Source organism: Dendrobates tinctorius, unplaced genomic scaffold, assembly GCF_039654945.1.
Source record: "Dendrobates tinctorius isolate UK_male_01 unplaced genomic scaffold, ASM3965494v1 ptg000075l, whole genome shotgun sequence".
NCBI lineage: Eukaryota > Metazoa > Chordata > Amphibia > Anura > Dendrobatidae > Dendrobates > Dendrobates tinctorius.
This window is the reverse complement of record NW_027361743.1, coordinates 20362217-20506395: the sequence shown is the minus strand read 5'-3', so window position 1 is coordinate 20506395 and position 144179 is coordinate 20362217. Positions and strand designations below refer to the sequence as shown.

The 144179-nt window shown below is 45.2% G+C and overlaps 1 protein-coding gene across 1 annotated transcript; it reads left to right on the top strand.

Annotated features, from left to right (window-relative positions):
* Nucleotides 1–22586: 22586 nt before the first annotated feature.
* Nucleotides 22587–139186, top strand: ZMYM2 (zinc finger MYM-type containing 2). The gene is made up of 23 exons (XM_073583065.1): nt 22587–22741; nt 61409–62241; nt 72082–72361; nt 81887–82049; nt 83853–84065; nt 98551–98746; nt 99661–99773; nt 103754–103864; nt 108960–109110; nt 109370–109542; nt 109693–109858; nt 112262–112296; nt 112402–112531; nt 112712–112833; nt 112986–113877; nt 113963–114076; nt 117212–117306; nt 118672–118810; nt 119384–119535; nt 128853–128967; nt 129055–129306; nt 136697–136817; nt 138115–139186. Exons 2-23 carry the CDS (start codon nt 61485–61487, stop codon nt 138302–138304), a joined length of 4680 nt encoding a protein of 1559 aa, XP_073439166.1. The 5' UTR covers nt 22587–22741; nt 61409–61484; the 3' UTR covers nt 138305–139186.
* Nucleotides 139187–144179: the final 4993 nt, after the last annotated feature.

Genomic DNA, 144179 nt, shown 5'->3' with positions numbered 1-144179 from the left:
AAGCCAATAAAATCAGGAGCAGGACCTGAGCACCTGACTCCTGGACCCCAATGGGAGCTCGTCCCGTGGGCATGCTCAGAAGCTTGGAAAAAGGACTTAGTCTATGGAGACAAATGTGTGAATCTGGATTCCCACATAGGCATTTTAGAACCCAGATTCCTAACAATATGTTTGTGGGCTATTCCTTTGGGGTCTGCTCTGGGGCAGTTTAGATTTCTCCTTTCTTGCTTTAGGCTTATTTAGCTCTCCGGCTGTGCCGAGGCGTCTAGGATCATCGTAGGTAAGCTCCACGGCTACTTCTAGTTGTGTGGATAGGATCAGGGGTCTGCAATCTGCTTAGGTACTAACCTCTCTGGTTTTCTGTGGCTTAGCCTGGACCTGCTCTCCTCCTCGGTGACACATTCATAACAGCTTCCCTGATGTTTGAGGTGGGCCACTGCATTCATGTTGTCCGAATAAATTCTGACATGACATCCAGAGATTAAATTGCTTGCAGCCAGAAGAGCCTCCTACATTGCTTTCAGCTCCCTGAAGTAGGAGGACCTGTTGCTTATTCTCTGATCCCAGAGACCCTGGAAAGGAGTACAAGATACCATAGCTCCCCAGCCTCGTTTGCTGGCATCGGATGTTATCGTCACCAGGGGAGATTGTGACCAACTCATACCTCTGGGAAGTTTTTGTGGTTCAACCACCACACTAGGGAGGCCCTTTTGTGACCTGGAGTGTGTACTCTCCTGTTCAGAGAGCTGGGATTCCGGTTCCAATTTTTGAGGATGTGGGTCTGAAGAACTCTGGAATGTGCCTATACCCAAGACACAGATTGAATGCATGGAGCCTAGTACTGACATGGCTTCCCTAAGGGTAGGGGACCTCTGTTTCCTGAAGCTTGCAATCTTTGCCATTATAGTCAGGCGATGATCCTCTGGGAGAAAGGACACCTGCTTCCCAGAGTCTAAAAAGACCACCAGAAACTTCCTTGTTTTGGAGGGCTGAAGCTGAGACTTCTTCATATTTGGCAGCCACCCCAGAGATCGCAGGATATCAAGAGTTCTTGATACATGGCTTCTGAGAATCTGAGCAGAGGAACCTACGACTCAGCAAATCGTCCAGATATGGAACGATGAAGACTCCCTGTCTCCGGATATATGAAACTGCTTCTGCCATTATTTTGGAAAAGACTCGTGGCGCCGAAGAGATGCCGAAGGGGAGCATGTTGAACTGGAAGTGCTTCACTTGCTGGTTCCGCTGTACCGCAAACCTCAGGTATTTCCTGTGCCGAGTATGAATTGGTACATGTAAGTAGGCATCTTTGAGATCTATGGTCACCATAAAGAAATGTGGGCCTATCAGGGGAATGGCTGACTTCACTGATTCCATATAGAAACTGCAATAGGCGATATGCTGGTTGAGATTTTTTAGGTTTATGATAATGTGTGCCTCTCCTGAAGGTTTCTTCACTAAGAAAAGTTGGGAGTAGTGGCCTGTTCTCCATTGCTCCAGAGGCACTGGGGAAATTGCATTAAACCCTAGGAGACCCTGGATACCTGACATCAGAATTATTTGGGCTCCCTGAGATGGAAGAGAGGCGAGTCTCAGACCCCGAGGGGGGGAGGACTCGAACTCTATCAGAAGGCCCTCCTTGATGATATTGAGGACCCACTGGGAATTGGAAATGGTCCACCAATGGTGAAGAAATTTTGCAAGCCTCCCCCCCACCGGGTCAGAGTCATTATTTATCCTGCTGAGGATGTTGCTGGGGAACAAGGATGTTCTTCCCCCTTCCCTTAGCATAACTCCATCTTCCAGTTTTACCCTTTCCCTTTGTCTGGGGGGTCTGGGAGGCACAAAAAAACGCTTCCTGGGAGGTTTTGCTCAGGAAGGGCTTTTTCATATCAGTGGCCGTCTCTAAGATTTCATCAAGAGCAGGGACAAACACATATTTGCATTTATAGGGGATTGAGCATAACTTGACTTTTGAGGCAACATCCCTGCTCCACATCTTGAGCCAGAGAGCTATTCTGGCTGAGTTAGATTGAACCAGGGATCTGGCGGCAATCCTAATTGACTCCATAGATGCATAAGCTAGAAAGCATGTGGTCCTTTGGAGAAGAGGTAGAGAGTCCAATAATTCCCCCCTTGAGGTACCGTGGGATATATGATGCTCCAACTCGTCCAGCCATCGGAAAAGGGCTCTGGCCACACAGGTGGAAGTTATTTTAAATTTTAACACAGAGATGGACGTTTCCCAGGATTTCTTCAGCAGACTTTCTATTTTTCTATCCATTGGATCTTTTAGCTGCGAAGAATCCTCAAAGGGGAGTGCCCTTTTCTTTGCTACCCTAGCCACCTGAATGTCCAACTTAGGAACATCCCAAGTAGGGGAATCACCCTCCAAGGGAAACCTATGCTTCAACTCTGAGGGGGTTAGTAACAAGATAGACACAACCGAAGGAAAATAATAACAAATGAAAAACATGCACCAATCTTCATATAATGAATCAATTAAATTAAATCAAATAGTGCATATATTCAATTTCTTAAAACCAACCAATCCTCCTTATATGTCACAGAATTTGAATGGAGACCATTCGATTCTTTAGTGTGAACAGGCCACTATGTATGGACAATTCAATTATATAAACAATTGGACTAAATATGTATATAAAAAATATAGTCTTTAATAAATCAGATTTAGGCAATCATAAAAATGTGCAAGAAAAAAGTGCCAAAGACATACCAAACATTAATACAGAATCATGGCATACATATATACAATAATTTATGAGATCTGTCAGATAAATAATATACAACGATATAGTACATTACATAATCTATCTCAGCATCACACACATATACACATAAATTGTGCATAGACTATAAACGGTGATATATATAAGCATAAGGGAATCAATCCACTACCATATATCACAAAAAGGTGATTCCACCCACCATTGGGTTATAAAAATTATATAAATCCATGTCAATAATGTGCCATAGTGATAAAATCACATAAAAAAGCCAGTGTATAACCGTTTAGTGATATTAATAATAATAATAATAATCTTTATTTATATAGCGCCAACATATTCCGCAGCGCTTTACAGTTTAACAGTTTCAAAACACAAGTCATAAGTAACAACGCTAACAATACAATAATTAAAGCAAAATAAGACGAAATAAGACGACCCTGCTCGTGAGAGCGTACAATCTACAATGAGGTGAGGGAGATACAGAGTACAGGTGTGTATTTACAATGGTGTATTTACAATGAAGGTCCAGCCATCTTGCGGGAGTGAAGGATGGATGGAGATAGTGAATGGGCTACACACTCACACTTACACAGAGAATGACTTTGATTAGTGAATGTGATAAGCCGCTCTGAACAGGTGTGTTTTGAGGGAGCGCCTAAAACTATGCAAATTGTGGATAGTCCTGATTTCTTGGGGTAGAGCATTCCAGAGGATAGGAGCAGCACGGAAGAAGTCTTGGAGTCGGGAGTGGGAGGTACGGATTAGTGCAGAGGTTAGTCGAAAGTCGTTTGCAGAGCGCAGCGATCGGCTAGGCCGATAGACAGAAATGAGAGAAGAGATGTAAGGGGGTGCCGCACTGTGGAGAGCTTTGTGGGTGAGAACAAGTACTTTGAATTGGATCCTATAATGAATGGGCAGCCAATGTAAGGACTGGCGAAGAGCGGACGCGTCCGAGTACCGATTACCCAGATGGACGATCCTGGCTGCTGCATTGAGTATGGACTGGAGAGGGGATAGTCGAGTGACGGGGAGGCCAATTAATAGAGCGTTGCAGTAATCCAGGCGAGAGTGGATCAATGCAACAGTGAGGGTTTTTGTTGTTTCCATGGTGAGAAAAGGGCGGATTCTAGAGATGTTCTTTAGGTGTAAGCGGCAAGAGCGGGCAAGGGATTGTATATGGGATGTAAAGGAGAGATTGGTGTCAAACATAACACCCAGACAGCGCACCTGCTGCCGGGGTGTTATTGTGGTACCACCCACGGAGAGGGAAATGTCAGATTTAGGGAGGTTAGTAGACGGCGGGAGCAGAAGAAGTTCAGTTTTGGAGAGGTTGAGTTTCAGATAGAGAGCGGACATGATATTGGAGACTGCGGACAGACAGTCACTGGTGTTCTGTAGTACAGCGGGGGTAAGGTCGGGGGAAGACGTGTATAGTTGTGTGTCATCAGCATAAAGATGGTACTGAAAGCCAAATCTGCTGATGGTCTGTCCAATTGGGGCCGTGTAGAGAGAGAAAAGAAGGGGGCCAAGGACTGAGCCCTGAGGTACCCCGACAGCAAGAGGAAGAGGAGATGAAGTGGAGCCAGAGAACAAAACACTGAAGGAGCGGTCAGAGAGATAGGAAGAGAACCAGGAGAGTGCAGTGTCCTTAATGCCTAGTGACTGGAGCCTAGAGAGTAGGAGATGGTGGTCAACAGTATCGAAAGCTGCAGATAGGTCAAGAAGAATGAGCAGAGAGTGGTCACCGTTACGTTTTGCTGTCAGAAGGTCATTGGTCACTTTGATGAGTGCAGTTTCAGTCGAATGTAGGGGGCGGAAGCCGGACTGTGAAGGGTCTAGAAGGGAGTGAATGGAGAGGTAACGGGTAAGGCGGGAGTAAACTAGGCGTTCCAAAAGTTTAGAGATGAAGGGGAGATTGGAGACTGGTCTGTAGTTGTTTGTGCAGGATGGGTCGAGAGCAGGTTTCTTTAGTAGTGGAGTAACGATGGCGTGTTTGAAGGAGGATGGGAAAATGCCCGAGGAGAGGGAGAGATTAAAGATTGTAGTTAGGTGGGTTGTGACGACTGGAGAGAGAGACTGGAGGAGATGTGAGGGAATGGGGTCGGTAGTGCATGTAGTCGGACGAGAAGAAGAGAGGAGTCTGGAGACTTCTTCTTCTGTTATGGGATCAAATGTGGAGAGTGAGCCAGGGGAGATGTAGGAAGGGATGGGAGTCACAGCACTTGGTGGTTGGGAGCAGATTTCTTGACGGATATTATCTATTTTTTCTGTAAAGTGGGAGGCCAGGTCATCAGCACAAATGTCTGTGATAGGGGCTTGTGCTTTTGGCCTGAGGAGGGAGTGAAAAGTGTCAAAAAGTTTCTTGGGGTTGTTGGCTAGTGAGGAGATCAGGGTGGTGAAGTAGGTCTGTTTGGCAAGGTGAAGGGCAGCGTTATAGGTTCTTAACATAAATTTGAAGTGGATGAAGTCTTCTGGTGTGCGGGTTTTTCTCCATAGGCGTTCAGCACTCCTGGAGCATCGCTGGGGAAGTTGAGTTTGCGATGTGAGTCAGGGCTCTTTTACTCTGTGTTTGGAGGTTCTGAGGGTGAGGGGAGCTACTTGGTCAAGGGTGCTTCTAAGAGTGTCATTGTAGTGATGAACAGCCAGATTAGGACAGGAAAGAGAGGAGATTGGGGACAGAGATGAGTGTAGGGAATCTGAAAGTGTCTGAGGGTTAATAGCTTGTAGATTTCTGACTGTGTGGTAGGTAGGAATGAGCTGGGGTGGGCGAGGATTTGTGAGCGTGAAGGAGAGAATGTTGTGGTCAGAGAGTGGAAGCGGTGAGTTGTTTAGGTGGGAGATTGAACAGAGCCGGCAGAAGACCAGATCAAGGGTGTTACCGTCCTTATGTGTCTCAGAGGTTGAAAGCTGTGAGAGGCCTAGAGAGGTGGTTAGTGATAGAAGCTTGGATGCAGATGTGGAATTAGGGCTGTTAATGGGGATGTTGAAGTCTCCCAGGATGAGGGTTGGTAGTTCTGAGGACATGAAGTGTGGCAGCCAGGCTGAAAAGTGGTCAAGGAAGAGGGTGGGTGAGCCTGGGGGCCGGTATATGACCGCTACCCTGAGGGAGAGGGGACGGAAGAGCCTGATGGTGTGGACCTCAAAAGAAGGGAATAAGAGTGATGGGACTGGGGGGATGACCTGGAAAGTGCATTGTGGGGACAGGAGTATGCCAACTCCACCACCAGGTCTGTTTGTGGGTCTCGGGGAGTGAGAGAATTGTAAGCCACCGTAGGAAATGGCAGCAGGAGAGACAGTGTCAGAATCCTGAATCCAGGTTTCAGTGAGGGCCAACAGATTAAGAGAGTTGTTCAGAAAGTAGTTGTGTAGGAAAGGAAGCTTGTTACAAGCAGACCGTGGATTCCAGAGGGCACAATTAAAAGATTGAGATGAGGGAGTGCAAGTAATGTTAATCAGATTATTGTGGTTTCGATATGAGGTAGGGTAGGGGTTGAGGTTGGGGGATGGTGGACCAGGGTTGGGGGAGATGTCCCCTGAAATCAGTAGGAGAAGGAAGATAAAGAGCCAATAGTTGTTGGAGTTGTAAGTAGTTTTTTTCTGCGATGTGTTTGGGCAAGATGGGCTGAGGTTTCTCAGGAAGGTGAGGAGTGTGTGGGAGCTGTACATGGGAGAGGGAAGTATAGAGGGGCTGATGTGTATGAGTCGTGATGGAGGGGGGATAGGGTGATGAATGTGGATGGCAAGGGAACACAGGAGGATAAAAATAAAGCACATGGTTAAAGGGGAAGGCAAGGTGTGGGTTACCTGACTCCTGCCCTGACTAACTGCCATGTATAACTGCCGTTTTGCTGGATGCTTATCTTCTGTGATGCTTTGCTTATGGGATGCTTGCGTGCTGTACCCCACACTGCGTGCTTCCCCTTAGCAACTACTACATATATAGGCCACACTACAGGGTCAGGAGAGAGTTATTGTGGGAGATGGTTGGGTATAATTTGGCAGCTGGGGCCAGCACACCAGGGGATGGTTAGATGATCAAAGGCACTAGACCAAGATGTGGCAAAATGCTATAGCACCTTCCACCTGATAAGATCTAGAAAGGCCCCAGTCACAGATCTAAAGCAGTAAGTATTACATACAGTGCAACAAATGAATTATACCAAAGCTTTAGCAAGCACATTTAAATATGCAGCAAAATGGTCAAGCAGTAGAAGTATGGAGTTGTACCATTTGGATATATTACAGCAGAGAAATAGAGGCAGCAGAGGTGGGAAGTTGTATCATTCAGGCTGCTTGCTGGCAGTGAATGGAGTAAATACATGCAGGGTGGCTCAGTTGATTACCATTTGGATATATTACAGCAGAGAAATAGAGGCAGCAGAGGTGGGAAGTTGTATCATTCAGGCTGCTTGCTGGCAGTGAATGGAGTAAATACATGCAGGGTGGCTCAGTTGATTACCATTTGGATATATTACAGCAGAGAAATAGAGGCAGCAGAGGTGGGAAGTTGTATCATTCAGGCTGCTTGCTGGCAGTTAATGGAGTAAATACATGCAGGGTGGCTCAGTTGATTACCATTTGGATATATTACAGCAGAGAAATAGAGGCAGCAGAGGTGGGAAGTTGTATCATTCAGGCTGCTTGCTGGCAGTGAATGGAGTAAATACATGCAGGGTGGCTCAGTTGATTACCATTTGGATATATTACAGCAGAGAAATAGAGGCAGCAGAGGTGGGAAGTTGTATCATTCAGGCTGCTTGCTGGCAGTGAATGGAGTAAATACATGCAGGGTGGCTCAGTTGATTACCTGTGTGAAGAGAGAAGATGAATGTTAAGTCCATGCCATGTATAACTGCCGTTTTGCTGGATGCTTATCTTCTGTGATGCTTTGCTTATGGGATGCTTGCGTGCTGTACCCCATATTCAATGATATGTGAGCCGATATGTTACATACCCGTGGTATAATGACAGCCTCAAAAGGTAATGCCCGGCACTCCCCGACGCGCGTTTCGGAACTGGCGTCCTTCGTCAGGGGGGTGACATACTGCTTAATGCCCCAGTTTAAATAGGGAAGTACCAGGTGAACAATTGATGACCGGACGCCACTGGCGCATGCGCGGCAGGAACAACCCGGAAGTCCATGCACAGACCGGCGTCATGTGACCTGACGCGTCAGGGGAAACCCCGCGCGTCATACACATAAAGACGCCCACTGTCATGGCACCGGGAGCACATACCGCGCATGCGCACACGTCCGATCATGAAAACACCCGCAGTGATCACTCCGTAACCAAATATCTATACGGAGATACGCTCAATAATTTAAATACTAGTGTGAGTAGACTGAAAATAGAAAAAAAGTGCGATGAAAATAATATAATAATTAAAGGTGACACCAAAAGTAAAATATGTATAACAAATAAAATTTAATATAATAAGTGACAGTGCATAAAAAATAAGTAAAAAGAAATGTATATATTATAAATTTATCTAAAAATAAAAGTAAATACAAAAATAGATAATAACAAAAAAAGGGGAGGGGTGAATATAGTTACAGTGCATAATTATATCTATACCACCATAATGATCTATGCATTACAATATATCGAAAGTCATATATCAGACATGACAAACAAACTCACCACACTTATTAAAATCACAAACTCCAGATCAATACATAATATATCTTAATAACATTCACAAAACAATCATCATGATATAAATAACACTTCTGTTGGTATTGGAAGCTCATCTTGATCCTTCTCAAACTCATCTTGCGAATTTTCCAAACAATGTACCAACAAAGTCTCGATCACATTGTTCCTCTAAAACAAAAATAAAAATATATATTAAAACAGTACGTAAAAAGCACAGGATAACACATATACGGACACCATTTGTGAAAATTCATCCTCATAGAGAGAGAATTCGCACAAAAAGAAAGACACCAGTTATAAAAATGGGACAAAAGACATATGCTCATTAAGACCAAATGGGGACACAGAGTTTAATGTCCAAATCCACTTGGTCTCAAGTTTGGCTAGGGACACATTGACATTCCCTCCTCTCATTGTGGGTCTAATCATATCAATCCCTCTTACTTTCAACAATGAAGCATCACACTTGTGATGCAACTTAAAGTGTTTGGGCAAAGTCTTAAGTAATGAAACATCCTGAATGTCTCTTGCTGCCAAAATCCCAAGGACATGTTCACGTACTCTAACTTTAAGCTGCCGGGTCGTCATACCCACATAAATAAGTGAACAGGGACATGTTGCATAATATATTACTGCTTTGGACAAGCAATTAATAGAGTGTTTGATCTCAAAAAATTGAGATCCATTCGCATTGCTAAAGCTTTGTGTATTGATGATATTGGGACACGCTACGCAATGTCCACATGATCTACAGCCCAATGGAGATTTAAATCTAGAGAGAAGAGACCAAGTGGATTTGGACATTAAACTCTGTGTCCCCGTTTGGTCTTAATGAGCATATGTCTTTTGTCCCATTTTTATAACTGGTTTCTTTCTTTTTGTGCGAATTCTCTCTCTATGAGGGTGAATTTTCACAAATGGTGTCCGTATATGTGTTATCCTGTGCTTTTTACGTACTGTTTTAATATATATTTTTATTTTTGTTTTAGAGGAACAATGTGATCGAGACTTTGTTGGTACATTGTTTGGAAAATTCGCAAGATGAGTTTGAGAAGGATCAAGATGAGCTTCCAATACCAAAAGAAGTGTTATTTATATCATGATGATTGTTTTGTGAATGTTATTAAGATATATTATGTATTGATCTGAAGTTTGTGATTTTAATAAGTGTGGTGAGTTTGTTTGTCATGTCTGATATATGACTTTCGATATATTGTAATGCATAGATCATTATGGTGGTATAGATATAATTATGCACTGTAACTATATTCACCCCTCCCCTTTTTTTATTATCTATTTTTGTATTTACTTTTATTTTTATATAAATTTCTAATATATACATTTCTTTTTACTTATTTTTTATGCACTGTCACTTATTATATTAAATTTTATTTGTTATACATATTTTACTTTTGGTGTCACCTTTAATTATTATATTATTTTCATCGCACTTTTTTCTATTTTCACTCTACTCACACTAGTATTTAAATTATTGAGCGTATCTCCGTATAGATATTTGGTTACGGAGTGATCACTGCGGGTATTTTCATGATCGGACGTGTGCGCATGCGCGGTATGTGCTCCCGGTGCCATGACAGTGGGCGTCTTTATGTGTATGACGCGCGGGGTTTTCCCTGACGCGTCAGGTCACATGACGCCGGTCTGTGCATGGACTTCCGGGTTGTTCCTGCCGCGCATGCGCCAGTGGCGTCCGGTCATCAATTGTTCACCTGGTACTTCCCTATTTAAACTGGGGCATTAAGCAGTATGTCACCCCCCTGACGAAGGACGCCAGTTCCGAAAAGCGCGTCGGGGAGTGCCGGGCATTACCTTTTGAGGCTGTCATTATACCACGGGTATGTAACATATCGGCTCACATATCATTGAATATCACTAAACGGTTATACACTGGCTTTTTTATGTGATTTTATCACTATGGCACATTATTGACATGGATTTATATAATTTTTATAACCCAATGGTGGGTGGAATCACCTTTTTGTGATATATGGTAGTGGATTGATTCCCTTATGCTTATATATATCACCGTTTATAGTCTATGCACAATTTATGTGTATATGTGTGTGATGCTGAGATAGATTATGTAATGTACTATATCGTTGTATATTATTTATCTGACAGATCTCATAAATTATTGTATATATGTATGCCATGATTCTGTATTAATGTTTGGTATGTCTTTGGCACTTTTTTCTTGCACATTTTTATGATTGCCTAAATCTGATTTATTAAAGACTATATTTTTTATATACATATTTAGTCCTATTGTTTATATAATTGAATTGTCCATACATAGTGGCCTGTTCACACTTCAACTCTGAGGGGGTGGTAAGGCGTTTTTCTGGATCTCCCATTCTTGAGCTATCAGATTCAGGATGTTTTTATGCACTGGAAAGTCAATCTGTTTTTAAGCTCCCAAACATTTTGTCCTGAATGGACTGCGGAACTGACTCCTCCTCTAACCCCATAGAAGTACATACTGCGATCACCAGTTCTATATACTCTGAAGAGAAAAAATATTATCTAGCCTCCAAAATTCTGGGGGATGTAGATTCTTCCAATTTTTCAGAGGATGAGGACTCGGAGTCAGAGTCTACCGCCTCAATTTTGTTTTTTTAGGGAGATGGCCGTGGAATGGATGGTGGCGGCTAAGGAGGACTGAACCTCCTGCTTAACCAGGGTATGGATTTCCTCGATGGGAGAGGGCTGTTGTGCTCTGACCACCTTGTCCGGACATGCTTAACAAAGCATCTTCTCCCATAGCGAAGGGCTTCCTATTGCAGTTGGCATATTTGGGAGGCTTTTTGGCAGGGGTTTTATGGGCAGACTTGTCTCCCTAAAAAGAGAGGGAGAGTAGTGTATTTAGAGGGACCATATAGACTGCTCAGGACCCTAGCCTAGGACACACACCACATCCGATTTACAGGAGCAGGGGCAGCGCTGGGCTCTGCAGGCGCAGGGCAGGAAGCACCATCCATACTGAGGAAATCAGTCTTACCTGGAGGTGTCTTCAGGCAGGTTTATATAGTCATAAACCCTGCCCTCAGCGCGCTTGAACATTCCCCTCCTCCTCCCCGGGTCCAGAAGTAGGCTTCCGCATACTTCAGCGTGCTCAGCAAGCCGTTCGGCAATCTGGGGCCGCAGGAGGCAGAAGTCCATGCACTCCAGCATGGAACGCAAGGCCTGGAAGTGATATGCGCCCATTGATGATGTCACTTCCGGGACACCGAACACCGCAAAAGGGAGGAGAAAAGACCAGACAGCTCAGAGAGGCCTCCGGTCGGGGATCACCGGCCCGCTTTACCCCCACGTGGGGACGCAGGTGGGCCGGGAAGATCCCAAAGCCAAACGCTGGGTGATAGGAGCAGTACGGAGGGCCGAACCCACGACCACCGGTGCCCGGCTAATAGCAGGTACGCTGTAGTCACCGGCCCCACAGCATACATAGCAACCTCTCCATGCCCCATGGGAGACAGGAAAGTCACTGGCGAGTATAAGGTGGGAGGGTCTTTTAACCTCTTGTACTTCCTGTCCCCCATTAGGGTGTGGAAGTTGACTAGATAAACATGCTCTAAAAACCTGCTATAAATAGTAAATCAAACCCCCCTTTATCACCCCCTTAGTTACGGGAAAAATAATAAAATAAAAAAATGTATTTATTTCCATTTTCCCATTAGGGTTAGGACTAAAGTTAGGTTTGGGGGTAAAGTTAGGATTACGATTGGGAAAAGGGTTAGGTTTGTGGTTAGGGTTAGGTTTTGGATTAGGGGTGTGTTGGGGTTACGGTTGGAGTTAGAATTGTTTTTTTTTTCAGTTTAGGCACATCAGGGGCTCTCCAAACGCGACATGGCATCTGATCTCAATTCCAGCCAATTTTGTATTGAAAAGTCAAACGGCGCTCCTTCCCTTCTGAGCTCTGCCATGCGCCCAACAGTGGTTTACCCCCACATATGGGGTATCAGCATACTCAGGACAAATTGCACAACAACTTTTAGGGTCCAATTTCTCCAGTTACTCTTGGGAAAATAAAAAATTGGGGCGGGTGAAAAAATAATTTTTGTGAAAAAAAATATGATTTTTTATTTTTACGGCTCTAGGTTATAAATGTCTGTGAAGCAATTGGGGGTTCAAATTGCTCACCACACATCTAGATAAGTTTCTTAGGGGGTCTACTTTCCAAAATGGGGTCACTTGTGGGTGGTTTCCACTGTTTAGGCACATCAGGGGCTCTCCAAATGCGACATGGCGTCAGATCTCAATTCCAGCCAATTTTGCATTGAAAAGTCAAACGGCGCTCCTTCCCTTCCAAGCTCTGCCATGCGCCCAAACAGTGGTTTACCTGCATATATGGGGTGTCAGCGTACTCGTGACAAATTGTACAACAACTTTTGGGGTCCGATTTCTCCTGTTACCCTTTGTAAAATAAAACAAATTGGATCTGAAGTAAATTTTTTGTGAAAAATGTTCATTTTTTTTAAATATTCCAAAAATTCCTGTGAAGTACCTGAAGGGATAATAAACTTCTTGAATGTGGTTTTGAGCACCTTGAGGGGTGCAGTTTTTAGAATGGTGTCACTTTTGGGTATTTTCTATCATATAGACTCCTCAAAGTGACTTCAAATGTGATGTGGTCCCTAAAAAAAATGGTATTGTAAAAATGAGAAATCGCTGGTCAACTTTGAACTCTGATAACTTCCTAACAAAAAAAATTTGGGCTCCAAAAATTGTGCTGATGTAAAGTAGACATGTGGGAAATGTTACTTATTAAGTATTTTGAGTGACATATTACCGTGGTTTAAGGGCATGAAAATTCAAAGTTGGAAAATTGCGAAATGTTTAAAATTTCCTCCAAATTTCCGTTTTTTTTTTTCACATATAAACACAAGTCATATCAAAGAAATTTTACCACTAACATGAAGTACAATATATCACGAGAAAATAATGTCAGAATCACAGGGATCCATGGAAGCATTTCAGAGTTATTACCTCATAAAGGGACAGTGGTCAAAATTGTAAAAATTGTCCCGGTCATGAACGTGCAAACCACCCTTAGGCGTAAAGGGGTTTAAGGGATTGTCCACTACTAGGAGAACCCCTTCTTGATCAAAATGTTTGAATGATAAAATAAAGCTTATACTCAACTCCCGTGTCGGTGGCGTTTCTGTGGTGTCCTCACTCACTTTGGTCTCGTGTGCGGTTGTTGTGACACGTGATACCGACGTCCAATTAGCATCGGCAGAGTACTGCAGTGCGCAAGCGCTGGACCTCTCTGACCTTTTCCCGGCGCCTGCAGTACTTTACTCTGCCCTCAACAGGACAGAGCAGTGTGCCTGCGCTGGAGCCGCAACGGGAAGCAAAACAAGAGGACGTCATCGCTAGAAGACGGGAGGCGCCGGACATGACCGCGACAACCATCGGACACGGACAGCCCCTGGGTGAGTATAACACAACTCGTTTTTCTTATCTTCCAGGTTACATCGGGGGCTTATCTACAGCATTACAGAATGCTGCAGATAAGCCCCTGATTGCGGTGGCCGCATCTTATATACGAAAAATTAGGTGACAGATTCCCTTTAAGAGTTCCAGATTTATTACCAATAAAGAGAAACTGGTCAGAAAAGAAAAATTTGGCCTGGTCAGGAAGGTGAAAACTGGCTTTGGCAGAAAGTGGTTTAAGAGTAACTGATTTTACACAGAAATTGGTAGCACACATGAAAATAAGCAACTTTGAAATACAGCTTATAAAAAAATAAGTCAACTTCTTTCATTCGCAATTCACAAGTTAACTCCATCTTCAGTGAATACAGACTTTCCCATTACTGAGATAGATGACAATTGGTGCTCATAAAATTCTATGGAGAACTGTAACTTTCTTTTCAGGAGAACTTGCAGCAGAATGTCTGTGTCGAATTTTATGAGCACCAATCACCACCTCCTATCTCTGCAATGGGAAAATATGATTTTACTTGTGGATTAAGAGTGCTATGAGAAAATTTCTCAGATCTGATCTATTACAAAGGTGCTTATTTTCATGTGCATTATTGATTTACTAAGTAAAAACAAAAACGACGGTTACAAGAGGCACACACCTTGCTAAGGTCATGACTAGAGATGACTGAACCCGATCTGTAAAGTTCTGGGTTCGTACTGGATGGTGCTAAACGCCAAACACGAACTTCTCCTGGAAGTTTGTTTTAGGCTGTGTGCCCACAATGCGATTTTTAAGCGTTTTTGCTGCGATTTTCGGCGCGAAAACGTTTAAAAATCTTGTACATGACGCACCCCATGCATTCCGCACATGCTGTGTGTGACGTTTTTAGGTACAAACTACGTCAGAGAGTGGACCCTCTGGATCGCGGATCCGGAGCCCCTGGGCCGAGCACGCCAGGTGAAGACCGACCCCTATACAGGGATCGTTTGGGGCAGGACCACAGAGGACGGAGGCGCGACAGCCGGAACCAAGAGGGACGGCTCGACGGACAAATGAGGACTAGGGAGGCGGTGGGCTTAGATACGGGCCAAGGACCGGAGGACACAGAGGAAATGTAATACAGGGAACGGCAGGAAGGCTGAGCCTGGACAGGCTGGAGACCGAAGAAATACAACACTGAGGACGGCAGGGAGGCTGTGCCTGGAGAGGCTGGAGACAGAGGGAATGCAGGGAGGCAGAGCCTGGACAGGCTGGAGACAGAAGAAATACAACACAGAGGGCGGCAGGGAGGCTGTGCCTAGAGAGGCTGGAGACAGAGGGAATGCAACACAGGGGACGGGAGGAACTACAGGTGTACTGTAGCGGCCAGAGGGTGCAGGAAGACTACACGATCATCAGGCGCCCTCCTCATAGCGAGGACGCCTGAAGTATCCTGGCACCCGGAAATGCATCTCCTAGCCCTGCCCCTCAGCGGCGCCCACCGCTGGAGGGAGAGAGCGGGAGGATGCGTGCACGTGACCGAGAGCGGGTGCCTGGAGCCGCAGCGGAGAGGAACGCCGAGCGGGCGCGCGCGTGGACGGGGGCGCGCCGGTGAGAGGACGCTGCGGCGTGCGCCGCCGCTGAAGGGGCATCGGCGGGTACAGCCGCCGATGTCACAGTACCCTCCTCCTTACGTCCTCCCCTTCTGAGATAGGCCAAAAATTTTTTCAGGATCAGGGGGCATTGATGTTTTCTCGAGGCTCCCAGGACCTTTCCTCGGGGCCAAAACCCCTCCAATCAATAAGAAAAAGAGTTTTTCCCTTGACTCTTTTCATAGCCAAGATGTCTTTGACTTCAAAGACGTCGTCCGAGCCAGTTGATGAGGGAGAGGCAGTGGAAACTGGTTGGAACCGATTCAGAACTACAGGTTTCAAGGGCGAGACATGGAAGGCGTTGGGAACCCGGAGCGAAGCAGGCAACCTCAGCTTATAAGCCACTTCATTAATGCGTCCAATCACTTCAAAGGGTCCAATGTACCGAGGGCTCAATTTGTAAGAGGGGACTTTCAGACGAATATGTTTGGTTGAAAGCCAGACTTTGTCACCCGGATGGTACGGAGGCACGTCCTTCCGTCTCTTGTCCGCATGTTTCTTGATTCGGGTATTGGCACTCTTGAGCGCTTCCCTGGTCTCCCTCCAAATCTGCGAGAATTCCATGGCGAGCGAATCTGCTGCGGGCACTCACGTAGATGTGGAAAAGGGTAGCGGAATACCTGGATTCTAACCGGTTACCACAAAAAATGGTGACTTGGCGGTAGATTCGCTGGGATGGTTATTGTGCGAAAATTCAGCCCACGGTAGGAGAGCGACCCAATTGTCCTGATGGGCGTTGGAGAAGTGACGTAAGAAGGTAGTTAACGCCTGATTAATCCGCTCCACTTGCCCGTTGGTCTGAGGATAGCATGCAGAGGAAAAGTCGAGAGATGTACCCATAAGCCGGCAGAGAGCCCTCCAGAAGTGAGAGGTAAACTGGACCCCCCGATCCGACACGATCCGCTGAGGAAGACCATGCAGCCTGAAGATCTGGTGGATGAAGATCTTGGCCAACCTCAGGGCGGACGGCAGACCCGGTAAGGGAATGAAATGGGCCATCTTGGAAAAACGATCTGCTACGACTAAGATGGTGGTACATCCAGCTGAGCGGGGTAGATCAGTCACGAAATCCATAGCAATTTGCTGCCAGGGAGCCTCTGGAACTGGTAATGGGTGAAGGAGTCCGGAGGGCAAAGCCCTAGCCACCTTATTCTGGGCACAGGTTGTGCACGAGGCTACATAGTCCATCACATCCTGGCGAAGAGCGGGCCACCAGTAGTACCGGGAAAGCAGCAAGAGGGTCTTCTTAGTCCCAACGTGCCCAGCAACCTTGGAGGAATGCCCCCAGCGTAGCACCTCCGAACGTCTGCTTTGAGGGACGAATGTTTTACCTGGCGGAGGAGTGGAAAAATTCACAGGAGCCACGGTGATCATCTTAGCAGGCTCGATAATATAGGATGGATCTTCATCCCTCTCTGGCGACTGTAACGACCTGGAAAGTGCATCGGCTTTGATGTTCCTATTGCCAGGTCGGAAGTGAAGTTGAAAGTCAAAATGGGAGAAATACAGAGCCCATCTGGCTTGCCGGGCATTGAGTCTTTGGGCGGACTGCAGGTAGGCCAGATTCTTGTGGTCCGTGAGGATGGTGAAAGGGTGTACAGCCCCCTCGAGTAAATATCGCCACTCTGCCAAGGCCATCTTAATGGCAAGTAATTCCCGGTCTCCAATGGAGTAATTGCACTCCGCAGGCGAAAAGGTTTTAGAGAAAAAAACGCAAGGTACCAGACGTCCAGATGAGGCCTGCTGGGACAGGACCGCCCCAGCTGCGGTGGAGGAAGCGTCCACTTCTAGGACGAAGGGCCTGCTGGCAACCGGCCGATGCAAGATGGGTGCAGATGCAAAAGAACGTTTCAGAGCAAGGAAGGCGTCTTCAGCTTCGGGGGACCAGCTGTTGGACTTCGTTCCTTTACGGGTCAAGGCCGTGATGGGTTTGGTAACTGCAGAAAAATGAGGCACGAATTGTCGGTAATAGTTTGTGAACCCAAGGAACCGCTGGATGGCCTTTACCCCCACTGGACGGGGCCACTTGAGCACCGCACTGAGTTTTTCAGGATCCATCTTCAGACCGGAATCGGTGATGATATATCCCAAGAAGGGCAACGACGTCTGCTCAAAAAGGCATTTTTCAATCTTGGCGTAGAGCCGATTCTCTCGAAGGCAATGCAAGACAAAGCGTACGCTCTTGCGATGGGAGGACAGATCGGGCGAGAAAACGAGAATGTCGTCTAAATACACCACAACACAGGAATAGAGTAGATCCCGAAACACCTCGTTAATGAATTCTTGAAATACAGCTGGCGCGTTGCAAAGACCAAACGGCATGACTAAGTATTCATAATGCCCGTCACGGGTATTGAAGGCTGTTTTCCACTCATCCCCTGCGCGGATCCGGATCAGATTGTAAGCTCCCCGCAGGTCTAACTTCGTGAACATCCGGGCCCCTCAGCCGGTCAAAGAGTTCAGAAATCAACGGAAGAGGATACCGGTTTTAACGGTGATATTGTTTAGACCCTGGTAATCTATGCAAGGTCGCAGTGATCCGTCCTTCTTTCGGACGAAGAAATAACCCGCGCCTGCAGGAGAAGAGGACTTCCGGATAAACCCCTTGGTCAGGTTTTCTTGAATGTATTCCGTCATGGCCGTGGTCTCAGCTGGGGAAAGAGGATACGTTCTTCCTCTGGGCGGAACAGCTCCGGGAATCAGGTCGATAGGGCAGTCGTAGGCCCGATGCGGCGGCAGAGAATCTGCTTCCTTCTTGCAGAAGACATCGGCGTACGCGTGATATGGAACAGGAAGACCCGAGAGATCGGCTGACCTAGGCCGGAAATGGGGGCGAACAAGGGTCCGCAAACAGCGTGCATGACAAGCGTGCCCCCAACGCAAGATCTCCCCTGAGCGCCAGTCGACAACTGGCTCATGCCGCCTGAGCCAGGGTAACCCTAAGAGAACGGCGTGGGACAATTGAGGCAGGACATAAAAGGCAATCTTCTCGAGGTGAAGTGCACCAATTTGTAGATCAACTTCGGTGGTCACCGTGGTGATGAGTTCGGGCAGAGGTTTGCCATCGACGGAGGAGATTGCTCGCGGGTTCCTCAGGATGACCACAGGAATCTGGAGTTTGTCAACCTCTTCCTGGCGGATGAAGTTGCCCGCTGCGCCCGAGTCCACATACGCCTCCACAGATCCACGCCCCCGACCTGTAATAAGCAGAGCAGAAAGGGTAAGTGGAGGAGAGGAGGTCTGATCACCTAGGAGGCCCTCTCTTACCTGGCCTAGGCGGATGCGTTTCCCGGTCTCTCAGGACAGGTGAGTACGAAGTGGTTGGCTCCACCGCAATACAAACGTCCATTCATCATCCTCTCCCTGTGCCGTTGTTCGGACAGCTTGACGCGATCTACCTGCATGGGCTCAGGAGCAGAGTTAATAGAGGGTGCAACAGAGCGCGGAATGGGGGCTTGATATAACGTAAAGGGCCTTCTCTCCCTAGCTCTCTGGCACGTTCCAAAAAACGCAGATCAATACGAGTAGCCAGAGAGATGAGATCTTCCAGGGTGGTTGGAGTGTCACGCCCGGCAAGCTCGTCCTTGATTTTACTAGAAAGACCTCTCCAAAAGGCAACTACAAGGGCTTCATTATTCCACCCCAGCTCCGAGGACAGGGTCCGAAAGCGGATGGCGTATTGCCCTACCGTAAGGGATCCCTGGCGAAGGTTAAAAAGGGCCTCCGTAGAGGAAGCAAGGCGCCCGGGTTCATCAAACACCTTGCGAAATGTTTCCAAAAAACTCTGGATATTAGTAACCACCGGGTCATCCCTCTCCCACAACGGATTCACCCAAGCCAGCGCCTCCCCCTCTAGATGTGACACTATAAAGGCCACCTTAGCACGGTCCGTGGGATATTGTTGGGGCAGAAGCTCAAAGTGCAGTCTGCACTGGTTTAAAAAACCCCTACACAACTTTGGGTCCCCACTATACCTGGGCGGCTTTCCAAGGCGGGGAGGTGGAGATGAGACAGCGTCCTGGGCTTGGGTAGAAGCGGCCGCAGAGGACTGCAGAGCAAGCAGTCGATCACCCACGGATGCCATATACCCCAAAATGTGAGATTGAGCGTCGCGCTACTGCGCGAGCTCCTGCTGGAGGCTGGCTAAGAGAGGAGCATGCCCTGGGTCAGTGGTTTACAGGGCAGAGAGCTGGGTGTCCATGGATTTCATGAAGGACATAATCCGGGTCTGATTCTCTCTTAAGAAAAGCAGTTCTTTCTGAGTGGCAGCCGCGGCACCGGAGGGGTCCATGGTCTGATGATACTGTGACGTTTTTAGGTACAAACTACGTCAGAGAGTGGACCCTCTGGATTGCGGATCCGGAGCCCCTGGGCCGAGCAAGCCAGGTGAAGACCGACCCCTATACAGGGATCGTTTGGGGCAGGACCACAGAGGACGGAGGCGCGACAGCCGGAACCAAGAGGGATGGCTCGACGGACAAATGAGGACTAGGGAGGCGGTAGGCTTAGATACGGGCCAAGGACCGGAGGAAATGTAATACAGGGAACGGCAGGAAGGCTGAGCCTGGACAGGCTGGAGACCGAAGAAATACAACACTGAGGACGGCAGGGAGGCTGTGCCTGGAGAGGCTGGAGACAGAGGGAATGCAACACAGGGGAAGGCAGGGAGGCAGAGCCTGGACAGGCTGGAGACAGAAGAAATACAACACAGAGGGCGGCAGGGAGGCTGTGCCTACACTGCGTTCCAAATTATTATGCAAATTGGATTTAAGTGTCATAAAGATGTAATTTTTTGTTTTTCAAATAAACTCATAGATGGTATTGTGTATCAGGGCTCTTTGGATCACTGAAATCAATCTCAAATTCCTGTGATAATTAGTTTACCAGGTGAGCCCAATTAAAGGAAAACTATTTAAGAATGATGTTCCACATTATTAAGCAGGGCACAGGTTTCAAGGAATTTAGGAAAGAAAAAGGACCTCTCTGCTGCTGAAAAGCATCAAATAGTGCAATGCTTTGGTCAAGAGATGAAAACATTAGATATTTCCCAAAAATGTAAACGTGAACATCGTACTGTTAAGAGATTTGTGGTTGATTGTGAGCACAGACATGTTTGTGCTGATAAAGGCAGAATGAGGAAGGTTTCTGCCAGGCAAGTTCATCGGATTAAGAGAGCAGCTGCTAAAAAGCCATTACAAACCAGCAAACAGATATTTAAAGCTGCTGGTGCCTCTGGAGTCCCTCGAACCTCATGGTGTAGGATCCTTCAAAGGCTTGCTGTGGTGCATAAACCTAGGGGGGGGGGGGAGAGGGGAGGGGGGGGAGGGGGGAGGGGGAGAGGAGAGGGGAGAGGGGGGAGGGGGGGGAGAGGGGGGAGGGGGGGGAGAGGGGAGGGGGGGGAGAGGGGAGGGGGGGAGGGGGGAGGGGAGGGGGGAGGAGGGGGGGAGAGGAGAGGGGGGAGGGGAGAGAGGGGGGGGAGAGGAGGGGGAGAGGAGGGGGGAGAGGAGAGGGGGGGAGAGGAGAGGGGGGGAGAGAGGAGAGGGGGGGGAGAGGAGAGGGGGGGGAGAGGAGAGGGGGGGGGAGAGGAGAGGGGGGGGGAGAGGAGAGGGGGGGGGAGGAGAGGGGGGTTAACTTAAGTGTCCAGGCGAGAGAATCTCTCTCTCTCGCCGGGCACTTGTGGGGTTAACCCCACAGAGAGATCTCTCTCTCTCTCACCCAGACACTGAGTGTTAACCCCACAAGTGCCCAGCGAGAGAGATCTCTCACAAGTGTCTGGGTGACAGAGAGAGATCTCTCTCTCGCCGGGCACTTGTGGGGTTAACATTCACAGAGTGCCGGGCATGCGCTGTGGAAAAAGCCGGTCCGGCGCTGGCAAAAAACGTTGCAGAGAACGTTTTTTGCAGATGCCGGACGGCTAAGTTTTGCCGTGTCCGGCAGCAACCAGACACGACGCATAACCATCCGGCACGATGCGGCGACCATGAAAGCTTATGGGACAAAACCGGATCCGGTTATGAAAAATTTTGCCGCATCGTGCCGGATTATGTGTGAAAGAGGCTTTACAGCAACCTGCACTAACATCAGCACACTGTGACATCAGGGAATACACTGATCAGAAGGCCTGATCTGTCTCAGCAGTTGTCTGCACAATCCAGATGTAAACGCTCTCATTTTCTCCTCACGATTTCCCAGAGATCGTCACAGTGCACGGAGCCGTGTGTCTGAGGAGGAGCCGCCATTTTGCCCGTCAGGGCGGCTGCTCTGTGGAGCTGCGCGTTATACACGACGGCTCCTCAGCCTCTAACGCGTGTATGCTGTGCTGGCAAGAAATACGCGCCAGACCCGGCTAATGACGGCCTCCCAGACTCTCACATCGCTGCTTATTTGCATACTTCACGTCCGTCACGTCTCCGTGTGCCAGTGACAAAATGGTGGCAGGCGCCGCACTGACAGCCTACCACGGGGTCATCCGTGTGGGGGAGGGAGCCGGGGAGTGAGGGCTGTGGAGTGCAGCGCGCTGCGTATCCGAGCTGTGAGGCGAAGCGTGGCGGCTGGGGGAGGGGAGAGCCTGGGCGCCACTGCAGGCGCCGAGCAGCGCACGTCCACGGTGTGTACACGTAGGAGGCCACCAGAACGTGGCGCCATGTTTACATCAACCTTTCCATCCGTGAATAACTAGTGACCGTTCCCGCTTCTCTCACCTACGTAAATAGCGTAAAAAAAAAACAGAAGTGCTACGTGCCGGCACTGAAAGGGTGTGCGAGGTTCTGTGGCGAAACGGAGCAGCCTCTCTGCGCACACACAGCGCAGCATGCAGCATAGCTCCGGGACACGCCCACCCCAGAATAAGCCCCTCCTCCTGTGCAGCTGCCGCTACGACAGGCTCATCGCTGCTCCGTCACCACATTCGTCTCTCCCCTCCCCCCACATTCATAGACTAGCTGCAACGCATGGGCGGTGCTTCGCCTTCATCAAGTCGATCAAGGCCACGCCCTTCAGCCAAACACTAGCCGAGAGGGAGGCGGGAAAACATTTGAGTGACTGACGTCTGTCTCTACCAATCCGATCGGCCCTCCTGAACGGCTTCATCCAATCGGAGCAGGTAAGGAGGCGGGGACTCTCGCTGGCTCAGGCCGCGCCTTCCCCACTCCGTGACTCCTCCCCCTTATGCTCCGGGACTGGACGGGGAGAGTTGGGTGACGGGGGGAAGGCTCTCTGCTGTTGGGGGCCTGTTCTCATCTTCCGCTACCGGTAAGTGAGCAGAGCGCCGGTGAAGCGGAACAGGAGGGTGACGGTCGTGTACCGTCTGCGGCCGCCGTTACCCCGCTCACATGTGGAGACGCTCCTACGCCACCTGGCGGCGGGGCTGTGGTATTTGCCCCCATGTTGTGAGCCCGGTAATGGCGCAGCCTGCTGTGCTCTGAGGGGAGCGGAGGCGGGATGAGCCCGGCGGGCGGCACTCTGTCACCCTGAGGCGGGCTGCCCGTCGTGCTCGGGTGTGCCGGTGCTGCCGGTATTGTTCTAATGGCGGACGGGCAGAGCGGCGGTGACAGCGCCGGGGCGGAAGAATGCCCTCAGGGCAGCAATTCCCCCTCACAGAACGGTCTGCGGTGCAGCCTGCTCCCCCGGGGAGGAGGAGCGGCGTGTGAAGGGGTATACAGGCAGCCCTGCGTGTAGCGCCGGCCGCGTACAATGAGGCCGCAGTCGTGCAGCCTCCGCTCATAGGCCGCAGTCGTGCAGCCTCCGCTCATAGGCCGCACATCACTGCCCGCGGTATTGTGTGAGGAAATCCTCGTCTGCTGTGAGTGCGGCGATTGGAACCTGATGGCCGGGAGGGGGCGGTGCTGCACGGAGCTGAGCTGCACTACCGCCTCCTGCCGCCGGGTGACTCAGCCCAGTGCTGCGCAGGCTCCGCTGCTGTATGGCCCGATGTGATCACAGCCCCCGGGTGGCTCCTGCTGCGGCTCGGCCGCGCTGCAGTGTGAACAGGGCGAGAGCCGCGGTTTATGAATCTGGGCGCTTTCGTGCAGCTCTTGTTTAACCCTTGCTATTCCACAGAAGCAAACACTTAGTGTATGAGGAGTTGTGAGGTTTCTAACGTGAATATAAAATAGTTTTGGTGCGGCACCCTATGACCCCGATTCATATGATTTATAACAAAAAACCTAAACTTTCTGCAGCTTTTGTGCCAAATTAGGAAATTCAAACACTTTTTTTTTTTTGCCTTTTTTTCTACTGTAGAGTTGGATATTCCTTTAGCTTTCAATATGATAGAAAAAAAATGTACTCCACTAGGGGACTGGAGTACAACTTCACAAGAAAGTGACATTTAGAGAAGTCGAAAACGATAAGAGAAAGCCAGTCAGCTGATACATACCGGCTGGCCCAGAGAAAAAAATCATTAAAAGCCGCCAGGGGCCTGAGGAGGGTCCTCAGCAGCTTCTCCCTGCCCACTGCCAGTGACTGATCAGTCTCTGCTAGTGATGGGCGAGTAGCATCGTTGCTCAGGTGTCCTCCTGAGTATTTGGATGTGCTTGGGAGATGTAATTTTTGTCGCCGTAGCTGCATGATTTGCGGCTAATGGACAGCCTGATTACATGTGGACATTCCCTAACAAACAGGCATTCCTCACATGTAATCAGCCTGTCGCAAATCATGCAGCTGAGATGATGAAAGCACAATCTCCGAGCACGCCAAAATACTCTGAGATCAGCCGAGCAACAAGTACACTCGCTCATCACTAGTCTCTGCCTGTACACTGTCAATCCATGGCAGCGGGTGGTAAGAAGACACTAGAGAGCCGCCTTTCCGACTAGTCTCCCAACAGCTTTTAACGTGTCTAAAATGCGTTGGTGCGTGAGCTAAACATACCTGCCTGAGATAAAACAGCCAGGCCCTGATACTTGCTGCCTACGGATTGTACAGCATGTATCAGCTGATAAGTTCACTTCAAATGGACTCTGTCAGCACAGAATGACTGTTCAAGCGAAGTACAGGCGCTCAGTGATTCATGGCGAGGCCAATCACTTATATACACCTTCCCACCTGCTTGTTTTCACTCAGTCTCCACCCTTCTCTGACTCTGAAGTCAGAGCTGTCAATGATGGAAGAAGAGGTGGAGATAGATGGGAAGGTGTACATAAATGATTGGCCCAACTATGAAGCATCGAGCGGCAGGACTTGATTTTAAGTCCTTCTACCTGACAGTGTCCCTTTAAGGCCCATTCACACTTACCCGGTAGCTGTGACTGACGACTTGTCATTTAAAGGGTTACCCACTTTCTCTGGTGCAGCTTTCCTCAGACTGACCAACATTGCTGTCTACTCAATGGCTGCCACTGGAGGCTCGTGTGACCAAACTCATCCAATTGTAAAACCTCACATGGGTAAACTGCTTTACTTTTGGAGGAGGTTGATGGACTGGTCTGGTCACTGCTCTAGCAGCAGCTAGTTATGGACAGAAGTGCTAGTCTGTTTGTGAGGAAAACTGCAGTATCAAGCGAGTGGCTGACCCCCTTCATTCACGACATGCGCCGTATATGTCGTGTCTTTCCCTTTGACGTAGGCTCTGGCAGTGAGCCCACATCTTTTCCGGCATGTCAGCTGTTTTGAACAGCCGACGTGCCCAGAACAGCCGCGGGTGGAATCTTGATCCACCCTCGGCTGTTATTAAATGCCGCTGTCAAACTCTTGACAACAGCATTTAAGGCGCACTTCCGGAAATCCGCCCATTGGTGACCCCCGTCACGTGATGGCAGGTCACTGATGGGTCGGCATGACAATCAGATGTCTACAGCAGACCTCTACGGTTGTCACTGCCGGATTGCTATGACCGCCGGTCGGTGCTCATATCAAGTCAGCAATTCTGCTACATAGAAGCGATATGATCATTGCCTGTATTTAGCAGTGCTGATCAGGTTATGGCAGGTTCTATTCTCCCATGGAGACTATTTGAGCATGTTAAAAAAAAAAAAAAAAAAAAAAAAGTTCAAATCACCCCCCCTTTTAAAATAAAGAAAAAATGAAACATACACATATTTGGTATCGCCAGGTACAGAATTGCCCGCTTTATCAATATAAAAAAAGAATTAATCCGATCGGTAAACGGCGTAACAACAAAGTCAAAACGCCAGAATAACTTTTTTTTTTGTCGCCGCGACATTGCATTAAAATGCAATAACATTCGAACAAATCTGCACCAAAATTGTATCCTTAAAAACGTCAACTTAGCATGCAAGCAATAAGCCCTCACCCAACCCGAAATCACAAAAAATACGCTATGGGTCCTGGAAAATGACACTTTTTGGGGGGATTATTTTCACCACTTAAATAGAGAACCTAGACATGTTTGGTGTCTATGAACTCGTAATGACCTGGAGAATCATAATGGCAGGTCAGTTTTAACATTTAGTGAACATGGTAAAAAAAAAAAAAATCCCAAAAACAGTTGAGATTGCACTTTTCTTTTTGCCATTTTTTGAGTACACGATATGGTAAAACCAATGGTGTCGTTCAAAAGTACAACTTGTCCCTCACATGGCCATATGGACGGAAAAATAAAAAAGTTATGGCTCTGAAAAGAAGGGGAGCAAAAAACAAATGCAAAAATGAAAAACTGCTCAGTCATGAAGGGGTTAATGACGTTGCGACAGGCTGACTAAAATTCTGTGTACTAAGACCTAGAACTATGTGCTCATACAGTATTAGCCACAGGTCACCTGCTATCATAGGACAGTGTTCTGCAATGGTGATTGTATTAATGTCGGCATGAACGATCCAATCACCTTACAAATGAGTTTTGCTCGTTTTTGGGTTAATTGCCCTCATGTTCACACAAGGTGATAATTGGTGAACAATGTGTTCTAACAAATGCTTAATTCCAATCATTTGTTTGTCTAAATTAGGTTTTCCCACTCCTCCAGGCACCTAATGGGTCTTGTTTTCATGATTTCCTTAGTATTGCACAAGGGATAGAAGTATCAAGGCGTCAGGAATTCTCTCACCTGTGCAACACAGTGGAAATCCAGAAGACATGATCTGTTTGTGGGGCTAGAGAACTGGAATTTGAGAGACCCTGGTCTAAATGGACCCTTATGCTGTGACTACATATTTTTTTTTTTATGCCGCAAGTAAAAATGCAACACATGAATGTAGCCTAAGGGTTTTACTGCAAAAAAAACCCCACTAAGCAACATGAACATGTGAATGAATGTAGGCTATGTTAAAATAGCTTGGTAAAAACAAAGAAAACAGTAGTCCAAGTAAAGGTAACAAAGGGCACAAATAGCATAATGAATAGGGCACAAATAAGTCAGTAATTTAATCTATTTTTCATCTGCACAGAACTACTTATGAACTGGCTATTTCTGATTGATCAGACCAATATCTGACATACGTAAATGGCGTCCAGAAGTAACTATTGCTTGTCACGTTAGTGCTTATCCATCCAATGTCCTTAACTACCGAGCTGCATTATTTGCAGGATCTGAACGCAGTCCCTAAATGTACGATAACGGTAACATTTGCGGCAGTATCGACCCTTTGCCATTTAAAAGCTGAGAATGCCCGGTCAGCAAGTTCTACAGATATCAGTAATGCTTAGTATTTGGTAAAGAACTGAGTGACTTTGCGCTGCAGTGAAGTCCAGATGCTTTGATTCGTCCAGTGCTCACTCCTGTGTTACTTCTGTTCATCATTTTGGTTTTTTATTTTTGCGGTCATTTTGCTCTTGTAGTTTACCACCTTTCCCAATCTCCTTGCATATTCAGACTCTTTATAAAAGATTATAATGAACTAGATGGAGGCCCGATGCTATCGCATCAGGAGGGCGGTAATGTCACGATGGGGGCAGGCTTTGCAGCGTTGAAATCTCTTCCCTCATGTGATCACCCACCTATTCACTCTCTCTTTCCCCATGTGCTCTCTTCTTTGACCTGTCTACTCTATGTGCCTTCCCCCTTGTCTGCTGTCTCTCTCCTTCCTGTGCTGTGTTCTCCCCTCATGTGCTGTCCCGTTTGAGCTGTCTCCCCCCTGTGCGCTGTCTCTCTCACCCCTGTGTCTGACTGTGTACAGAACATACCACAGCTCCTGGGCAGGGGAGGAAGCAAAAGACAATACTGACATTACAGCCGGGGATCGCAGAGGATACATTTTGTGAGGTAAAATATTGTTTAAAAACAGTCGGTGAAATATTTTATCTCACAAAATGAATCCTCTGTGATCCCCTGCTGTAATGTCAGTATTGTGTTTTGCTTCCTCCCCTGCCCAGGAGATGTGGTATGCTCCGTACACTGTCAGACACAGACAGTTTTTAAAATAGACTTTTGTTCGTGGGAAAACCACTTTAAAGTGACCGGCTTCCTGTAGACACGTCGCTCATCTGCCGCCGGGATCAGCCGAATGATTCAATGCGCCTGCGCAGAGTTCGCGCAGGCGCTGTGCGACAGTGTTGCGCTGGTGGTACCGCGCAAGAGGCTGAGGGAGTGTGTGTGTGGTGCGACGGTGTTCCGCTGGTGGTACCGTGGAAGAGGCTGTGTGAGTGAGTATGTGTGGGCGTACGGCGTATAGAGTGTGTGTGGTGCGATGGTGTTCTGCTGGTGGTACCGCTTAATAGGTTAGTACCAGCAGCAGTTTCTATATTGAGACATCCATCACTTGGGCGTTCCAATATGGCGGTTGGTGAACTTCCTCCGCTTGGAATTCTGGGATACGATGACATCAGGACAGAACAGGAAATGAAAACATTACAAGGCAATTATATAGATGTGGAAAGACAACAATATTTACTGCAAACAGCAAAAAGGTTGCAGAGATATATATGCTTTTTTTCTTACTATGAGACCACTAAAAAAATAAAATCTTCATGGATAATTACCGTACCTAAAAACTGTGCAAAATTTTGCAGGTGTTTCAAAGAATTAGCTGTGTGACATGATTAGAAGCAGATAAAAGACAATAAAAAGCAGCCAAGTGTGTGATTGTGCTCCTCTTCCACTACTCCTGGTCTGTGCATAGATTTCAATAGGGAGCTGTAGCACTGTTCCACATATTTTCTAAAGTTGTCAGGTTCAGTTATGAAATTAGTGATTTCTTAATGATTGTGACCACCTGGATTCAAATCTGAGACTGAACATTTTTAGTTGGCTCTTTTCTGTTACCAGAGTTTTCCTTTTGCTGCTACATATAACTAATACATAAAAGTTTTAGTACTTTGAAGCATTATTTTTTGCAAATATAAAGATGCAGAATATTTTATGCCAATTGTTCTGATATTTATTTTCATGTATAAACACTTGTGAATTGTAAACAGATTCACAAATGGCACTACAAAATTTGGTCCTCATTCAGTGACAGCTTTTTTTTTTGCTTGTCTCTTGTATCATCTCTTACAATTGTCCAGCAGTAATCTGCAAGCATTGATGAATCCATTTACCTTGATCTTTTCTCCATGTTACAGCCAAGATCCTTATATTTTTGAGGTTTTCCACCAACTCTTCATAGTTATATGTTCTTGAGTTTCCCAATAAATGAGTTACGACTAATTACCCATCCAGCGGTTTCCTTCCCCTGCAACAAACGGAGGAGCTCTTCATCTTGATGAACCTTATAAATCTGAGGTCCAATAAAGACTCCTTAGGCTGAGTTCACACGTGGCGTTTTTTTCGCGTTTCCGCGGCGGTTTTAACCGCGCGATTTTGCAGCGAAAACGCGAAAAATAAGCATCCCATGTATTCCTATGGGATTCCGCAATGCTGTACTAATGCTGCGGTTTTTACCACGGCGGAATCGCTTCGCGGTAAAAACCGCAGCATGCTCATTAATTTGCGGAATCGCGGCGATCCCGCACCCATAGGAATGCATTGTTCCGCTTACTTCCCGCATGTGGCTGTGCACACCATGCGGAAAGTAAGCAGAACATTTGCGGATGGTACCCACGGTCCGGAGGAGAGGAGACTGTCCTCTGGGCTTTGGGTACCATATCCCTGCAAAAAATAGAATTTAAAAATAAAAAATATTGTTATTCTCACCCTCCGACGTCCCGCGCAGTCTTCCTGCTTCTCTTCACGCTCTCGTTCCCAGTAGTCCTTTGCGAAAATGCCCGCGATGGCGTCTGTTCTCGCGCGACGTCATCGCGAATTACCGCGAGACGTCGCGATCCCGCGAGAACTGACGTCATCGCGGGCATTTTCGCAAAGGATTACTGGGAACGGATGCGCGGGACGTCGGAGGGTAAGAATAACACTATTTTTTTTTTTTTTTACATTCTTTTACTATTGATGCCGCATAGGCAGCCTCAGTAGTAAAAAGTTGGTCACACTTGTCAAACACTATGTTTGACGAGTGTGACCAACCTGTCAATCAGTTCTCCAAGCGATGCTACAGATCGCTTGGAGAACGCTAGCATTTTGCAAGCTAAATACGCTTGCAAAATGCTAGTTTTTCCGCGGGAAAATCGCGGGAATTTAAAATGCGATTTTCCCGCAGACTGGAATTCCGGAATTCTCGCGGTAATTTCCGGTACGTGTGCACTTAGCCTTACACTATCAATGAGATACTTGAATGCTTTTGCATTTTTATCCATTGCCTTTACAATGTTCTTCATTAGGCCCAACATAATATGCAATGTTGGTAACAAAATCTTACGTGGGTGAACAAGTGCAGGATTCAGGACCTTTCTACTTACCGGCTGAAGTGAATATGAGAAGTCTGTGCCTTTTTAAGAGATCTTCACATGTTGTGTTTTTTATGTGGTTTTTTTTTTTTTTTTTTTTATCCGCAGGCAAAACCTGCTCTCTTGGCAGTAGGAAACAAGATGCAAAAAGCAGGTTTTGCTGAGTTTTTCCAGTGTTTTTTGTTACTCATTGCTTTCAATGGGTTAAAAACGCCTAACAAAAACTCTGAAAGAAGTGACATATTGCATACTGCAAAAACCAAAGTTTGGCCCAAAATACTGAGGACGAAAAAACTAAGCTGTGTGCATGAGATTTCTGAAATCTTACACTATGCTGGTACTGTAAAACGCAGTTGAAAATTTGTGTTAAAAAAAACGCTGAAAAAGCGCAATGTGTGAACATAGCCTTATTGTAGTGATATTCTCTTGCACGACTGTCAATCACGCAGAAAGCAGCAGAATTTTGTGTATCTACCCTGGAGACCAAATAAAAGGGACTTTTATGGGTATGTTCCCATGGTCAGTAAACGCTGCAGGTTGGACGCTGCGTACGTCCGCAGCATCAAACCCACAGCGGCCAGATGTTACAGCATAGTGGATGGGATTTTATGAAATCCCATGCCCACTATGTGTGCACGGACGCCTCCGGCTTCTCTGCGTAGACGTACGTGTGGCGCGTCTTTCCCGACCGCAGCATGTCTTTATCTTGCAGAGAGATAAATATCACCAGTGCAATGTATAGGGCGTGGTGATTCCGCACGGTTCAATTAACACATGCGCAATCGCCTGCGTTCAGAAGCCGGCAACGCTTTGGACGCAGTGGACATGTGCTGCGTCCAAAGCACTGCCGTTTACTGACCGTGGGAACAATACCCTAAGTCATCACAGAGGGGCCACAGATGTTGGTCATAGTTCAGGAACCTCAACAGCTTTTTCATGATGTCATAGGTTTCTTTCATGTGGATTGCATAATTGAAGGTAGCACATTGCTGTTATGCAGCAAGACGGCTTGTTTTGGGAGAATCAATGAAAAGCCTCCATTCCTCTGGATTATGACTTATTTTCAGATCTGCCATTAAATTGTCAATGTTGTTGCATGCTAGAAGATCACTATCCATGAAGAAGTATTGGACAAGATCTTTGTCACTGTTGCAGAACAAAGAAATCGGAAGATCGCTAGGAGATTCCACTGCTGTAGCCGGGAACCTAAGAGCTCAGCCTTACTTTTGGGCAGATCCAAATTTCTTAACCAGATCGCTCCTTTCACTTTGTGTTACAAAGTGTGGCTCAGTTGAGGTTGCTGACAGAAAGTCTGGGTCATGAGAGAATGGTGTCATGAAGCATCTATCTCCCACTTCTTCCTCACTTGATTTGACTGAAAATGTTTCTGGTGCTTTTGGAACTGGCCGTTTTTCTGTATGTGGTACTGGACATGTTGCAGAAGGAATGTTTGGATACTGTAAAGTTCGCTTCTTCTTTGAAACGCCTTTCCTAAGGGGGGGCGCCATGCAGAAATAGCAGCTGGTAGTGTGATCAGTTGGCTCTCTCCACATCATTGGGACTGCGAAAGGCATAGATTGCTTTTTCCCATGCAACAACATTATTTCTCTAGTCACCCTCCAGGTCAGCACCATAGGAGGATACTGCCCACCCTAATAGGATAGAGGAAATATCCAAATACTGGACGCAGGTACTAAAAGTGGATATTCAAGTGGCAAAGGTAGCAAAAAAAGGTGACTTTGCCCTTTGAGGATTCCTCCCAATTACGAGATCCTATGGAACGCAAATCAGCCTGTTAAAGAAATCGTGGGAAACATCCGCAGCCTTGTTGGATGCGAATGTGAGGTCTACCTGTTTAGCTATATCAATGTTTTTGGCTAAATCAACTGGAAGAACACCTCAGCATGGGTACCCCGAGAGAAGGAGAGAAGAGTTATTGGGATCTACACCTCTCTTAAAGCCACAGGGTTCCTGGCTGACGCCTCAGCAGAATCTGTAAAGATGGCAGCCAGAGCTTTGGTGTCGTCAAATTCAGCCAGAAGAGCAGTATGGCTGAAGTTAAGGAGTGGAGACATCGCCTCAAAGGTCAAACTTTGCTCTATGCCCTTCAAAGGGTGATGTATGTTTGGGCGAGCCCTGGACGAATTGTTAGAAAAGGCAACGGACAAGAAGGTACTGCCAGAACCCAAAGTGGCCAAAAATGGTCCTTTTGTCCTCCTCGGAATCAACCATCCTCATATAGGGGAAAGTGGGAGACCGGACGCTGGAGCTATCCCAAGGGAAGTAAGGGCAGAAACATCTTGCTCTCCCACGAACAACGTCAAGACAAAAATGACATTGAATCGGTAGGGGGTCGGATCTCCGTATTCCTCCCCAGTGGGAACTTCTTACCTCAAACCAATGGGTGAGACAATCAGTCCTGACCAGGATAAAAATCGAGTTCTCTTCCAGACCTCCACAAATATTAAGAATGACTTCCCTACCGGCTCAGGAGTTGCGAGGCGCCTTAATGGCTGTTCTACAAAAATTACTCTCCGGCGGGGTGATATCCACGGTTCCAGAAATAGAGTGCGGAACAGGACATTATTCACGTGTGTTTTTAATTAAAAAAAACAAAAACAGAACTCACACAGGATAATAAACTTTAAACCTCTGAATATGCACGTAAAATACAAGAGGTTCAAGATGGAGATTGCAATGCACACGTGCCAAATATGGACGAGAACTACGAAAATTACCTGAAATATTGCGTACAGCGGCCAAGGAGGGGTGGAGGGAAGGAGCAAAAACACCACCCATCGGACCGGACCCAACTAATTTACATAGAGCGCGGGTGAAAGAAAAGAGGTATTGGGTGATACATTGGGAGTTAGGGGAATTCAAAACTAGGTGGGAAATGTATAGAAAACACTCAATACAATGATATATTTATCTGATAACTGGAACCGGTCACCTCATTTTCGGCTTAACTGAAAACTTCTAACACTGATTACACAAGGACCTTAAAGAGGTTGTCCCGGCTTTTCACATAATCTCAGTACATATCTGGGCTGCAGAATTATGACAATAAGTAATTTACTTTCTGTCACTAGTTTGCACGGTTTTCTAGATATTCTGAACAGAACGTCCAAGGGGGGGGTGTTATGGCATTGAAATGAGAACTAGTCGTAACCTCCTACTCTACTCCAAACATGCCCTCTATAGCAACAACCCCACCCTCCATAGCTACAGGCCCTCCCCGTCCACATGAACAAGCCCTCATCACACAGTAACCAATTCTTCCCCTCCAGCAGCCTCAGTGCAGAGAGCTGCTCCTCCCCCAGACACACACTGAACAGTGATCTATGGAAAGTGAAACTAGTGAGGAGTGAAAATCGTCCTGTATTCTGGGACACTCCATGACTACAAATACATAACTCATTATCAGTAATTCCTTCCCTCACTGTCCCAGGCTGCTGGCAGCAGTGAGAACAGACTGTGTGATGGCCAGTGATGGGGGTCTGCAGCTTCTAATCTGCACAGGGGATGGCAGTCACTGATGTAATCTGTTGTGTGACAAAGCCTCTGCTGTGTGAAAGAGACAGCTCTGTGCCACTGATGTCTTCACACAGCAGATTTGGTGCAGTGTATGTGCGAAGCTCCACCAAACTCCCAGCAAGCTCCAGTGACCAGCACCACCCACTGCCCACTCATTGGCTGGCAGTAAACTGCACCAGCACTCATCTTTATCATTATTCCAGCATTGGAAATAACACAGCAGTGATCCTGTATTTGTGAAAGCAGCACAATACATACATACACCCCCCAACACTTCACACTGTTAGATTGGACAGGCTGCTCCCATCAGTATTTGTGTCATTAGACACAGTGCTCACACATACACTGCACCAAATCTGCTGCTGTGTGAAACCATCAGTGACACAGAGCTGTCTCATTCACACAGCAGAGGCTTTGTCACACAACAGATTACATCAGTGACTGCCATCCCCTGTGCAGATTAGAAGCTGCAGACCCCCATCACTGGCCATCACACAGTCTGTTCTCACTGCTGCCAGCAGCCTGGGACAGTGAGGGAAGGAATTACTGATAATGAGTTATGTATTGTAATCATGGAGTGGCCCAGAATACAGGACGATTTTCCCTCCTCACTAGTTTCACTTTCCATAGATCACTGTTCAGCGTGTGTCTGGGGGAGGAGTAGCTCTCTGCTCTCTGCAGTAAGGCTGCTGGAGGGGGAGGATTTGTTACTGTGTGATGAGGGCTGCTTCATGTGGACGGGGAGGGCCTGTAGCTATGGAGGGTGGGGTTGTTGCTATAGAGGGCATGTTTGGAGTAGAGTAGGAGGTTACGACTAGTTCTCATTTCAATGCCATAACACCCCCCCCTTGGACGTTCTGTTCAGAATATCTAGAAAACCGTGCAAACTAGTGACAGAAAGTAAATTACTTATTGTCATAATTCTGCAGCCCAGATATGTACTGAGATTATGTGAAAAGCCCGGACAACCCCTTTAAGACGGATTTCTTCACCCCAGGTATCATTTTAAATCAGTGTATCAGCGCCAAATGGACAATACCTGTAGTTTACTTAGCAAATTACCGCCACCACTTCCCCATCCCAGGTTCAGTGCCGAGTCTGTTGCTGCTCCGTGTCCATTATTGTTTGCTGCACTTATATCATGACAACACTGCTGTCGATCGGTGAGTTCTGTGTCTCTGACTGTGTCGTTAAGGCCTGTTTCACATTTCCATTTGTTGCCATCAGTCAAAATCCGCCGTTTTGCACAAAAAAAAGGATCGCCATTTTTTTTTTTTTGGCGGATCCGTTTTTTCCCCCATTGACTTGCATTAGTGGCGGATTTTGACGGTCATCCGTTGGATCCGTTTTTTGACGGATCCGCCAAAATTTTGGCGTCCGCTGACTTCGGTGGACAGACAATGAAACGTTTTTTTGTCTGTGTCGAAATAGCAATGGATCCGCCATTCGTTATAATGGTCGCCTATGGGCGGCGGATCCGTTGCCAACCGTTTTTGATGGAATCCGGCAACGGATCCGCTTTTTGACACTGAGCATGCCCGAAAGAATTTCCTTACCAGAAATTTAACACCAAATTCCGTTCTGGCAGCAGAAATCTCTCTCTCTCTCTCTCTCTCGTGTTCCTTTAAATTTCCACCACTAGCTGATATTGCGGATCCGTCAAAAAAACGGATCCGGTGGCCTCCGTTTGTGCCACAACGGAAACGGATCCGTTTTTTCACATTCTGGCGGATTTACACTGACGTCAAAAAAAGGAAATGTGAAAAAGGCCTAACTTGGTTAGAGCTGCTGAGTTCACTAATTGGCTGCAGTGCTTTCTGTGACGTCAATGCTGCAGAAAATAAGAGATTGGGACCACTTTGTTTTAGAACAAAAAAAAAACAAAAAACTGCAACCGGAGAGTGGGTGTTTTCCTAAACTGGAAAACCTGTTTAAATTGAGTCTTTGATGCTTTATGGCTACTACAGCAATAACGGCAGTGGCTAAAGAACTAAAATATGTGCCACTGCAGTAAACCCCTTCTCTAAGGGTGTGTGCACACGCTGCGGATCCGGCCCTGCGGATCCGCAGCAGTTTCTGCTGTGGTGTACAGTACAATTATTCCCTATGGGAAATAGAAACCGCAGTGCAGATGCTGCAGAATTTTCCGCACTGATTTTCTGCAGTTTCTAAACCGCAGAAAGAATTGACATGTCAATTCTTTCTGCAGATTCCGCAGCGGTTTACCATCTCCATTGTGGAGATGGTAAAACCGCAGGATAATCCCCAGAAAAACCACAGGTCTTTGACCTGCGGATTTATCTGCAGATTTTGAAAATCCGTGCAGATCAATCCGCAGCAGATTCCGCAGCGTGTGCACACAGCCTTAGGCCTCCTGTCCTTTGAATTGGTTGGTCCTTTGAATTGGTTGTCGACCACTTTATCATTCATAATCTATCCTTGGGCTAGGACATCAATGTCTGATCAGTCGGGGTCAGGCACCAACTTTAGGGATGAATGCCCTTAAGCCCCCGTTACACACTGCGATATCGCTAGCAATATCGCTGTAAAGTCACCGATTTTGTGATGTTGCAGCGATATTGATAGTGATATCGCTGCATGTGATACTTACCTCCGACCGGCTCCCCCGCTGGTAATCGCTGATCGCGCGAGAAGCTGCTGGACCATTCCTCGTCGACCACTTCCTGCGACGCTTCCTGCTGTGACGACGAGTGACGCGTGGATCCGGGCGGGAGGACGTCAGGATCGCCGCGTCTGACAGGTAAGTAGCGATCCCCGTCCCCAGCGATGTCGCTGGTGAGATCTGCCTGTGTGGCAGCTCACTAGCGACCACCTAGCGATGCACCACCGATCCTGACCGCGTCATATCGCTGGTCGGGATCGCTGGTGCATCGCTAGGTGTAACGGTACCCTTAGCAATGAAAACAGACTTAAAACGAACCTGTCACCAGGTCATGTTTGTAAATTGTGGCTGGAGCCACACTTTGGCCAAAAAACAAATTTACTGCAGCTCAGATCAGTTTTGATGTTAAAGGGAATCTGTCATCCTTGTTTTGGATTATCAGCTGCCGGCACTGACATCAGGGGCTTATCTACAGCATTTTGGGAGGCGCCAGAACAAGACTAGCGACACCTCTCGAACCAGTCCACCCCTCTGGTGAGTATAATAAAAGATCTTTCTTCTCTTATTGGTCGGGTTGGGGACAGATATACAGCACTATAGAATGCTGTATATCAGGCCTGAAAGGTGGTGGCCTTATCTCGTATCTGCCAAACCTGGTCACAGATTCCCTTTAATGACAGCGCTGCCATTTGGAGGCCATTAATAATGAAATTTCATTTAGCTGTAGTCAACTTGAAAAACCAGCTGATCTGCATGTTGCCTAGTTTTATGCTGCGTTATGGGCTGTGCTGTGATAGTACATGGTAACTCAGCCAGACCAATCAATGATGGGGACCCCCACCCCTGTCAGCCTCCAAAAAATATAAACCTCAGAACAGGGCAAGAGCTTGTAACTAAATTAATCGTGAAGACGTTGATGTGATTTTTGTAGCCCTGCTGCGTACAGATATGTAAAACATACCATGCCGGACACCTGCTGGCACCCATAGACATTAGACTACCTTCAGCCGGACCTGCTGATGTCTGCTGTATCCACAGACGGCCTAACGTGTACAGGAGCCTTCCAACTCTTCCTTGACAGGTGATGTCAGGGTAGAGATGGATTCAGCATGTCCTGCTTCAGACTGCCATTTCTTTTGTTCTCCTGAGATAGCTCAGAGAACACAGAAAAGTGTGTTTGACGTGAGTCTGCAGAGATGGCTGACGGCAAAACAATCGTTCATTTAACAGCTATCTATTGTGTATGGGGGGCTTATCGGGAGTGTCACCCCAAAATGAAGTAGTGAAACAGTTATGTAGGAGACTTGGCCGCTATAAAAATCATATTAGCCTTATACACTTTCCTGTTTTAATTAATTTGAAAACACTTTAAATAACATGCAAATTAGGCGGTTTTGGTGCACCCTTGGCATGGCTTAATTCTTGCACCATTGCACCCCCTCAATTTGCACACTAAGCAGTTTCACTTACTCTGACGTGGTCAGCGAGTGCTGCCTGAATCCTAACTGTGGTGCCAGGCATGCACACTGACTACGTAGGAGTCAGCGGTGCGCGCACAGTAGGGGTCTTGTCCCCCTGCACTTTTTGATGTAAAAGTGGTAGTGCCATGACCGGAGGCAATATTGAAAGGGGGAGCCTGCCCTCATACTGTATGTGTGGGTTTGGGCGGCGCTCGCCCTGACCAAGTGGGTGCTGTCAGTCAAGGAACTGCTTGGTCTGCAAATTGATGGGAGGGTGCATGAAGGCCCCCCTCATTTGCATATGAAATATGAAGTGTTTTTTAAATTGGTTACAACAGTGTAATTAAGCCTATGGGGGACACCAGAAGCAATCCAAAATATGCCTATAAATAAGGCAAAGGACATAACGAAAAGGTCAAGCACGAAATACCAACATAATTCCTACAGAAAAATTGTGCAGATACAACCAAAGTGTATAATTAAAAATCAAACAAAAGTAATAGAAATGTACATAAACCAGCTGATACCAATGTAACGGCACACGAGACCAATGATAGGCAAAAGGGTTGTAAGTAAAAGATACATAAAAATCAAACCCCTATTAATTACAAAGCATTACCAGTTTGATAATAAAGGATATTGGGATGGGGTTGGGGGGGGAGGTGGGGTACTGGGTAAATAAAGGGGCTAGTTCATGTTAAGTAAAAACGTTTTAATCTGCTTTGTAATTTTGATATCTGTCTGAAGTTTGTGTCAGACTGTATTACATTTTTGATATATGCCTTAATAAAAAGTACTTGATTAATTACAAAGCATAGGACAAATCGAAGCAATGATTAAAGACCACAGTATGTTGGTGAGAAACAGAGGAGAGTGATAGCAAGTGCAATCCAACCAGCACACATGTAGAATGTATATAAATAAATGTCCCTAAATAGGCTAAGTAGTATCAAGATCTAAAGTGCATGTGCAAAAGATGGGCAAATGTAAATGATGTAATATTTACCCACACATATGCCTGTGTAGCCGTGTCCCCTACGCACATTTTGGTGCTTGCCTTCCGGGAGGTGTGGTTAAGATTAAACAGGGCCGGGTTTAAATACATTATAGTGACCAATCAATGCCAGTTAACGAGTGAGATGCAGGGTCGGAGACAGCGACCAAAAAAATGTCCAGAGGTTTCTTGCAGCGATCAGCGATACCGGCAGGGGGGCCAGTCGCTGATCGCTGTCACACACAGCGATCTCGCTGGTGAGATTGCTGTTGTGTCACAAAAGTTGTGACTCAGCAGCGATCTCGCTAGCGAGATTGCTATGTGTGACGGGGCCTTTAGACCTGTGACGGAGACAAGGGGGCATCCTCTACATTTGGAGGAAAGAAGGTTGAGGCTGTGTGCCCACGTAGCGATTTTTTAGCGTTTTTGCCGCAATTTTCGGCGCAAAAACGTTTAAAAATCGTGTACAGAACGCCCCCCATGCATTCCTATGGCACTCCGCACATGCTGTGCTAATGCTGCGCTTTTTTCCACGGCGGAATCGCATCACGGAAAAAATCGTAGCACGGTCATTCTTTTGTGCGGAATCGCAAAGAATTACCGCGATTCCGCACCCATAGGAATGCATGAGAATCACTTCCCGCATGTGGCTATGCCCACCATGCGGGAAGTTAGCGTCTCATGTGCGGTTGGTACCCACGGTGTGGAGGAGACTGTCCTCCAGGCCCTGGGTACCATACCCCTGTAAAAAAAAAAGAATAAAAAATCGGGGTACATTTACCTTCCGGCGTCACGCGCTGCATTCCCGGGCCTCAGCGTTCCCAGTAATGCCTTGCGGCAAGGTCCTGTAATGACGTAGTCTCGCGTTACTCTAGCGGTCTCGCGAGATCGCTATAGTAACGCGAGACCAAAGTCATCACAGGTCTCGCAAGGCATTACTGGGAACGCTGAGGCCCGGGAATGCAGCGCGGGACGTCGGAAGGTAAATATACCCCGATTTTTTTGTAATTATTTTTAGCATTTTAACATTCTATCTTTTACTATTGATGCCGCATAGGCGGCCTCAATAGTAAAAAGCTGCTCACACTTGTCAAACACTATGCTTGACGAGTGTGACCAACCTGTCAATCACTTTCCAAGCGATGCTTCAAATCGCTTGGAAAGTGCTTGAATATCGCACGCGAAAATCGCGGCAAAATCGCAGTAAAATCGCTGTGAAATCGCGCGGAAAAAAACGTGCGATTTCTGGGAAGGAGTCCGGTTTTCAGTGTCCGGAATAAAACGCTACGTGGGCACATAGCCTTAAGCATACTCACAGACGCGGATTCTTTACTGTAAGAGCAGTGAGACTATGGAACTCTCTGCCATATGATGTTGTAATGAGTGATTCCCTACTAAAATTTAAGAAGGGACTGGATGCCTTTCTTGAAAAGTATAATGTTACAGGGTAATACACTAGTTTCCTTAATATTGCGTTGATCCAGGGAGCTTGTCTGATTGCCGTATGTGGAGTCGGGAAGGAATTTTTTTCCCCATTGTGAAGCTTACTGTTTGCCACATGGTTTTTTTTTGCCTTTCTCTGGATCAACATGTTAGGGCAAGTTAGGATAGGATATGGGTTGAACTAGATGGACTTAAAGTCTTCCTTCAACCTTAATAACTGTTACTATGTTACATGTGTGTTGGTTGGACTGCACTTGCTATCATTCTCCTTTGTTTCTCACCAACATACTGTGGTCTTTAACCCCTTCTCGACATATGACGTACCATCCCGTCCACATGACCCGAGCCCGTATGACCGTGGACGGGATAGTACGTCATCGCGATCAGCTGCGCTCACGGGGGAAGAGCAGCTGATCGCGGCTGGGTGGCAGCTGATTATCACAGCTGACACCGGGGGCATAGGGAAGCATCGGGCTCGGATGGGGGCTCCCTGCGTGCTTCCCTGAGACCCTCGGAACAACGCGATGTGATTGCATTGTTCCGAGGGCCTCCTTCCTGCAGGCCCCTGGATCCAGTATGGCTGCGAGGGCCTTCAGGGTCCTGCAGGGAGGTGGCTTCTCGGTGATCGCTGATCTGACACAGTGCTATAATAATGCCCCCCCCCACGGGACAATGTAATAAAGTAAAAAGTGTGAAAATTTAAAAAATAAATTCCTAAATGAATTAAAAAAATTCCCTAATAAATTCTTGTTTTTTTAAAATAAAAAAACAAAACCATAAAAGTACACATTTAGTATCGCCGCATCCGTAATGGCCCGCCCTATAAAACTGTCCCACTAGTTAACCCCTTTAGTGAACACCTTAAAAAAAGGCAAAAACCAATGCTTTAACATCTTACTGCCGAACAAAAAGTGAAATAACACGCGATCAAAAAGATATTAATAAACATGGTACCGCTGAAAACGTCATCTTATCCTGCAAAAAAAAAGCCACCATACAGCATCATCAGCGAAAAAATAAGTTATAGCTCGCAGAATAAAGCAATGCAAAAATAATTATTTTTTATATAAAATTGTTTTTATTGTATAAAAGCGCCAAAACACAAAAAAAGACATAAATGAGGTATCACTGTCATCGTACTGACCCGAAGAATAAAACCACTCTATCAGTTTAACCACACGCGGAACAGTGTAAACACCCCCCCTCCCCGAAAGAAATTCATGAAACACTGTTTTTTGTTCTTTCTGCGTCCCAAAAATTGGAATAAAAAGCGATCATGTCATGTGCCCGAAAATGGTACCAATAAGAACATCAACTGGTCCGCAAAAAATAAGACCTCACATGACACTGTGGGCCAAAATATGGAAAAACTATAGGTCTCAAAATGTGGTGATGCAAAAACTATTTTTTGCAATAAAAAGCGCCTTTTTAGAGTGTGACAGCTGCCAAACATAAAAACCCGCTATAAATAGTAAATCAAACCCCCCTTTATCAGGGAAAAATAAAATTTAAAAAAAAATGTATTTATTTCCATTTTCCCATTAGGGTTAGGGCTGAGATTAGTGTTAGGGGTGTGTTGGGAACCTCCAAAGAAATGCCACCCCACACCATTACTGACGCACTGCCAAACCAGTCATACTGAAGGATGTTGCAGGCAGCAGATCGCTCTCTATGGCATCTCCAGACTGTTTCACGTCTGTCACATGTGCTCAGTGTGAACCTACTTTCATCTGTGAAGAGCACAGGGCGCCAGTGGCGAATTTGCCAATCCTGGTGTTCTGTGGCAAATGCCAAGCGTCCTGCACGGTGTTGGGCTGTGAGCACATCCCCCGTTTGTCTACGCCGGGCACTCCGACCATCATCATGTAGTCGGTTTCTAACCGCTTGTGCAGACACATGCACATTTGTGGGCTGCTATAGATCATTTTGCAGGGCTCTGGCAGTGTTCCTCCTTGCACAAAGGTGGAGGTAGCAGTCCTGCTGCTGGGTTGTTGCTCTCCTATGGCCCCCTCCACATCTCCTGGTGTACTTGCCGGTCTCCTGGTGCCATCCTGGATGAGCTGCACTACCTGAGCCACTTGTGTGGGTTGTAGAGTCCGTCTCATGCTACCACGAGTGTGAAAGCACAACCAACATTCAAAAGTGACCAAAACAGCCAGAAAGCATTGGTACTGAGGTATGGTCTGTGGTCTCCACCTGCAGAACCACTCCTTTATTGAGGGTGTCTTGATAATTGCCAATAATTTCCATTTGCACAACAGCATGTGAAATTGATTGTCAATCAGTGTTGCTTCCTAAGTGGACAGTTTGATTTCACAGAAGTTTGATTTACTTGGAGTTATATTCTGTTGTTTAAGTGTTCCCTTTTATTTTTTTGAGCAGTGTATATCTTTTACTTAGAACCCTTTTGCATATCATTGGTCTTGTGTGCCATTACATTGGTATCAGCTGCTTTATTTATGTACATTTCTAATATTTTTGTTTGATTAATTGTTTAATAAACTTTTGTATTTTTAGGCTATGTGCACACGTTGCGGAATTCCCGCGAAAACTTCCGAGGGAATAATTGCATTTTAAATTCCCGCAATTTTTCTGCGGCAAAACTAGCGATGTGTAAGCGTAATTAGCTTGCAGAATGCTAGCGTTTTCCAAGCGATCTATAGCATCGCTTGGAGAACTGATTGACAAGTTGGTCACACTCATCAAACATAGTGTTTGACTATTGTGACCAACTTTTTACTATTGAACCTGCCTATTGCAGCATCAGTAGTAAAAAGATCTAATGTTAACAATAATAATAAAAAAAATCGGGTTATATTCACCTTCCGGCGTCCCGCGCAGCCTTCCCGGGCCTCAGCGATGCTCCCGTTCCCAGTAATGCCTTGCGAGACCTTTGATGACATTGCGGTCTCGCGATACTGTAGCGATCTCGTGAGAAATAGGGACCTCTACAGTAATCGCGAGACCGCAATGTCATCAAAGGTTTTGCAAGGCATTACTGGGAACGGGAGCATCGCTGAGGCCCGGGAAGGCTGCGCGGGACGCCGGAAGGTGAATATAACCCGATTTTTTTTTTTTTGTTCCTTTTTTTTACAGGGATATGGTACCCAGAGCCCAGAGGACAATCTCCTCTCCTCTGGACCATGGGTAATATCCGCAAATGTTCTGCTTACTTTTCGCATGGTGTGCACAGCCACATGCGGAAAGTAAGCAGAACAATCCATTCCTATGTGGGCGGAATCCCCACGATTCTGCAAAATTAATGAGCATGCTGCGTATTTTTCCGCGATGCGATTCCGCCGCAGGAAAATCCGCAGCATTAGCACAGCATTGCGGAATCCCATAGAAATACATGGGATGCTGTTTTTTTGTGTTTTCGCTGGAAAAACGCACGTTAAAAACAGCTGCAAAAAAACGAAAAACCACGACGTGTGAACGCAGCCTTAATTATATACTTTGGTCGTATCTGCACAATTTTTCTCTACAACAGTGAAATGTATGCTGCTGATATGATTTTTATAGGGTATAAGTCTCTATATAACTGTTTAATTAGTTCAGTTTGTATTTCTGGTAGGGGGGTAACTTACTCCGTTTAACCCCTTAATGACCGGAGCTTTTTTTGTTTTTCGCTCCCCTTCTTCCCAGAGCCATAACTTTTTTATTTTTCCGTCAATATGGCCGTGTGAGGGCTTATTTTTTGCAGGACGAGTTGTACTTTTAATCGACACCATTGGTTTTACCATGTCGTGTACTCGAAAACAGGAAAAAATTCCAAGTGTGGTGAAATTGCAAAAAAAGTGCAATCCCACACTTATTTTTGTTTGGCTTTTTTTGCTAGGTTCACTAAATGCTAAAGCTGACCTGCCATTATGATTCTCCACGTCATTGCAAGTACATAGACACCAAAAATGTCTAGGTTCTTTTTTATCTAATTGGTGAAAGAAAATTCCAAAATTTGCTAAAAAAAAATAAAAAAAAAAAATACAAAAATTGTGCCATAGTCCGATACCCGTAGTGTCTCCATTTTTTGTGATCTGGGGTTGGGTAAGGGCTTCTTTTTTGCACGCCGAGCTGATGTTTTTAAGGATACCATTTATGTGCAGATACGTTCTTTTGATCGCCCGTTATTGCATTTTAATGCAATGTCGTGGCGACTAAAAAAACGTAATTCTGGCATTTCGACTTTTTTTTACCCACTACGCCGTTTAGCGATCAAGTTAATCCTTTTATTGATAGATCGGGTGATTCGGAACGCGGCGATACCAAATATGTGTATGTTTGTTTTTTTTATTGTTTTATTTTGAATGGGGCGAAAGGGGGGTGATTTAAACTTTTCATATTTTTTTTTTTTTTTTCATATTTTTTAAAACCTTTTTTTTTAAATTTTGGCATGCTTCAATATCCTCCATGGGAGACTAGACGCTGCCACAACTTGATCGGCTCTGCTACATAAAGACGATGAGCAATGCCTCATCAACAACCATAGAGACCTCTGGTTGTGATGGCAATGCATCACTGACCCCTGATCACGTGACTGGGTTTGGCGATTCGCGTATTTCCTGCCCAGCGGCCGGAAGCGCTGGTTAAATCCTGCTGTCAGCGTTTGACAGTGGAATTTAACTAGTTAATAGGCGCGTGTGGATAGCGATTCCACCTGCGCCTATTGCGGGCACATGTCAGCTGTTGAAAACAGCTGACGTGTCCCGGCTTTGATGCTGGCTCACGGACGGAGCCCTCATCAAAGCGGGGGTACTGCCATTGGACGTACAATTCCGTCTAATGGCAGTAAGGTGTTAAAGTACCCCTCTGAGGTATTTATTTTATTTTACCATGGTAGTGGTATCACTAGTGTATGTTCTTTTTGTGTAGTAAAATACTTACCAGCTGCCATCTTCTGCTGTTCCTGCGCCACTCTGGTCCTATTCTGCACCACGTGTTCAGAGTTGTAACCTGCCAAATCTGGTAGACTTACATTGATGGGGTTGTTCAGGTTTGTTATGAAAGTCTGCAGTCAATCTGTGTTACTGCAGACTTGTGACTTCTCAGTGCGCGCTGTCAGCATTCTCTGGTGAGTCCGGCAAGAGTGGGCAGTCTTGTGACGCACGTATGCATTATTTATACTCACGCCCGCATTCCGTCTAGATGTGTGTGGCCTCATTCAATTCGCTTGAATTGAATGTGGCCCCCCAAGTCTAGTTGGAATGTGGTCGGGAAGTATGCATATCGCATTCTTCTTCTCCCTCTCTTGCTGGCCTGGAGAACCCTTTTGAAGCCTGCTTTGAGGATTCATTAGTCTGCAGTCACACAGTAACTGCAGACTTTCATGACAAACTTAGACAACCCCTTTAAGAGAGTTGGTGACAGCAGTGACTTCCAGCCAGCCACAGCTGCAAGAGATGTCAGTAAACTGGAGCGCCCCTGGAACTAGTGGAATACTCCTTCCAGTAAGTATTCTAATATACACAGGAAGCATACATTGCTGATAATACTTTGGTGAAATAAATAAATACCTGGGAGTGGAACTTTAAAAGGAAGTTATTATCGGATAATGACCTATTGTTTAAACCTGGTTTTTATGTAACATGTATTTATTTGTAATTATCGCCAATAGTTAATATTTTTTTCCTTTTCATTAAAATAAAAAAATTAGTGAACTTGAATAACTGCGACCGCAAAAAAAAAAAGTCTGGTTTCCCATTTATTTCTTTCCCCTTTGATATGATCTAGCACATCAGAGGAGAGAGAAATGGGGTTCCTCGATCCCTCCGGCTCTGTCCCCTGACCCTTGTCTTCCACGAAGAGAATGGCGGGCGCATGTGCAGTGTGGCGGCCGAGATCTGCCTGCTGGCAACAATAGATTTTTCCTATTGGTTCATTTTGATACTGCGATAGACCCTATCACAGTGATATAAAAAAAAAAAAATCAAACCCTCCTTTATCACCCCCTTAGTTAGGTAAAAATAATAAAATAAATAAAAATGAGTTTATTTCCGTTGGGGTTGGAGCTGGAGCTATGGTTAAGGTTAGGGTTGGGGCTAGGTTTAGAGGTAGGGTTAGGGTTGGGATTAGGGTTAGGGGTGTGTTGGAGTTAGGCTTATGGTTAAGGTTGGGGTTATGGTTGGGATTGGGGTTAGGGTTGGAGTTAGAATTTGGGGGGTTCCACTGTTTAGGGATCTCCAAACGAGACATGGCGCCACTATTGATTCCAGCCAATTTTGCATTCAAAAAGTCAGACAGTGCTGCCCCCCCTTCTGAGCCCTGCCATGCGCCCAAACAGTGGCTTCTCCCCACATACGGGGTGTCGGCGTACTCAGTAGAAATTGCACAACAAATTTTGTGGTCCATTTTCTCCTGATATCCTTATGAAAATAAAGTTTGGTTCCAAAGTAAATTTTTTGTGAAAAAAAAAAAAAAAAGTAAAATGTTCATTTTATCCTTCCACATTGCTTATGTAGTTCTCGTGAAGCACCTGAAGGGTTAATAAACTTCTTGAATGTGGTGTTGCGCAACTTGAGGGGTGCAGTTTTTAGACTGGTGTCACTTTTGGGTATTTTCTGTTATAGTGCCTCCCCCCAATCTCACTTCAAATGTGAGGTGGTCCCTAAAAAAAATGGTTTTGTAAATTTTGTTGGAAAAATGAGAAATCGCTGGTCAACTTTTAACCCTTCTAACGTCTTAACGTCTTAAAAAATTGTTTACATGTGTGAAATGTCATTTATTAACTATTTTGTGTGACACCCCTCTCTGATTTAAGGGTGCTAAAATTAAGTTTGAAAACTGGCAACATTTTCAAAATTTTTGCCAAATTCCGTCCCCCCATAAATAAATGCAAATTAGATCAAAGAAGTTTTACCACTAACATGAAGTACAATATGTCACGAATAAACAATCTCAGAATGAGCGAGATCCATGAAAAATTTATTATTATTTATTATGGAAGCGTTCCAGAGTTATAACCTCATAAAGGAACAGTGGTCAGAATTGTAAAAATTGGCTTGATTATTAAGTACCAAATTGGCTCTGTCACTAAGGGGTTACATTGTGAGACTACTTTTATTATTTTGAATATAGATTGTGATACGACATTGGCAAAAAATTAAACACAAATGCCTGATTTAAACAATAGGTAACTTTCCAATTATGGCTTCCCACTAAGGCTCTAGTTTTGTCCCATGAACCGGAGGTGTTTGTATCAACCCACTGTTTTATCTTATGGACGTTCAACGTGGTCATCGTTTTGAAAGTAAAATGGAGCTAGCTGCAGTTTTCATTTCCTCCTCCTCCCATCATGTGATAGAATCTGTGACGCAGTCTGAAATAAGAAAGATGTGAACTGTGCCTAACAGCAAGGCTGTGGAGTCGGTAAGCCAAAGCTGCGACTCCGACTCCTCAATTTCCCTTAGACCGACTCCACGACTCCGACTCCCACATATATTGCTTATATTTAAGTGAAAAATTTATTGTAGTACAATGTGAACATCAGACATTTAATCATTTTTATGATACAATAATCAAGATATTTAGATAGAACATAAGATATATTTATTGAAATACAACTTTAGAACACAAAACTGTAATAAATTGTAAATATGTAATACACTATGTAATATCGATTACATATATACAGTACAGACCAAAAGTTTGGACACACCTTCTCATTCAAAGAGTTTTCTTTATTTTCATGACTATGAAAATTGTAGATTCATTCTGAAGGCATCAAAACTATGAATTAACACATGTGGAATTATATAATTAACAAAAAAGTGTGAAACAACTGAAAATACTGTATGTCTTATATTCTAGTATCTTCCAAGTAGCCACCTTTTGCTTTGATTACTGCTTTGCACACTCTTGGCATTCTCTTGATGAGCTTCAAGGGGTAGTCATCGGAAATTGTCTTCCAACAGTCTTGAAGGAGTTCCCAGAGATACTTAGCTCTTGGCCCTTTTGCCTTCACTCTACGGTCCAGCTCACCCCAAACCATCTCGATTGGGTTCAGGTCTGGTGACTGTGGAGGCCAGGTCATCTGGCGTGGCACCCCATCACTCTCCTTCTTGGTCAAATAGCCCTTACACAGCCTGGAGGTGTGTTTGGGGTCATTGTCCTGTTGAAAAATAAATTATGTTCCAACTAAACGCAAACCGGATGGAATAGCATGCCGCTGCAAGATGCTGTGGTAGCCATGCTGGTTCAGTATGCCATCAATTTTGAATAAATCCCCAACAGTGTCACCAGCAAAGCACCCCCACACTATCACACCTCCTCCTTCATGCTTCACGGTGGGAACCAGGCATGTAGAGTCCATCCGTTCACCTTTTCTGCGTCGCACAAAGACATGGTGGGTGGAACCAAAGATTTCAAATTTGGGCTCATCAGACCAAAGCACAGATTTCCACTGGTCTAATGTCCATTCCTTGTGTTCTTTAGCCCAAACAAGTTTCTTCTGCTTGTTTGCCTGTCCTTAGCAGTGGTTTCCTAGCAGCTATTTTACCATGAGGGCCAGCTGCACAAAGTCTCCTCTTAACAGTTGTAGAGATGTGTCTGCTGCTAGAACTCTGTGTGGCATTGACCTGGTCTCTAATCTGAGCTGCTGTTAACCTGCGATTTCTGAGGCTGGTGACTCGGATGAACTTATCCTCCGCAGCAGAGGTGACTCTTGGTCTTCCTTTCCTGGGGCGGTCCTCATGTGAGCCAGTTTCTTTGTAGCGCTTGATGGTTTTTGCCACTGCACTTGGGAACACTTTCAAAGCTTTCCCAAATTTTCGGACTGACTGACCTTCATTTCTTAAAGTAATGATGGCCACTCGTTTTTCTTAGCTGCTTTTTTATTACCATAATACAAATTCTAACAGTCTATTTAGTAGGACTATCAGCTGTGTATCCACCAGACTTCTGCACAACACAACTAAAGGTCCCAACCCCATTTATAAGGCAAGAAATCCCACTTATTAAACCTGACAGGGCACACCTGTGAAGTGAAAACCATTTCCGGTGACTACCTCTTGAAGCCCATCAAGAGAATACCAAGAGTGTGCAAAGCAGTAATCAAAGCAAAAGGTGGCTACTTTGAAGAACCTAGAATATAAGACATACAGTATTTTCAGTTGTTTCACACTTTTTTGCTAATTATATAATTCCACATGTGTAAATTCATAGTTTTGATGCCTCCAGAGTGAATCTACAATACAATTTTCATAGTCATGAAAATAAAGAAAGCTCTTTGAATGAGAAGGTGTGTCCAAACTTTTGGTCTGTACTGTGTGTGTAAGTGTGTGTGTGTATGTATGTATATATATATATATAACACTATGACTTGCCCAGATCCTCAGGATACATTCACACCATGGGCAAAGCCAGGATCAAACCTAGGAGGGGGCAGAACCTCATACTGCACACCTCAGCTGCTGAAGAATCTCTGCATACCCCTAGACTTGAAAATAAGGCCTGCACCTTAAGGCCAGGGTCACACTGGCGAGGAATACGGCCGAGTGAGAGGCGCTAAAAGCACGCATTAGACACGGACCAGTGATTCTCTATGGGGTCCCTCGCACCAGCCGTATATTTCTCATCCGTATTTTACGGTCCGTGCCAATCGCAGCATGCTGCGATTGTCAGCGTACTACGGCCGTAGTACGCCAATGCAAGTCTATGGGTGCGCAAAAAATACGGATTACACACGGACCAGACGTGTGACTTGCGAGAAATACGCAACCGGTGTCTTTTAGGCTAGTTTCACACTTGCTTTTTTTTGCAGCGCGTTTTTCCCGCAAAAAAACGCATTGAAAAAGCGCATACAAAAGCCTACAACTGCTGCGTTTTTTTCAAGCATTTTTATGAGCATGCATGAAAAAAACGCAGCGTTTTTATGCGTTTGTATGCGTTTTTAGTGCGTTTTTACCGCGTTTGCGGTTTTTTCCAACATTAGGTGGCCCCTCACACTAACCCAAACCATGACTTTACTAACCCTAACCCTGACCCTAACCCTAACCCTGACCCTAACCCTTAACCAAATCATACTTAACCCTAACCTAAACCCTAACTAACCCTGACCCTAACCCTAACCCTGACCCTAACCCTTAACAAAACCATACTTAACCCTAACCCTGACCCTAACCCTGACCCTAACCCTAACCCTGACCCTAACCCTTAACCAAACCATACTTAACCCTAATCCTGACCCTAACCCTGACCCTAACCCTTAACAAAACCATACTTAACCCTGACCCTAACCCTGACCCTAACCCTTAACCAAACCATACTTAACCCTAATCCTGACCCTAACCCTGACCCTAACCCTTAACAAAACCATACTTAACCCTAACCCTGACCCTAACCCTAACCCTTAACAAAACCATACTTAACCCTGACCCTAACCCTGACCCTAACCCTAACCCTGACCCTAACCCTTAACCAAACCATACTTAACCCTAATCCTGACCCTAACCCTGACCCTAACCCTTAACCAAACCATACTTAACCCTAATCCTGACCCTAACCCTGACCCTAACCCTTAACAAAACCATACTTAACCCTAACCCTGACCCTAACCCTGACCCTAACCCTTAACCAAACCATACTTAACCCTAATCCTGACCCTAACCCTGACCCTAACCCTTAACCAAACCATACTTAACCCTAACCCTGACCCTAACCCTAACCCTTAACCAAACCATACTTAACCCTAACCCTGACCCTAACCCTTAACCAAACCATACTTAACCCTGACCCTAACCCTGACCCTAACCCTTAACCAAACCATACTTAACCCTAATCCTGACCCTAACCCTGACCCTAACCCTTAACCAAACCATACTTAACCCTAACCCTGACCCAAACCCCAACCCTAACCCTGACCCTAACCCTAACCCTAAACCCCCTTAACTAACCCTAACTCTAACCCAAACCCCTAAATTCCATGGTTAAAAAAAAAAAAAAACGCATATGCAAAAAAACGCATACATGAGCATGCCAGTGCGCACATATGCGCATCCATAGGCTATAATGGCCATTTTTAGCGCAAAACGTGCGCATATGTGCGCATGCGCTTTTTTGCAGGGCCAAAAAATGCAACATGCTGCGTCTGGAAAATACAAACGCACACCCCAAAAAAACGCAGCGCATGAAAATCGCATACATGCGCTTACAAGCGCGCAGGTATGCGCACCCATGTTAAATATAGGGGAAAAAACGCATGCGCACATATGCGTTTTTTTCCAGCGCTAAAAAACGCAAATGTGAAACCAGCCTTAGAAAAGCTGGCAATTCAGTGTGCTACACAGTAAACTCACACTGACAGGTTTAATAAAGAAACGAAAGAATAGATATATACACATAGAATACATTATATATATATATGCATTCTATGTGTCTATCTCTATTCTTTGGTTTATGTTATAAACCCTGTCATAGGGCTCCATTATATGTCCATTTTGCAAGCCTGCGAGAAAATCTCGCCATACGGATGCTGACATGCGCAAAATACGCGACCACACCTTGATTACGGATGACATACGGAGCACTGTTTAGGGGTCTGTCATCCATATTACGCATGTAAAATACTGACCGTATTTTGCGCAGGTTAGTGTGACTCCAGCCTAAGAAGATGTGGTGATGAATGCAGTCTTTTTATTCCAACTATCAGTTGATGTGTTACTGAAGACGAGCAATGCCTGTCCTGAGCGTCCCTTTGGGCAGCTATGAGGTGTACCTGACTGGTGCTTAAAAAAAAAAAAAAAAAAAAAAAAAAGTGTTAGTCTGTGTGCTATCCAGCTTTCATTCTTTTTGGTACAGATAAGATATGGATAGACAAATATGGATAACTGAATAGAGCAGATTTCTAATCTACTTTTGCTATTGAAAACATTATCTATGAGCTCAAAAACCTTTCAGGTGATGCGGTTTTTTAAAAAGCTGATCTGCTTTTGCAGCTGAAAAAACGTATCCTCAAAAAACGCAGGAAAAACGCTGTGTGTGAATGTAGCCTTAGATCAGGAATAGAACAGCCATTTATAGGACATCTCATAACTTTCCCAAATTCCTATGAAAAAATGTTCAGCACATCCTGCATTGAACTACTGTACCCAATTTATTATATATTTTAGGAGTCGGTCCATTTTATACCGACTCCACCAAAATGAGCTCCGACTGTTACTCCACAACTCCGACTCCACAGCCCTGCCTAACAGCATGGAGTAAGCTTGTACTCTGCGGCTGCCGCTGATGGGAAGACTAGAGGACACAAGCAATGGGGTCAGTCACTAACTGCTCAGACTGGACTGCTAATGGCTGGACAGGACAGCGTTTACATGTACCGGTACATATTTATAGATTTATGGTATGTGCACACGTTGAGTAAAATTTCTGCATCTCTTGGCAGGAAAAATGCAGGCGCAAAAACCCACAGTTTTGCCTGCGTTTTTTATTGATTTGAGTCAAGTTAGTGGTGAATTGACATGAAGCAGATTTTCTGCCCCAAACCTGCAAGTCAGAAATACTCAACGTGTGCATGAAGAGGCGCTTTGGTCAGATGGCTTATGGGGCAGAATAGTAACACCCATGTTACCCAAGCAAATAACAACTGGGTAAGTGACCATAGTAGTAACCAAAAAATTGGTCCTCAGAATAGGTAATCCATATCAGATCAGTGGTGTGTGGCACCTACACTGATCAGCTGTTTTCAGCTATGGAGGGGAGTAACCAGTGACAATGCTCTGTAATGGTTGTTGAGATCTGTAGCTCAGCTGTGTTTTGCGGCAATGGCCACTGCTGGTCTTCTGGGTCCTTTATTGTTTAGCCACGACTTATCCAAAGCAGTTGAGAGCTGTCTTTGAGCAGCTTTAGGTCTAATATAGTCTGTTTGCAGTGCTTTTTGGTCACCTTTTAATTTTCATTATAATTATTAATCAAAACTGCCAACTCCGATTCAGACTTAAAGGGAATCTGTCACCTAATTTTCGGCTTATGAGCTGCGGCCACAGCCATCAAGGGCTTATCTACAGCATTCTGTAATGCTGTAGATAAGCCCCCCGATGTAACCTGAAAGATAAGAAAAACACGTTAGATTATACTCACCGGGGGCGGAGTCGGATACGGTGGGTGTCACAGTCCGCTCCGGCGCCTCCCATCTTCTGTAGATGACGTCCTCCTTCTTGCTTCTCCCTCGGCTCCTGCGCAGGCGTACTTTATCTGCCCTGTTGAGGGCAGAGTAAATTACTACAGTGCGCAGACGCCGGGAAAGGTCAGAGGGCTCTGGCGCCTGCGCACTGCAGTACTATGCCCTGCCCTCAATAGGGCAGAGAAAGTACGCCTGCGCAGGAGCCGAGGGAGAAGCAAGAAGGACGTCATCGCTAGAAGATGGGAGGTGCTGGACCGGACCGAACACCGGGGTGAGTATAATCTAACTCGTTTTTCTTATCTTTCAGGTTACATCGGGGGCTTATCTACAGCATTACAGAAGGTTGTAGATAAGCCCCTGATGTCGGTCGCCGCAGCTGATAGTCCAAAAATGGGGTGACAGTTCCCCTTTAAGGCCTCATATACATATTAGGCTAAAAACAGCCAAACCCACCGATATCGGGGTGATCGGCTGACGATCTAATATGTACTAGGGCCTCCCTACTTTCCCTTGATGTCTGGTGAGATAAGAGTACCTGCCAGAGATTTTTCACACTCTCCTTTTGAAAATGCATAAAAACATGGCTGAGCAGAATATTCAAAGGAGTTTGAAGAGATGGCTGGCAGCCAAATGAGCACTCATCTGACAGCTATCACTGTATGACCAGCTTTATTTATTTTTACAGCTCTAAATGTGTCGCTTACTGCATTTCCTGGCAGCGTTTACAATTGGTGGCAAGCTGTTCTGCGTCATGTTGGACTATCCAGCTGCTGAGCCCACCATGTGATGCCAGAATCACCTTCTGCAGAGCTCAGGGCATCATACAATTGCTTTAGCCGGATCCACCCTGTTTGGCTCCGTGTCCTGCTGCCGATTGCAAATTTGTGCCAGAAATGCAGCAAGGCCAAGACTAGGCACATATATAAAGCTCCGTGAGTCTGGTCAGCAATCTGGTGTGCGCGCTCCACAGGCCATGTCGCTAGGAGGATAATTGCACCATCCTCATGCAGTGCTATTAATTAGTGCTGTGTGCAGGATTTTATTTGGCAATAGTGGCTACTATTGTATGCACTCTGTTAATTATGGTGGTTGTGTTCGGCAAATTCTCTGAGGCGGCATATAGTGGATGGGCAAAATGATTCTCAGGACCCTGATCACACGGCCACTTTATTACTCGTGGGAACCGGACCAGAATGCTGCAAACGTCTTACCTCTTCTGTGGCACTTTTGATTAAGTAGGCCCCACAATGTCATGACCCAAATAGTGGTGACAGCTCCCCTCCTTCATTGCTGAAGCACCTTTCCTACTCACTATTGTGATGTGCCCTCTACTGGCTATAAGCTGCATGCACATTTCTTGCTGGTGCAGAAGGCTTACTTGTATTAGTCACTCATTTGCTTAGCTATTGGAGGGAGATGTGCCATCATTGCTGCCAGGTCTCTCCTACCTGGCAGGAGAGCTGTGGGAGTACTCCTGCCAGAGCAGATTGAGGCCCAGGCTTTCATTTATCAGCGACTGGAAGCGCCCAGCTGCTGAATGCACATAGGGCTCAGAGGGAGACTTGGTTGCAAGGGCAGATTTCTCTAATCGCCATGGAAACCAGGCTTGCTCAGCCCGCTCTTAGACCACATGCGTTTTTATATAATGGTATGGCCAACATAAATTCTGCAGCACTAAGGCATTGTAATGCCGGTCGAGTTTTCCTATCTTGTGCTTTGCAACAGTATTCAACTTCTTCTGGTCAATCTTCAGTCACCTGATCTGTCTAGATTATCTTAAAGCAGCCAATATTGAAGTAATCTTTAGGCTGGGTTCACACGTAGCGGAACTCTCGCAGAAATTACCGCGAGAGTTCCGGAATTCCATTGCGCGGGAAAATTGCATTTTAAATCCCCGCGATTTTCCCGTGGAAAAACTAGCATTTTGCAAGCGTAATTAGCTTGCAAAATGCTAGAATTTTCCAAGCGATCTGTAGCATTGCTTGGAGAACTGATTGACAGGTTGGTCACACTCGTCAAACATAGTATTTGACAAGTGTGACCAACTTTTTACTACTGAGGCCGCCTATGCAGCATCAGTAGTAAAAGATAAAATGTAAAAAATAAAAAAAAATAAAAAATGGTGTTATTCTTACCTTCCGACGTGCCGCGGAGCCTTCCTGCCTCTCTCCACGCTCCCATTCCCAGTAATCCTTTGCGAAAATGCCCGTGATGACGTCCATTCTCGCGGGATCGCGACATCTCGCAAATGACCGTGAGAACGGACATCATCGCGGGCATTTTCGCAAAGGATTACTGGGAGCGTGGAGAGAGGCGGGAAGGCTGCGCGGGACGTCGGAAGGTGAGAATAACAATATTTTTTATTTTAAATTCTATTTTTTACAGGGATATGGTACCCAAAGCCTGGAGGACAGTCTCCTCTCCTCCGGACCGTGGGTACCATCCGTAATTGTTCTGCTTACTTTTCGAATGGTGTGCACAGCCACATGCGGGAAATAAGCGGAACAATGCATTCCTATGGGTGCGGGATCACCGCGATTCCGCAAAATTAATGAGCATGCTGCGTTTTTTACCGCGAAGCGATTCCGCCGCGGTAAAAACCGCAGCATTAGCACAGCATAGCGGAATCCCATAGGAATGCATGGGATGATTATTTTTCACGGTTAAAACCGCCGCGGAAACGCGAAAAAAAGCCACATGTGAACTCAGCCTTAAACTCTGGTTTGTCTAAAGCTTTCTTTAAATGTCCCCAGCAATGTCAGAGGACTTGATATCTTGTGAAACATTCTATTTATCACTATCTGTAAATTACTTTATTTAGGCTATGTGCCCACATAGCGTTTTTCATGCAGAATATTCCTGAGCGGAAACGCACACCCTCTTCCCGGTAAAAGGCATGCATTTTATGAAGCGCTTTTATAAGAGTTTTTGACGCTTTTGTTAAGCGTTTTAGCATGCGTTTTCCTATGTGTTTTTGCAATACAATTGAGGCTGTGTGCCCACGTTGCGTTTTTTAAGCGTTTCCTCAGCGCTTTTAGACAAGCGTTTCTGCTGCGGAAACGCTTAAGAAAAGCGTCTAATAGAATGGAAAACGCACATGTTGTACTAATGGTGCGTTCTTTTTTCCGCTGCAGAAACGCTTAGCGGAAAAAAACGCAGCATGTTCATTAATTGTGCGGAATCGCATGCATACACTGTAATTGCAAAAATGCATAGGAAAACGCATGTCAAAACGCTTGACAATCGCGTCAAAAACGCGTGTCAAAAAGCACATACGTTTTCCCTGGCAAGGGCATGCGTTTCTGCTCAGGAAAAAAACGCTTGAAAAATGCTACATGGCACATAGCCTGAATGTATGCGGAAACGCGTGCGTTTCCGCAAAATTAATGAACATGCTGCGTTTTTTTCCGCTTACCGTTTCTGCAGCGGAAAAAAACGCACCGTTAGCACAACATGTGCGTATTCCATTGTGTTTCCATGGGATGCTTTTCTTAAGCGTTTCCGCAGCAGAAACGCACGTCTAAAAGCGCTGCGTAAACGCTTAAAAAACGCAACGTGGGCACACAGCCTTGAGGCTGTGTGCACACGCTGCGGATTATGTGCGGATTCATCCGCGCGGATTTTGTAAAATCCGCAGGTGAAACCGCAGGTCAAAAGACCTGCGGTTTTACCTGCGGATTGCTCTGCGGTTTTGCCCTGCGGTTTTTCATCTCCTCAATGGAGGAGATGGCAAACCGCAGGAGAATCTGCAGAAAGAATTGACATGTCAATTCTTTCTGCGGATTGAAAACCGCAGATAATCCGCGCGGAAAATTCCGCACCGTCTGCACTGCGGTTTTTGATTCCCATAGGGAATCATGGTACTGTACACCGCAGCAAAAACTGCTGCGGGTCCGCAGCGGCCAAAACCGCTGCGGAACCGCAGCAAAATCCGCAGCGTGTGCACACAGCCTTAAGATCTTTTTACTGCTGAAAACTCAACCCAAAATGGCGACCAATAGTTCTTTCTCTTCTGTGAAATTCTTTTGTCTGTTGTCTGAATTGAACAGCAAAGACCAAGACCATTATAGGAAGTAGGGTTGGGCCTTTGTCTCTCTGTCCCTGCACTTCGGTGTCATACTACATTCAAATAGGCTTTCAGTTCAGGATAGGGAAGTCATTGGTCAGTAGCAGGTGCGATACATGCTGGGAACTGAGGGGATGGAGCTTTCTGCACAAAGTATGCTGATAAAGTTAACCACCTGTGGATGAAAATTTATTTATGCTGTTTTCTCCAATCCCCTCCATTACAGCACCACAGGAGGTTGCCTCCCCATCCTAAATAGGGACAGGAAACACAGAGGTTAAATAGCCCCTCCCAACCTTCGATCAGTGTTTTTCCTGTCCCTATGGGCATTAAGAGGTTATCTGTGGGGTGATGTGGCCAGCAAGGAGTCACCTAGGATGTTACCTGACAGCCGGACTGCAGAGGTCGATCGCGCTGCCTTCCTCATGCGCCTCAGGGTAATGCTGTGTGGTGTCGTGGCTGGGGAGTCCTTCTGTAGCTCATCAGACGCAATCTTCCTCCTTTTCTCCATGTCGGCATGTGACAAGCATGCAGGAAGCACCATGAGTTCCCAGGATCCTTTGTGTGTGACGTCCATTCTGGGTGCGTTCCAGCGTGGAACTCGTGGTGTCTCGAGCGAGCAATTTGAAAATGGATAGGATCACTGGGCTGGTTTCTGTCAAATGAAGGAGGAATCTTTCATCCCTTTGGATGCTGGCGCGCTGAAACACGTTCTGTCAGAAACCCTAATACGACACATTAAGGGTAGGACAAAAGGTCTTTGACTATGGAAGGTATGTTATCCCTAAGTTCTGCATCTGCAGAGCCCAGCACAAACCAAGACCCAGTAAGTGTAGCTGGTATGAATAAGTTCCCACTCTTTGTGCAAGATCCCATTTTTTTTCTCTTGGCAGACCATGATCTTGCACCAAGAGCGAGGCATAAAACTATGAATCGCAAATGCGCCATCTGTAGTAAAAAGCTCCCGTCTGCCCATAAAAAAACCTTTATGCATGGAGAAAATGAGAGAGGAACAGCCTTGCCTTAAGGGCCTGTCACACTAAGCGATATCGCTAGCAATATCGATATAACGTCGCTGGTTTTGTGACGTAGCAGCGATATTTCTAGCGATATCGCTATGTGTGATACTTACCTCCGACCGTTCCTCCGCTGGTTATAGCTGATCGCGTGAGAACGTCCTGGACCGTTTCTCGTTGTCAGCTTCCTGCTGGGCTTCCTGCTGTGGCGACGCGTGGATGCGGGCGGGAGGACGTCAGGATCACCTCGTCTGACAGGTAAGCAACGACCCCCAACCGCTGCTATGTCACTGGTGAGATCTGCCTGTGTGGCAGCTCACTAGCGACCACTTAGCGATGCACCAGCGATCCTGACCGCGTCATATCGCTGGTCGGGATCGCTGGTGCATCGCTAAGTGACAGCACAGTACCTTTATGGCAGAAGTAAGATGAATGGTATGGCAAGAGGTTGTCTTCCCTATCCTCCTCTCAATCTGTCTCTATGGGCCCGTCATTAACAAAAAAAACTGTAAGTACAAGGGATAGTTCTGACTGAGGCAGATGTTTCCATCGCTTCCAGCGAATCACAACTTGGGAGGAGAATAAGAAGCATTATTTTTCCTCTGAAGATATGGTGTAACTGTTAGCAGTGAGAAATACAATGGAGGTGGAAGAGAAGACTATTCGAACTGTTCAGGATGAGATGTTCGGAGGGTTAAATTCAAAAAGAAACTTAGTATTTCTCATTCATGACAATATAGTAGCAGAGTTTAAAGATGTTGTTCACTACTTGGACAACTTCTTGTCATATTCTTGCTTGGCCCCCATAAAATAATTCTGGCGGCATTCCAGCGGTCCTGGGGCTCCAGTGCTGTTGTGACATGTGACCCAGGCGCCCAATCGGTGCTGGTGTCGCTGTCCCCGCCTCCTGTTGAATTGAGCATGAAGAGGAAGTAAGGGATCAGCTGCAGCCCGGATCCCTTTGGTTTGGTTCCAAAGTAAATTTTTTGTGAAAAAAGTAAACCATTCATTTTTTCCTTCCACATTGCTTTAGTTCTCGTGACGCACCTGAAGGGTTAATAAACTTCTTGAATGTGTTTTTGAGCACCTTGAGGGGTGCAGTTTTTAGAATGGTGTCACTTTTGGGTATTTTCTGTTTATATTGACCCCCAAAACTCACTTCAAATGTGAGGTGGTCCCTAAAAAATGGTTTTGTAAGTTTTGTTTGAAAAATGAGAAATTGCTGGTCAACTTTTAACCCTTATAACATCCTAACCAAAAAAAAAAAACATTTTTCCAAAATTGTGCTTATGTAAAGTAGACATGTGGGAAATGTTATTTATTAACTATTTTGTGGCACACTACTCTGATTTAAGCGTATAAAAATTAAGTTTGAAAATTGCACAATTTTCAAAATTTTTGCCAAATTTGTTTTTTTTTTTTCATAAACAAATGTAAGTTCTATTGAAGAAATTTTACTACCAGCATGAAGTACGACATGTCATAAGACAATCTCAGAATCACCGGGATCCGTTGAAGCGTTCAGAGCTGTAACCTCATAAAGTGACAGTGGTCAGAATTGTAAAAATTGGCCTGGTCATTAAGTACCAAATTGGCTGTCACTAAGGCTAGGTTCACATTGCGTTAATGCAATCCGTTCAACGCATAGCGTTGACGGACTGCATTAAAGCTACTGTCATATTGTGATTGCGTTTAGCGATCACGCTAGTGCAGCTTCCCTATCTGTTAGTGGTGACGGACCCCCGAAGGGTTTTCCAGTAAGGGTACCGTTACACGAAGCAATGCACCAGCGATATGGATCGCTGGTGCATTGCTAAGTGGTCGCTAGTGAGCTGCCACACAGGCAGATCTCACCAGCGACATCGCTGGGGACGGGGGTCGCTACTTACCTGTCAGACACGGCGATCCTGACGTCCACGCGTCGCTCGTCAGCGCCACAGGAAGCCCCAGCAGGAAGCGCCTGACGAGAAATGGTCCAGGAGCTTCTCGCATGACCAACGATGAGCAGCGTGGGAGCCGGTCGGAGGTAAGTATCACATGCAGCGATATCGCTAGCAATATCGCTGCAACGTCACAAAATCGGTGACTTTACAGCGATATTGCTAGCGATATCGCAGTGTGTAAGGGGGGCTTAAGTGTAGGGAGATAGTATGATATGAGAATAGCCATGAGATCGCCAAACTGCAGCCAAATTCAAGATGGAGGCTTGTGAGGGTTTTCTGAGGCTGACAATCATGTTCATTGTCCTACAGAGGCAGACTGCATCACCTCTGCTAGTCCACTGGAAAACATCAGAGGCACAAGTGAAATATGGGATAAGGTACAAAAAATGTTTCTAATAGTCCCCATGGGGTGCATGCAAGGTTTTGTATCCTGAAGAAAAGCTCATCAACTAGTGTAAGCATGCACCTGATGCATATTAGATCGTGGCGTGATCCCTTTTGCAAAAAAATTACTTTAAACCATTTGTAAATGGCCTTTTCTATTCCAGATAAATCAAGTCTGATAAATATGGCTGCTGTACTACCAAATTTCTTTTTTTTTTTTTTTCTTTTTTAATTCCTTTAAAGAAATCACACAATGTTATCTATATAACTGTATATCTGCCCTGGTGATCGTCTGTCCAGTTCTATCCCAGGACTAGTAAATGTGTGACCATTACATATGAGCAGAGTTCTCTCTGGCCATGAACCAGTTGGGGCTGCTGAGGACCCCCGTAACTGCCATCTTCAGTAGTAGTTTCCCATACGGACGATGTTTTGAATGAATATATGTTGTTGTTTTTTATAAAGTGTATTTTAATAATTACACCAGATCTACACAACGGAAACAAGTAAGGTAGGAAACATTTCTGGTTATGCATAAAAACTGTCCCTCAAACTATGTGTGTCACTTTTACCTGTGCAGAACTAATCGCCAATAGTCAGTAAGGCTGAAAATGATTTTGTTACATTCAGTCAAAATATTTTCTAACGATTACCTTGTTTCTCGCAGGTTACGTGGAATGTACATGTGTCCTTTTAAAAGGGGCTGAAAATTGACAAAAACTTCTGGTTCTCCATCTCATGCAATGGCTACTGGACTAAAAAATGTGGGCCATGCTTTTGGTGGCCCAACTTCCTCTAAAACCTTCCAGACTACATCTGTTATAGTTGATGACGACGATGACGTAGTCTTCATTGAACCCGTGCAGGTGCCTCAGAATGTACCAACTGCGGCTCTGAGAAGTGTTGGGTTTTCTTCTACAAAAGAAAACCACAGGGCAGACTTGAAATCACACTCTTCTTCCAGCAAAGATTTAGATCTTAGCAAGGGAATAATAAGTGAGACAATCATCATTGATGATGAGGAAGAACCTCCGCCAAGTCGTGTCCATGATAAAAATGCTTCCACTTTTACCAGTCGCAGACTTATGGACTCCAACAGATCGGTTAACAAGGATTATCCATCTTCATCCAGCTTCTCAAGAAACAAACCAAGTTCTGGTTTAATGAGTTCTGGTATTACTACTGAGCCAGACTCTGAAATACAGATCGCTAATGTCACCACTTTAGATTCTGGGATAACCTCTGCAAGTGATGGACACCATCAGACTTCAGAGAGTAGAGATATGAACCTGATGATCACACATGTCACATCACTGCAGAATCCTGGTATGGGAGATGTGCCCAATGGATTGCAGTCTAATTTTGGTGGTCATGTACCGAATTTTCCACCTTCACTTACCTCACAGACCAAGTCTACATCGGGACCTTATAATCCAGGAAGAATTAATGTTGGTGGTGATGTCTTTCAGAATGGGGAATCTACAACACATCATACTTCTGGTTAGTGTTAAAGGATAAATAACATTTAGTAATAATTATGTATTCTGGGTCATCGAGTAAAAATCATTCTGTAAGAGATTTATTACTCAAAAAGGCGCACCACCAGTCATCTGCTCTTCACTGTGTAAATTCAAGTTGCTAATCTGGAAAGTGTCTTCTATCTTCTGATAAGGCGATAACTTCTAGATTGATTAGTGATCCAACCCCTGCTGTCTCCACTAGTCAACAGAGGAGGCGAATTTTGTCCCCCCCTTTTCAATGGAGCTGCGGTGGAGCATTTTCTACAGGACTGCCGGAGAGAGCCGAGCACCATACTTGGCTGGGTCCCGCAGAAAACGTCTCATCTTTCATTATTCATTAACCAGTTCAGGACAGGACCATCATCTTTGATCATTGTCACATGCTATAGTTTAAAAGTCTTTCAGTACAGAACTGTCTCCCATTCATGAAAGCTCAGATTAGACCACAGATCAGAGCGGTGATTTGTGGTTTTTAACTTTGGTCATTGTTAAAGATGACAACCTTCCTGAATGTATAACCAGTTTATTTTCACTAAGTTTTTATACCAAATAGTCGGTTAATACATTGCCATAGTCTTCAAAGATGCCTTGGTAAAATACTAGGTATTGCGCGCTATCAGTATACAACTCCCAGAGCATCATTTCAGGCATCCAACCAGATTGACTTACTGCAGGCCTGTGCCCTCCTCAAATACCTCTTTAGGCTGGATGGCAGACATGATGATGGCAGACAGTGATGGCCTTCCCTTTCATGACTGTGGTTCTATAAGCTGTATATTGTTCCTCCTCAAATATGCCCTAGATTGCTTTATAGACAACGTCTTGATGTTTAGATGATGTGTAGAGCAACCGTTATCTGAAGTCCTTAGAACAAATCACTCTTACTAGTAATAATTATCACTTAATTTAGCCTTTTCATCTGAAAGTGTAAATATAATTTTAAAGCTTGATGAATTAATCCTGTGCATGTTAATATCACAAATGGCACATTTGTTAAAGGAAATCTGTCACCAGGGTTTTGAAAGCAGTATGATCTAGAGCAGGGGTAGGCAATTAATTTTCCCTAGGGGCCACATGAGACTGTTATGGAGGGCCAAACCAATAGGCTGAAATTAATTCTTCTTATTAACATATTAATTATAATTATTTTATTAATTGTATCTCTTAATATTGAGATGAATTAAGTATTCATCCTCCTATATACTGTATGAGACCTCACACAGCCTCCCTATGTAACAGTGATGGTGAACCTCAGGGAGGCCAAGTGCCCAAAATGCAACCTAAAACCCACTTATTGCAACGTGCCACCACTGCAATTTAACCCGAATACTGAAGTTTTACTTTAGAAAAGCGGCTCATGCAGAAAGCAGGCAGGGGTAAGAGAGAGCAGGTAACAGAGTAAGCAGGCAGGTCAGAGAGCAGGCAACAAGAGAGTAAGCAGGCAGGGGTAAGAAAGCAGGTAAGAGTGAGCAGGCATGTCAGTGAGCAGGCATGGGTAAGAGAGCAGGTAACAGTAAGCAGGCAGGGGTGAGAGAGTAGGTAATAGAGCGTAAGCAGGCATATCAGAGAGCAGGCAGGGGTAAGAGAGCAGGAAACTGTAAGCAGGCATAACAGCAGGCAGGGGTAAGAGAGAGCAGGTAATAGAGTGAGCAGGCAGGGGTAAGAAAGAGGTAGTAGAGAGTAAGCAGGCATGTCGGTGAGCAGGCAGGGGTAAGAAAGAGCAGGTAACAGAGTAAGCAGGCATGTCAAAACAGGCAGTGGTAAGAAAGCAGGTAACAGTAAGCAGGCATATAAGCGAGCAGGCATGGGCATAAGAGTGCAGCGACATACAGGAGCAGAAGTAGCAGACTGCAGATATAAAGCAGGAAAAAAGTACAGGCACCAGACTTCAGGCAGAATCAAGAAAAAGCAGAGATAGCAGAAAGCAAAGTGGAGAGTTTGGAGAGGACTGAAGAGCAGAGATAGAGAAGAGCAGAGGGGTTACAGGCAGAACCAAGTGCCAGGCAGGGAGAGGGACCGTAGTGGGATTCCCAGTGCAGATCAGGTCTGGTTGCTGCCAAGCAGTGGTCTCTGTGCGCACTGCAGAATGTATCTCCCCGGGCACCTGCTGCTCTTCTTGGCCTCGGTGGTCACTACATCGTCCTTGTAGGACCTCTTATGCTGCCTGCAGTGCACCTCAGAGCTCTTGGCCACCTGCCCGCAGCCTTCTCCCACCCCGCCAGTGTGCAGCTGGTGGGGACTGCAAGCTGCGGCTGCTGTTCCGTGTACTCCTGGCTGGAGGGGGAATCATGCGGGGTCTACGCTGCACCGCCGAACTGAGCTGCTACCCCACCCCCTGCACATAGCACCACCTGCTGGTGCTAAGGAAATGCTTTGCATGCCCCCTCTGGCACGCGTGCCATAGGTTCACTACCACTGATATGAAACGTATAAGCCCCCACTTAACCTCCCATGTGCAGCCAAACATCCCACACACATGAAAATAATAAACACACCACATCCTCACCTCGCTCCCATTCCCCTGACGCTCTGCTCCTGTCGCCATTGCACTGACTGATTGATGGAAGAAGGGGCTGGTGGCTGTGATGCCTAGGGGATGACGTGCTTCCGAGAGTGGCACTGAAGCTCCCACGAGCAAGCGGACCAGGTGGAGCCAACCCCTATACAGGGATCGCTAGGGGCAGACCCGAGGGAGTCAAGTACCGCGATAGCTGGCACCTAGAGGGACGGCTCAAGGGGAGACAGAGGAGCACCGCGGGCAGGACTAGGTGGAAGAGAGAGCCTAGACCCAGACGGGGCTTAGGGAGATGGGGCCACCAGGGCAGATTACCCGGATGGAGGCACAGGTTAATAGGACGGAGCAGGAAAATCAGGACGGAGCAGGAGGTGGTTCAGGTAACAGGACAGAGCAGGAAGGTCAGGACAGAGCAGGAGGTGCAAGTAACGGGCAGAACCCACAAGCAAGGCCAGGATTAACGCACAGTATGCACACGGTAATCAGCAATATGGAGGAGCCACCTGATATACCCTGTGCCGGCACCTGATTGGGGCACTTGTGCTTCTGGGTAGGGTGCCACAGGGTTAAGGAGGCTGGGGAGCCCGCAGTCCAAGGCGTATGCACAGGACCGCTGCTGGCCGGATGGACGGGAGTGGGGAGGAGACACGCTGGATCCCCCGGGTGGCAGGAGGACAGGACGGGGGAGCACCGCGGCGCGTGGCCGGTGAGCAGGGAGATGCGAGGAGGGCACAGGAGCGGAGGTAGCGGCGGCAGCAGGCCCCGACACCGCCATGACAGTGGCCCATTCTCCACCAATATATTCACCCGTCTGCATCCAGAGGACGCGGAGTTTGGTGATGGTGGGCGCGGGAGGGCACTGTTTCAGCCCTTTGGATGTCTCGGTCCGTGGGCCAGAAAACTGCCTACACTCCCTGACAGAAGTTATGTCGCTTATCCATGTTATGTAAATAAAATCTTATCACCTGACGTTAAATTCATCCATTGGTTGTATAAATTATTCTTTTGAAAGCTGAAACCCTCCGAAATGTGGTTTAGGTTAAGAAAATAAATTGCCATCAATGCAGAAATATTGATCATTTAATGGACACAGAATGGTCAGATTTTGACAAGACAAAAGTTTTGTCGGCCACAGAAAGTAATGTGATATTCAACCAAAAAACTTAAAATACAAATATATGTTGCATAACATTGGTGAATGAAGTTATGGTGCTATTAGTCATATTTAATATTTAGTGTGACTTCCATGAGCTTGAAGGACTGCATCCATGCGGTTCAACAATGATTCATACAATTTATTAATGAAGTCATCAGGAATAGCACAGAATGCAGTCTTACATGCCTCCCAGAGTTCATCTAGATTCTTTGGTTTTGTCTTTCAAGCTTCCTCTTTCATCCTACCCCAAACATGCTCAATGATGTCCATGTCTGGTGACTGGGCTGGCCAGTCCTTGAGCACCTTGATCTTTTTTGCCTGGGGGAACTTTGCTGTAGAGATGGATGTATGAGATGGAGCACCATCCTGCTGCAGAATTGACCCCTTTTATGATTTGGAATATAAGAGGTAGCTAATACTTCTTGATATTGTAGGCTATTGATATTGCCTTCCACCTTGCAAATGTTTCGCACACCCCCATGCTGAATGTAACCCCAGACCATGATCTTTCCACCACCAAATTTAACTGTTTTCTGGGTGTATTTTGGATCCATACGGGCTCCAGTAGGTCTCCTGCAGTATTTGCGGCGTCTGTGGTGTAATTCTACTGAAGACTCATCATAGAAATCCACCTTCTGCCACTTTTCCAGCGTCCATCTGTTTTGCAGGCTGTGGGACTTTGCAAATGCCACACGGTTTTTTATTTGCCTTTTGTTAAGTGCTGGCTTCTGGGCACTGATTTGACCATGGAGGCCATTTTGAGACAATCCTACAAACTGTTCTAGTTGACACAGGGACTTGAGATGACCAGGCCTGTTGGAGCTGTGCTGCAGTGGAAGAGGGGCTTGCTTTGGATTTTCTAACCTACAAACGTTCCTCCTGAGCAGTTGTCTTGCAGGGTGTGCCAGACCTGGGCTTGTCAAACACATCTCCAGTCTCTCGGAATCTTTTTTTTAATTCTTTGTACTTGACGCTGAGACACATTAAAGGTGCCAGCCACCTCTGCAGTGGATCTGGTTTTCAGCCTCTTGATAATCCAGGCTTTGGTCGCAGGGTGGATTTTTGGCATGTTGTCAGAGCTTAAGTTGCAGCTCAAGTGAAGATCTGGGGTGCTGGGTTTCTTTTTATACACACCCACTAATTAACTGATCATCTACTGAGCACATGTGAGGATGTAAACTAGGATTGGGTGCATTATATGACCAGGCAACAAAACTTTTGTCTTGCCAAAATCTGACCATTCTGGGTCCATTAAATGATGAATATTTCTGCATTGATGCCAATTTTCTTAACCTAAACCACATTTCGGAGGGGTTCAGCTTCCAAAAGAATAATTTATACAACTAATGGATGAATTTAACGTCAGGTTATAAGCTTTTATTTACATAACATGGATAAGCGACACAACTTTTGTCAGGGAGTGTATGCAGGATTGGACTACCTGGCAGCAGGTTTACAAGTCCTCTAGACATAATCTTCTGATTAAAACTGATTTTATAAAAACTACAGCAAGCAGTCCAGTAAGTGATGCATCACTGGAATTTGGTTCTGTGCCTTCATCATGCTGCTCTCAGATGGAGTAGTGAAAACCTGCTGCCATATTCCCTTTAAGGCTGGGATCACACATGCGAGAAACTCGGATGAGTCTCGCATCTTAATACCCAGCACTGCTGCCAGCACTTTGATCGCTGCAATTTTTGAGGCTGCATACAGGGAAAAGCCTTCTAATAAAGTCGTATTATGGACCTGGGAGCAGCGCTTTTCCGGCCTTCCTGCCTGAATTATGCATTAAAAGCATGTGTGATGCAAAGGGATCAGTTAGAAACTGCAATGCCCACAAGATTAAACACAAAAATTGAGCTTGGTTTGAGTTGGTACACATGCAGCATATAAATGCATGTTCGCATGGCCATAAAGCATACAAAACCTACAAAAGACAAAATTAAAAAAAACCCTGCTATAATTAGCGTGATTCTATTGAAAAAAATGGTATAAAAAACAAAGGTTTTTAGATACTGACTTTCATAAAACCATCTAAAATAAGTAAACATATCTATAATTTATATATATTTTTTGAAACGGCTAGATTTTTGGTGATCAGTACCATTTAAGAATGATTGATTCATGATTGTTTCCATTTAAACAGGGTGCAGATCATCTGACGAACAAGTGAAATGATCTTTTGTGCAGCAGAAAAGTAATAGTTCTCAACAGCACATCTTCTGGTGTAAACGGGACTTTCACTCCTGAGAACCATGGCAGCCTATATACATATACAGTGGGGATAAAAGTATTTAGTTCTCCCACTTAAAAAGATGAGAGGCCTGTAATTGATATCATAGGTAAGCCACAACTATAAGAGTCAAAATGAGAAAACAAATCCAGAAAATCACCTTGTCTGATTTGGCAATATTTATTTGGCAAATTATAGTGGAAAATAAGTATTTGGTCATTAACAAAAGTTCATCTTAATGTTTTGTCATATATACTTTGTTGGCAATGACAGAGGTCAAGTCTTCACAAGGTTGGCACACTCTGTTGGTGGTATTATGTTGGCCCATTCCTCCATGCAGATCTCCTCTAGAGCAGTCATGTTTTGGGCCTGTCGCTGGGCAGCATGGATTTTCAAATCCCTCCAAAGATTTTCTATGGGGTAAAGATCTGGAGACTGGCTAGGCCACTCCAGGTCCTTCATATGCTTCTTATGAAGCCACTCCTTTGTTGCCCTGGCGGTGTGCTTGGGATCATTTTCTTGCTGAAAGACCCATCCACGTTTCATCTTCAATGTCCTTGCTGATGGAAGGAGGTTTGCACTCAAAATCTCTCAATACATAGCCCCATTCATTCTTTCATGTACACGGATCAGTCCTCCTGGTCCCTTTGCAGAGAAACAGCCCCAAAGTATGATGTTGCCACTTCCATGCTTCACAGTAGGTATGGTGTTCTTTGGATGCAACTCGGCATTCTGTCTCCTCCAAACACGACGAGTTTTGTTTCTACCAAATAGTTCTACTTTGGTTTCATCAGACCATATGACATTCTCCCAATACTTTTCTGGATAATCCAAATGCTCTCTTATCAAACTTCAGACGGGCCTGGACATGTACTCGCTTAAGCAGGGGGATATTTCTGGCACTGCAGGATCTGAGTCCCTGGCGGGGTAATGTGTTACTGATGGTAGCCTTTGTTACAGTGGTTCCAGCTCTATGCAAGTCATTCACTAGGTCCCCCCGTGTGGTTCTGGGATTTTTTTCTCACAGTTTTTGTGATAATTTTGACCCCTCGGGGTGAGATCTTATGTGGAGCCCCAGATCGATGGAAATTATCAGTGGTCTTGTATGTCTTCCATTTTCTTATTATTGCTCCCACAGTTGATTTCCTCACACCAAGCTGCTTGCCTATTGCAGATTCAGTCTTCCCAGCCTGGTGCAGGGCTACAATTTTGTTTCTGGTGTCCTTCGACAGCTCTTTGGTCTTCACCATAGTGGAGTTTGGAGTGTGACTGTTTGAGGTTGTGGACAGGTAACTTTTATAACAAGTTCAACCAGGTGCCATTATTACAGGTAATGAGTGGAGGACAGAGGAGCCTCTTAAAGAAGGAGTTACAGGTCTGTGAGAGCTAGAAATCTTGCATGTTTTTAGGTGACCAAATACTTATTTTTCCTCCATAATTTGCAAAATAAATGTTGCCGAATCAGGCAAGGTGATTTTCTTGATTTGTTTTCTCATTTTGACTCTCATAGTTATGGTCTACCTATGATGGCAATTACAGGCCTCTCTCATCTTTTTAAGTGGGAGAACTTGCACAATTGGTGGCTGACTAAATACTTTTTTTTTCCCCCACTGTACATATATATGCATCTATTGTAGGTCGCTCAGTGCACATCGAAGAATATTTAGAACTAGCTGAAGAGCCCGGCGCTGCCCGGGCATAGTAACTAACTGTGGTTAGTTATAACAAATTATAATTATCCACCATCCCATAGGGCCGTGCCCATATACCCATCATACATATCCACCATCCCATATGCCCGTGCCCATATACCCATCATACATATCCTCCATCCCATAGTCCCGTGCCCATATACCCGTTATACATATCCGCCATCCCATAGTCCAGTGCCCATATACCCATCACACATCCTCCATCCCATAGTCCCGTGCCCATATACCCATCACACATCCTCCATCCCATAGTCCCATGCCCATATACCCATCATACATATTCGCCATCCCATAGTCCAGTGCCCATATAGCCATCATACATATCGTCCGTCCCATCGTCCCGTGCCCATATACTCGTTATACATATCCGCCATCCCATAGTCCAGTGCTCATATACCCATCACACATCCTTCATCTCAGTCCCATGCCCATATACCCATCATACATATCCTCCATCACATAGTCCCGTGCCCATATACCCATCATACATATCCTCCATCCCATAGTCCCGTGCCCATATACCCGTCATACATATCCTCCATCCCATAGTCCCGTGCCCATATACCCATCATACATATTCGCCATCCCATAGTCGAGTACCCATATACCCATCACACATCCTTCATCTCATAGTCCCATGCCCATATACCCATCATACATATCCTCCATCCCATAGTCCAGTGCCCATGTACCCATCACACATCCTCCATCCCATAGTCCCATGCCCATATAGCCATCATACATATTCGCCATCCCAGAGTCGAGTGCCCATATACCCATCATACATATCGTCCGTCCCATAGTCCCGTGCCCATATACCCGTTATACATTTCCGCCGTCCCATAGTCCAGTGCTCATATACCCATCACACATCCTTCATCTCAGTCCCATGCCCATATACCCATCATACATATCCTCCATCCCATAGTCCCGTGCCCATATACCCGTCATACATATCCTCCATCCCATAGTCCCGTGCCCATATACCCGTCATACATATCCTCCATCCCATAGTCCAGTGCCCATGTACCCATCACACATCCTCCATCCCATAGTCAACCAATATGACATCATAATGAGCGGCGGGGCTTGCAACATATGAGGACATCAGCGTCACCATGGCAACCATTATGACATAACGAGGGGCGGGGCTTGACACACTTTTCCCCCATTATGTAGATAGGGGCAAAATTGTTTGGTGAATTGGAACACGCAGGGTTAAAATTTCGCTTCACAACATAGCTTAGGACGCTCTGCGAAATTTTGTGGCTGTAGCTGCGACGGTGCGGATGCCTATCACGGACATACACACATACATACACACACACACACACACTTGAGCTTTATATATTAAATTGAGAGTCCTCAGTGGTTGATACCTTTTAATGGCTAACTGAAAAGATGTTACCATCTTTTCATCTAAATATTCTTCTATCTACTGGCTAACACGATACAAAGATAAATATCTTTCCTAAGTTTCCTATATCAGTGCACATCGTTCACTTTGGTCTGCCTGTATAAACAGGCTAATAATCGACTGCTAATTGGCTGGTGTCCTTTGGAAACAAATATACCTTAAAGAAGGGGACAAGGTAAAATTGACCGACTGCAAAATTTACAGAATCGCGGGTAACCTGAGTCACCAATGCCTCCCTGGGCATGCGCCAATGACGTCGTGTGTACATTTGGCGTACTGCGCATTTCGTAAAACAGATATTTTCAAAGAGCTGATGGTGCAAATCATGTTACTCATGTCCACATGGGCGTGATAACATTATTAGTCATAATAGCTAATAACGATTAGTCTGGGGGATTAAAAACACCCACTGACTTGAATATACCTGGCGAAATGAAATTACTTTAAGGAAATTAAAGTGAAAATGAAAGCAAAGGCGCTTTTCGGAAGCCATAAACAGGGTGAGATAAAGACGGGAACCTGAGAGTTTCTCTTTTAAATTACTGGCGATCGTCAAACATGTTGTTAGTCTCAGGTCATTTATCACCACACATTGTGTAGTATAGATGTAGCTTAACACAGCACATCGTTGGTTGGTGGTGCGGTATCCAGCATGATTCCATCTTCTACCTCAGGGTCAAGTTGTATCTAGAAGTTGGGGAAATGGGGTCATAACTTGCATTCTTAAATTCGTTAATATACGAAACGCCCTGGTTTCTTTTTTTTTTTTTTTTTTATTTCATTTTAGATGCTTGGATATCGCAATCTGCATCATTTCCTCGGAATCAGCAACCTGGCGTGGATACCATGTCACCAGTGGCCTCCCTTCCGAAACAAGTCTTGCAGTCTTTATCACAGCAGCCCTCAAAAGCTGTTAAAGTCACTTGTGCAAACTGCAAGAAGCCGCTTCAGAAAGGGCAGACTGCATATCAGCGGAAAGGATCCACTCATTTGTTTTGTTCCACTACTTGCTTGTCATCCTTTTCACAGAAACCAGCTACAAAGAAGCTCTGCACTATGTGCAAAAAGTAAGCCACTGTGGTATAAACATATTGTAGAGGAATGTGAGAAAGCACAGAACAGGAATTCTTAAATTTTTGGGCTACTTAGAATAAAAAAAATGCCCAGAATGGTATAAAAATGGAATGAAAACTAAGTGATATCTTATCAGTCATCCAGAGCAGACATGTGACTACTGTAGAAAAGCATTGTTCAGCCACTTTAAATATATCAGGCCATTCATTAAAGGGAATTTGTCATTAGAAAATGATCTATTGTTTGAATCAATTTTTTTATGTTCAGAGGTTGTTTCAACTTCTTAAATGTGTCAAATTGAGAACTTTATAAAGATGATCAACTTGGCAATTTCCCCCTTTTTAAAAATCCTCTGTTTTCATGAACGGAGAGACTTTAAAGTTTATAGTATACTACTTGTTGCCTAGTTTGCCGGCCACCCCTGCAATGTATCAGAGGTGACTGCTTTCCTAAGCAAGGAGCATGCAAGCCAAGCTCGAAAGCTGGTTGGATTGCTGCACTCCTACCAGCGCTCATCTATTTGCAGCATGAGAGAGCACATTGTTAGGGCAGCAGCGCAACCAGGTGAGGTGGTTTAACAGAAAATCAAAATAGGAGGTTTTTCAACAATCTCATCACACGATGAAAAGGAACCACTCTATACAGTAGAGATCACAGGATCCAGCACTCTCAACAGGTGATATCACAGCTCTCCTCCTCTCCCTCCCTTCATAATGACATTTGCTCTGATTAGTAAAGGCTGATTTAGGCTGAGTGCACACAGACTTTTTTACCTGCAGATTTTTCCGCGCAGAATTGAAGAAATCCGCAGGTCAAATGACCTGCATTTTTCCTGCGGATTTCTTCCATTTTTATCGCGGTTTTTGTGCGGTTTTCCCCCTGCAGATTTGGAGAATGGAGCAGGTGGAAAACCGCACAAAACAAGTGACATGTTGCATATTTTGTACCGCAAGAAAACCGCGCTGAAAAACTGCAGCGTCTGCACAGCGTTTTTTTCAATTGACTAACATGCTACTGTACATCACAATGCAGATATGCATCGTTTCTGCGTGGTAAAATCCGCTGTGGAACCGCTGGAAATCTGCATCGTGTGCACATAGCCTGAAAGGTGTTGCCCACTACTAGGACAAACCCTTCTCAGTCTGTGCTTTCCCCTGTTAAAATAAAAACTACTCGCCTGCGGTGCCAGCGCCATTCCAGCGTTGTCTGCACACGCTCTCCCGGTACTTACGTGATGTTATGTCGCACGAGCCCTGCGCCAAATCGACGCCGGCTACAATGTTCCCGTCTTTGAACTAATTGGACTTCCGGTTGATGTTCAATTCGTCCAACGGCAAGGACAGTGAAGCCAGCGCTGATTGGGCGCAGGGCTCACGTGACGTAACAACATCACTTAAACAGTGAGCAGGCGCCATCACCCCAGGTGAGTAGGTATTTTTACTTTTATATGGGGCAGGCAATGAGGGGTGGACAAAACCCGTTAAGTATTGCATTACAATCCATGTCCCCTACAATTCGCATGTTCTTGCGGTTAATGTCAGCTAGAAGTAGGATTCTATTATTCGGCTTAGTGGCTAGTGTGTATTGCACGACTTTAAAATATATAGTCTTAACACAAAAAAATATTTTTTTTTATATGAAATCCCAAATCTGCCAGACAATATTAAGTTTGCGAATCATTGAATTTTCTAATCATGACCTTACATTTTAAAACATCGTGGTAATGAAGCAAACCTAAACCGTATACGTAAGGAAACTGCATTATTCTCTTACTCATAGTACCAGAATTGTCACCTTTACTGAAAGGAAGAATCTGAATAAGGTTATCTTCACACGTTGCCTTTTTGCAGCTGTTTTTTTAAGCGTTTTTTATGCAAATTTTCAGCTGTGTTTCACATGACCAGCAAAGTCTGAGATTTCAGAAATCTCATGTACACATCTTGTTTTTGTTTTCTTTCCTGACTATTTTGTCAGAGAGCTGCGTTTTTGCAAAATACAGCATATCACTTCTTTCAGCTTTTTTTTTGCAGCTTTTTTTCACAGCGTTTTTTCACCGTTTCTGGTGCCAAAACCTGATGACGTTGAATCAGATTATTTTTCCTGTGCACTAAACTTTCAGCATTTATTTATTTATTTTACTCGCCTATATAGCGCCATTAATTCCACAGTGCTTTACAGATATTATTGACACTGTCCCCATTGGGGAAATCTGAATTCCCTATCAGCATATCTTTGGAGTTTGGGAGGAAACCGAAGAACCCAGAGGAAACCCACACAAACATGGGGAGAACATTCAAACTCCTTGCAGATGTTGTCCATTGATAAGAGACAAATGTACACTGACAAAAACGTGGCAAAAGCTCTACAAAACGTGCCTTCTCCTTCGCCTCATTGGGGGGACACAGGACCATGGTTGTATGCTGTTGCCACTAGATATTAATAAGTTAATACAAAGAAAGTTAGCTCCTCCTCTGCAGTATACACCCTCATGCTGGCTCCCAGAGAACCAGTTCATGCTTGTGCCTGTAGGAGGCACATAGGTCTAGTCTTCAGATGAAAAATCCTTTTTTATTTTAACACTTCAATTTTTTTGATTTTTACTTTATTCTTCGGATGAAGGGGCGACGGATCCTTTCAAGGTTCCGATCTCCCCAAACATCAGGCAGGAACGTGGAGTGTCTCCTCCACATACACCCTCCGGCGATGTGGGATGCCATGCCTGGGCTGATTTTTAGGGGAGACGGGTCACTTAAAGGGCACCGATCTCCCCGCACCATCAACAGACGAGCACATGGAGTGTCTCCTACATGTACCCTCTTCTGCAGCCAGGCTTAATGCCGGACAACCAGCTCTGTCCCATCCTAGGGGATTGAACCCCTTGGCTGTACAGTGGCACTTTTTTTGTCGTCCGTGCAGCCCCCACTGCATCACCACAGTTAAAGCAGATGATGTAAGGAGGTGGACGGTCACGCTCCACCTCCCTACGAAAGGGATGGTGGATTGAGGGTTCCCCCTATATCCCTGCACCGTCCAAAAACCAGCAGCGACAATAGGATCTACTCCGGGTAAGTGCACGAACATCTGGCTTTTCTCCTGTTTGACGCCAGACGGCGGCGAAAAATTTTGCCTCCGGCTTAAGTCTTGTGCATGCCGTAGCCGGAGACTCCGCCTGCGCTATGACACGCTCTGGTGGCCCCGCCCACTATTTCGTCGCTTCTCGTCCTGGATGAGGAGTGCCTATGCAGATCTCGGAGGCCATCTTTCTCCTTCCCCTGCCGCCTCAGGACACGCTGGCATACGGAAGCGGCTTCCTGGCACAAGGACCTGGAGGCATCAGCGCTGAAGACAGCACTAACCACATCAGAAGTGCCACACTGCAAAGAAGAGATAGGGGACACAGGATCTGGGTAAGGGAGCGCTGCACTACAGCTCTCACGCCCCTCTGCTATATCCCATACTCTGTAGGATCCCTATGAAAGGGCACATAGAGGGGTACATCATGTCCCAGCCTAAGGCACCTAAAAAAAAATCTCAAGACTATTAGTCCATTTCACTTCATGTTCTCCTGCCAGTCTGCGTTTCCTAAAGCTCAGAGTTCGCCGCTCTGCAAAGCCTGTGACTCCAAATATGCTCAGGAGCCATCCGCCGCCGTGAAACCCAGTGTACTTAGTCCCCCTGAGTGGGTTTCGTCACTGTCACAATCCATGGTTTCTCTGGCCAAAGTAATTGAATCCCTCCGTGATCATGCTGTGGATCGCAGCATTGGCATGACTGATGTAGATGGATCCTCTCCTACACAAGAGCCGTCGGCTAGTAAGGGCCGTAAGCACTCTAGAAACGTACAGGCGTCTAGAAAACGGATCCGTAGTACGTCACCCGAGTAATCACGTGCCTTGGCATCCTCGCTCTCCCTTTCCAGAGGTTTGTAGCGAATACAATTCTGTGTATGAATCGGACGCCTCCTTGGATCCGGATTCGCCAGATTTTCAGAAAACTGTGGATTCGCTGATTGAGGCTGTCAACCAGACTGAAGGTTGACGAAGACTCCGGCTCTGTGTCTGATCACGCTGTGTCCTTCAAGAGTACTAAACGCCCTCATAGAGCATTTTCCATTCACCCGAAGTTTCAGGCTGTAGTTAATCGGCACATGGATCGACCGGATAAACGCTTCACAGGACAAAGACATCTTGAGGCGAAGTATCCTTTTTCAGCTAATCTGACTAAAGATTGGGCTGAATCTCCTGTAGTAGACCCGCCAGTGTCTCGCCTGGCATCCAAAACTCTTCTATCCCTGTCGGATGGATCATCCATTAAAAATCCCACAGACAGTCAAAATTTGGCTTGCTATGTCTTCGAGGCCTCAGGTTCGGCTCTCTATCCATCTTTCGCTGCAGCTTGGGTAGCTAAAGCAATGGTCTCTTGGTCGGAGAACTTGGCTAATTCCATTCAGAGCAGTGATCTTCCTCAGAAGGCAATGCATCTGGCCAGCCATATTTCTCGGGCAGGAGATTACCTGGTACACGCATCTCTGGATGTGGCTAGCTGTGCTGCTCTGTCAGCGGCAAATGCCATCACAAACAGAAGAGCTTGAACCCCTGGATGTACAGAGGCACTTTTTTTGGCATCAGTGAATGGAAAGCGGATTCTGCGTCAAAAAAGTCTCTGACATCCCTTCCTTGCCAGAGTGGCCGTTTATTTGGAGAGAAGCTGGATCAGCTTATCTCTGATGCTACAGGAGGAAAGAGCAAATTTCTTCCCTAGCAGAGGCTTAGGTGTCCTTTTTGGCGTCAACAACAAATCCGTTTCCAAACCTTTTGCGCCAATCCAGGCTGGTCCACTACCACTACTTCCGGATCAGGGCGCTCACCATGCAAAGACAGAGGATCCCAGACCTCCTATAGGCCCAATCAGCAATGGAAAAGTTGGTCCAAACAGTCTAGATCTAAGGGATCTAGGTGTCAGAGATTTTCCGCCCAATGACTCCTGGCGTTATCCGGTCGACACCAGCAAGGTAGGCGGCCTCCTACTTCTGTTTTGTCAGGCCTGGCTTTCTGTCTTCCACGACAAATGGGTCTGAGACCTGGTGTCTACCGGATAAAAATTCGATTTGTCTTCGCGTCCCTCAACACGTTTCTCCCCTTCCCTTCCTCCAACGTCAGAGACTAAGGCAAAAGCTTTTTCCCTAGCCATAGATTCATTGTGTCATTGTCCCGGTCCCAGAAAACGAAAGGTTTGAGAGATTCTACTCAAACCTATTTGTTGTCCCAAAAAGGACGGAAAGGTGAGACCCATACTAGACCTCAAACTTCTAAACAAGTTTGTCAAGGCCCGTCATTTCTGCATGCAGCTTCTGCGTTCGGTCATTGCTTCAATGGAAAAAGGGAAGTTTCTGGCATCCATCCACATTCGGGATGCTTACCTGAATGTCACAATTCCCCCCCACACCAGAAATTCCTGCGTTTCGCCATTGATGAATAGCATTTTCAGTTCACGGCCTTGCCCTTCGGCCTCGCTACCGCTCCAAGAGTGTTCACAAAGGTGATGGCGGCAGTCATGTCCATCTTGCACTCTCGGGGCATGGTCGTTCTGCCCTATCTGGGTGACCTTCTAGTCACGGGTCCGTCTTTCCACGACTGCGCGGAGTCCGTTCGTATCACTTGCGATACCCTTTCTCGCCTGTGCTGGCTGATAAACTTAACCAAGACTTCCCCCGTCCCAGACCCTGGACACCTCTCGAGGGTTGGTGATTCTCCCTCAAGACAAGGTCCTAGCCCTTCAACATGGAGCCTGCGCACTTTGTCAATCATCCCCTCTTTCCATCCGATTTTACTGAGGGTACTGTGGAAAATGGTGGCAGCAATGGAAGCGGTTCCTTTTGCGCAACTGCACCTTCGTCCCCTGCGGCTTGGGACAGGAACCCGTTCTCCCTCGACCGCCGGTGGCATTTATCTCTGCGGGTCAGGCAAGCTCTCAGATGATGGGCATTGAGAAGATCAAGGTGGAGGGGGGGTTGCAGTGATCCTGGTTGCTCTGGATTGATCATGCCAGGCGTGGTTCGTGGAGTTGGTGCACCTCGTTGCCGACGTGCCCTGGCGACCGTCCAGATCTTTCCCAGGGTCCGATTTGCCACCAGAACTCAGCGGCCCTGTGTTTAACGGCTTGGCCATTGAATCCTGGGTTTTGACCCAGGTTGGTTTTTCACAACAGGTCATTTCCACAATGAATAGTGCTCATAAACCTGTGTTGGTGCAAGGATCGTGGACATCCTCCTCTCGTCTCTATTCCTACCATTTTAGAGTTCCTACAGGCCGGTCTGGACTCAGGCCTGGCGCTCAGCTCTCTCAAAGGCCAGATCTCCGCCTTTGGTCATATTCCAGCATAGGATCGCGACAAAATTCAGGTGAAGACTTTCATGCAAGGGGTTTCACATGTGGTACCCCCTTATCGCATGCCTTTAGATCCTTGGGACCTCAACTTGGTCCTGGGAGTTCTAAAGGAAACTCCTTTTGAACCGCTTCAGGACATTTCGCTGACCTTTCTGTCCTGGAAGGTCGCCTTTCTCGTTGCGATCACATCAATCAGGCGAGTTCCGGAGCTAGCCGCTTTGTCCTTTTGGGTGCCTTTCCTTATTTTCCATCAGGACAAGGTTGTCCCCACGCCGTCCCCATCTTTTTTGCCCAAGGTCATCTCGTCTTTCCACCTTAATGAGGACAACAACAGGGTACTTCTTGTGGTCACATACAACCCCCACATGAGCATCCTAAGGAAAATTGGTGCTGATCTCCAACCCATATTCCACAGAGACCACAAATTGAAAGACATATTCCCACAACTACCACTTCTCTCCTACAAACAGCCCCCTAACTTAATGAATCTCCTTGTCAGAAGTGTCCTCATCACCATCAATGATTGGCACATTCCCATGTAACAATAAAAAATGAAAAACTTGTACCCCCATATTACCAACAAATATAGTCCGTGTACCAAACACAAATCAGGACTATAAGGTCATGGGTTCCTTTTCATGTACATCCTCCAATGTGGTGTACATAATACAATGCATGAGGTGCCCTGGAGCTATCTATATTGGGGAAACCATGCAAAAACTACAAACAAGGATGAATTTACACAGACATACAATCAGGAATGAAATGGACACGCCTGTGGCAAAACATTTCTCTGGAACTGGATATTGTATGACGCACTTAAAAGTCTTAATACTAAAAGGTCATTTTAAGGATGACAGAGAGAGAAAAATTTGAGAATTTAAACTTATAAGGTTGTTCAACACTTTGACACTAGGACTCAATATACCACCTGGATTTATGATTCACTACATGGACACAGTTCACACTTCCACCAGAAGGACTTCAGACAACTAAGAACATCATTCCAACTGCCTCTCCATTTGTAAGAAAATGCTAATTCAATTTCCTTGACTCATCTTTAGGAGGCATCACACATCCCACTTAATGAACAAATATCCTACTGTAGTATCCCTTTAAATGTTGTGCTTTTTTCTTATCCATTTATCTTGCTTGAAGGAGCCACTGTGCTCTGAAAGCTTGCAAACATAATATTTTCTGGTTAGCCAATAAAGGTATCACCCTGAGAATACTTTTGTCATCATTGGGCGGAAAAGTATTTACATTGATTTTTCTGACTAACAGGGTACCACAATATAATTTATTATTGTATATCACCTTAATGAGAAAAATATTTAGAATTGAGAGTCCTCAGTGGTTGATAATGGGTAACTGAAAAGATGGTAACAAATTGCAAGCTTTCGAGACTACTCGGGTCTCTTCATCAGGCTGGACTAATAATAATAATAATAATAATAATAATAATAATCTTTATTTTTATATAGCGCTAACATATTCCGCAGCGCTTTACAGTTTGCACACACATTATCATAACTGTCCCCGATGGGGCTCACAATCTAAATTCCCTATTAGTATGTCTTTAGAATGTGGGAGGAAACCGGAGAACCCGGAGGAAACCCACGCAAACACGGGGAGAACATACAAACTCCTTGCAGATGTTGTTGGATTCGAACCCAGGACCCCAGCGCTGCAAGGCTGCAGCGCTAACCACTGAGCCACCGTGCCGCCCTAATACAACATCTGTATTAGTCAATGCCTGATGAAGAGACTTGAGTAGTCTCGAAAGCTTGCAATTTGTTACCATCTTTTCAGTTAGCCATTAAAAGGTATCAACCACTGAGGACTCTCAATTCTAAATATTTTTCTATCTACTGGCTAACACGGTACAAAGATATATAATCTTTCCTGCACCTTAACGAGGACATTGTTCTTCCTTCATTTTGTCCGGCTCCAGTCCACAGGGTGGAAAGGGCTCTCCACACTCTGGATGTAGTCAGAGCACTGAGAAGGTGCGTCTCGAGGACGGTGTCCTTCCGAAGGTTGGTTGCTTTCTTCGTGCTTCCTGACGGTCACAAGAAGTGTTTAGCCGCTTCAAAGGCCATGATAGCCAGGTGGATTCATTCCACCAGCTAGGAGTCCTACCGCGTCAGAGGTAAGCTTATCCCAGCGGGGTTCAGGGCACACTCCACTCGGTCGGTGAGGGCTTTTTGGGCCATTCGGTATTAGGCATCAGTGGAGCAGGTCTGTAAGGCTGCGACTCAGTCCAGTCTACATACTTTCTTGAAGCACTATAATATTCACACTCAGGCTTCTGCTGATCCTGGTCTGGGCAGAAGAATTCTGCAGGCCTCGGTGGTGCACATCTAAGCAGCTATTTATGTGAAGCCTGATCTTTTATGTTGTTTTCCCACCCAGGGACTGCTTTGGGATGTCCCATGGTCCTGTGTCCCTCAATGAGGTGAAGGAGAAACAGGGATTTTTGTGTACTCGCCGTAAAATCCTTTTCTCCAAGCCACTCATTGGGAGACACAGCACCCACCCTGTTAGCTTAATGGCTTGTTCTTGTTCTTAATTTGACATGTTGTACTATTATATGTTGTTAATGATCTCCTGCTTTCGCACTGAACTGATTCTCTGGGAGCCAGCATAATGGTGTTATACTGCAGAGGAGGAGCTAACTTTCTTTGTATTAACTTAGTGTCAGTCTCCTAGTGGCAGCAGCATAACACCCATGGACCTGTGTCCCCAAATGAGTGGCTCGGAGAAAAGGATTTTATGGTGAGTACACAAAAATCCCTGTTTTTATAAGTTGATTCTTTACTACCAAGAGAGCAGGTTTTGCCTGCAGGAAAAAACGCATCAAAAGCGCAACATGTAAACGTAGCCTAAAGGAGAAGAGCAACACAGGATGTTTATTGCTGTAAGCATTTTACAGGCCATAGCATTTGTGACATGCCCTTTAGCCCTGCCACAAAGTAAACTCCAAGTGCAAATGCTGTGAAACAAGACCTTTGAGAGAGTGCTTAACTTTTATCATCAAATATTTTTCTGATATCAGCTTTGTACGTTGAATACTTTATACCCACTTGAGTGTGTCGTCTGCATGTTGAGATGTCTTTGTTTTTATTTCAGAGATATAACAGCAATGAAAGGTACAATTGTTGCCCAAGTAGATTCAAGTGAATCCTTCCAGGAATTCTGCAGTACCTACTGTCTGTCATTATACGAGGACAAGCAGAACTCTGCCAAAAATCAAAACAAGTCCAGGTGCACTATCTGCGGCAAACTAACAGAGGTACATCATTTATTTCTTTTAAAGGTGTCGTCCATTACTTATCGGTGGCAGTTAATTGGCTGCAGCGGTCACAGTGACATAACAATATTATACTACTGCCAGCGGAGACCATGTCAACATTGCTGGAGCATTGCCATTCCAGGAGGTCATGTGTGCTGTTTTTTTTTTCTTTTTTTTTTCTTATTTTACCTGGGGGTATTTTGGCAGTTAAAAGGAAAGGTTTGGGTTGTCCAGTAGTGGACAACCTCTTTAAAATTCTGAAAATTCTGAAAGTTCACGTAAATACTTGCTTGGATTATCCGATAACGTTCCTGAATATGAGTAGCCTTTTCAGTACTTTCCTTTACTGTGACTGATGGGCACCATCACAAAGATGAGGATTTTAGTGCGTTTTTTTTTTTTTACGTCTTGCTCTTCCACTACTTGCCGTTCTTAATCGGCCCTGTACAAAAAAAAAACCTAGAATATTCATGTTCTAAACATTTAAAGGGAAACCAGCCATGAAAAATCTTTTTTTTTAAAAAAAATGAGGTACTAGCCATCCAAAGCCTACTGCTTAAAGGGTTATTCCTCAAATTGTAAGTTCTTGATCCATGCATTATGGGATAACTTGCTGAACCTGAGAACGAAGCTTGGGAACTAGCCTCTGCAGAGTCCCGTCTTCAGCAAAGCAAAGGTACATGTGTTCCAACTCTGTTCCATTCATTGTCTATTGTACTGCTCTTGTTTATAAGGGTGTGACTTACAAATTTAGGAATGACCCTCTAAATAGCATGACCCTTTTTTTTAGTCAGTCATTGCCTCTGGCAGATCTATGGTCACTAGCTTGTGGCCAATTTTTCGTTAATAGCTGTTTAGCTATATATTCCCCATGCTTTGAAGAGTCATAACTTTTTTTCTTTCCGTGAACATAGCCATATGAGGGCTACTTGTTGTTGTTTGTTTTCTTTTGCATGCATGCAAATTAGTTTTTAATGACCCCTTTTGTTTCACCATACAATACACTGGGAATGTCATCCATCAAGTCAGTACAGCGATGCCAAATTTGTATACTTTTTTTTTCCCATGGTGAAGAATTGAAGTCTTTATGTATACAATTTTGGAGTACCAACAATGTTTTGATCATATTTAAAGGAAATCTGTCAGCAGGTTTTTACCATGTAATCTGAGAGCAGCATAATGTAGGGACAAAGACCAAGACCCTGATTTCAGTGATGTATCACTGGGATGTGTGTTGCTGTTTCTATAAAATCAATGTTTTATCAGCAGGAGATTATCAATACAGGACTAGGTGTCTCGTGCCTCCTAGTCAACTGCTCTGTGTAATCCTGCCCCCCCCCCACTGATTGGCAGCTTTCTTTCAGTGTGCATAGAAAGCTGCCAGACAGTGGTGTGGGCGGGGTTATACAGAGCTCCACATTCTGAGCACGGCCATATCTGCAGCAGAGAAAACGGATTGTGTCAAAATGACGTCAAGCAGCCCAGCAAGTGACATATCGCTGGAATCTGGGTCTCTGCCCTTACATTATGGTGCTCTCAGATTACATGGTAATAACCTGGTGGCAGAATCACTTTAATTGCATTTGACGGGAGATGTGCTGCTGCTGGTACCAAAAAAACACTGATTTCCCCCAATCATAAAGTAAGGAAATATTGTAGCGTTATGGCAGCACTTTTTATTATCTGAATAGCCTTTAGATTGTTTTCTCTGGACCTTAACATAAGGCAGCATGGCTGGGTTGGTTTTGTAGGTTGTGGTTTTGTGCATCTCCTAACGATGTTTCTCTGGATGTGTCTTTCCAGATTCGTCATGAAGTTAGCTTTAAAAACATGACACACAAGCTGTGCAGCGACCATTGCTTCAACCGCTACAGGATGGCCAACGGCTTGATCATGAATTGCTGTGAGCATTGCGGTGAATACCTGCCAAGCAAAGGAGCTGGAGACAATGTGCTCATGGTGGACGGACAGTGGAAGAGGTTCTGCAGTCCAGCCTGCCTCAATGAATTTAAGCTGGTAAACTACTTTGTTCCCCACATGTACTACTAGAAAGGAAAGACAGTTCTTCATTGTGATAGTCTGCACACACTGCTATGCAATTTGTACCAGGCGCCTTTTTGATACTGAACATGTGAAACAATGAGTGGGAACCTGCATTAACTGTTTTCTTAACACGTGGGACCTGGTGTTGCCTGTTCACCAGCCCCAGTGTAATATTGACTCCTCAGGTCTGTAAAAACAAACAAAAAGATGCTTGCAAGAAGAGTTACTGCTAAAACCATTTCTATTGACAATGCCTACTCTTCATTTGTTATCCCTGCTTGTAATTTGACATTTGCCATCACTATTTATGGAACATAGAGGCAATGACCTGCCATCTTTGTCTTTACCAATGCCTTTTTTTTTTTTTCTTATTTCGATGTTTTCGGCAAAATCACATTTTGTAATTCTCATGAGTATTCATTGGAAATCTGCATCTTGTTGATTGGAAAGCTTTTACTTTTGGTTCTTGCAGTGCTACCCTTTGTTGCATGTTACAGTTAGGCCTGGTCAGTAGACGGGAGCAGTTCAGTGTTTCCAACTCATTTGTTTTAGTTCTGCTTTGACCACTCGAGTTCTTAACTAAATTTATTAGCTTTAACCTTTTACAAGAAAATATGAGAATTGCATTTGTGTGTGTGGATGAAGGGATGACCTTTACTTAATGTTCATTTAGAGTTCATAATATTTTAAAAGTTATAGTGGTGTGCTTGGTATTGCAACAGAGCTGCTATAGGTTGGATTTTTTTCCCAGGTTGTTCCTCTTGCTTCTGGCTTTTCCTCTTTACAAATAATGTACTGGTTTGAGAGCTAACGCTTGTGTCTCATGAAGACTACCCCTGCTTGAAACAAAAGCCAGCCTGGCAGTCACCTGATCGCCTTAGGTCCGGTTTCTGATACCCCTGTTAGTGATGATGATCGTGTGCTAAGAGTTTTTCGGCGTGCTCAAAAAATATGTACGAGAGCCTGCGGCTGCATGTCTCGCAGCTGTTAGACAACTGCAACACATGCAGGGATTGCTTGTTTGTTGGGCAATCCCTGCATGTGTTGCAGTTGTCGAACAGCCGCGAGACATGCAGGCGCGGGGACTCGGAACATATTATTTGCGCATGCCGAAGGCACTCTTTGTTGCCTGGGCATGCTTGGATAATGCCTTACCTAAGCATGGTCACTTCTTAGCTGAGCACATTTGATAATCACTACCTCTCCAGGTTTTATACATCTGAGGAGTAGGTCCAACCATACGTGTCTCCTTGCAGCGGCTGCTGCGGGAAAGACATGGCTTGATATGGTGGCCTTGGAAATGGCTGTCCATCACAGACGGCAGTTGTCTTTGCAAATCAATATGGTAGAGAGGGAATTGTGTGCCAGCTACTGTCTTCCAGCAGTTCTCTAAAGTATATGGTCATACATATTTGTGTAAAAATGTAATATTAAAATTTTTAATTTAGGATGCATACTAATAAAGATGCTTTATCTATAGTTTTAGGTGAAGCTATCATATACTATCTTCAGTGTGAGTGTGTTCAGGTTAGAACAATTACTTAAATTTTTTTGTTAATATTTAAAGGGATCTAGTTATCTGATTTCATACTTGCCTGTATTATGTCCTGCATACATCGGACACTAGGTACGGCATGCATCAGACACTGCCTATGCTGTTGCAGCCATACTGCGATGTTATAGGCATAATGTAGTTAGCTAGGCTGCCTGGCACTGTGTGTCCTGGCTGACAAGTCCTAGGCCAGTCACCAGTGGCTTCTTCCCACCCTGCTTTCAAAGACTGTCAATTTTACCTATATGTTTGTGTGTATACATATGGAAAGACCTATCCGTTAAAGATCAAGCAGGGAGAAGCCACCGGAGACTTCGCTCAGACTAGTCCGTTTTGATCCACAGTACCGACTGACTAAAGTATGTTTTCTTTGAAACACAGCATAGAATAAAACCTACATGGTGGCCACAGCCAGATTGTGTCCTCCTCCATGTGGTTCGGGCAGCATGACTCCTGTGATGGGTTCCCTTTAAAGCATATCATTTAGGATAATTGTGGTCTCGCTGAATCCATATTTCTTTTGGGACAGAGTTTTGCAGGATGTAGACCAAAAATAGTTGTGGTTTGTTTCTATAGGGTTAGTTTTTTTGGTTTTATATGTTCTATTTGTATAATCATACATATATTTTTATAATTACCGTAATCCTAGATACAGTTTAAAGGAAAATAACAATAGGTCCATCTTTTCTGCTCCAATGTTGTGCTTTGTTGTATCTCATGGTGCCCGTACACGTTGGATAAGCTGACCAAAATGTCCTATTTTGACCCTAACAAATGTTCGTTTGGTAAAATGAACAGTCAAAGGTCAAAACGCTGGTTTTGCATATTGAATTTTTCGTATATGATGCTCACCACCCGCTGTGTCATCAGTTGAGTATGTCCAGTATTGGCTGATGCAGTCAGTTATATTTTGGGCTGTTGATGAGCTATCGCTCATCGGCTCACTTGTGTAGGGTCTTTATTGTGTGGATCCAAATCGCTATTTACAAGACTGACTAAAATGTGGGCTTGGATGTGGCTACATTGGTGTGAATGGCGACTTGCATCCATACAGTGACCCTTCGTCACCGGAGCTAGGGCTCATGGGGCACACAACAGCTGTAGGCATCAAGGCTATAATCCATGCATTGGTAACTCCACAAAAACAAGCTCTTTTCTTTTGTGGTTCATGATGGTTTTCCTTTTACGTAATGCCTCCGCCCCACCTCCACTAAATGAGGTCTTTTAATTGTAATAAGAAGTCAAGAAAAATGCGAATATCGGAGATAAGTCCTCTTGTTTATCGCCAAGATATTTTTTCTGCACTCTTTTGAGACAAATGCTCATTTCCTAGAATATTTATTTTATTTGATTTCCGTAGTTCTAGATTTTGAATGATTGGCATCAAACACTTGATACCCGTTTCCTTAGACAGGATTTCATTTAGTGTCCATCTTTTACAGTTTGAGGTTTTCCGGGCTGAAAAGAAAAGTCTGTAGTCATTGAATACAAATTGTGACCGTGAAATGCTCACACTGTCATGATTCAGCCTGCATTCACAGTTCGTGGACAGTCACGTGACTATATATGTGCGACTTGCATACCTCGCCATCACGTACCGGCTTGATCCTACTGCGATTCTCCTTAATAAAACATGTAGAGACCTGGATGACAGTCTAATCGGTATGTGACCGCAAAGTATAGATATCGTATTTATGTATTCACGTGATTGCCCATTCACACTGTGGATACAGGGAAATCGTGACTGCGTTCACATTCATACTTTCACATTTCAGCAGTTAGTGACTACAGACTTATCAGCGTGGAAAATGAGCAACATGGTTTTAGGTATCTATGACACCTGCAGCCTGGCCCTGGTTACACAATGTTGCTCAACAAAATACACAAATCTTAAAGGGGTTGTCCTGCTTTAGCGTGACAGCAGACTTGTAGCCTAAGTGACTGCACTTATGAACCTTCACGTCATGCCAGGATTGTCTGCTGCCAGGATCGAGTGGTAATGTGACTCAAATTACCCGTTTTTTATACTTGCGGCCACATCCCGACTAGACTGTTTCTGGTGTCGCTCAACACGCTTGCGTTGAGTAGGGCTGTGCCCATCTAGTCGGCACATGACCACATGTATGCAAATCACATACTTGTGGTCATGCCCCTGCCGACAATGGAGAATCCTGATAGTTTGTGCAGTGTGCGCGATATGAGGATTCACAAGTCTGCAATCTGGTAGCCTAAGCCCGGACAACCCCTATGAACCTTTTCATGTTTCAATGATTTCTCATTGTGTGAAAGGAGACAGTTTTTGCATGGATTTTCCCATGAGCGCTCAGGAAAAAAAAAGAGAGAAGAAATTGGAACACTGAATATAATGGCTGCTCTTTATACACACAGCACTTCTGAAAATATTTGCCTTAATTTTGACCAGTTTTACCTCAAGGAGAGTAAAGAGTACTATGTAAAACACAAAGTAGATTTCTCATAAAGGGTATCTGTCATCCTTTTTATCCCCTATTAGCTGCTGGCATAGACATCGGGGCCTTATCTACAGCATTCTGTAATGCTGTAGATAAGCCCCCGATGTAACCTGAAAGAGAAGAAAAACACGATATATTATACTCACCGAGGTGGGCGGTCCGATGGGTGTTGCGGTCCAGTCCGGCACCTCCCTTCTTCATGCGATGACGTCCTCTTCTCCCGTCCTGAAATGGCTCCGGCGCAGGCGCATTGCTCTGCCCTGTTGAGGGCAGAGCAGAATTCTGCAGTGCGCAGGCGCCAGACCTCTCCCGACGCCTGCGCACTGCAGGACTCTGCTCTGCCCTCACAGAGCAATGCGCCTGCGCCGGAGTCATTACAGGATGGGAGAAGAGGACGGCATCGCATGAAGAAGGGAGGCGCCGGACGGGACGGTGACACCCATCGGACCGGACCGCCCACCTCGGTGAGTATAATATAACCTGTTTTTCTTCTTTCAGGTTACATCGGAGGCTTATCTACAGCATTACAGAATGCTGTAGATAAGCCCCCGATGTCTATGCCAGCAGCTGCAAAGCCAAAAAACGGGTGACAGATTCCCTTTAAAGGGAACCTGTCGTGTTGTAAATGATTTCTGATCCGCAGGCAGGATGTCATGGAGCAAGAGGAGCCGATCAGAGTGATATTTTTTTGGGAAGTGTTTCAGTATCGCTTGCATTTTATTTATTGATAATCCCTGCCATTCGTAAGCACAATAGTCCAGTGGGCGATTCTTTTGTGATCGACTGTCTTTCCTGTATGGCTTTGTATGCAGATAGCTGTCAATCACTGAGTGCGTCCGCCTACAGGACTCATATATTCTTTGAAATTCCTGGTGTTTATATGGACGAGTCCAGTGGGTGATCTTACGAAGTGAAAACTAGGGATGCATGCAGAATAATACACGGACGACTGTCAGTCACTGAGTAGGAACACCCACTGGACTCCTATGCATACAAACACACACCAGGGTTGAGAATAAAATGCAAGTTATACTGAATATTTTCCCAAAAATCTATATGATGTTCTATCTTTTGTTAAAAAAAGGTAATTCTCATCTAAACAACATTCCAGAGTTAATATTATGAAATTAAGATCGTTTAATGTTATTTGCTTTACTGTTCTGTAGAGATTGTGATACTTCATGTTTTCTTCATACATTGCTTGATGACAGCTTAGTGTCAGAGAGGCTTTTAAAGGGAGCCTAAGAGCTGATGCATGCTACTGGTGGATCGGGCACTGGCTGTATGGTTTCATGGTATGTTTGACTCTTAGGGGATGTGCACACGTTGCTGATGCATCTGTGGATTCGCAGCAGTTTTCCAAGGGATGTACAGTACCATGTAATCCTATGGAAAACAAAATCCGCTGTGCACATTCTGCGGAAAATTCCGCGCGGATACACAGCGGTTTATTTTCTGCAACATGTCAATTCTTTGTGTGGATTCCGCAGCGTTTTTACACCTGTTCCATTATAGGAATCCGCAGGTGAAATCCGCAGGTAAAACGCAGGCATTTTGACCTACGCGGAAAAATCCGCACACGAATCTGCAACGTGTGCATATACCCTTAAACCCTGCAGCATTTCAGAGGAAAAAAAATTACAGAAGGCAGATTCTTCTCTCCCGCCGCACTTTTCCAGATATACACATGAAATATAGAGCCAATGTCTGATACATGCATTAGCCGTCATGTTCCCTTTAAACTTGGGGTGTGCATACAGTCTATAGAAATACAATGCGTCGCTTATAAACGCTACTTTAAGAGTAACCGTTGTTTTTAATTTTTATTTCATATATCAATAGTACACCTGAAAATGAGCAACTTTGTAGTATGTTTCATCAGAGAAAATCTGCTCCGGTCTCCACCAGGACTGATCATTCATGATCCATATTCTTAATTCACGGGTAAAATCTGTTATTCAGTGAGGACAGAATGTTGCAAGGGAATGGGGAGGAAGGAGGAGTTCTGCCTATAGCTCCTCCACTCTACCCAGGATCTTATCAGTATCAGCTGCCATCTTCTATCTCAGTAATGTGACATTCCCTCTTCACTGACTACAGATTTTTACCCGTGAATTCTGAAAATGAACGCGCACTCCTGGCGGAGAAAGAAACAGATTTCTCCGATAAGATATGTTACAAAGTGGCCCATTTTCATGTGTACTATTGATTTATGAAATAAAAATTTAAATATTACACTTTAAGTCATGTCAACAATTGTTTTGGATTATAGATGTTAAGCTTCCCGAAAAACACTGCTCCCTGGTAAGACATTGCTCAGATCTGCATCATATAAAACCCATTGGACCCTATTAAAGTTAGCGGGTCTTTTTAAAGTAGTCAAGTGACCGCTTCCGGGCTGTTATGTTTTGATGTCCCAGCACATGAACAGAAAAACAAACCCAAATGTAGGTTTAGAATTCGATACGGATCAAGAAAGCAGAAAGCAATTCAATAAAGCAAAACAATTACGATTTCAGCCGTTTATGCAAATTTTTAAAATTTGAAGTTTTGTAAATTGTTCAAAATAACTTTATAACTTTCTTTTGGTACAGTAAATCAGGAGCTTGGTATACAGGTGGCATTTTACATATTTCCGGGGACCTTGGTAAACAAAATCAAGAAGTTCTAGCAATTCTAATAAGCTTATACCTTTTTGTAGCTTGCCGTTCTCTGTTACTACAGCTGCTGTTTATAGCCCCTGCCAAACCTGACCTCTTTCCTATGGTTGCTTAGATTCAGACTTTTAATATTTTACTAAATGTTTTAAACTGTGTAAAACCTCTCTAGAAGTTAATTACTATATAATGTTGGGTGTTCAGGGATACTTCAATATTGTTGGCAAGCAAATATAGCATTGTACATGTCTGTTAATCTCTGTTCTGTTTTATTAAAAAAATCTGTTTGTTTAAAAAGTGTTGATGTAGTTTATTTTGGTTCATATTTAGTTACATAAAGACACCTGTTTTTCATGAATTGTCATAGCTCGTTACTGTGGGTCCAGCCTTACATAATCGCTGTGTCATGAAAGTGATAGCAGCTTTAAAATAGATTCAGTGTAAAGTTTTATTTTTTTAATTTTTTTTAGGGTTGTGCATCCATTAAGTGTAAGCCCTGAGATTACACAGGACATGCAATAATCCATTTACAAGCTACTGCGAACTTAATGAAGCAGCCTTGATCTGATTTTGCTGGAACACCCAACTATTAGTACCATATTTTTCTAACTATAAGATGCACCGGACCATAAGACGCACCTAGGTTTTAGAGGAGGAAATTAGGGGGGAAAAAAAACTGAAGCAAAAAATGTGGTCAATTCTGTACTTAATATCCCCTATCCTGGTAAATATGGTCCCCTCATCGCCATCCTGATACACATGGCCCCCTTAACCCCATCCTGATATGCATGGCCCTCATCCCTATCCTGGTATGCATGCCCCCACATCCCTAGCCTTCTAGCCTGGTATGCATGGCCCCCCTCATCCCTATCCTTGTAGGAATGGTCCCACTTATCCTGGCAGTAAAGATCGCCCTCATCCCTGTACTGGTATGCAGGGTCCCCATCTTGTCCAAGTATGCATGGCCCCATCCTTAACCTGGTATGATTGGCCCCCATCCCAGTCATGGTATGCATGGCCCCATCCTTATCCTGGTATAATTGGCTCCACCCTGGTCTTGGTATGCATGGTCCCATCAGAAAAGATAAAAATAAAAAAGCCATTACACTTACCTACCCGGCACTCCGCCGCAGTGTCCCAGCAGCTGCTTAATGCTTGTAAGCACACATGGCAAGGACGTAATGCGCTGCTCACAAGCAGAGCACAGCTAACGGAATACGCACCGGGACTGTTCATCGCAGAGAGCAGTGAGTATTCGTTGAACTTCAGTAGCGCTTAGTGTCCGCCACTGGCTTCCTGCTGCTCCCGACGGCAGTCAAGTGTGTCAATGCTTATTCAGAATATTCAATTCTCTTAAATATCGGCACACGTGATCGCCGGCTGCAGCAGGAAGGTCCCGGCTGACACTGCGCACTACTGAAGAGCAATGAAGAGCTGCTGGCAAAGGAGCCGGACACTGCGAGGGAGCAGAGGAAGGGGTAAGTGTAATGTTTTTTGTTTTTTTTTGTTTTTTTGTTTTTTTTTTAATCTTTTCTGATGGAACCATGCATACCAAGTCCGGGATGGGGCCAATCATTCCAGAATAAGGATGGGGCCAATCATACCAGGATGCCAAAAATTAATATTTATTTCCCTCCACGCCCATGGGCGTGGAATGCAGTGAATATTCATTTCTGTTTAGCAGCAGGCACAGGAGTGAGCCGCTGCTCTGCCGAAACCGCTCCACAGCCAGAGCCAGTACATCTAGACTATAAGAGGCAACCCCCATTTTCCTCCACATTTTGGGAGGAAAAAAGTGCGTCTTATAGCCTGAAAAATACGGTACTTTGGACCCTATCATTAAAGTACAAATAGAGCTGTCTCGCGTATAGTTAGACTTCCAAGCCTTTATCAACCTCCTTGCTGTCTCCCACTCAGACACAGATTTTGTCTTAATGAGCTAAACAATGGACTTCCCAGCTGCCTAAATCTTGCGTTCTTTTAAATAAGACTTGTATCTAATTAAAGGAGTCCACTCATGGGCAACCCCCTTCTTAACCCCTTAGTGACCACCAATACGTCTTTTTACTGACCTCACAAATCAGACAATAGCATCCCACGACTGTTGAAAATGCAGCAGCTGTCGACTGTACACTATAGCTGACACCTCACTGTATCAGCCTTGATTGGTTTTGGCACCAACCATGGATTTCTAACCCATTAGATGCTGCTGTCAGTGATTACGGCATCTAAATGGTTAACGGGGGGGGGGATGCGTGGGTTGTTCCCTTTTTAATTCCACCCTGAGATCAAGATTGTGTGCTGATGTTTGCCATGGAAGTTAGTGGCCAAATAACTGCCTTAGAGTCTGTCAGCTATAGCGGCCTGTTAAATAGCTAGCAATATTTAGGTTGTAAAAATAACATTTTTCCTTCCTGTCATGTCACTTTGCATTAATTCCTGAAAAGCACGTGAAGGGTTAATGAATATGTTGAGGGGTGCTGTTTTTAAAATTGTCTCACCTTTGGGGGTTTTACAACACACAGGTCCACCAAAGTCGCTTCAAAACTGAATAGGTCCCTTAAAAAAAGTTCTGTAAATTTCCTTGAAAAAATGAAAAATTACTGCTACAATTTTAAACCTTCCAATATCCTAACAATAAAATGAGATTTTAAAAATGGTGCTGATGTAAAGCAGTTATATAATGACTATTTTATGTGGTATGACTGTCTGTCTGAATTAAAGGGATAACCATTCAAAGTTTGAAAATGGCAAATTTCTAGAATTTTTTCTTTTGACAAATTTCAGGTTTTTTTTTTGTTTTTTTTTTTATAAATGCAGAAACTATCGACATAAACTTACCATTAACATAAAGTACAATGTTACGAAAAACCAATCTCAGAATCAATGTTGAAGCGTTCCAGAGTTAATACCACATAAAGTGACACTGGTCAAATTTGAAAAATTTGGCCCGGTCACTTAGGGGTTACATGCCATAGTCGCCTCTTGGACTGGTGACGTTCTAGCAATGTCTGCAGCTGCTGGAACTCGGACGGCTGCAGCTAATCGGCGGCCTCTGAAAGGCTGCAGCGCTCTTGTGATAGAAGTCACTCCACAACGCCAACATCCTTACAAAACTTGTAATTTTATAGCGGCTGAAGCATTGTTTTTTTTCTAATAGAGGGTCAAATCTCCTGCAGATATGGAAAAAAAATAACCTGCCGCTACCACTAGGAGGAGCTTTGTAGCCAACTGTATATTTATACACTTCTCTAAATCTTAGACATGTTAAAGGTGTTGTCCAGGTTTGGCACAAAAGTCTGAAGTCATTCTATGTGACTGCAAACTTGTAAATTCTCACGACGTGCGCTGTCAGGACTTGCCAGTGCCGGGAGTGGTCAGCAAGTATGCGCTATGCATGCTTCTGGCCACATTCCAACTAGAGGTGTGCAGTCTCGCTCAATGCAAGTGTACTGAGCGAGGCATCGGAGAATCCTGTCTGCACCGTACGTAAAGTAACTGCAGACTTTCATGCCAAATCTGGATAAACCATTTAAATGCACTATGCCGCAGGCACATAAACTAATAATTAAACTTTTTTGTCAAGTGCAATCTCTATTTTTGATTGCTCTTGGCAAAAAGACATTTATTTATCAGCACAGGATTTAGAGCGGCAAAAGAACTTTCTCACATTTTAATTAAATTAGTTTTGTTATTGTCAAATCAGCAGATCTGCAAACAGTTAAAGGAGTACCTTCAAATGAGGGATAAAAACTAAACTTCCAGAATCAGACCATGTCTGAGTAACGCCCTATTAACTAACCAGTTAGGGATTTCCAGTTACAAGACTGTCAAGTTTTTGCCAGGAGATCGGGACACACTGATGTGTGGCTGTCATTAGGTGCATGTGTAGAGCCCAAGAAAATATTGCAAATATCAAAAATCTGAAATGCATTTAAAAAAAAAAAAATCTTATTGATGCGCGGGCATATATAAATCCTATTTCCAGCCATCTGGTAGGTACCAGTTTATTTGTGAAGCTGAAAAAGTCCCAAGTGTTTAGACGGTTTGTGAAAACATTGCCGCGCCATCAGGTAAGTTCAGCGCTGGTCTCCAGCTGGGTTGGTCCTACCTGTGTGCTCCTACACTTGTGCTGTGAGATGTTTGGGGGGCTACTATTGTAGGTGCCTTACATTGCACATATTGACACGATTTGCTGATTTATGAGCCTCAATAGACAGGTTTTCAGTTATTCGGTTTAGCCAGTTGATGCCACACTTTAGGCCAGAGCTCCACGGTGACACCAATGATGTGTAGTAAGATTGCATCATTGCCACAGCTCCAGGGGGACTTTGTGATTTTGGCTTGTGACTGTCTTGTAAGAAAGTATTGAAGTCCCAGCAAGTCACAATAATGCTGTGATTTTAAAGCTAATTGAGGTCATTTTTCCCCTAAAGTAAACGCGATCAAGTAGATTGCATCGGTTGTCCTAAAGTTTGCCCGGAGATGGTAACTTCTCCACAATATAGTGTGTAGTCACAAAGCCCTCATTACCTGCATCAGTATTCAATGAAAAACCAGTTAAACTTCCTCACCACTCTGAGAAACAACCCTGCCATACTCACAACCAACAGGGTAAAGAATATATATTGCACAAAGTCCCATTTACTAAGTAAATCTGATGGCTACATCCATAGATTTCCCCGTCTCTGGAGGACTTCAATCTCTTATTTCTTTTCTTTACTTATAGTCCCAGCCCCACTGAAGGAAAGAGCTCCTGCCTCAATGATCTACTGGTCTCCAAAACCAGAAGAAAGATCTACTGTAGTTAGGTCCACAAAAGTCATACATAATAAATGCGCATGCTTGGAGGTCTTAGGTTACGAACTATCGATTTACCTTTCAGCACTTTTTCGGACATAAACCCTAGATATCACAATGCACCCTTATGGATAACACAAAAAAAAAACCCTGAGTGTAAAACCACAGAAAGAGGTCAAAGAGTACATTCACACAAAATTACCCAGTTTATTAATTCAAACACATATAAAATTGTATCAAATCAGAGTAGCACTAGCAAAGCAGGGAAATTCGGGAATGATGAACCGGAGGATAGCTAGGAATCACAATCCAAAGTAGATATACATATAGAGAACTAGTAAGGGTTATGTATAAGGCACCATAGATAATCCATAGAGAAAAATCACAGTTGCGTAAGCGTTCCAAATTGCCCCATAAAAGAGCATACTCTAGTGAGGTGGAACCTTTAAATGCAGTAACGGTATTTTAGAAGGTGCTGCAGTGGATATTGTGCAATTAGGCAGCAGAGAATTAAAGTGCAAGTGAATAAGGTATAACTCACATGGTATTGGCAAGATAGCCCCCGGCCTGCTGCCTTTATGCGCGTTTCGTCGGTCTTCGTCAGGACACGGCAAAACGCGCGTAGAGCCGACAGGCTGGAGTCTATCTTGCTAATACCATGTGAGTTATACCTTATTCACTTGCACTTTAATTCTCTGCTGCCTTATTGCACACTATCCACTGCAGCACCTTCTAAAATACCGTTACTGCATTTAAAGGTTCCACCTCACTAGAGTATGCTCTTTTATGGGGCAATTTGGAACGCTTAAGCAACTGTGATTTTTTTTTTCTTTCTATGGATTATCTATGGTGCCTCATACATAACCCTTACTAGTTCTCTATATGTATATCTACTTTGGATTGTGATTCCTAGCTATCCTCCGGTTCATCATTCCCCAATTTCCCTGCTTTGTTAGTGCTACTCTGTTTGATACAATTTTATGTGTTTGATTTATTAAAGTGGATTATTTTGTGTGAATATACTCTGACCTCTTTCTGTGGTTTTACACTTAGGAGGGGTTTTTTGTGTTATTTGATGACTTCCTCAAACTAACTTTTGACACCTATTTTGTGAAAATGTATGCTAAACCCTTATGGATAAGCAGTAATGGTCATTAGTGCAGTCATTTTGTAATCTGCATCTTATGGGTGGTACATTTTACATTTTGTCCTTAGTCTGTAAATCTTTCCATTGGCACGTTTTGAAAGAGGGTTAAAAAAAAATGCAGAAAAAACAAATTGTACATTTTTCACCAGTAGGGTTTACGTTCTAAGTGTAGGTGCGTTCTGTGTGGCCTCTGTTGGGCATCTATACACTCAGGCGGTATACACGAGGCAGTGACTGCAGGCTATATGGGCATCCCTCCGCCATGCGGACTTATACAATAAATTAGTGTCTGTGTGGCAAAGAGAACGTTAAATTATGTGTCAGGAGCAACTCAAACACAGTGTGCACTTGGCCTAAGAATTTTATTGTTTTTCAAATGGTTACGTTAGGCTACTTTTACATTTCCGGCTTTTGGATCCGGCGGTCTGCGGTTAAAAGCCGCGATATCGGATTTGGGAGAAAACTCTTGACACCGGATCCTTGTTATTGCCGGTTATGGTAGAGTAGAAATTTAAAGGAGCAGACAGGGCGATGGGACATCAATCCTCCCGTTCTGGAGAGAGAGAGATTTTTTTCGCCGCATTGAGGGTTAACACTCATGCCCGAGGAAAGTTGCCGGGCATGTGCAGTGGTAAAAAGCGGTCTGGCACAGGGAAAAAATGTTGCATGCAACATTTTTCATGGCGCTGGACAGACGATTTTTGCCGCATCCGGCAAAAGCCGGACGCGATGCATGAGCATGCAGCGCTAATAAAACTCTGGGGAAAAAAACGGATCTGGTGGCAACCGGCGCCGGATCCGGTTTTTACATATTTCGCATTGTGCCGTATGCTAAAAAACTGAAGTGTGAAAGTAGCCTAAGAGATTTCCATCCAGATCATCACCAATAGTTTTTTATGTAGAAGTTACTATTGTCAGCAACACTTTTGCTAGAGAAGGATGTGAAAGGTTTGTGTCTTATTAAAAAAATCTTAATTCATCTAACAATCAGATCAGGCCTATCACACCTTTTACATGAGTCGAGTCACAGGCTGAAAACAAGTGAAGTTACATAAAATCCCATTGCACTATTGACTTCCACAACATCCTATTCCCTGTATTCCTCCTTTCCTCTCCCGGAAACTACATACTCAGTAATGGGTATGAAGAACTTCTAGTCTTGATATTCTGTTACACCGCACCTTCTCAGTTGATGACTCACGTCTTACCTATTTCTTTACCTCTTTTTCTTGTTAGTCATATTTAATCTTTCTAGAAGTCCCCTCCTTTCAACGTAAGGGTACCGTTACACTTGGTGATGCACCAGCGATCCCGACAACGATATGGATAGCTGGTGCATCGCTAAGTGGTCGCTAGTGAGCTGCCAAACAGGCAGATCTCACCAGCGACATCGCAGGGGTCGGGGGTCGCTACTTACCTGTCAGACGCGGCGATCCTGACGTCCTCCCGCCCGCGTCCACGCGTCGCTCGTCGGAGCCACAGGAAGCGCCCGACGAGAAATGATCCAGGAGGACCTCGCGCGACCAGCGATAACCAGCGGGGGAGCCGGTCGGAGGTAAGTATCACATGTAGCGATATCGCTAGCAATATCGCTGCTACGTCACAAAATCGGAGACTTTACAGCGATATTGCTAGCGATATCGCAGTGTGTAACGGGGGCTTAAGACACAGCCCCCTTCTTTTGGACCCCTGTGGACAGTAGAGGCTCATAACATGGCTGTAGTAAAAGTTAAGGAGTTGCTCTGTAAATAAAAAAAAAAAATGTATGTAGTTTTCAGCTACTGATAACTTTTTTTTTGTCTTTTATTTTTATTTATTTTTTTAAATTTAGAAACATGGAAAACTAACCAGCTGCACCGGATGCAAAGCTCAATGCAGAATTTTCGACATGACTCAGTGCATCGGATCAAACGGACACATGGAGCCGTATTGCTCAACGACGTGTATGAATTCCCACAAAGCAAAATATGCAAAGCCCCCGCCTCCGCCGCCACCCCCACCGGTTCAGAGTATCATTCCTACTCAGCGTAAGTTTGTGATGCCAAACTGATCAGTGTCTATTTTAATCAGGTCTCAGTCAAAGTAACTAAGTGTTATTTAATGTGCTTAGCTGGTCATGAGCCACTATTTTGTTTTTACTTTTTTTTTTTCCTCCTCTTTTCGGGTATGTTCACATGTTGCTTTCTTGCTGCGTTTTCCCTGAGTATAAGGCTGTGTGCACACGCTGCGGATTAGGTGCGGATTCATCCGCGCGGATTTTGTAAAATCCGCAGGTGAAACCGCAGGTCAAAAGACCTGCGGTTTTACCTGCGGATTGCTCTGCGGTTTTGCCCTGCGGTTTTTCATCTCCTCAATAGAGGAGATGGCAAACCGCAGGAGAATCCGCAGAAAGAATTGACATGTCAATTCTTTCTGCGGATTGAAAACCGCAGATAATCCGCGCGGAAAATTCCGCACCGTCTGCACTGCGGTTTTTGATTCCCATAGGGAATCATGGTACTGTACACCGCAGCAAAAACTGCTACGGGTCCGCAGCGGCCAAAACCGCTGTGGAACCGCAGCAAAATCCGCAGCGTGTGCACACAGCCTAAACATGCAACATTTTACAGTCCCAGCAAAGTGAATGAGATTTCTGAAATCTCATGCTCATACCGCTTATTTTTTCCTTCCAGATTTGAAGCAGTTTCATATCTACAGCATGTCTATTCCTTCAGCGTTTTTATAGCTTTTTTTTCACCCAAATGAATGGGAAAAAACGCTTCTAGTTTAGTGTTTTTCCTGTTGGCAAATACTGAACATGTGCACATACCCTTAAATCTTAATGCAAAAGCTGGCAATTCTAACCTGCGGCGCTGGTTTTTTTTTTTTTAATTTTAAACCTAACATTTTTAAAAAGAAAACAACATTTTAATTTATCCTTTTTTTTTTGTTCAATTTTTAGCGGGAATAATCTGTCATTTTTGTAAAAGAAACTCCTTACCTCAGTATCAAGCCACAATGCCTGATGGAAAACTGTACAACTTCTGTAGCTCTGGATGTGTTGCCAAGTTCCAGGTTTGTCTTAAGTATTTTATTTATTTTTTTAAGTAGTTTGTGAATTAAAGTTGTTTTTTTGTGTTTTTTTTTATAATGTATTTGCGGCCTGGACATATTCCCAGTGTGCTTTAGTACAATATTGGAACAGACTGGTAATTAGTTTGAAACCATCTCAAGACCACTTTTATGGGCAGGACATGAAAAAATGATGTTGATAATACTTATATCTAGTTCTTTACTCAGATATTTGAGGTGGGTTTTTTTGTTAGTTTTTTTTTTTTTTTTTTAGATAAAACAAATGGCAAAACGAGCAGCTGATTAAAGGGAACCTGCTGGCTAATACAAGCCACCCAAACTGCGGCCAGCATGAATCAGTGTCCGGCTACAATGGCAGACAGGTGTATTTCTCTCTGAAACACTTTGGCAATTTCAGAGAAAATATAGTTTAAAGATTCAGGTGAGAACTATAAGGAGAAATCTGACTAGTCTGCTGCTGCCCCCGGCACCCTTACAGGCCATTGACAGGTCTTTCACTATGGGAGAGACCTGTCCATCACCTGGAGCAGCTCTGGATGAAGCTGACCTGCGACAGCACCAGACTAGTCTTAACTACAGGTATAATTTCCAGGCAGATCTTCAAACTAATAGTTCTTTGAAACATCAGAGCTCTATACAGAAAATCACGCCTGTCTGTAAACACGCAGCCAGGCACAGATTCATGCTGCCCCCGTTTGGGCCAGAATAAAGGGAATATTCTACCTATATCCTGGGACGTTTTGACTGGTGCAGGTTTGGGTCCTGAATCACCCAGCAATTTGATGAAACGAAGGGCAGAAACTTAGCTGAGCACCATGATCTTTCGGCTGTCATCCGACTGTTCTGTGTCGCTTGGAGCAGAGTGCGGTGCAGACTCGTATAATCTCTGTACATCCGCACACTGCAGACTCATGTAATCTCCGTACATCCGCACACTGCAGACTCATGTAATCTCTGTACATCCGCACACTGCTGACTCATGTAATCTCTGTACATCCGCACACTGCAGACTCGTATAATCTCTGTACATCCGCACACTGCAGACTCGTGTAATCTCCGTACATCCGCACACTGCAGACTCGTATAATCTCTGTACATCCGCACACTGCAGACTCGTGTAATCTCCGTACATCCGCACACTGCAGACTCGTGTAATCTCCGTACATCCGCACACTGCAGACTCGTATAATCTCTGTACATCCGCACACTGCAGACTCGTGTAATCTCCGTACATCCGCACACTGCAGACTCGTATAATCTCTATACATCCGCACACTGCAGACTCGTGTAATCTCCGTACATCCGCACACTGCAGACTCGTGTAATCTCTGTACATCCGCACACTGCAGACTCGTGTAATCTCTGTACATCCGCACACTGCAGACTCGTGTAATCTCTGTACATCCGCACACTGCAGACTCGTGTAATCTCTGTACATCCGCACACTGCAGACTCGTGTAATCTCTGTACATCCGCACACTGCAGACTCGTGTAATCTCTGTACATCCGCACACTGCAGACTCGTGTAATCTCTGTACATCTGCACACTGCAGACTCGTGTAATCTCTGTACATCCGCACACTGCAGACTCGTGTAATCTCTGTACATCCGCACACTGCAGACTCGTGTAATCTCCGTACATCCGCACACTGCAGACTCGTGTAATCTCCGTACATCCGCACACTGCAGACTCGTGTAATCTCTGTACATCCGCACACTGCAGACTCGTGTAATCTCCGTACATCCGCACACTGCAGACTCGTGTAATCTCCGTACATCCGCACAATGCAGACTCGTGTAATCTCTGTACATCCGCACACTGCAGACTCGTGTAATCTCTGTACATCCGCACACTGCAGACTCGTGTAATCTCTGTACATCCGCACACTGCAGACTCGTGTAATCTCTGTACATCCGCACACTGCAGACTCGTGTAATCTCTGTACATCCGCACACTGCAGACTCGTGTAATCTCTGTACATCCGCACACTGCAGACTCGTGTAATCTCTGTACATCCGCACACTGCAGACTCGTGTAATCTCTGTACATCCGCACACTGCAGACTCGTGTAATCTCTGTACACCTGCACACTGCAGACTCGTGTAATCTCTGTACACCCGCACACTGCAGACTCGTGTAATCTCTGTACACCTGCACAATGCAGACTCGTGTAATGTCCGTACATCCGCACACTGCAGACTCGTGCAATGTCCGTACATCCGAACACTGCAGACTCGTGTAATGTCCGTGCATCCGCACACTGCAGACTCGTGTAATGTCCGTGCATCCGCACACTGCAGACTCGTGTAATGTCCGTACATCCGCACACTGCAGACTCGTGTAATCTCCGTGCATCCGCACACTGCAGACTCGTGCAATGTCCGTACATCCGAACACTGCAGACTCGTGTAATGTCCGTGCATCCGCACAATGCAGACTCGTGTAATGTCCGTGCATCCGCACACTGCAGACTCGTGTAATGTCCGTACATCCGCACACTGCAGACTCGTGTAATCTCCGTGCATCCGCACACTGCAGACTCGTGTAATCTCCGTACATCCGCACACTGCAGACTCGTGTAATCTCCGTACATCCGCACACTGCAGACTCGTGTAATCTCCGTACATCCGCACACTGCAGACTCGTGTAATCTCCGTACATCCGCACACTGCAGACTCGTGTAATCTCCGTACATCCGCACACTGCAGACTCGTGTAATCTCCGTACATCCGCACACTGCAGACTCGTGTAATCTCCGTACATCCGCACAATGCAGACTCGTGTAATGTCCGTACATCCGCACACTGCAGACTCGTGTAATGTCCGTACATCCGCACACTGCAGACTCGTGTAATGTCCGTACATCCGCACACTGCAGACTCGTGTAATGTCCGTACATCCGCACACTGCAGACTCGTGTAATGTCCGTACATCCGCACACTGCAGACTCGTGTAATGTCCGTACATCCGCACACTGCAGACTCGTGTAATGTCAGTACATCCGCACACTGCAGACTCGTGTAATGTCTGTACATCCGCACACTGCAGACTCGTGTAATGTCCGTACATCCGCACACTGCAGACTCGTGTAATGTCCGTACATCCGCACACTGCAGACTCGTGTAATGTCCGTACATCCGCACACTGCAGACTCGTGTAATGTCCGTACATCCGCACACTGCAGACTCGTGTAATGTCCGTACATCCGCACACTGCAGACTCGTGTAATCTCCGTACATCCGCACACTGCAGACTCGTGTAATCTCCGTACATCCGCACACTGCAGACTCGTGTAATCTCCGTACATCCGCACACTGCAGACTCGTGTAATCTCCGTACATCCGCACACTGCAGACTCGTGTAATCTCCGTACATCCGCACACTGCAGACTCGTGTAATCTCCGTACATCCGCACACTGCAGACTCGTGTAATCTCCGTACATCCGCACACTGCAGACTCGTGTAATCTCCGTACATCCGCACACTGCAGACTCGTGTAATCTCCGTACATCCGCACACTGCAGACTTGTGTAATCTCCGTACATCCGCACAATGCAGACTCGTGTAATCTCCGTACATCCGCACACTGCTTTACGAATGTCCTTACAGAGGGCTAATCATAACTGAAGGGGCTCAGCTCTCAGCCTTGTGCTTCTGCCCTTTATTTTGGCATTCGCTCTGAGTCCCATCCCCATTACTTCCCACTAATAAAAACATCCAGCACATCACTTCTTCTGGTTAGTGGTTCAGATTTGGATGAAATAAGCGTTATAAGGCAGCAGTACAATACACCTGTCATTAAGAAGATTGCACTATAAATGTCATTTTGTGAAGGCTTTACATCTTATCTTTGTTTTATTCTCTTCCTCTTGATCAGTTGAGGAATATGTTTAGCTGTTTTATAATAATGTACTACTACACATTGAAATAATTAGTTATTTTTTATCTTTTTTTTTTTTAGACTCTCACCATGCAGTCTTCTACTAATGGCCAGCATGTCAGTGACATTCAGTTGAAATGCAATTACTGTAAAAATGTGTTTTCCTCTAAACCAGTAACACTGGATTGGGAGGTAAGTAACTCGTCACATGTAAATCACTTGGTGACCAGTGGTTTCTTGTGTAGTAATGGGACTTTGTTCTTAGATATATAAAGTTCTCGTTATTTTTATTCGCTTATTTAATTAAGCTGAATGCAGCAGCGGACATAACATTGGTGCAACCTGTGCAAGGACAAGGGACCGCGACCGCCTCCAAAGCAGCAAGCGGATGCTATTGAGAACTCTGCTATTAGAAGTGGAAAGGAAGAACAAAGACGAAAGAATCTAATTAATAAAAATATTGGAGAAAGAGAAACCAATCACAAACTAAAATGTTTCTATACTAATGCACAAAGCATGGGCAACAAACAAGGAGAATTGGAACTACTAACACAGGAAAAGAAATATGATGTCATTGGAATCACTGAAACTTGGTGGGACAATACACATGATTGGAATACAAGACTAGAAGGATACAACTTATTTGCAAGAAACAGACTTGATAAACGAGGAGGGGGTGTCGCATTGTATGTTAGAAACGCGTATATCTGCACAGAGATTGAAGCTTCAGAGACTGGGAGTTCTGTGGAAACTGTTTGGGTAAGAATACAAGGACAGAACAATGGAAAGGACACCATTGTAGGCATTTACTACAGGCCGCCTGTGCAAGCTGAAGATATGGATGAACTCTTTATGCATCAAATGGCCAAGTTCTCCAAAAAATATGACATAGTTGTCATGGGAGATTTCAACTATCCAGACATTTGTTGGGAATCTCTCTCAGGCAAAACTAACAGGTCAAGGAAATTCTTATCCTCTCTTGCTGACAACTTTATCTTCCAAAAGGTAGGGGAGAAAACAAGGGGAACTGCTACCTTGGATCTAATCCTTATAAACAGGGAGGAAATGGTTGAGGAGATAAAAGTGGCTGGAACCCTAGGAGGTAGCGACCATGCTATTTTAGAATTTTGGATAACTAGAGGCGGAAGACCTGTGAAGACTCAGACGTCAAGGTTAGATTTCAGAAAGGCAGATTTTAAGGGATTCAGAAAGATAATTGGAGGGATCCAATGGCTGGATATCCTTAAAGACAAAAATGTCCAGGAAGGATGGGAAATCTTGAAAAATGAAATTCTCAAAGCACAGTTGTTAATAATTCCGAAAAGAGGTAAGAATAGGAAGCATTTAAGGAAACCAGGATGGATGAACACAGAACTTAAGCACATGCTAAAAAGGAAGAAAAAAATGTTTATAAAATGGAAAGAGGGAGGCATAGCTAAAGAAGAATATAATGCTGTCTGCAGAACCTGCAGGGCACAAATCAGACTAGCTAAAGCTGAAAATGAATTGAGGCTTGCAAGAGATGTCAAAAGCAATAATAAAGGATTTTGGGGATATGTCAAAAGTAAAAGAAAAGTCAAAGATGCTATAGGATTTTTACAGGATGAAAATGATGAAATGGTAAGACAGGATGTTGAGAAGGCTGAACTTTTAAATTCCTATTTTGCATCTGTTTTCTCTCAGAAAGGAAATGTAACATCAACTGTTATTCACTGTCCTATTAAGGGAATAGAAGAATCCAGGATATCTATAAACAGAAAGATAGTGAGGAAACACTTAGCTAACCTAAATGAATTCAAGTCTCCAGGTCCAGATGAATTACACCCCAGAGTACTGAAGGAGATAGCAGAAGAAATTTTTGAACCCCTCTCCATAATCTTTGAAAATCCTTGGAGAACAGGAGAAGTGCCAGAAGACTGGAGAAGAGCAAATGTTGTTCCTATCTTCAAAAAGGGGAAGAAGGTGGACCCAGGCAACTATAGGCCGGTGAGTCTGACTTCTATACCAGGAAAGATCTTTGAACAAATTATTAAACAACATGTATGTCAATACCTGGATAAGAATGAAGTGATCAAACAGAGTCAGCATGGGTTTGTAACTAATAAGTCATGTCAGACTAACTTAATTTCCTTCTATGACGGTATCACTGATTGGGTGGATCAAGGAAATGCTGTAGATATAGTATATCTTGACTTCAGCAAAGCATTTGACAAAGTCTCTCATACAATCCTTATTGAAAAAATGACTAAGTATGGAATGGACAAGGCAACTGTTAGGTGGATTCATAACTGGCTTAGTGATAGGACCCAAAGAGTGGTCGTAAATGGCTGCACATCCAGTTGGAAGAATGTCTCAAGTGGGGTACCACAGGGCTCTGTCCTGGGCCCTGTATTGTTCAACATCTTTATCAACGATTTAGATGAAGCAATTGAGGGTAAACTGATTAAATTTGCTGATGACACAAAGCTAGGAGGGATAGCTAATACTAGAGAAGAGAGAGAGAGGATTCAAAAAGATTTAAATAAACTGGAGAAGTGGGCAGCAACTAACAGAATGGTTTTTAACAGGGAGAAATGCAAAGTACTACATCTGGGCAATAAAAATGAAAAAAGCATATATAGAATGGGAGGAATAGGGCTAAGTGACAGCACATGTGAAAAAGACTTGGGTATACTAATAGATCACAGACTGAATATGAGTCAACAGTGTGATGCAGCAGCAAAAAAGGCAAATGCAATTCTAGGATGTATTAACAGAAGCATACAGTCTAGATCACGTGAAGTCATTATTTCCCTCTACTCCTCTTTGGTCAGACCTCATCTGGAATATTGTGTCCAGTTTTGGGCACCACATTTTAAAAAAGACATCAACAAACTGGAGCAAGTTCAGAAAAGAGCAACCAGAATGGTGACCGGTCTGCAAACCCTGTCTTATGAGGAAAGGTTGCAGGATTTGGGAATGTTTAGTTTGCAAAAGAGAAGACTGAGAGGAGACTTAATAGCTGTCTACAAATATCTAAAGGGCTGTCACATTGTAGAAGGATCAACTTTATTCTCATTTGCACAAGGAAAGACTAGAAGCAATGGGATGAAACTGAATGGGAGGAGACACAGATTAGATATTAGAAAAAACTTTTTGACAGTTAGAGTGATCAATGAGTGGAACAGGCTGCCACGAGAAGTGGTGAGTTCTCCTTCAATGGAAGTCTTCAAACAGAGGCTGGACAGACATCTGACTGGGATGATTTAGCGAATCCTGCTTTGAGCAGGGGGTTGGATCAGATGGCCCAGGAGGTCCCTTCCAACTCTACGATTCTATGATTCTTTGATCAGACGCACAAACGGGTGTACTGTAATAAAAAGTATGATTGCAAAGGACCCATATACACTACCGTGTAAAAGTTTAGGGTCACTTAGAAATTTCCTTATTTTTGAAAGAAAAGCACAGTTTTTTCCAATGAAGCGAACATTAAATTATTCAGAAATACACTATATACATTGTTAATGTGGTAAATGACTATTCTAGCTGAAAACGTCTGATTTGTAAAGCAAAATATTCATAGTTGTATAGAGGCCCATTTCAAACAACCGTCACTTCAGTCTTCTTATGATACTTTGTGTTTGCTAACTGTGTAAGAAGGCTAATGGGTGGTTAGAATACCCTTGAAAACCCTTGTGCAAGTGTGTTAGCACAGCCGAAAACAGTTTTGCTGATTAGAGAAGCTATAAACCTGACCTTCCTTTGGTCTAGTTGAGAATCTGGAACATTACATTTGTTGGCTCCATTAAACTCTCAAAATGGCCTGAAAAAAAAAGAACTTTCATGTGAAACTCGACAGTCTATTCTTGTTCTTAGAAATGAAGGCTATTCCATGCGAGAAATTGCAAAGAAACTGAAGATTTCCTACAACGGTGTGTACTACTCCCTTCAGAGGAGAGCACAAACAGGCTCTAACCAGAGTAGAAAGAGAAGTAGGAAGCCCCGCTGCACAACTGAGCAACAAGACAAGTACATTAGAGTCTGTAGTTTCAGAAATCGACGCCTCACAGGTCCTCAACTGGCAGCTTCATTAAATATTACACGCAAAACGCCAGTGTCAACGTCTACAGTGAAGAGGCGACTCCGGGATGCTGGCCTTCAGGGCCGAGTGGCAAAGAAAAAGCCATATCTGAGACTGGCTAATAAAAGGAAAATAAGATTAATATGGGCAAAAGAACACAGACATTGGACAGAGGAAGATTGGAAAAAAGTGTTATGGACAGACTAATCCAAGTTTGAGGTGTTTGGATCACACAGAAGAACATTTGTGAGACGCAGAACAACTGAAGAGATGCTGGAAGAGTGCCCAACGCCATCTGTCAAGCATGGTGGAGGTAATGTGATGGTCTGGGGTTGCTTTGGTGCTGGTAAAGTGGGAGATTTGTACAAGGTAAAAGGGATTTTGAATAAGGAAGGCTATCACTCCATTTTACAACGCCATGCCATACCCTGCGGACAGCGCTTGATTGGAGCCAATTTCATCCTACTACAGGAGAATGACCCAAAGCACACCTCCAAATTATGCATGAACTATTTAGGGGAGAAGCAGGCAGCTGGTATTCTATCTGTAATGGAGTGGCCAGTGCAGTCACCAGATCTCAACCTCATTGAGCTTCTGTGGGAGCAGCTTGACCGTATGGTTCGCATAAAGTGCCCATCAAACCAAACCAAGTTGTGGGAGGGGCTTCTGGAATCATGGTGTGACATTTCTCCAGATTACCTCAGCAAGTTAACTGTTAGAATGCCAAAGGTCTGAAATGCTGTAATTGCTGCAAAGGGAGCAAAGTTTGAAGGAGAAAATTATTATTTCAAATAAAAATCTTTTTTTCGAACCTTGTCAATGTCTGGACTAGATTTTCAATTCATTTGGCAACTCGTTTGATTAATAAAAGTAAGAGTTTTCATGGAAAACACAAAATTGTCTGGGTGACCCTAAACTTTTGAACGGTAGTGTATGTTCTTGCACAAGGGTCCTGTCATCATGCAGTCAATCAAGGGCAGAAACAGGCAGATTTTATTTATAAGATTAAGATCTTTCTATGTATGTCTTTAAAGGGATTGTTCGATCTGCTACTGAAAGTCTGACTGCAGACTTCAGCGTCCTCATAGTGGGTGCACCACACGCTGTCGGGATTCTTTGGTGTCATTAGCAAGAGCTGGCAGAGCAAAGCGTTTGGAGTTAATTGGTAGATGATTGTATTTTATCTACTTGTTACCTTGTTGTCAAATTTTTTTTGTTTTTTGGCAGAAAAAAGTTCACCAGTTCTGCAGTAAGATCTGCTGTGAGGACTACAAAAAGCTGCACTGCATCGTTACCTTCTGTGAATACTGTCAGGAAGAGAAAACCTTACACGACACCATGAAATTCTCCGGCGTCAAGAAGCCGTTCTGCAGTGAAGGTTTGTTTCTGCTATAAACATGTAATGAGAAAGTGAGAATCGGAGTCTGTACTTTTGTTTAGTTTTCAGTGCATTTCCATGCAAACAGGATGCATCATCCTCTCCCAAATATCTTATCTCTTCACCTTTTCTTTTGTGCAATTAAAAGTAAAATACAGATTCAAATAAGCTGCTTTCTTTTTTTATTTTGTAAAATGATAGGCATTTTAAAGGCAATGGTGAGTATAATTGTGTGTACTAAGATGTCTCTCCGTCACAGGTTGTAAGCTACTATACAAACAGGATTTTGCAAAGCGTCTGGGACTGAAGTGTGTCACCTGCAACTACTGCTTTCAGATGTGCAGAAGAGGAGCAACAAGAGAGTTTGATGGCAAAATAAGAGATTTCTGCACTGAGGATTGCAGTAGAAAGTTTCAAGATTGGTATTACAAGGTAACAGGAGCTGAGGGGGGTATACTAATGAGCTCCAAACCTAATGGTTGAAGCTTATCTAATGTTTTAAAAGTAACTGCCAATATCTATAATAATTTTTTTTCCTGGATTTCCAGACATGAATGAAATGATCTGTTTCTCTATTTCAAGGCAGCAAGATGTGACTGCTGTAGAACTCAAGGGACGCTCAAGGAGAAAGTCCAGTGGCGAGGAACCATAAAAAACTTCTGTGACCAGCACTGCTTACTGCGCTTCTACAGTCAGCAGAATGAGCCCAATATGACCACTCAGAAGGGCCCGGAAAACATGTATTTTGGTAAGTTGCTTCTTTAGATACATGTTGGTTTAGGTCTACCTCTCCTACACAATTATGATATTGGTGATGGTGATTATTACTATATTTAAGTAGGTCTGGTAGATAAGCTATCTTTTCGATGACAGATTTCTTGGATAAATTGCTACAATATGTCTTCATGGTGATTTGGTCAACTCCAAATATTGCCGAAACTTGTGATGGAATGAATACCGAAAAGGCAATTGCTAAGTTGACAATCTAAAACCGATCCCATACATGACAGTGGAGGGCTTTAATTCATTTCCTATCACATCTCATGTAAGCGTTAAGAGGTTGCCTAGTCTTAGAAGAAAAGTCTGCTGTCATATATATACCATCCCTACCCTGGTGTGCATGGCACCCCCACCCCTGCCCTGGTATGCATGCCCCCACACCTCTACCCTGGTATGCATGGCCCCCAATCCTCACCCTGGTGTGTATGCCCCCCCACCCCTACCCTGGTATGCATGCCCCCCCCCACCCCTACCCTGGTATGCATGGCCCCCCATCCTCACCCTGGTGTGTATGCCCCCCCCCATCCTACCCTGGTATGCATGCCCCCCCCCAATCCCTACCCTGGTATACATGCCCCCCCCCAATCCCTACCCTGGTATACATGCCCCCCATCCCTACCCTGGTATGCATGGTCCCCCATCCTCACCCTGGTATGCATGGTCCCCCATCCTACCCTGGTATGCATGTCAACCCCAACCCTGGTATGCATGGTCCCCCACCCCCCCACCCCTACCCTGGTATGTATGCCCCCACCCCTACCCTGGTATGTATGCCCCCACCCCTACCCTGGTAGGCATGGCCCCCCACCCCTACCCTGGTATGCATGGCCCCCCCCATCCTCACCCTAGTGTGTATGGCCCCCCCATCCTCACCCTGGTGTGTATGGCCCCCCCCATCCTACCCTGGTATGCATGGGGCCCCCATCCCTACCCTGGTATGCATGCCCCCCCACGCCTACCCTGGTATGCATGGCCCCCACCCCTACCCTGGTATGCATGGCCCCCCCCACCCCTATCGTGGTATGCATGGCCCCCCCATCCTCACCCTGGTGTGTATGGCCCCCCCCATCCTACCCTGGTATGCGTGGGGCCCATCCCTACCCTGGTATGCATGCCCCCCCATCCCTACCCTGGTATGCATAGTCCCCCATCCTACCCTGGTATGCATGCCCCCTCCCCCCATCCCTACCTTGGTATGCATGCCAACCCTACCCTGGTATGCATGGCCCCTCATCCTCACCCTGGTATGTATGGCCCCTCATCCCTACCCTGGTATGTATGGCCCCTCATCCCTACCATGGTATGTATGGCCCCTCATCCCTACCCTGGTATGTATGGCCCCTCATCCCTACCCTGGTATGATTGGCCCCCAAACCAGGTCCTGGTTTGCATGGCCACATCCTTTTCCTGGTATGATTGACCCCACCCTTATCCTGGTATGCATGGCCCCATCAGAAAGCATTAAAAAAGTAAACCATTACACTTTCATCCAGGCGCTCCCTCACAGCGTCCTGCTCCGGTGCTATCAGCTGCTTAATGCTTGTAAGCAGCGCATGGCAGGGACGTCATGTTCTGATTGCAAGCCGAAGGGCAGTTGGCAGATTGCTCAATGCTCTGCACGCCGGGACTTTGTGCTCAGAGAGCATTCATTGCTCTTCAGTAGCGCGCAGTGTCAGCCGGAGCCTTCCTGCTGCTGCCGGCGGTCACGTGTGCCGATACTTAAGAACAATGAATATACACGAATAAACATTTCTCAAGTATTGGCACACGTGACCACCGGCAGCAGCAGGAAGGCTCCGGCTGACACTGCTCGCAAAAGAGCAATGAATGCTCTCTGCGCACACAGTCCCGGCGTGCAGAGCAGTGTGTATTCCGTCAGCTGCCTTTCTGCTTACAATCAGCGCATGACGTCCCTCCTTCGCTGCTTACAAGCATTAAGCAGCTGCTGGCATCAGAGCAGGACACTGCGAGGGCGCACAGGAAACGTAAGTGTAATTTTTTTTTTTTGTTTGTTTTAATGTTTTCTGATGGGGCCAATCGTACCAGGATAGGGAAAGGATGGGACTAATCATACCCGAACTGGTATGGGGGCCAGTCATACCAGGATGCCATTGAGGAGAAACGAATATTCATTGCCCTCCACACCCATGGGCGTGGAATGCAGTGAATATTCATTTCTCTTTAGCAGCGGGCACAGGAGTTGGCCACAGCAGCCAGCTCCAGCCTCTGTGACCCGCTGCTCCACAAAAACTGCTCCTCCACCTCCCCACCATAGCCATAGGTACATCCGGACTAGAAGACGCACCCCAATGAGATTTACATAGATCTCATTTTCTGGTATTATTTCTGACTATTATATGTTTCTTTACAGATCAAGGTTCTCAAGCTTCACGACCAAGAGCTACGGTATACAAAACTTTTTTGTGTGTAGATATTGTATGAGGCACTTGGTGCACATATTACATATACATATTATAATATACAGTAATCAAAATTATTTTTCTCTTTCAGGGTCCAAATTCTTCCTGCTCACCAGCAGCACCTAAAGACATGAAGAACAAGGCTGTGCTGTGCAAGCCATTGTCCATGACGAAGGCCACCTACTGTAAACCTCATATGCAGGCCAAATCTTGCCAGAAAGGTATTACAATTTACTAAATAAGGATGGTGCAGCTTCGTGCTGTGCTTGCTGCACCTGCGTGACGTTTCCGCCTCGTAGTTTAGATCGTCACAGTATTTAATACTTATATTTGAAGGCTTTGATCTTGTGTAGCGTGAAGAGCACACGAAAGGTTTTTCTTTTTAATGTTTTTTTTTTTAGAAGAAGAATTGGATTCAAATACAAAGTATGTTCCAGTGCCTATTCCTGTCCCTGTATATATCCCGGTGCCTATGAATCTCTACAGTCAAAAAGTACCAGCTTCTGCTCCATTACCTTTTCCTGTAAGTTAAAGGACTCGGAGTAGTTCACAAATGACAATCATAAATATGTATATTTTTATGATGGGATTTATGAATAGGGATGAGGCTTACCACATTTACATTTCGAAAAGTATAATTTCATTCATTAAAAAATATTTACTTTATAATGACAGATCCCAGTCCCGATTCTGGTGCCAGCTGATTTTGACAAAATAAAGGAACTACATGAAGATCTTTGCAGAAAAGACATAGCATTAAAAGTAGAAGATGATTTAAAGTCTGAAGACGTTAAAGGGGAAGAAACAGATGACTCCATATCACTGATAGAAGATATTACTGAGGACAGGAAGATAAAGGATGAACACCCACTGGACTGGAAAGTGTTAAAGGAAGAAATCTGGCACAATCTAATTAATGATGAAGAAAAACTGGAGAAAAATTCATTGAAAGAAGAAGTAGTAAAAAAAGAAGAATTAATGGAAGGCGAAGTTGAAGAAATAGCAGAAGACGAAATAAAAGAAGTAGAAGAAATAGAAGATGAAATAAAAGAAGTAGAAGAAATAGAAGATGAAATAAAAGAAGTAGAAGAAATAGAAGATGAAATAAAAGAAGTAGAAGAAATAGAAGATGAAATAAAAGAAGTAGAAGAAATAGAAGATGAAATAAAAGAAGTAGATGAAATAGAAGATGAAATAAAAGAAGTAGATGAAATAGAAGATGAAATAAAAGAAGTAGATGAAATAGAAGATGAAATAAAAGAAGTAGATGAAATAGAAGATGAAATAAAAGAAGTAGAAGAAATAGAAGATGAAATAAAAGAAGTAGAAGAAATAGAAGATGAAATAAAAGAAGACGAAGTAAAAGAAGTAGAAGAAATAGAAGAAGACGAAGTAAAAGAAGTAGAAGTAGAAGAAGATGAAGTACAAGAAGAAGAAATAGTAAACCTAGATGCGAAAGAGGAGATTAGTAAAGTGGATTTTCTGTTGATTGACAGCCCTTTGCCGTTTATTGAATCTGATGTGCTGGACACAACTGTTGCCGAAGATAAGCTAGAATGTGGCATAGGTATGATGTGGGCCATTTTTTGCATAAATAGTGAATTTTTCTGCAGTATATTTTTTGAAATGTATTTCTATATTTTTTTATTTAGATGAAGATAGCCTCAATACAAATGTTTCTACAAACTGCATCGCAGAGAGTCCTGCAGGCCTGTCAGATTTCCCAAATGAGCCAGAACTTGATCTTGAAATAGACTTCCCAAGGGGTAAGGTGCAATTTGATCTTTATTTATATACTACATGTCGTAATGATTTCGGTGTACTCAGTCCTAATATCTATGTCTGTTGAGCTGATCGAAATGTTTTGCATTTTCATAGTTCTGTAATGACACAAAGCTATGTGGTTTAATAAACTTTACAGACGATGTTCTTAAGAATGCGTACAGCAAGCCAAGGAGGGGGGTGGAGTGAGGGAACAGGCAACGCCCATTGGACCGGACAGAACAGATTACCATACAGGGCGGGACAAATAAAAAAAAAAGTTTTTTATGGGTGATACATGGGGATTCAGGGGGTTTCAGAAGTAGTTGTGGAATGCATAACTGACACTCAGGTAAGTGATATTTTTAGCTGGTAGGCCAAAAAAGTGGTGACAGGTTCCCTTTAAGTTACAAGTTGACATGGACAAACTTAAGTGTTTGGACATCCACCTGGTAGATAAGATTTCCCTGACAGACTTGATGTTGAGATCTGTATGTGTTGGGTCATTATTCTGCTGCAGAATTAATTTGGAGTTAATTAAGTGCTTCGCTGATGGTATTACGTGATGGATTAATATCTTCCCTTGTTTCTTAACATTGAGGACACCATTAATCCTGACCAAATCCCTCACTACATTTACTGAAAATAAGGCTGGACGATTAATTGAATCCGATTAATTTGCCACTTCAGTGACGCACGCTATTAATAATAGAGCCGAAGCGAGGCGGCGGCAGTGCTGTCATCAAGGTGTGCAGAATCACAGTAAGCTTAAAATGAAATGTTACCCTTACAGTACAGAACTAACATCCAATTTGTCCAAAGTGAACAGGTTCCGCCCTGCCGAGGCAGCGTCCGCCCTGCTGAGGCGCAGCGTGGACACAACATGACGAAAGAATGTCTGTGGCTCCTAGAAAGGTCGCTTTTAATCTTTAACCTCTTGTTAAAAGAGCAGCAATAAGGCTATGTGCCCACGGTGCGTGTTAAAACGCACACCAAAAACCGGACTCCTTCCCAGAAATCGCGCGTTTTTTTCCGCACGATTTCACCGCGATTATGATCGCGATTTTGCCGCGATTTTCGTGTGCGATATTCAAGCACTTTCCAAGCGATTTGAAGCATCGCTTGGAAAGTGATTGACAGGTTGTTCACACTCGTCAAACATAGTGTTTGACAAGTGTGACCAGGTCTTTACTATTGAGGCCGCCTATGCGGCATCAATAGTAAAAGATAGAATGTTAAAATGCTAAAAAAAATAAAAAATCGGTGTATATTTACCTACTGGCGTCCCGCGCTGCCATCCCGGGCCTCAGCGTTCCCAGTAATGCCTTGCGAGACCTGTAATGACGTAGTCTCGCGTTGCTATAGCGATCTCGCGAGACCACGTCATCACTGGACCGTGCCGCAAGGCATTACTGGGAACGCTTAGGCCGGGAATGCAGCGCGGGACGCCGGAAGGTAAATATACCCCGATTTTTTTATTTTTTATTCTTTTTTTTTTTTTTGGGTATGGTACCCAGGGCCTGGAGGACAGTCTCCTCTCCTCCACACTGTGGGTACCAACCGCACATGAGACGCTTAACTTCCCGCATGGTGGGTATAGCCACATGCGGGAAGAAAGCAATTCTCATGCATTCCTATGGGTGCGGAATCGCGGTAATTCTTTGCGATTCCGCACAAAAGAATGAGCATGCTGCGATTTTTTCCGCGATGCGATTCCGCCGTGGAAAAAAGCGCAGCATTAGCACAGTATGTGCGGAATGCCATAGGAATGCATGGAGGGCGTTCTGTACACGATTTTTAAACGTTTTTGCTGCGTTTTCGCGCCGAAAATCGCGGCAAAAACGCTTAAAAATTGCTACGTGGGCACACAGCCTAAAATTTAGAAGCAGCACTCCGATTCTGGTTAAGATGCTTTCACCTCTGCATTGATACTTTGATTTTTCTTTTTCATCCACTTTGCATTATGTTAATTAATAAAAATGAACTATTAACACAGTTTTGGAAGCAATCGTCCTTGGCAGCATTTTTTTCCTTACAAGCTTAAAACATTTGGATAGCGTTGCATGTTCTAGGTGGAGTAAAACTATGAGAGTCACTTTTAGAAAAGGATCTGGGTGTCATTGTAGATCATAGACTAAGAGAAAGCAGTGTCTCATCAGCAGCTTATAAGGCTAGCAGGTTATTGTCATGTATGAAAAGAGGCATGAACTCACGGGGCAGGGACTTAGTACCAAAACTAGGACCGTTAGGTATAAGTTCATAGAATTGATTCCATGGAGTCGCAAGTGGCCCAAACAAAAGAAATGGTTAGGGTTTTTTTATTTATATATATATATATATATATATATATATATATATATATATATATATATATATATATATTTATTTAACCTGGGGCACTCCCTTATCTGCAGAAAAAAAACGTTAAAGGGGTATTTCCATCTCCAAGATCATATCCCAATATGTAGCTGGTGTAGTAATCATAATAATAATATTAGCAAATTCCTCCAATTAGAAATGAAGTATAGCTCTACTGATTTACTTTGTCGCTTACCCCATGTTCAGGGCATTGCAGTAGCATACGTCCATGGTTACGACCACTCATAATGACAGTTGTTGGTGGTCGTAACCATAAATACCTAAGCTACTGCAATGCCCTGCACATGAGGTAAGCAACTTGGCGAATTAGAAGAACTATACTATATTTATAATTAGAGGTATTTGCTATTATTATTACTCCTTCTACATATTGGCACAGGCCTTCTTTACTATGAGAACTCTTAATCTGTGGAGTAGTCTACCTCAGAAGCTGATCACAGCAGGGACAGATAACAGTGTAGAAAAAGGTACAGATGCTTTTCTGGAAGAAAATAATAAACATTTACATGGGGTAAAGTTCTTGTTCTGAACGTTGATCCAGCCAATCGATACTTGGTCTTATGGGGCAGATGTACCTATACCCTCCACCCCCCGCCTTTGTTCTATCCCATCCGTCCCTCAGTCTAACTTCATAGATTATTTTTTTGCAGGTATGTCTGTAAATATGAAAAGGAAAGTATCCAAGTTTCGCTTTTTTTTTTTTTTTTAAATCATAATTGAGATCATGTACAAGTTAATTATTTTATTTTGTTTTTTTTAAGCTGCTGAGGAATTTGACACAGAAAGCGAGTTTCTTTTGCCTCCTGTATTTGAAGAGGAGTATGAAGATCAGCCCAAACCTAAACCATTGAAAAAGGTAATATAAAACAAAATGAGGTGGTGACCTAAAAATTAGATATGTTTCTTTAAAAAAAAAAAAAAGTTTGGATAAAAACAAAAGATCAACAAATTCCTTAAGTTTTTTTATTTTTCATATTGCAGACTATAAAAATATTTAAATTAAATAATTTGCAATTTTCCAAATTAGGCTTCTTTCTAGGCTTACATCAACAAGTAGTCCATATACAAAATACACTGGCACTTCTTTAAACCATAGAGACACTGAAAAATGTCCGACTTATATAATCTTTTTGCCGAACTGAAGAGACCCAGCAATAACCATATTAAAAACAAAAAGTTTATTGAAAATTATTAAAATACTTATAAAAATGACAAAATACCCAGCAGGAGGAATTAGAACGTCACGACACAACAAAAAATATAAGTTATGTAGGTAGTCCCATACATAAATCAGGTTTACCCTAAGCTAATTAGCATAAATTAGCAGCTAGAGGTGCATACACAATGTTAACTATAATGCTAATTACATGTAAACCTAGATGCTATACCGCAATCCCATCATTATAATATATAATGCGTAAATATATCATCATAGATAACAAATCCTAAGTGCAATTTAATATATCTAGCAAACTCAAAAAAGCAATAAATACAAAGGGATAATTACCTCATGTAAACAGGCGTCTGTAACAGTGCGTGGCGTGACCTCCTCTACCCCAACGCGCGTTTCGCAAAAGCTTCTTTCGGGGGCGTGAGAAACGGGTTAAAGCCAATGTGTCACCTGAAAATAGTTTATCGGTCTCATTAGGTTTTTAGAGAAAATGATTTCTGTAAAAAAGAAAAGCCCTTACCCAACCCCAGATCATGAAAAGTGGAGACGTTATGGGTCTCAGAAAATGGCGCAGTTTTATTTATTTTTTTTTAGCAAAATTTGGAATTTTTTTTCACCACTTAGTTAAAAAAGAACCTAGACATGTTTGGTGTCTATGATCTCGTAATGACCTCTGGAGAATCATAATGGCAGGTCAGTTTTAGCATTTAGTGAACCTAGCAAAAAAGCCAAGCAAAAAACAAGTGTGAGATTGCACTTTTTTTTGTAATATCACCACACTTGGAATTTTTTTCCCGTTTTCTGTTACACGACATGCTAAAATGACTCGTTCCGCAAAAAATAAGCCCTCACATGGCCATATTGACGGAAAAATAAAAAAGTTGTAGCTCTGGAAAGAAGGGAAGCAAATTTCCTCTGTTTTACCAACTCGCTTATTTTGTTAAGAACAAGCAAACTTTATTACATGAGTATTATTTTCTGATGTAGCGCTTTGTTTTTTGTTTTTTTTTGCTTATTTGAAAAAATACAAACTAACACTTCTCGTTGTAGGGAGCAAAGAGGAAAGCAGTTTCTGACCAGTCATGTAGTGAAAACTCAGAGTCTTTGTTTCCACTGAAATATTCCTATGCCATCAATGCTTGGAAGTATTGGGTAAAAGCACGGATAGCTGCAGATGAGCTCACAGAATGTAAGTACGCCCTCGTCCTCCCCACAGGCACTAGTTTAGGTGTGTTTCTGAAAGTCATAAAATGTTAACAGCCACATCACTCCTGCCGGACCCCCGACGTCCTGCAGGTCTACAGCTCTGGGCATTAATAACCATTGGACTGTATGATTATCCAAATAGCTGAAAAGAGCCACAGGGGAGCGATACTGTACTTTAGCTGTCTGGTGACTATCGTCAAATTGTCTTTAAAGCTCCACCAACATTGCCTCTAACTCCCTATTTTCTATTATGGTTGAAAGTATAGCGCTTTAGTCAGGAAGGGATCCCTGCAAACCATATACTTCCTCCTCTGTTGATTAGCAAGCCTGGCGTGAAGAAATATGACGCGCCACGTCAGACCCGGCTGGTCAAAAGAGGAGTCTTGGATTCTGGCTGTATATGAGGTAGTTCACAGGGCCATGTAGTATTGTCGTGCCTTGTGGAGAGTTTATTTGCCCAGCTGTAGCAATTTCATTAGCAGAAATACTGTGGATTTCAATTTCAAACTTTAATTTTGTCATTACTCAATCCTTGTCTCTGTTTCTTCCCTTTTAGATAAATCCGTGAGGTTAAAAGAAGACCTTCTGTTGCACCCCCCAAGTGCGCTCAGTTATTGGCTTTCATGTTTTATTAAAGAAGTGCAAAGACCAAATGGAGATAGCTATGCACCAGACAGCATATATTATCTATGTCTTGGCATCCAGGAGGTCAGTAGTTTAACCATGAGACATAATTACACACAAGGTTTTTGTCTTAAAGTTAACTCTGTTGCGGATGTTTACCTTAATCTTTGTCTGTGGTTCCTGTTTTAAGCAGGTCCATACCCTTTAAAAAAAAAAAAGTAAAAAGTTGGCTGATCAATTACTTCTTGAGACCTCATACACGTAGCCAACCAAGCGCGTTTGTCTGCCGCTGACAGAACAAAAGGATGAGGCATGTTGAAATCTCACGTGTCCGACGTATTTTTCTTACCTTTGACATTAGGAAGAGTTGAGACCCCCCCCCCCACTCAATGGTTGCCAATTCCACTGAAATCTGTGATTTCTCCATCGCTTCATTGGGGGACACAGAAACCATGGGTGTATGCTGCTGACACTATGTACAAAAGAAGGTTAGCTCCTCCTCCGCAGTATACACCCCACCGACCGGCACTAATTTCCTCAGTTTAGCTTAGTGTCAGTAGGAGGTGGACACGGGTCTTTCATTAGACCCTTATCTACCTCAGTGTGCGTCGTTTCTTTGCAGGTTCCGGAGGGATACCGAGTGAACAGTCACATCCGTACTCCCACAAAGAGACTATGAGTACGGCGTGTACTGCCACCCCGTATCCTCATAGCTCTCCACGTCAGGACCAAGGGCCCGAGCACGGATGCGTGTCAGGCGATCCAGCTGGTCCTCGCCCCCCCGTCGCCCACCAGAGCCTGTCGGTCTGGAAGAGACGCGGACCTTCTTTTAAAGCGACAGGATCATGATAAGGTACATAGCTGAGGGGTAAGTATGGGACCCCGGAGCATCAAGCCCTTGCTCTCCCTGCCTCCCACGTCTCCCCGGCTGCACCTTTCTTTCTCATTTGTCCTGCCATGCTGCAGGCCCGGGTACCTGGCGGAGCGGGCGCCCTGAGTGACATGTCCACCAGGTGTCACATGTCCACCAGGTGTCACGGCTCCTTTAAGCAGCCTCTTCCCTGCGTCCCCCTCACCTCTCCCCGGCTGCACTTATCTTGTTTTTGCTCAGCAGCCGGGCGATCGCGCGGGTGCAGCGTTACCTCCGCGCCACCCCGCGCTTCCAGCCGGCCGCTGCATCTACTCCAGGCCCCGGCTTCTATTGCGGCCTTGTTCGGCGTCGCGGCCACGCCCTCCGCCTTTTTCCTAGGCGGCTTCTCTCCCGCCCGTTCTAAGCCCGCCCACCGCTCGCTCCCTCCCATTCTAGGCCGCCCTCCTCTCTCTCCCTCCAGGGGCGGCGCTCAGTCTCCTAGCCTGCCTATCAGCAGCGGGCGGTGCAATCCTTGGTTGCAGTTAGCCCCGCCCGCCTTCTCCCTGTCTCCACAAGGAAGCGCGCCTTTTTTTATACCGGGCTCCCCTCAGGCGGCCGCCATTTTCCCCAGCCTGTCAGCCGGACTCCATCGTCTCTTCTGTGGCCCTGCAGATTCGAACGAGCCTTGCAGCAGCGCTCACTGGAAGCATCCACAGGACACCGGACCGTGAGTAGCTCTGCAACTGCAGACTGACACCCTCCTCTGCCTCCTGTCCCCCAACCTTCCGGCACTGCTTCAGTGACTTTCCCTCATTATGTCTAACTCTAAGCCTGATCGTGCTCGCCCTCCGGCTTCCACCTGCACCTTAGTCAAGTTTTTTGCATGCTCTTCGTGCAAACGCAAACTTCCCTCAGGTCAGCCCACTCCCCTCTGCACCGACTGCAGCAACCCCATCCAGACCGCCGCCCAGGAGCCCCCTATTGCTCCGTGTGAGAGTGAATCCCTCATTCCAGACTGGGCTTCTTTATCTCAATCAGTAGCGGATCTCACCAGGGTGTCTCAGACCCTAGTGGCCGTTCTTGATAAGTTGCCCCTGGACACCTCTGCAGGACCCAGCAGGTCACAAGAGGTTCCATCTGAACCAGCCAGCATGAGCCGCAAAAGACCCAGGCAGGATCTCCGGCCGGAATCCTCCCCTCGCCCCATCTCACCGCATAGTCCTTCCCAGCAGTCTCCTTCCCGTGCCTCCTCACCTCAGTCAGGCGAAGCTTTCTCGGATGCGCCATCCGAGGAGATTTTAGAGCTGGATTCGGACCATACCGCGGACATGAAGGTTACGGTACAGAACCTCATTGCAGCGATAAACCACACTTTTGAGATCACAGACTCCCCTGCGAAAACCTCAGATCAGGAGGTTTCGTTCAGACGGGCAGAAACACCTTCCAGGGTCTTCGCTCCTCATTCTGAGTTTGCCAAGCTCCTCACCAGGGGAAGAGAAAATCCGACCAGGTGCTTTCAAAGAGGGAAGCGCCTCGGCGTGCTGTATCCATTCTCTCAAGAGCTCACCGACAACTTCTCCCTCTGTAGATGCCCCTGTGACCAGACTATCTAACAGCACGGTCCTTCCGATTTCGGGTGTGGCGGCTTTGAAGGATTCTAACGACAGGATCCTAGAGTCCTTAGCAAAGTCAGCATTCGAAGCGGCTGCGACGGTGCTAACCCCAGCTTTTGCCTCCACTTCGGTAGCAAAGGCCATAGCTACTTGGGCGGATGATCTCCGCCAAGGCATTCTTGATGGAGCCCAACCAGAGCGACTGGCCGAGCTAGCCAACCAGATCTCCCAGGCAGGGGAGTATTTGGTCTCCGCCTCTCTAGAATGCCGCCTCTTGCGCAGCAACTTAGTTGCAATCCGGCGTACAATTTGGCTCAAGGTTTGGCAGGCGGATTTGTCTTCGAAAAGGTCCCTTACCAATCTGCCCTTTCAGGGTGCACGTCTCTGCAAGGTTTGGCAGGCGGATTTGTCTTCGAAAAGGTCCCTTACCAATCTGCCCTTTCAAGGTGCACGTCTCTTCGGATCCCAGCTGGACCAGATTATCAAAGACGCCACTGGGGGCACAAGCTCTCTTCTCCCTCAGTCCAAGCCTCGTAGACCCCCTCCAAGGCATCAGTTTCGGCCCTTTCGGTCTTTCCGCCGCGCCGCGACTGCAGAACCTTTTTCCAACCACCGATCTCACTCCTCCCAGGGCAGATCCTCCAGGTCCAGAACTGGAAGGTCCACCTTGGCATGACTATCTAAAGTGTCCCGAGGCGCCTTTGCAACTGGGCGGCCGACTCCTTTTCTTCAAGGATGTCTGGCTGGCATCGGTGGAAGACGCTTGGGTCAGGGAAGTTGTATCTTCAGGATACAAGATAGAGTTCGTTTCTCGGCCCCGGGATCGCTTCTTCGAGTCCCGTCCTCCAAAAGACTCCGCCTTAGTTCCGGGCTTCTTTGCATCCATCGACTCTCTTCTCAGTTCCGGGGTGATTGTGCCCGTTCCCGAAGCAGAGCGATTCACAGGGTTCTACTCAAACCTGTTTGTAGTGCCCAAAAAAGGCGGCGCGGTTCTGCCCATTCTGGACCTCAAACTGCTGAACAAGAGGGTCCGCCTGCGTAATTTCAGAATGGAGTCCCTTCGTTCAGTAATCGCTTCCATGGAGGCGCAGGAATTCATGTGTTCAATAGACATTCAAGATGCCTATCTGCATGTCCCCATCTTTCACGGGCATCAGAAATTTCTGCGTTTTGCGATTCATCAGGACCACTACCAGTTTGTCGCCCTGCCGTTCGATCTCGCCACCGCACCCAGAGTGTTTACAAAGATCATGGCGGCATTGATGGCCCTGTTGAGGATCAGAGGTCTCGTACTCTTCCCGTACCTCGACGACATTCTGATCAATGCTCCGTCTTTTCACCAGACTCTCGAAAGCCTTTCCATCGTTCTCGACACCCTGTCCAGTTTCGGGTGGCTCGTAAACAAGAGGAAGTCCTGCCTCCCTCCGACTCAACGTCTTGTGTTCCTAGGCTTATTGTTCGACACCCGTCGATCGAAGGTCTTTCTCCCGGAAGAGAAGTTGATCTCTCTGCGGCGAGATGTTCGATCGCTGCAGAGCCCGAAGCTTCCATCTTTCCGGTCAGCCATGAAAGTCTTGGGAAAGATGGTGGCGACGACCGAAGCGATCCCCTTTGCTCAATTTCACACGGGACCGCTTCAACAGGCCATTCTGTCTCGATGAAACAGGTCCGTTCTCTCCCTGGATTGTCCAATTCGTCTCTCGTTCCGGGTCAAACAGTCCCTCAATTGGTGGCTGATGTCACCCCTCATTTCCCTGGGCTGATCATTCCTTCCGATTCACTGGCAGATTGTGCCTTCTCGGCTGGGGAGCTGTGTTTCGCAGTCAGACGGTTCAGGGTCGGAGGTTGACTCAAGAGACAACTCTGCCGATCAACGTCCTCGAGATACGGGCGATTTATCTGTCTCTCATTCACTGGGAAAGGCTTCTCAGGGGTCTGCCGGTCCGCATTCAGACAGACAATGCCACAGCGGTGGCATATGTCAACCACCAAGGGGGGACATGGAGCTCCTCGGCTCTAGCGGAAGTGTCCAGGATTCTCCTCTGGGCAGAGGTATCGGTCCCAACGATATCCACAGTGCACATTCCCGACGTGGAAAACTGGGCCGCCGATTTTCTCAGCCGCGAGGGTCTAGCGGTGGGAGAGTGGTCCTTACATCCGGACGTCTTTCATCAGCTTTGCCGTCGTTGGGGGACTCCGGACGTGGACCTGCTGTGTCTCGCATGAACAGGAAGGTCCCACAGTTCGTATCCAGGGCCCGAGATCCTCTCGCAGTGGGTGCCGATGCGCTAACCATTCCCTGGTCGCAGTTCAAGCTCCCTTATCTGTTCCCTCCCCTTCCTCTTCTTCCCAAGCTGTTGAAGAAAATCAAGGCGGAAGGGGTACCAGTCATCCTCATCGCTCCGGATTAGCCCAGAAGAGCTTGGTTTGCGGACATGGTCAACCTTCTCGCGGACGCCCCCTGGAAGCTTCCAGACAGAGCAGATCTACTGTCTCAAGGTCCGATATGTCACCCCCAATTCTCTGCCGCTCAATTTAACGGCGTGGCTGTTGAAACCGCGGTTCTGAGGCGGTCAGGTTTTTCAGATCGGGTTATTCACACCATGATCCGGGCTAGAAAACCATCGTCTTCCAGAATTTATTATCGTACGTGGAAGGCCTATTTCACTTGGTGTGAGGCCAATGACGTTCCGCCCATGTCCTTTTCTCTTCCTTCTAGTCTGGCGTTCCTCCAGGCATGCCTAGATGCGGGCCTTGTCCTCAGTTCTATGAAGGGTCAAGTTTCGGCGCTCTCCATTCTTTTTCAGAGGACGTTGGCCTCCCGTCCGCAGGTCAAAACCTTTCTTCAAGGAGTGGCTCATACGGCACCTCCGTACCGCGCTCCCGTGGATCCATGGGATCTCAGTCTGGTTCTGGAGGCTCTTCAACGGTCTCCCTTTGAACCTCTCAGGTAAGTCTCCCTGTCCCTTCTATCCTGGAAAGTGGCATTTCTGGTGGCCATTACCTCCATCCGGCGCGTGTCGGAAATGACGGCCCTTTCTTGTCGCCCCCCTTTCCTGGTGCTCCATCAGGACAAGGTGGTCCTACGGCCCCCGCCTTCCTTCCTTCCTAAGGTGGTGTCCATTTTCCACCTAAATGATGACATTGTTCTCCCATCCTTTTGTCCAGGTCCAATCCACCCTCTGGAGCGCTCCTTGAACAAGTTAGACCTGGTCAGGGCCATGAAGGTCTACTTGGCTAGGACGTCTCCCTTGCGGAAGACAGACTCTGTTTTCATCATTCCAGATGGTGCGCGGAAATGTCAGCCGGCCTCCAAGGCTACCATTGCTCGCTGGATCAGATCAGCAATTTTGGATGCCTACCGGGGCAAGCATCGAGTGCCCCCTCCTGGAATTAGAGCTCACTCTACCCGGGCAGTGGGTGCCTCCTGGGCGGTGCACCACAGAGCTTCTGCGCAGCAGCTCTGAAGAGCGGCAACCTGGTCTTCGATCCACACGTTTGCCAAATTTTACAAGGTCCACACCTACGCTTCGGCGGACGCCAGCCTAGGCAGAAGGATCTTGCAGACGGCGGTGGTGAGTTCGCTGACCTGATGGCAGTTTGTTTCCCACCCCAGGGACTGCTTTGGGACGTCCCATGGTTTGTGTCCCCCAATGAAGAGATGGAGAAAACAGGATTTTTGGTTGCTTACCGTAAAATCTGTTTCTCGGAACCTTCATTGGGGGACACAGCACCCTCCCATATTCTGCAACTCCTGTTCTTATGTTTGTTTGTTGATTTACAGTTGAGTTGTCTGTTCTGTTTTCATTCTGTTGTGTTACTTCTCCTACTGCTTTCTCACTAACTGAGCAAATTAGTGCCGGTCGGTGGGGTGTATACTGCGGAGGAGGAGCTAACCTTTTTTTGTACATAGTGTCAGCCTCCTAGTGGCAGCAGCATACACCCATGGTTTCTGTGTCCCCCAATGAAGGCTCCGAGAAACAGATTTTACGGTAAGCAACCAAAAATCCTGTTTTTGGCCACCTTGATGTAGTGTGCATGGCAGCATGAGCAGAAAAAGAACAGACGATCAGCAGCCAAATTTAAGCTCTCCTATCACACGCCGGTGGATGCTAAAAACTCAGATTATTCAGGTCTTAGAAGCAAAGTCTGAGTGCCTGTATACTGCCTGAGTCTGTCATCCAACTTCAAAGGACGTCAGCCAAGCAGTGATCTAGAATTGCTTAAGCCCATTTATAATTAGGAAATACTTCTGTTTTTGTTTTCGTTTTTTCTTCCTCCTTCTTCCAAATGCATTAACTTTATATTTCCGTCGCATAGCCATATGAGAACTTGTGTTTTGCAGGATTAGTGTTTTTGATGGCTGCCATTTATTTTGCCATACAATATACTGAAAAATGGAGAAACTCGATATCTAAGTGGGGTGAAAAATAAGACATTAAAAATCCACAGTTATGTCATTGTTTTTCAGATTTTGTTAATTGTGCGGTAAAAATGGCCTGTTGCTATGATTCTTAAGGTCAATGCGATAACAGCAATGCCAAACTTTTAAGTTTATATTTCTTATGTTAATACATATATTTTAGTGGTTAAAAAATTCAAATCTTTGTTTAACCCCTGCATGATATGTGCCGTACATGTACGGCGCGTTTCGGGTCTCTCTCTTTGACTTGGGCTCCGGCGATGAGCCCACATCCTTTCTGGCAGCGGTCGGTGCTCATAGCAGGTGATCATTTTAGCAACACAAAGCTGATGATTGCAGACTATTGAAGCTAGTAAATGATAAATGTTTTTAAAAATATTTAAAAAAAATTAAAAAAATTAAGTTTAAATCATGCCCCATTCAAAACACTTAAAGATAAATAAATATATATATATATATATATATATATATATATGGTAGCCATGCTGGTTCAGTATGCCTTCAATTTTGAATAAATCCCCAACAGTGTCACCAGCAAAGCACCCCCCACACCATCACACCTCCTCCTCCATGCTTCACGGTGGGAACCAGGCATGTAGAGTCCATCCGTTCACCTTTTCTGCGTCGCACAAAGACACTGTGGTTGGAACCAAAGATCTCAAATTTGGACTCATCAGACCAAAGCACAGATTTCCACTGGTCTAATGTCCATTCCTTGTGTTCTTTATCCCAAACAAGTCTCTTCTGCTTGTTGCCTGTCCTTAGCAGTGGTTTCCTAGCAGCTATTTTACCATGAAGGCCTGCTGCACAAAGTCTCCTCTTAACAGTTGTTGTAGAGATGTGTCTGCTGCTAGAACTCTGTGTGGCATTGACCTGGTCTCTAATCTGAGCTGCTGTTAACCTGCGATATCTGAGGCTGGTGACTAGGATGAACTTATCCTCTGCAGCAGAGGTGACTCTTGGTTTTCCTTTCTTGGGGCGGTCCTCATGTGAGCCAGTTTCTTTGTAGCGCTTGATGGTTTTTGCCCCTGCACTTGGGGACACTTTCAAAGTTTTCCCAATTTTTTTGACTGACTAACCTTCATTTCTTAAAGTAATGATGGCCACTCGTTTTTCTCTACTTAGCTGCTTTTTTCTTGCCATAATACAAATTCTAACAGTCTATTCAGTAGGACTATCAGCTGTGTATCCACCAGACTTCTGCACAACACACCTGATGGTCCCAACCCCATTTATAAGGCAAGAAATCCCACTTATTAAACCTGACAGGGCACACCTGTAAAGTGAAAACCATTTCCGGTGACTACCTCTTGAAGCTCATCAAGAGAATGCCAAGAGTGTGCAAAGCAGTAATCAAAGCAAAAGGTGGCTACTTTGAAGAACCTAGAATATAAGACATATTTTCAGTTGTTTCACACTTTTTGTTAATTATATAATTCCACATGTGATAATTCATTGTTTTGATGCCTCCAGAGTGAATCTACAATTTTCATAGTCATGAAAATAAAGAAAACTCTTTGAATGAGAAGGTGTGTCCAAACTTTTGGTCTGTACTGTGTGTGTGTGTATATATATTAAATTAAAAATACGCATTTGGTATGGGCGTTTCTGGATGCAGCCGTATCAACCAATATATAAAAAGAATCCAATTGGTAAACTGCATAACAAGAAAAAATTAAAAACGCCATAATTACGTTGTTTTTTTTTTTGGTCGCCGCAACATTGCATTAAAATGCAATAACAGGCGATCAAAAGATCGTATCTGCACCAAAATGATATCAATAAAAATATCAGCTCAGGGTGCAAAAAATAAGCTCTCACCCAGCAAAAGATCCAAGAAAATGGTGCTATTTATTTATAGAGTGTTAATTTTGTTGTATGTACGTCACTACTACTGTATTGCAGTATACAGTGAAATTGGCGTTCTATGAAGCCCAGCTTCAGACAACAAGGTACTATGGTGGGGACAAGATGGCAAAGATTTCTGTCATGGAAACCCACCATCCCCTTGCTCTCATATTGTGGCTGAGGCAGTGGGAGCCGAGCACAAGGCAACGCAGCCCAGCTATTAAACTGCTGCTGAGTGATTAACAGCAGTATCTAAAAGGTTAAATACTGTCAATCAAATCTGGTGGCACCTGTCACTGATACATGCCGCCTGTACAACACAGCCAACACCTTCCAGCCATGGTGCGTATTCTGTTTCGGAAACCGCTGTATACAAATACTGTTTTTGTATAACGTATGCTTCCATTATATGACTGCCAAGGGGTTAAAGTTGTTGACCACTACTCACGATGCTGTTCCTTCCCATGTGTCCTTTCCAGTTGAATGCCAAGTCTAGTATAAAGCATTGGCGTCTTAGGGCTGCTCTGCACACCCACTTGCTTGTATGGAAAATAGTATAGACAATTTGAGCAATTTACCAAGATACAGTATAATCTGAAAAGCTCCTGTTAATTCTCTGGTGAGTAGAATAGAGATGTAATGGGTTGTTTTTTTTTTTTTCTTTTAGTTCTTGTCTGTTAGCCAGAGGACAGAAAGTATATTTCATGATCAAGATTATGAGACGTTTGGACAGGGGCTCAATGATATTCTTAGAAGTTGGCAACCCAGTATTTTACCAGATGGTAAGCTATTCAGCGAGAGTGACCTAACTATGTCAGGCAGTATCGGGGTTGTGATGCGTATCCTGATGTATTTCTACTTTTCCACAGGTTCCATATTCTCTCGCGTTGAAGAACTTTACTTGTGGCAAGCAAATCAGCTGGGAACCCAATCTTCCATGTCCCTGCTTTTTACCTTATTCTACTTTAATACTAAATATTTTAATTTGAGGACAGTTGATCAGCATTTAAGACTTTCTTTTGGTAGCGTCTTAAAACAGTGGAAAGGAAATCCCCTTACACAAGAGAAAAAGGCTTGTCTTCAGTACCAGGCATCTTCATTGTTTGAGAGCCACAGTGAAGGTAAGCGGATAGGTTTGATGAAACTCGCATTCATAATATGTCCTGCTGTCAGACACCTATTTTCCATTTCATATAATAGCCACGTAATGCTACAAATCTAAGCAAAACCTCATTCCCGCAGCAGTAATAATACTCTCACATTTTTTGCTCTGTATTAAAGACCCTAAAACCTTTCAACTGCATAGTACTAAGATCACCTTGCATCCCTATAATGAAGTCCAATTCTGCAGAAATGCAAGAGGTTCGGGCATAATGTGGACTTAAATTTCACATAAGAGGTCTTAGGCGGAAAACACACATGTAGTTTTTAATATACCGTATATACTCGTGTATAAGCCGAAATTTTCAGCCCATTTTTTTGGGCTGAAAGTCCCCCTCTCGGCTTATACACGAGTCATATACCGGGGGGATCGGAGGGGGAGCGGGGGTGTCAGATCATACTCACCCTTCTCTGCAGCTCCCCTGCTTGTTCCATATTGTCGGCGCTGCTCTCTTCCTGCTTCAGCTGTCAAATGGTACCCGCTCATTAAATATGCGCATATTTAATGAGCAGGTACCACGTGACCGCTGAACCAGGAAGAGAGCAGCGCCAACAACATGGAACAAGCAGGGGAGCTACAGAGACAAGCGCCAGGACCCGGTGAGTATGAACGGGGGGTTGGGAGGCATATTCACCTGTCCCTGCGCTCTGCTGTCTTGCGTCCTCTGCAGTGACATTCAGGTCAGAGAGCGCTATCGCGCTCTCTGCCTGCACAGTCACTGCAGAGCGCAACGCTGATGAGCAGGGGGCAGCGACTGAGGTGAGTATACAGTTTTTTGTTTTTTTTTGTAAGGGAGTCAGCGGCAGCAGCAACATGATGGGGGCCACACACTGTGCAGATAACTGGGGCCACTCACTGTGCATCATAACTGGGGCCACTCACTGTGCATCATAACTGGGGCCACTCACTGTGCATCATAACTGGGGCCACTCACTGCAGATAACTGAGGCCACTCACTGTGCACCCTCGGCTTATACACGAGCCAATAAGTTTTTCCTGTCTCCCATGACGGCACACATGAGAGAGGGGATCCGCCCAGTCAGGACAGGAACCCTACTGAAGATAAAAGGGCGGTACCTCTCCCTCGCTTCAGTTGGGTTTCCTGTCCTGACAGGGACCCGTGTGCTGAAGACAGCGGTCACACGTACCTGCCCCTCTCCCGTGCCGGCGTTGAAGATCAGGCTGGTTTCCTGAGCGCTGCGCGTCGGGAGGGGGAAGCGCCGTCCGCGGGTCCCCAGGGGGGCTCAGTGTCCGAGCGGGCGCAGAAGCAGCACGGCTGGGGTCCTGGGGCTCTGCTGTGGCTGCCGCGCCGCCCTCTCCCACTCTGCCAGGTCCAGAAGTGGCGCAGGAGCGTCAGGAGGCGGCCGCTTCCGGGTCGCGCCCCTCTGACGTCACGCACAGGGCACGCTGGGAAGGGAGGCGGCGCCGACTATCCAAGATGACGGCGCCCATAGAGAACAACGCCGGCTGGCGAGAAGAGATCCCGGCGGCATGGCAGGGGGGGGAGGGGCTGTGGGGTAACCGGAGGAGTCGGAGAGTGCAGTGGATCCCCCTTACATAAGGGGCATGACCACAGAAGATGCACTCATGCCCAAGGCTTCAGGATGGAAGTGGGGCAAGACTAGCAGCGTCAGCAGCAAGACCTCTCGCCAGATGCCAGGCCGAGCCGCCAGCATACCAGGAGCAGTCGCTCGAGTGGTGGGAGCGGCAGTCGTAAACGCGACCGGCATGACTCTGAGACGTCCAGGAGGAACGTCACGAGTGCATCTGAGGAGCCTCCGAGATCGGTACCCCTGATTGACAGCGGTGGTGAGTGATCTTCGTGAATGTCACCCTTATGGTAACGGGGTTCCTTTTTCTCTGTTTGATCACTAGGGGTCGAGGAAGGCCAGCAGCAAAACCAAAAATAGAGAATGCGCCCTATGTAAAAACCCGCTGGCAGATCAGTGGCAGAAAGACCTCTATAAAACTATACAGGAGGAGACCCCTGATTTGGTGGCTAGCCTTAAAGAGTTAATACAACAGGAGGTGAAAGGCTCCTTAAAGGCAGCCCTCCTTGTCCCCCTACACCACCTCTTCCTCTACCCAGTCCTCAGAATCCTCCTCGGACAGCGATATAGGCGGCCGTCCATGCTTCCCAGCGGAGGACGTGGAAAAGCTGGTCAAAGCTATTAGGGCTACAATGGGCCTTAAAGAGGAAAAAGCTCCCAAATCATTAGAGAATGTAATGTTTGGAGGACTGGAGGAAAAACGAAAACGTACCTTCCCTGTAAATGATAAAATAAAATCACTAATTGACAGGGAATGGAAAAAAAACGGAGAGGTCAGGGGGCTTACCTTCCACATCAAAAAGGAGGTACCCTTTTGAGCAGAAGGATTCAGAAACCTGGGAGAAAGTCCCTAAAATTGATGGGGCCGTAGCCAGATCCTCAAAAAAGGTATCCCTACCATTAGAGGATTCCGGCGTGTTGAAAGACCCGCTTGATAAAAAAGCAGACTGTTTCCTAAAACACATCTGGGAAGCTTCAGCAGGTGGATTGAAGCCAGCGATAGCTGGTACCTGTACCGCTCGTGCCCTCATGGTCTGGCTACAACAAATAGAGGACCAGATCAAGGATAGAGTTCCTAGGGATGAAATTTTGTCTAATTTGACACTGGTGCACGGAGCATCGGCTTTCCTAGCGGATTCCTCTGCAGACTCTGCAAGGTTGACAGCTAGAGCAGCAAGTCTGTCAAATGCGGCAAGACGAGCCCTGTGGCTTAAAGGGTGTCCCGGAGATTTACCATCGAAGCATAGGTTATGTTCCATTCCATGCGATGGCCAATTCCTCTTCGGGTAAAAACTAGAAGAGATTTTGGAACATGCGGGGGATAGGAAGAAGAGCTTTCCCCGATTTCCGGGAGAACCCAAAAAGCAGCCCTTTCGGAGGAGGAGATTTAACAGGGGTCGTCCCCCGGGAGATAGAATAAGCTGGGACTTTAAAGGAAGAAGAGCATCGGGCTATATGTTTAAAGGGCCCTCCACTTCCTCCAAAAAATCTCCCCAATGACGTTGGGCCGGAAGTAGGGGGAAGGCTTTCTCTCTTCCTTTCCGCCTGGGCAAATATCTCCCCCAGTACATGGGTCCTAAATATAATCAAGGACGGCTTAAAAATAAAATTCATCCGTCCGCCCAGGCATACCTTCATAATAACACCCAGAAGGAAAGCCCAAGAGCAACAACTGGCACCGGAGACGGAAGTCTTGGGACTAGTGAAAAAACAAGTCCTACAGGAAGTCCCAGTGCAAGAAGAAAGAAGGGGGTTCTACTCCCCCCTCTTCTTAATACAAAAACCAGACGGCTCTTGGAGAACCATTGTCAACCTGAGGAGACTCAATCAGTGGGTAGACAATTGCTCCTTCAAAATGGAGTCAATCAACACGGCCACAAAGATCCTGTTCCAGCATTGCCTCATGGCAGTGATAGACTTAAAAGATACCTACTATCATATCCCAATTCATTGGGAATATCAAAAATATTTGAGAGTAGCGCTTTATGTCCAGGGGCAGGTGAAACACTACCAATACGCAGCCCTTCCGTTTGGCCTGCCTACAGCCCCCAGAGTATTCACCAAAGTGATGGCCGAAGTAATGTCTTTTCTGCGTTCCAGGGACATAGTGATCGCCCCATACCTAGACGACTTTCTGGTAATAGGGAGGTCGGATTCCCACTGCACACATCAAGTGAAGGAAGTGATAGGAATTCTAGTAGGACTAGGAAGGAGAGTAAACATCCCCAAATCAAGGATAACCCCAGCAAAAGAGCAATCCTTCCTAGGGTTGATATTGGACTCCGAGCAACAACGCTGCCTCCTACCAGAGAGCAAAGTGACCAAGATAAGAGGCCTAGCTCGCACAGCAATACAAAGACCAGATATGACACTGAGGAACGCAATGTTCCTTTTAGGCTCACTGACATCATGCATACCCACAGTAGCATGGGCGCAGTACCACGTAAGGCAACTACAGTGGGAAGTTTTGTCAGCACAGAAACAATTAAAAGGGCATTTAGAAGGCAAACTATGTCTCTCAGTGGCTGTAAGAGATTCCCTGCTCTGGTGGACTGTAGAAAAGAATCTAACAGCCGGTGTCCCGTGGCAAAAACCAGTCGAGGACATCATTACAACAGACGCGAGTGCCACAGGATGGGGAGCACACCTGAGATCCCACTCAATACAGGGGACCTGGTCCCCGCCAGAAAGGGATCACGGTTCAAATGTAAAAGAACTATGGGCAGTGGAAAAAGCCGTGAAACATTTCCTTCCCTTACTTCGGGGCCGCAACACCCGGGTCATGACGGACAATCAAGCAGTAGTAGCCTACATTAATCACCAGGGGGGAACGAGATCTCGGGGCCTCATGCAAATATCAGATCTACTCTTCCAGCTAGCAGAACAACATCTGTTATCCATCACAGCACTGCACATAAAGGGGGAAGAAAATATACAGGCAGACTTCCTGAGTCGCAGGCACCTAAAACAAGGGGAATGGTCCCTAAACCCCCAAGTCTTCCAACAAATAGTTCAGGCCTGGGGCAAACCAGAAATAGACCTGTTCGCTACCGCACAGAACCGGAAGGTCAGGAAGTTCTGCTCACTAAACCCAAGGGAAAACCCCTTTGCAGTAGATGCCATACAAATACCCTGGAAATTCATCCTGGCCTATGCATTTCCCCCAATAACAATGATCCCAGTAGTGGTCAGGAAAATCAGGGAGGATCGAGCGAGAATAATTCTTATAGCTCCATTTTGGCCGAGAAGGCCTTGGTTCTCCCTTCTGAGGCTCATTTCAGTGACAGATCCATGGATACTACCGGAGATTCCAGACCTGCTTTCCCAGGGACCAGTGGTCCACTCTCAGGTGAAGGGCTTCCATCTAGCAGCCTGGAATTTGAGAGGGCGCTACTGAGTCGCCAGGGATTCTCTCCAGGGTTAGTCTCCACCCTGTTGAAAAGTAGGAAACCTATAACATCCCAAATCTACGGTAGAACGTGGAAAAAGTTCCTAGACTTCCTGGGGGAACCCTTGGGGGATGTAGCGCCAGTGGGACCTATCCTAGAGTTCTTACAGTCGGGGCTACAACTGGGGTTAGCCACTAATACACTCAAAGTTCAAGTCTCAGCTTTGGGGGCCCTATATAACTGCAACTTAGCAGCCAATAGGTGGGTGTCCCGATTCATAAAGTCCTGTGGCAGGTCAAGGCTGGTCATTATCCCAAAGATACCACCCTGGGACCTCAACCTAGTCTTAGAGGCCTTAACCAAAGACCCCTTTGAACCACTACTAGAGCTGTCACCAAAGCTACTTACACTTAAAACTGTCTTACTGGTAGCCTTAACATCAGCCCGAAGAGTCAGCGACCTTTAAGCTCTGTCTATATGTCCTCCATATACACAGATATTGGAGGACCGAGTGGTTCTAAGACCAGACCCGGCCTATCTCCCCAAGGTAGTCCAAAAGTTTCATAGGACTCAGGAGATCTCCTTGCCATCGTTCTGTAACAATCCTAGAAACCCTGGGGAGCAAAAGTTCTATACATTAGATGTAAGAAGAGCCATATTACAATATATGTCAGTAACTAGTCAGTGGAGGAAAGATCAGTCCCTTTTTGTAGCCTTTCAGGGTAGTAGAAAAGGGCACGGGGTAGCTAAGAGTACCATTGCCAGATGGATCAGGGAGGCCATTATGTTATCCTACTCTGCAAGTGGCGCTCCGGTTCCAGAAGGCATCAAGGCTCACTCCACCAGAGCCGTGGCTACCTCCTGGGTAGAGAAGGCTGAGGTATCAATTGAACAAATTTGTAAAGCCACTACTTGGTCCTCACCTTCGACCTTTTTTAAGCACTACCGACTTGATCTGTCTTCCTCTACTGACCTAACCTTTGGTAGAAGGGTGCTGCAAGCGGTGGTCCCTCCCTAAGGTGTCTTATTCTACAAAAGTCTCTCATGTGTGCCGTCATGGGAGACGGGAAAACACCAAGGTTACTTACCGGTAGCCGGTTTTTCTGGAGCCCATGACTGCACCTGTATATTCCCCCCCTTTTCACTCCTTTGGTGTGCACTATAGTTTGGGTGTTTTTTTAGTTAGATATAATGTGGTGATAGTTTTACCATGTGTACTAACCCGGGGGGCCTCTCATGCTCTGTAAACCAACTGAAGTGAGGCAGAGGTACCGCCCTTTTATCTTCAGTAGGGTTCCTGTCCTGACTGGGCGGATCCCCTCTCTCATGTGTGCCGTCATGGGCTCCGGAAAAACCGGCTACCAGTAAGTAACCTTGGTGTTTCCCCGTTTTTTGTGGCAAAATTAGGGGGGTCGGCTTATACTCTCTTATATACGGTAGGTTCGAGAGCCAAAGAAAAGAATGGTTCTAAACAGGTAAAGTATAAGCCTGCTTTTTCGACCACTCCCCATTCCCTTCCAAGCTCCTTTTCGACCCCCCCTATATCCTTCCATGCTCCTTTTCTCCCCACACTCCCACTCACCGTTTTAGGCTCTTTTTTATATCCCACACAAAACACACATACACCACCGCTATAGCCTCCCAAACTGTGAAGCTGGCTTTAACAGTGTGATGTGCTTTAGTTGTTAGAGCTTAGAAAATAAGTTGATTAGTAGTTTTAATTTGCCTTAATCTTGCACATTAGTCAAAAAAATAACCCATTTGTTTAAAACAAGATTTTGTGCTCCAAGTACTCCTTACAATTTTGGCAATGTCTTTTAGTTATCAGCAGGCTCTTTATCGGTGACAGGATTACAGTGCCAGGTACACAGCTGGTAACACAGGGTCCCACACATCACAATAGGCGATGGCACAGCTGACCCTGCTCTACCTCCTGTAGCAATAACATTTGTATAAGCGCCTGAGGTGCTATAGTACAAAAAACAGGGTCCAACTTTGTACATTTATTGTTTCCTGAATCTAGTGTCTGAACAAGAAAAAAGCCTTTCTCCAGTATGAAAATTCTTATTTTGACAAAACTTTATTGATGAAGTTGTGAGAAGTGCATGTGTTTAGTGCGGTTCCGCTACGAAAATGCGCTAAAAAACAGACATGCGGGTATTTTTATCTGCATGTTTTCAGTTTGAGGACAATAAGGTGCATATTTACATCAAGAAATTGACATATGTCAAATTCCTCCGAACTTTGCCTTCCTGATGAAGATCATAACAATTTGCACGTTATAAAATATCACGCAGCTTTATAACTGCACAATTGAGTAGAAAACAGAAAAACTGCCAAGTGTCTTGTCGTTCCTATTTAATGTCCTCCTTTTGTGCCTATTATTCAGGGTGTTGTGCTTCTCTTATAGATAAAGTTGTACCTGGGAAAAGAAAATATGAGGATGATGAAACCTTTTTGGAACAGATTGAAAACACAGCGGACCCATCGCGTTGCCCTGTGAAAATTTTTGAATACTATCTATCTAAAAGGTAAAGCACAGGAATACTCTTGTCTGCAGCTGTGCTAAATAAGATAAATAAGATATTAAATCTCATGTTGGAGGTATTCCAGACTAAAAGAGTAGGCTGGTTTCACACTTGCGTTTTTTTGCGCTGTTTTTTAGCGCAAAAAAGCATGCGTTTTTTCCCCCTATCTTTTACATGGGGGCGCATACACATGCGTTTGTATGCGCATGCGGTTTTTTGTAGTGTGCGCTCGGGCGCGCAAAATGCATCCTGTTGCATTTTTTGTGCATCCGACCTGCCCCAAAAAACGCGTGCGCACGCAATGCGTTTTTTTACAGCAAAACACCCATTATAGTCTATGGGTGCGCATACGTGCGCATTGTAATGCGCACGTATGAGCAAAAACACGCATGCATTTTTTTTTTTTAAACGCACCTAAACCCGCAAAAAAACGCACACAAACGCATGATGCGTTTTTTCATGCGTTTGTGTGCGCAAAAAACGCGCAGCAAAAAAAACGCAAGTGTGAAAGTAGCCTTAGAGTCCTGTTTCATATAGCTACGCACCAGCGATCCCGACCTGGTAGGGATCGCTGGTGTGCCGCTACATGGTCGCTAGTAAGCTGCCAAACAGGCAGATCTCTTCAACGACGCAGCAATGATCCCGACAGCGATACAACCTGGTAAGGATCGCTTGTGCGTTGTCACACAGCAGTTATTCTGAACGATTCCAGCCTGCGTCCCTGAGTTCTGCGTTGCCAACGAGGTCGCTCGTCGGCGTCAAACACAGCGATGCAGGCTGGCCAGCGGGACACAGACTATGAAAAAATGGCCCAGGACACTCGAGCACGATCAGCGATATCCAGCGGGGGGCGGCCCGGTCGCCGCTATGTGTCACATGTAGCGAGATCGCTGGCGCGTCACAAGGCCACGTTCACACATTGAGTAATTGGTCAGTATTTTACATCAGTTTTTGGAAGCCAAAACCAGGAGTGCGTGGAAAATGCAGGAGTGGTGATGTGATTCTACTATACTTCTTTTCTGATTGTTTCTCTATGATTTTGGCTTACAAATACTGATGTAAAATACTGACCAAATACTGAACGTGTGAATGTGGCCTTAAAGGAACCGTGGTTGAGCAAGAATTTATTTTTTTTAATGTGTTTTGTATGATGTGGTTGGTGGCACTCCTTGGCCACATGTTCCAGTTTTATGTTGCTCTGAATATTTTCATTAGTTTCACATTAGTCAGTTTTATGTATTTTGGTTTTTTTTCTCTACCTTTTAATTATTTAAAGATCTTTATTTCTGCCTCATTCCAGCCCAGAAAATCTCAGCCAGAGAATGGATGTGTTTTATTTGACTCCTGAATGCCCCTCTTCTGTTTCCTCTCTATGGTTCACATCAAATCCCCTGGATCGCAACACTTTGGAAAACATGCTAATACGGGTTTTACTAGTAAAGGATATTTATGACAAAAACAGTTATGAACTGGATGAAGACACAGACTAAATCTTGCAAGATGCAGAATGGAAGTCACGTTAGACACAGTCGAGCTGCTGGCTTGAATAGCGGAACGAAGAGTAAAAAGAATAAAACAAAAACATTTCACATTTACTCCACATGTATTTTATGAGTTTTGTAGCGTTGTACCCAGCCCGGGTATTACAGTGTAAATATTTGTGTGACATTTTGCCTTTTTTTTTTCCTTGTAGTGAATTCTAGGAAACCTAAAACACAACACATACAACTCATATTTTTTTTTATTATTTATTTGAATTGGGGATGTTTGTAACTTTTTACATAAAATCTGGATGAGAATGTGCCATGTGTATTTGCTTTATCTCCATATTGCACAATTCTGCTTTTTTTTTTTTTTTTTTTAAACTTTCCGTAAAGAGAAGGTTTTACCCAAATTCTTAAGTTTGCTAATATCAGTAGGATTTCCCAAGATTTAGATCATGCCTTCTCAGATTTTAAAATTCAATGTAAAGTAATAGGAACTGTTTTTATTTTGAGTTTGGAGAGAATAAGAGGAATCCTATTGGCTTATGTAGAAAAGAAAAAATGTTGTCTGTACCAAAAATTAGACCATTTTGAAAATTGTCAATATTTGTGTACTGTAAAGTGAACCTTTTTGATTAATTTTGTTTTATTTTTTTCCTATTTCTTTTTTTTATTATTTTAGTCCCTTTCAATTAAAATATTTCCTTGATTTTTTTTTTTTTTTGTTTTCATTTCGTGACTCTTATATTGCCACATAAATAAAATTACTGTCTATATTTGAGTAGCTGAAAAGTAAAATTACTCTCTGGGGGACAAATTTATTTTGTGTTCTTTCTGATTTTTTTTTTCTTTCATTACTAAAACATTAAAGTGACCTTCTGAAAATACCTACTTAAAACTAAAATTATTGATGCATCATTGAAGTGTTGTCAGTTACTAGACAGTTTTGGTACACTGAAGGTCAATCATCTTGTACAGTTTCAGTGCCATTCAAGAGATGAAGGTGCTAATGTCTAGTTAAGCTGACCATTTGTTTTATGTTCATTTGTTTTATGCTTTGTTGAGGCAATCGCATGTCTTTCTCATTTAGGATTCAAATTTCTTTACCATTCCTACTTGAATCTGATGCTGCTGAATTTTTTTTTACTTTTTCTGGTTTGGGGTGTATGACCCTGGTGGAAGTTAATGTTTCTCCTTCGCCTCATTGGCGGATACAGAACCATAGGTGTATGCTGCTGCCACTTAGGAGGCTGACACTAAGTGAATAGAAAAAAAAGTTAGCTCCTCCTCTGCAGTATACCCCTACCACTGGCTCCAGCCAAACCAGTTCATGCTTAGTGTCTGAAGGAGGCACATGGGTCTGACGGTCTTCAGACCACAATTTATTTTTATTCTATTTTTTACTTTATACTATTTTTTTTTCTCTATGGATTACAGGGGCGATGGATCCCTTCAGGGTTCCGATCTCCCCAAACCAACAACAGGCGGGAACATGGAGTGTCACCTCCATGTAACCACTCCTGCACCGTTGAAAGCCATGTCTGAGCTGATTTTAGGGTGACGGGTCTCTTCAGGGCTTAATCTCCCTGCACCAACAGACGGGAACATGGAGTTGTCACCTCCATGTACCACCTTCTGCAGCCAGACTTAACCCGGACAATAGCCCTGTCCCATCCTAGGGGAATGAACCTCTAGGAAGTCCAGAGGTACTAATGGTGTCCATGTGGCCCCCACTGCATCACCACTGATGGAACAGCGGTAAGGAGCTTCTTAGCATGCATTGTTTCTGGTGCTGCATCCCATTTTTCTTTCTTAGGCCGGAAGCCCGCCCTCTTGCTCGCATCACGCAGGCGGCCCTGCCCACTCTTGATGTTTCTCACAAAGGGCGAGACCGCCTTCTGAGATTCCCGGCAGCCATTTTTAATACCAGCCGCCTTCTTGCTATACTTCCTGGGGCTGCATTCTGTTCTCTGTTCCTGGCTGGCAATCAGAACGGCATCCCGACATATTTGCGTATTCTTACTGAGCAATTGCTCAGAAGACCGCAGAGCATCGGGGGGACCGGGACCTGGTAAGATCTAAGCTACACACCGGTACAGAGTACCTATTTGCTGTACTGTGTGCGCCATCAGTGTTGTGTGCCATGTGCACCCGACACCATGTCTGTTTGGTCCTAGGATCCATGGACAAATGCCTAGGAGGATCTACGCTGCCTCTCCGCCTTTACAATGTTAAGGCTGCTGTCTCTAGAGTGGAGCTTTTAGGGCGGCAGGGTGAGATCATGTATTTGTCATAAGGGATGTCACGCTCTAAGGCATCCGAAAAGCCTAACAAGGCAAATACAGAAGACGCCATTCTGCAGCCTGTGATCCAGAATGCGCTCAAGAGCCCTCCGGCACTACTAAGCCCATTGTACCTAGCCCCCATGAGTGGGCTTCGTCACTGTCACAATCCATGGCTTCACTAGCTAACGTAATTGAGCCCCCACAAGGTCCCTCCATGGGTAGGGGCATTCAACTGACTGTATAGAGGGTTCTTCTACCTCAGGGGAACCGTCGGCCAGCAGGGCCGCCCTCAACCCAAACCTTCACAGGCATCTAGGAAACGGACCCATAACACGTCTCCCGGGGCCATCTCGCGCCTCGGCATCTGTGAGTTCCGTTTCCCACTCCCCCCTAACCAGGGTTTCGCAGCGACCAGAACTCTGGGTACGAGTGATGGTTCTCTCGTCCTGGACTCACCGGAGTATCAGGTGACGTTTGATCTCACTGAGCCGTCAAACAGACTTTGAAGGTGGACAAGGACTCTATCCCTGCCCCGGATCACGCGGTGTCCTTCAAGAGGACCAAACGTCCTCAGAGTGTTTGCCATCCACCCCAATTTTCACACATATTTCGGCAGCATAGGAAGCAGCCGGACAAATGCTTCTAAAATCAAAAGCCTCGAGGCGTGTTACACCTTTTATTCATCGGTTCTGCGGACTAAATTGGCTGAATCCCCTCCAGTCGATCCACCTGTATCTTGCCTGACTTCCAGGACCCTCTGATCCTTACCAGATGGATCCTTGATCAAAAATCCCACCGATCGTCCGATCAAGCATCTTGCTCACTCAGTTTTTCCTTTTTTGAAGCCTCAGGCTCGGCACTCTCCCCCTCTTTTGCCGTGGCATAGGTTGCTGAAGCTATGGTTTTGTGGGTGGATATCCTGACCAAAACCATTCAGGATAGTAATCTTCCCCCGGAAGCAGCGGTTCTGACCAATCAGATTTCCCTAGCTGGAGACTCTTTGGTGCATGCCTTCCTGGTAACATCTAACTGCGGCGCACTTGCAGCTTCTACCGCCATCACCATCAGACGGGCATTGTAGCTCAGGGAACGGCTCTGCATCCTAAAGTCCCTAACCTCTCTGCCTTTCTAGAGCGGTCGCCTATTTGAGGAAAAAGCTGGATCAGCTTATGTCAGACTTCGCAGGAGGGAATAGAAAATTCCTTCCCCAGCAAGGGACAAGCCGACCTTTTCGCCATCAGCAACAATCTCGTTTATCGGTCTTTTCGCAGCAATCCTGGTTCCATTTAATCCGGATTGGGGTGCTCTTCGCGTAGGGACGCGGTTCCACAGGTTTCGTATAAGCCTAATCGGTCATGGAAGAGCCGACCCAAACAGTCCAGAACTAAATGATCCAGGTTCCATAGATTCTCGGCTCAATGACTCGTGGTATTATCCGGTTTACACCAACAGAAGTAGATGGCCGCCTACTCCCGTTTCGTCAGGCCTGGCTCTTGTTTTTTCAACGAATGAGCCAGGGACCCTGGCTATATAATAGAATTTTTCTTCCCACCCTCTGGCACAGCTTTGTCCTTCGGACTCGCCACCGCCCCCATAGTGTTCATAAAGGTCATGGCAGCCATCCTGTCCATTGTGCACTCTCGGGTTATGGTCGTTTTACCATACTTAGAAGACCTAATCAAGGGCCTGTCTTTCCAAGCCTGCGCGGAGTGCGTCCGTATCACTTTGGACACAAGTTCATAGCCTGGTTCCGGGATCCAGAAGGATGCACGGGTCCTTCCGTGGCATCAGTTTCGGCTTCCGTACATGTTTCCTCATGCCCGTTACTCCAGAGGTTCATCAGAAAGATCAGGGTGTGGAAAGAATTCCAGTGATCCTAGTCTCCCTGGACTGGCCGCACCGGGCGTGGTACTCGGAGTTGGTGCTGCTCGTCGTCAAAGTTACCCGGTGACTATCGGATCGGCCAGATTGGCTCTCCCAGGCCCACAGGACTCAGGTGCCCTGTGTTTGACGGCCTAACCGTTGGATCCTGGGTCATAACCTAATCTGGGTTCTCCCAGGAGGTGGTTTCCATCATGATTAATGCTCAGAAGCATGTATCGGTGTGCATAGAATCAGGCCTAGCGCTTAGCTTTTTTAAGCCCAGGTCTCTACCTTATCTGCTTTTGTTCCAGCGCAGTATCTCTTCCAAGCTACAGCTTAGGTAAGTCATTTAAGGAGTCCCCATGTAGTACCCTTATAGATCGCCTTTGGATGCCTGTGACCTTATCTTGATCCTCAGTGTTCTACAAGAGGCTCCCTTCGAGCTGCTGCAGGACGTTTTCTCTGACCCACTCAGAGTGGCATTTCTTGTTGCGGTGACGTCAATCAGGCGGGTTTCGGAGCTAGCTGCCTTGTCGAGTTCCTTTCTGGTTTTCCATCAGGATAAGGTTGTTCTCAGGCCGTCCTTGTCCTTGCCCAAGATGACTTCCTCCTTTCACCTTAACGAGGACATTGTTCTGCCCTTGTTTTGCCCGACACCAGTACTCCATGGTCAACGGGCTCCTCTCACAGTGTATCTGGTGAGAGCTCTCAGATGGTACGTCACATGGACGGTGTTCTTCCTGAGTATCACAGGAAGGGACTCGCCGCTTCAAAGTCCTCTATAGCTAGGTGGATACGCTCGGCTATTTGAGTCTTACTGCCTCAGGGGCCAGCCTATCCCTGAGGGGGGGATTAAGCCACACTCCACTCGGTCGGTGGGTGCTTCTTGGGCCATTCGGCACCAGGCGTCAGCGAAACAGGTTTGCAAGGCTGCGACATGGTCCAGTCTGCATACATTCTTGATGCACTACATCATTCACATTCGGGCTCCGCGGATGCGGGTCTGACTAGTCGGATTGTGCAGATGGCGGTAACACACCTGTAGACTGAGTATGTGGGATTGATCTGTTATGTCGTTTCCCCACCCAGGGACTGCTCTAGGACGTTCCATGGTCCTGTGTCCCCCAATGAGGCGAAGGAGAAATGGATTTTTGTGTACTCACCATAAAATCCTTTTCTCTGAGCCACTCATTGGGGGACAGAGCACCCACCCTGTTGGCTTGATGGCTAGGTTTATTAGTTTGACGTGTTGTACCCGTATTTGATGGTTTTTAACTCCTACTGCTTAGTCACTGAACTAATTCGGTTGGAGCCAGTGGTAAGTGTATACTGCAGAGGAGGAGCTAACTTTACTTCTATTCACTTAGTGTCAGCCTCCTAGTGGTAGCAGCATACACCCATGGTCCTGTGTCCCCTAATGTGTGGCTCGGAGAAAAGGATTTTACGGTGAGTACATAAAAATCCGTTTTCCTTTAGGCCCCCTTCACTTGTGTGTCTCCTGTATTTGTCATCTTTTTTTTTTTTTTAACAGACGACACATGTACCTATTATATATGTGTGAAGCACCATATATTATGTTTTTTACCAGCAGCACGGATGATGAGCCAATACAACTCTATGGGTCCATGTAAAACACGTACAGCACAGAGATGGCATCCGTATAGAAAAGTATATTGTGACGTATAGGAGAAGCTTTGAAATAGATTTTTCTTTAAAGGGTTTTTCCCACAATG

What these genes read in the sequence shown, in the direction of transcription:
- ZMYM2 (XM_073583065.1), top strand. Translation starts at nt 61,485, where the DNA reads ATGGCTACTGGACTAAAAAATGTGGGCCATGCTTTTGGTGGCCCAACT. An exon ending in TCTGCGGCAAACTAACAGAG is followed by an intron (nt 82,050 to 83,852) that starts GTACATCATTTA and finishes GTGTCTTTCCAG; the next exon opens with ATTCGTCATGAAGTTAGCTT. An exon ending in TGAAATAGACTTCCCAAGGG is followed by an intron (nt 114,077 to 117,211) that starts GTAAGGTGCAAT and finishes GTTTTTTTTAAG; the next exon opens with CTGCTGAGGAATTTGACACA.